The 144,179-nt window shown below is 43.2% G+C and overlaps 2 protein-coding genes across 2 annotated transcripts; both read left to right on the forward strand.

Moving 5' to 3' along the window:
* The first annotated feature begins 17,892 nt into the window (after positions 1-17,892).
* LOC122928228 (E3 ubiquitin-protein ligase RNF14-like) lies at positions 17,893-58,123 on the forward strand. Its single transcript, XM_044280848.1, has 8 exons — positions 17,893-18,053; positions 33,942-34,103; positions 36,330-36,481; positions 37,443-37,928; positions 42,399-42,627; positions 44,773-44,939; positions 54,454-54,578; positions 57,874-58,123. Exons 2-7 carry the CDS (start codon positions 33,950-33,952, stop codon positions 54,574-54,576), a joined length of 1,311 nt encoding a protein of 436 aa, XP_044136783.1. The 5' UTR covers positions 17,893-18,053; positions 33,942-33,949; the 3' UTR covers positions 54,577-54,578; positions 57,874-58,123.
* Positions 58,124-74,139: 16,016 nt separating this feature from the next.
* Positions 74,140-110,673, forward strand: GNPDA1 (glucosamine-6-phosphate deaminase 1). The gene is made up of 7 exons (XM_044280849.1): positions 74,140-74,296; positions 80,201-80,330; positions 82,375-82,476; positions 92,004-92,186; positions 99,475-99,659; positions 103,265-103,439; positions 110,001-110,673. The coding sequence occupies exons 2-7, from the start codon at positions 80,207-80,209 to the stop codon at positions 110,099-110,101; spliced, it is 870 nt and encodes a 289-aa protein (XP_044136784.1). The 5' UTR covers positions 74,140-74,296; positions 80,201-80,206; the 3' UTR covers positions 110,102-110,673.
* Positions 110,674-144,179: the final 33,506 nt, after the last annotated feature.

Genomic DNA, 144,179 nt, shown 5'->3' on the forward strand with positions numbered 1-144,179 from the left:
TTAACAGGTCAAGTCTGGCATTTTAACCCAATCAGCCTGACATAATGATCTCCAGCCTTGTGCTCGTCAACATTCTCACCTGAGTTAACAAGACGATTACTGAAATGATCTCAGCAGGTCCTTTAATGACAGCAATGAAATGCAGTGGAAAGTTTTTTGGGGGATTAAGTTAATTTTCATGGCAAAGAAGGACTATGCAATTCATCTGATCACTCTTCATAACATTCTGGAGTATATGCAAATTGCTATTATAAAAACTTAAGCAGCAACTTTTCCAATTTTCAATATTTATGTAGTTCTCAAAACTTTTGGCCACGACTGTATACTATAACCTACAATTACCACTGGAGCTAAGTTTATCCAGCCTTGCTCAGTGATCAATGCCAGATAAAGTTACTATGATCCTCATGCATGTTTATTTACAGGACAACGTCATTATCTTCAGCGGCTGATCAGACGCACTAAAGACAACAACTGCACGTTCCTTTCATATATTGTTCTCTTAACAAATGCATCCACGCCAAGCCAATAAATCCGCGTCTTGCGCGGGGGCCCTAGCCGGCGTCCATACATCAGCCAACAAAACACTGCTCTGCTGAACACATCAGTCTCCCCCGGCCCACAGCCCAGTGTTTAGCACATGGACCATTCGCCGACGGAGACCTCTGCGCCCAGCAGCTGTGACAGGACATACACAGGAAGATGTCCACTCCAATGGTTTACCCTGACACTGAGAGACATGATGACAATGCACAATATATTAAATACACATCCTAATAAAATTTCCACAACAAGGCCCCTGTCACCCAGGCACAGCAGGGGTTCATTCACGGCAAAAGGGGGATCATGCCACCCAGCAATAGAACAGAGGATTTTGAGAGATTTAGGCCCCTGTCAGCAATGCAGAGTAGGGGTTAATTCATGGCAAAAGGGGGTTGATGTCACCCAGCAATAGAACAGAGGATTTTGAGAGATTTAGGCCCCTGTCAGAAATGCAGAGCAAAAGTTCATTCACGGCAAAAGGGGGTTCATGTCCCTCAGCAATACAACAGAGGATTTTGAGAGATTTAGGCCCCTGTCAGCAATGCAGAGCAGGGGTTCATTCACGGCAAAAGGGGGATCTTGTCACCCAGCAATAGAACAGAGGATTTTGAGATATTTAGGCCCCTGTCACCCAGGCACAGTAGGGGTTTGTATACGCCAAAAATGGTAAAGTATCACCCGACAATTGAAGATAAGAATTTTTTCAATTTAGGGCACTAAAATTGGCACTTTTTTAAATTAAAATGGCTCTAAAATAGTCCTTGAAAAGGCTAGAGGGATGTAAAAGGCAGTAAATGTGCTTAAGAGCATGGCAACTGCTCTGCAAACAAATGTGTATAGGGAAATAACTTAAAATGAAATAAAATAACTAAAAATTACAAATTATTAACCTGCAACTCAGAGAAGGAGGTTGATATGGAGTCGGAGTTTGAGGAGGCGGTGAATGTGGTGTTGTAGGTGGAGGCAGCAATGGAGGAGGAACAGGTAGCCAACAATGTTTTTTTTATTTATTTTTTATTGCGGTAGGTACCCCCCAAAATATTGGGACAAATAAAAAATAAAAATAAAACAAAGAATCATTGCACTTGACTTGAGTACAAGAATGTATGTTTGATGGTGGTATAAATGTCTATTCTGCACAAGGTACAGACAAGTCTTGTGGGATCTAAGCCTGGTTTATTTTAATGAACGTGAGCTTGTCCACATTGGCTGTGGACAGGCGGCTGCGTCTGTCTGTAATGACGCCTCCTGCCGTGCTAAATACACGTTCAGAGAGTACACTGGCTGCAGGGCAGGCCAGCACCTCCAAGGCATACAGGGCAAGCTCTGGGCATGTGGACAGTTTGGAGACCCAGAAGTTGAATGGGGCAGAACCATCAGTCAGTACGTGTAGGCATGTGCACAGGTTGGGTACTGTTCCACCATGTTGTTCAAATGCTGCCTCCTGCTAACATGCTCCATATCAGCAGTTGGGGCCGGTTGTTGCGGCGAGGTGACAAAGCTTTTCCACATGTCGGCCATGCTAACCCTGCCTTCTGAGGTGCTGGCGCTGACACAGCTGCGTTGGCGACCTCTTCCTCCTCCCCTGTCTTCGACTTGTGCTTCCACTTGTCCCCGGCGTCAGTCGGGAATGCTCTCAGGAGTGCGTCTACCAGCGTGCGCCTGTAGTCGCGCATCTTCCGATCACGCTCCAGTGAGGGAATTAAGGATGGCACATTGTCTTTGTAAAGGGGATCCAGCAGGGTGGCCACCCAGTAGTCAGCACACGTTAAAATGTTGGCAACTCTACAGTCATTGCGCAGGCACTGCAGCATGTAGTCGCTCATGTGTGCCAGGCTGCCCAGAGGTAAGGACAAGCTGTCTTCTGTGGGAGGCGTATCGTCTGCATCCTCCGTATTCCCCCATCCACGCGCCAGTGATGGGCCCGAGCTGCGTTGGATACCACACCACTGTGAACATGCTTCATCCCCATCCTCCTCCTCATCCTCTTTCTCCTTGCCCTCCAGTAGTTGGCCCTGGCTGGCCAAATTTGTACCTGGCCTCTGCTGTTGCAAAAATCCTCTTTCTGAGCCACTTCTAAAAGACTGGCCTGAAAGTGTTAGAGATTACCCCTCTTCCTCCTCCTCGTCCTGGGCCACATCCTCTTCCATCATCACCCTAAGTGTTTTCTCAAGGAGACATAGAAGTGGTATTGTAACGCTGATAATGGCGTCATCGCCACTGGCCATGTTGGTGGAGTATTCAAAACAGCGCAACAGAGCACACAGGTCTTGCATGGAGGCCCAGTCATTGGTGGTGAAGTGGTGCTGTTCCGCAGTGCTACTTACCCATGCGTGCTGCAGCTGAAACTCCATTATGGCCTGCTGCTGCTCGCACAGTCTCTCCAGCATGTGCAAGGTGGAGTTACAGCTCGTGGGCAGGTCGCATATGAGGCGGTGAGCGGGAAGGCCGAAGTTACGCTGTAGAGCAGACAGCCGAGCGGCGGCAGGATGAGAACACCGGAAGTGCACACAGACAGCCCGCACTTTATGCAGCAGCTCAGACATGTCGGGGTAGTTGTGAATCAATTTCTGCACCACCAAATTCAGCACATGCGCCAGGCAAGGGATGTGCGTCAAACCGGCTAGTCCCAGAGCTGCAACGAGATTTCGCCCATTATCACACACCACCAGGCCGGGCTTGAGGCCCACTGGCAGCAACCACTTTTCGGTCTGTTGTTCTATACCCCGCCACAACTCCTGCGCGGTGTGGGGCCTGTCCCCCAAACACATCAGTTTCATAATGGCCTGCTGACGTTTACTCCTGGCTGTGCGGAAGTTGGTGGTGAAGGTCTGTCGCTGACCGGATGAGGAGGTGGTAGAAGAGGAGAAGGAAGTGGAGTAGGAAGAGAAGGCAACAGGAGGCAAAGAATGATACCTTGCGATCCTTGGCGGCTACAAACAGCTCTCTGCCTGGGGCCCAGCCACCACTACATTTACCCAGTGTGCAGTTAGGGAGATATAGCATCCCTGGCCGTGTTTACTGGTCCACGTATCTGTGGTTAGGTGGACCTTGCCACAGATGGCGTTGCGCAGTGCACACTTGATTTTATCCGATACTTGGTTGTGTGGGGAGGGCACGGCTCTCCTGGAGAAATAGTGGCGGCTGGGAACGACGTACTGTGGGACAGCAAGCGACATGAGCTGTTTGAAGCTGTCCGTCTCCACCAGCCTGAATGACAGCATTTCAAAGGCCAGCAGTTTAGAAATGCTGGCATTCAGGGCCAGGGATCAAGGGTGGCTAGGTGGGAATTTACGCTTTCTCTCACACGTTTGTGAGATGGAGAGCTGAACGCTTCCGTGTGACATGGTGGAGATGCTTGGTGACGGAGGTGGTGTTGTTGGTGGCACATCCTAGGACCTCATCGTCCCCTGCATCGTCTTCCGCCCAGTCTTCCTCCCTGACCTCCTTTTCAGAAGAAAGATGCAGCAGTTGGCACCTGTGTTTCATCATCATAAGAGACATGCTGAGGTGGTATTCCCATGTCCTCATCAGGAAACATAAGTGGTTGTGCGTCAGTGCATTCTATGTCTTCCACCCATGGGGAAGGGCTAGGTGGATGCCCTTGGGAAACCCTGCCAGCAGAGTCTTCAAATAGCATAAGAGACTACTGCATGACTTGAGGCTCAGACAGGTTCACCGATATGCACGAGGGTGATGTGACAGACTGATGGGCATGAGTTTCAGGTGCCACCTGTGCGCTTTCTGCAGAAGACTGGGTGGGAGATAATGTGAACGTGCTGGATCCACTGTCGGCCACCCAATTGACTAGCGCCTGTACTTGATCAGGCCTTACCATCCTTAGAACGGCATTAGGCCCGACCAAATATTGCTGTAGATTCTGGCGGCTACTGGGACCTGAGGTAGTAGGTTCAGTAGGACTTGTAGCTGTAGCAGAACGGCCACGTCCTCTCCCTGCACCAGAGGCTCCACCAACACCACCACCATGACCGCGTCCCTTATTAGATGTTTGCCTCATAGTTAGCGTTCACAAAGCAAAGTAAAAAGTGGTTAAGTATGTTAAAAATAATTAACCGCAAATATAAACCCTGATGTAGGGTATTGCATTCAAAAAATTTTTAAACTCTATATGACAGCGGTATTTGTGGCCTAAATGTGACACTTACTTATGCACGTCTTATCCCAGATGTGCAGTATATCAGAGGCTTTTTTCACCCCAGTAACCAAAAGTCTGTATTTATGGCCTAAATGTGACAGTCATTTATGCACGTCTAATACCAGATGTGCAGTATATTAGAGTTTTTTTCCCCCTAACCAAAAATCTGTATTTCTGTCCTAAATATGACAGTCACTTATGCACGGATAATCGCAGAAGTACAGTATATTAGAGGATTTTTTCACCCTAACCAAAAAGCTGTATTTCTGTCCTTAATGTGACAGTCACTTATGTACGTGTAATCCCAGATGTGCAGTATATGAGAGGCTTTTTTACCCCAGTATGCCAAAGCCGTATTTATGGCCTAAATGTGACAGTCACTTATGCACGTGTAATCCCAGATGTGCAGTATATTAGAGGGGTTTTTCACCATAACCAAAAAGCTGTATTTCTGTCCTAAATGTGACAGTCACTTATGCATGTGTAATCCCAGATGTGCAATATATTAGAGTCTTTTTTCACCCCAGTAACAAAAAAGCCGTATTTATGGCCTAAATGTGACAGTTACTTATGCTTGTCTAATCCCAGATGTGCAGTATATTAGAGGGTTTTTTCACCCTAACCAAAAAGCTGTATTTCTGTCTTAAATGGGACAGTCACTTATGCACGTGTAACCCCAGATGTGCAATATATTAGAGGCTTTTTTCACCCCAGTAACCAAAAAGCCGTATTTATGGCCTAAATGTGACAGTCACTTATGCTTGTCTAATACCAGATGTGCCGTATATTAGAGGGTTTTTTCACCCTAACCAAAAAGCTATATTTCTGTCCTAAATGTGATAGTCACTTATGGACGTGTAATCCCAGATGTGCAGTATATTAGAGGGTTTTTTACCCCAGTATGCCAAAGCCATATTTATGGCATAAATGTGACAGTCACTTATGCACCTGTAATCCCAGATGTCCAGTATATTAGAGGGTTTTTCACCCCAGTATGCCAAAGCCGTATTTATGGCCTAAATGTGACAGTCACTTATGCACGTGTAATCCCAGATGTGCAGTATATTAAAGGGCTTTTTCACCCTAACCAAAAAGCTGTATTTCTGTCCTAAATGTGACAGTCACCTATGCTTGTCTAATCCCAGATGTGCAGTATACAAACCAGATTCCAAAAAAGTTGGGACACCAAACAAATAGTGAATAAAAACTGAATGCAATGATGTGGACATGGCAAATGTCAATATTTTATTTGTAATAGAACATAGATGACAGATCAAACGTTTAATCCGAGTAAATGTATCATTTTAAAGGAAAAATATGTTGATTCAAATTTTCACGGTGTCAACAAATCCCCAAAAAGTTGGGACAAGTAGCAATAAGAGGCTAGAAAAAGTAAATTTGAGCATAACGAAGAGCTGGAAGACCAATTAACACTAATTAGGTCAATTGGCAACATGATTGGGTATAAAAAGAGATTCTCAGAGTGGCAGTGTCTCTCAGAAGCCAAGATGGGTAGAGGATCACCAATTCCCACAATGTTGCGCAGAAAGATAGTGGAGCAATATCAGAAAGGTGTTACCCAGCGAAAAATTGCAAAGACTTTGCATCTATCATCATCAACTGTGCATAACATCATCCAAAGATTCAGAGAATCTGGAACAATCTCTGTGCGTAAGGGTCAAGGCCATAAAACCATACTGGATGCCCGTGATCTCCGGGCCCTTAAACGACACTGCACCACAAACAGGAATGCTACTGTAAAGGAAATCACAGAATGGGCTCAGGAATACTTCCAGAAACCATTGTCAGTGAACACAATCCACCGTGCCATCCGCCGTTGCCAGCTGAAACTCTACAGTGCAAAGAAGAAGCCATTTCTAAGCAAGATCCACAAGGTCAGGTGTTCTCACTGGGCCAGGGATCATTTAAAATGGAGTGTGGCAAAATGGAAGACTGTTCTGTGGTCAGACGAGTCACGATTCAAAGTTCTTTTTGGAAATCTGGGACGCCATGTCATCCGGACCAAAGAGGACAAGGACAACCCAAGTTGTTATCAACGCTCAGTTCAGAAGCCTGCATCTCTGATGGTATGGGGTTGCATGAGTGCGTGTGGCATGGGAAGCTTACATGTCTGGAAAGGCACCATCAATGCAGAAAAATATATTCAGGTTCTAGAACAACATATGCTCCCATCCAGACGTCATCTCTTTCAGGGAAGACCCTGCATTTTTCAACAAGATAATGCCAGACCACATTCTGCATCAATCACAACATCATGGCTGCGTAGGAGAAGGATCCGGGTACTGAAATGGCAGTCTGCAGTCCAGATCTTTCACCTATAGAGAACATTTGGCGCATCATAAAGAGGAAGGTGCAACAAAGAAGGCCCAAGACGATTGAACAGTTAGAGGCCTGTATTAGACAAGAATGGGAGAGCATTCCTATTTCTAAACTTGAGAAACTGGTCTCCTCGGTCCCCAGACGTCTGTTGAGTGTTGTAAGAAGAAGGGGAGATGCCACACAGTGGTGAAAATGGCCTTGTCCCAACTTTTTGGGGATTTGTTGACACCATGAAATTCTGATTCAACATATTTTTCCCTTAAAATGGTACATTTTCTCAGTTTAAACTTTTGTTCCGTGATTTATGTTCTATTCTGAATAAAATATTAGAAGTTGGCACCTCCACATCATTGCATTCAGTTTTTATTCACGATTTGTATAGTGTCCCAACTTTTTTGGAATCCGGTTTGTATTAAAGGGTTTTTTCTCCCCAGTATGCCAAAGCTGTATTTCTGGACTTGCAGATAGCCTATGCTGGTGCACTATCGTTGCATAAAATGGCTGCCGATCATGTATTGATATTGACTAACTAAAGAAAAAAAAGTTTGTTTTCAGCAGTAGTTGGCTCAGGGCAGGCTTAAAAAAATTGTGCACTGCACCCACAAAACACTTTTTCTGTAGATGGCTGAGTACATAAACCAGTTCTTGATAAGATTTCTCCCTGATCTCTCCTTCAAAGCAGCTGCAGCCTCTCCCTACACTAATCGGATCAGAGTGACGGGCGGCGCTACGTGACTCCAGCTTAAGGCTGGAGGCTGGGTCACAAGCTGCAGTTGGCCAATCACAGCCATGCCAATAGTAGGCATGGCTGTGATGGCCTTTTGGGGCAAGTTGTATGACGCTTGTTGATTGGCTGCTTTGCAGCCTTTCAAAAAGCGCCATAAAAATCGCCGAACCCAAACTTTTACGTAAATGTTCGGGTGCCAAAAACCCTAAAGTTCGGTACGAACCCGAACTTTTCAGTTCGGGTTCGCTTAACTTTACTCAGGAGCTTCTACATCGCGCAGGCGCAGGCACTGTACGAGGGAGTTCCTGGGCTCAAGATTAGGATAATAACGCCCCTCTGGGCACCTTGGACACTCATTTGCATAACATAAAAACTGGATTTTATCGCTAATGAAACCATGAAACAAAAAATAAGGTATTTTTTTGTACATGGCAGTAGTAATGCCTTAATGTGCTCAAACCAGGTGACAGATTCCCTTTAACCCTTAAGGACCAGACTCATTTTCACCTTAGGGACCAGGACATTTTTTGCAAATCTGATCAGTGTCACTTTATGTGTAAATAACTTTAAAACGCTTTTACTTATCCAGGACATTCTGAGATTGTTTTTTCGTCACATATTGTACTTCATGACAGTGGTAAAATTGAGTCAAAAAATGTATTTTTATTTATAAAAAATTCCAAATTTACCAAAAATTTGAAAGAAATTGCTAATTTCCGAATTTTTATTTCTCTACTTTTATAATAGATAGTAATAAATCCAAAAATAGTTATTATTTAACATATTCCCCATATGTCTACTTCATGTTTCGATCATTTTGTAAATGTCATTTTATTTTTTGAGGACGTTAGAAGGCTTAGAAGTTTAGAAGCAAATCTTGACATTTTTCAGAAAATTTCTAAAATCCACTTTTTCAGGACCAGTTCAGGTCTGAAGTCACTTTGTGAGGCTTACATAATAGAAACCACCAAAAAATGACCCCATTTTACAAACTACACCCCTCAAGGTATTCAAAACTGATTTTACAAACTTTGTTAACTCTTTAGGTGTTCCACAAGAATTAATGGAAAATAGATATAACATTTCAAAATTTCACTTTTTGGGCAGAGTTTCCATTTGAATCCATTTTTTACAGTTACAAAGCAAGGGCTAACAGCCAAATAAAACTCAGTATTTATGGCCCTAATTATGTAGTTTACATAAACACCCCATATGTGGTTGTAAACTGCTGTACGGGCACACGGCAGGGCGCAGAAGGAAAGAAATGCCATACGGTTTTTGGAAGGCAGATTTTGCTGGACTGGTTTTTTGACACCATGTTCCATTTGAAGCCCCCTGATGCACCCCTAGAGTAGAAACTCCAAAAAAGTGACCCCATTTTAGAATCTACACCCCTCCAAGGTATACAAAACTGATTTTACAAACTTTGTTAACCCTTTAGGTGTTCCACAAGAATTAATGGAATATAGAGATGAAATTTCAGAATTTCACTTTTTAGGCAGATTTTCCATTTGAATACATTTTTTCCAGTTACAAATCAAGGGTTAACAGCCAAGCAAAATTCATTATTTATGTCCCTGATTCTGTAGTTTACAGAAACACCCCATATTTGGTTGTAAACCGCTGTACGGGCACAAAGCAGGGCACAAAAGGAAAGGAATGCCATACGGTTTTTGGAAGGCAGATTTTGCTGGACTGGTTTTTTGACACCATGTCCCATTTGAAGCCCCCTGATGCACGCCTAGAGTAGAAACTCCACAAAAGTGATCCCACTTTGAAAACTACGGGATAGGGTGGCAGTTTTGTTGGTACTATTTTAGGGTACATTTGATTTTTGGTTGCTCTATATTACACTTTTTGTGAGGCAAGGTAACAAGAAATAGCTGTTTTGGCACCGCTTTTACTTTCGCGGCATGGAAGGGGGTAAACGGCTGACATCTGTGAGTACAGATGTCAGACGTTTCAAGCAGAGTGCTGACACTCTGCTAAGCGCTCGACCATCCTGAGAGCGGATGATCGCGCGCCTGCCCGCCCACACCCCCTCCGCACAGCCTGCCGGCGCATAACAATGAGGGCTGCAGGGAGGGGTTAAAATCAAAAGATCTGTCATTTAGAAGTTTCTGATCCCCACGGCCACAGACCGTGGGGATCAGAATCTTCCGAAAGCGCTGCAAACTGCAGGTCTGAATTTACCTGCAGTTTGCAGTGATCGCCAATATGGGGGGGGGGGGGCTCCCAGGACCCCCCTTGGCATTGCCACAGAGTGCCTGCTAAATGATTTCAGCAGGCACTCTGTTCCGATCACCGCCCACAGCGCAGCGGTGATCGGAAATACACAGGACGTACAGGTACGCCATGTGTCCTTAAGTACCAGGACATCAGGGTGTACCTGTACGCCCTGTGTCCCCAAGAGGTTAAATAGGAATATTTTCCTTTCTGCTTGATGCCGTTGGTCTAAGTCTGTCTCTCACTGTGATCCTAGAAACTTCTTGTCCTGGCTGGCTTTGAGGTAGAGCTCATTCCCTCAGGAACGAGCATCTGCTTCTCCCCTGCACAGCATAGAGTACAGGAACTAACTAGTTCCTAACTAGATCGTACTTTCTACTTGGAGAAGAGTGTCTAAGAGAGCTGGAAAGCCAAGTTCCACCCTGTAAAGTATCACTGCCAAGTATGCTGCCATCTGCTGGGGAACCAGGATATTACATGAACAATACAAAGGCATAGGATGAAATGCACACTACATGGAGGACCTGGAATAAAGGCAAAACATGAAATTATTAGTGCATATACAGACAGAAGAAGGGTGTAGGACTTGTAATGCCACTTGGGGGTGTTACAATAGTTGTACACGGGGGAGGTGTTATCAGTGATTGATATGTATAAGTGTTAGTTGGTTAGTTGTCAGTCAGAAATAACTCTTCTTTAAAGAGTCAGAACGCGATGACTAAGAGGGGCTGCGTCGCGACTTCCTCCTCTCCTCTTCCACACCATGCTTCGACTCTTCGATGTGATGGAGCTGCTTTGAGCACCAGAGGTGCTGCCAGCGGCCTGGACAACCCGATGCCCAGTGGAGGTGTAGTGCTTCTGGACCCGGTGTTCCTTGGACCGATGAGGCGGCGTGTTTCTGTTGGCCCTTCTGCTTTGCCTCCAGCAAGACCTGAAGGTTTGGTGTTGTTTGGCACTGTGTGCCTCCTTGCTCTCCCTACAACCCCCTGCCTCCAGAATTAAGCCATACTTCATACGATCCTCATGCTTGCCTCCCTGACCCTGTTTCCAGCTATGAGGTATATTCATGTCCCTATTTTCCTATAGTCCGCTCGGTTTGTGACACTTCTGATCCTGCTATTGATCTGCTATTGAACTTGTGTTGGGGCTGATTTGGATGAACTGTTGCAGATTTTTTTCGCTTGGTGTGGAAAGACTTTTGCGAATTGCTCACATTGGGACAATTTTTTTCTTTCTGCTTTTGTTTTTTGTTTTTTTCTACCATAGTCCTTTTTTGATTGCATACTGAGGAGTGTGTTATAACTGAAACCGAGGGAAGGGAGTTAAGGGGGAAGGGAGTTAAGGGAGTTAAGGGCCTGTGCCACACTATTATGGCACGGTGACCAGGTGGAGCGGCGTGATGACGTGAACACGCCACGTCTCGTTCTCCCCTCTCGCTGGCCTCCTCCGTCCGAGCTCCCGGCTCCATCCGAACAGCTGCGCTGCGCTGACGCCGAACAGCTGATGCCTTGAGCCGCGGCGCTGCGCTGGCCTGCCTGCTGGGTCTCCTGCTCTGTCCCACGTTGCTGGATGCTGGACGGCTTTCGGCTGTTCTTGCGGCCGCGGTTGTCGGGTGCCGCGTCTCTGCCTCTGATCCTGCTTGGGGGTCCTCCTAACCTCTCTCTCCGCTGCCTGCTTTGCTCTCCTTCCCTCCCCTGGACTCGGTCGCCGCGTGGATCTCCCTGCAGCCCTCCCTTCATCGGTGTGCGACGGCCTGACGTCTGGACTGTTTGCTGCCCTGGGGATTAGGGAGGACGCTCCCTTCTTGTACAACTTTAATTTTTGACACGGCTGTAGTGCGCACCAGGATTGAGTTTCTTCTGGACACGTGAGATTAGCTTATTGACTGCCTCTTTCTTCTCCATATGTTTTGTTCTCTTTTTTTTTGTGCTGGACTGCCGGCTTCCCTGCTGCTTTGTACTGCTGCACTGCTCACTGAGGAGATACACTTCTGTTTTCTTATGTAATTTTTTTTTTTTTTTTTTTTGGCGTCTGGCGAAGGGGAAAGAGGAAGAAGGAAGGGAAGAGGGGGGAAAGAAAGAGAGAAGGAGAAAAAAAAAAAAAAAAGAGAAAGGGAAAAAGGAAAAGGGGAAGGAAAGGAGAGAAAAAAAAAAGGGAGAAGAAAACAAGAGAGGGTGGGGCTAAAAGGAGGAAGAACAGAAAGGGGGAAAAAAAAAAAAAAAAAAAGAAGCAAACGGTGATATAAAGGGCAAAATAGAGGAACAGGAAGAAGGGAAAAGAATGGCCCCTAAGCGACGGTCTGTTGACTCCACTGTAACTAAACTGGGGGTTAAGACTCCAGAGAACAAAATCGATAAGTTCCTGAAATCACCTTTCTTAAACGAAAAGAATCCAGCTAAAATTAAACCCTCTGCTAATTTGAGGAAATTTGCTAAAACTCCCCAAATTGCTGACCCCTCTGAGGATGGATCAGGGGTGGTGGATCCGGAGGCAGGAGAGGAAGGTCTCTCTGCACAAATGCAAACTGAATGCGATCCATCTGTTCTGGATAGAATCCTTGGCGCTGTGGAAAATAACGGCATTCTAGTGCAAGGGATGTCCACTCAATTGGGGTCGGTACAGAGTGATATTTCTCTAATAAGAGAAGATTTGTTAAAAATCCGTGACCGAGTCCTCAATGTGGAAAAAACAGTCGACCTTCTGCAAACCGACATGGACATGATAAAATCTAAACTTCTCCTTCTTACTACAGAAAATCTAGCTCTACAAAATAAGTTAGAGGACCTGGAAAATAGGTCTAGGCGAAACAACGTACGCATAATTGGTTTCCCAGAAGGAGTTGAAGGCCGACTCTTAGAGGCACAACTCAAAGAGGTGGTCATGCACAACCTTGGCAGCGATAATTTTTCCTCCATGTTTCAAATATAAAGAGCCCATCGAATCCCAGGAGGGAAACCCACCCCAGGGCGGCCGCCGCGTGCAATTTTAATGAAGCTATTACTGTCCGCAGACAGAGATATGATACTGAGAAGAGCAAGAGAATGTACACCCATTGAACATCAGGGTACTAAATTGCTCTTCTTTCCTGATTTTGCGCGGCAGACTCAGGAAAAAAGAAGAAAGTTTATGGAGATAAAGAAATGCTTGGCGGCTAAGGAGATTAAATATTCTTTACAGTATCCAGCGAAACTAAGAGTGATCCATAGTGGGACTTCTTTTTTTTTTGAGACACCACAACAAGCTTCAGATTGGATGGAGCAAAGGGATATTTAAATCTGTCTATTACTATAATTGAAGGGATGGATGGGAGGTGGGGCCAGGATGGGGAGAACGGCCGGAAGTTAGAGGTTCGCCGACGAGATCGGGCGGACCAATAGAGAGGGGGGGTGGGAGGATAGGGGCGGGAGGGAACCCACCTTGCAGGAACGGGTTTTTTTTTTTCCTTTTTTTTTTTTTTTTTTTCCTTTTTTATGATTGATGTCCACTAGAATTGTATCCTGGAATGTCAGAGGGCTCGGGGAAAGGGTAAAAAGGCAAGCTATTATGGATGCATTAAAAAGATATCTCCCAGCAATTATCTGCATAGTAGAAACTCACCTCACTAAGGAAACCTTGTCCCGCTTGACAACGGGATGGAACGCTCAATCCTATCATTCCACTTTTAGCGGCTCTTCTAGGGGTGTCTCAGTTCTGATTCATAACTCTGTAGACTTCATCCTTATAAAATCCCAGATAGATGAGCAGGGCAGATTTATTTTTTTGCATGGTAAGCTGTATGGCTACAGTTACATTCTCGCTTTTTTTTATATACCCCCGCCATTTTCAATGTACCCACTGATCCAGTTAACGCTTTTTTTTGAACAGAGACCAGAATGTCGGTTAATCCTGATGGGGGATTTTAATGCGGTTATGGACCCCAAAAAAGACAGATTTAGATCAGATGTAGCACGGGGAAGGAACCTTTGTAATTCGCCGCTGCCCCAGTTCTGCTTGGAGGTAGGAGTGGTGGATATATGGGAACATCTGGGCGGAGGAAAGAGAGTATACTCCTGTGTTAGTAGGAGTGGCAGAGCAATGTCCAGGATTGATCTAGCATTCACTAATGAGAGCAATCTGAGCAACATTCGGAAGATAAGATATGGAGTAAGAACAGTCTCGGACCATTCACCCGTACTAATTGAGGTTCGCACTGGGGAGAATAAGGATGGTGGGGGGTTGGGATTCAAGTTGAATCCATACTGGCTCACTATTCTGGACAATCCACAGTCCATCAGGATACTGATATCCTCCTTTTTGGAGGTGAATCTACCCTCTGCTAACATTAATATAGTGTGGGACTCCTTGAAAGCATACCTGAGGGGGGTTTTTATAAGTGAGATCTCGGCAGTAAAGAGAACATTTAGGAAAAAAGAGGAGGAACTGGTCAAGACTGTCGCACTTACAACTGAGCGATTTATCAGTCAACCCACTGAGTACAACAGGGAAGAGTTTCAGAAGGCCAGCGGTTCTCTGGAGAAATATGTAACTGAGAAAGCAAACCATAGAGTATTTTTTAAGGGGATTAAATATTTTTCAGAGTCTGGACGCCCTGGTAAGCTTTTAGCCAGAATCATTACACAACAAGATAAGAAAAAACAATCCATTACTTTGATTCGTAACACAGAGGGGGTAATTATAACAGATTTAGAATGAGTGAGAGATACTTTTTTACAATACTTTACTCAGATATATAGATCCTCTCCTGGTTTGTCATCCAAACTGGCGATGCGGTTCTTGGAGAAAATTCCTCTCTCTACTTTAAATAAAGCTCAAATAGAATGTCTGGAAGAGGAGTTGTCTCTCTCGGAGCTGCAGGAGGCCCTGGGGTCTATCTCGGGGAACTCATCGCCAGGACTGGATGGCCTTCCATATGAGGTTTATCGTAAGTACAGTGAAGTGACTCTCCCTCAGATGCTAGAGGTTTTTACTCAAGCATTAAAGGGAGGGGGACTACCATGCTCTATGATGGAGGCTCTCATTGTTTTAATTCCAAAAAAGGATAAAGACCCGGCAGAATTGAGCTCCTACAGGCCAATCTCCTTATTAAATACTGATGTTAAGTTACTATCAAAAGTTTTGGCAAGGAGGCTTTCGCGGGTAATATCTACTATCATTCATCCAGATCAAAATGGCTTTATGCCAAAAAGAGGCACCCAGCATAATCTCCATAGGCTATTTATGAATATTCAGTCCCCGGAGTGTGGTACTCGATCCATCCTGTCGTTGGACGCTACTAAAGCCTTCGACAGGGTGGAGTGGACTTTCCTCTGGGAGGTGATGAAAAAAATGGGCTTTGGCCCAAGATTTATGGCGATGGTTCAGCTATTATATAACTCTCCAGTGGCTAGGATTAGGATCAATGATATGACGACAGAGAGCTTTGCTCTAGAAAGAGGTACCCGTCAAGGCTGTCCCCTCTCCCCCCTTTTATTTAACATTTACATTGAACCCCTAGCGGCTAGTATAAGGCAGGATCCGAAGGTGGCCGGCTTTGGTATAATGGGGAAGCACGATCGTGTATCCCTTTATGCAGACGATATCCTGGTCTTTATTCACCAAACAGATACCACTCTCCCTCGTATAATGGACCTGGTTGGTCTCTTTTCCGATTCATCTGGTCTGGAGATCAACTGGGACAAGACCGTTCTTCTCCCTATAGACGAGTTGCGGGGCGAATGGGATAACCAGTTAACGATCTCGGACTCAATAAAGTACCTGGGGATAACAGTTTCTGCTAAACCACAGGAATATTTACAACTCAATCTGATCCCCTTGCTGATAAAACTGAGGGCTAAAATTAAGATATGGCAAAAAATTCTGCTTGCAAGAGCGGACAGAATTTCCTTAATAAAAATGGTAGTGCTTCCCCAGGTTCTTTACGTCCTGCGTAACTCGCCTGTTTGGATTGCAGATAAATACTTTAGATTGATAGAGCGGATGCTTAACGACTTATTATGGGGGAGGAAGCGCGTGAGACTGAAGGCACTTTATTTTTCTATGCCCTATAATCGGGGAGGTCTTAACCTCCCCTATTTTAAGGGCTACTTTGTGGCCTCCCAACTCTGCCTTTTTAATGATTGGGAAAATAGCCATTTCTGCAGCAGAGTGGTGAAGGATTCAGGTTTTTCGGATTTTTTTACCGTATTGGAATCTGACTACTTATTAAATACACTGGGTGGTTATACACTTTTCTGCAGAATGGCTACAAAGACTTGGGCGGCCATAAGGAGTTGGTGCGGAGTCAAGGCATCACTCGTTTGCACCCCATTGTGGCATAATTCAAAGCTTATGAACCTGAGAGATTTGAGCTGTAGCCAGTACTGGAGGACCAAAAATGTCCAGTATTTACACCAAGTGGTTAGTGGTGGACAAATCCTGCCCCTTAAGGAACTAAAGCAAAGGGCAAATTTAGGTGAGGGGGCTTGGTATGCATACTTTCAATTGAGGTTAGCACTTTCTAGCACTACGAATAGCCACGTTTTTATTATAGATACTCCTGAATTTTTACACGATTTAATTTGCAAGAAAATTGTCACGAGAATTAAAATATCACATTGTTATAGTCACTTAATGAAGAAATTTTTTTTGGATGTTCTCTCTCCAGGACAGAAATCCTGGTCTTCTTTACTTTCAGAGGTGGGCCCTCCAAATTGGGAGAATATAGGGGAAAGTTTAAAGTTGGTTTCACATAATTTTAATCACACGGTTGTACAATTTAATATTATGCATAAAATTTATGTGACACCTGTATGGTTATATAGGAGGGGACTCAGAGCCTCCTCTGACTGCCCACGCTGTGGTGACTCCGAGGCAGATCACTTACATGTGTTTTGGGACTGCCCAATGGTGAGCAGCTATTGGAGACTGGTCCAATCCAATCTGGCTCGTAAACTCGGTATTGTGGTTCCTCTGTCTCCCAGGATATGGGTCCTAGGAGACCTATCGGAGGTTGATTACCAGCCTATAAAACGCTGTTTGTTGATCAAGGTGATGTTTTTGGCTAGGCTTCTCATTTCCAGATCATGGTTTTGCTCTTCTACTCCAGACTTCAGTAATTGGCTGGGTTTGGTTGAGAAAGTGAGAAACTATGAGAGGATTCTGTACAAACAAAGAGGATCCTGCGCAAAGTGGAGTCAGCTGTGGGAAGATTGGGACACGGATAATTAATTAGGAATCATTATTTTTTTCCCCTTTTTTTTTTTTTTTTTTTTTTTTTTTCCTGCAAGGTGGGGGGTTTGGGGGGTGGGATGGGGAAGATCTCATTAGTCCGGTCTTTTCTACTTGTCTGTATCGGCAAAGAATGTGCAGTTGTTCTGGAGTATTGTAGAATCTGCAGAGATGCTGGGGGATGGCAGGTCCCTCAGGAATTAAATGACGGATGCTGGGGTGTTTATGTAATTATTGCCGAGTATGCTCAGGGTTGGAATCGACGGACTTGTGGATTTTATAGTATTATAAATGTTGTATTGACCTGTATTTTTTGTATTATAATTAATAAAATATTTAAATATAAAAAAAAAAAAAAAAAAAAAAAAACTGAAACCGAGGGGGAGGCTAAAAAAAGAAAAAAAGAGAAAGAAGAGAAGGGGGAAAAAAAGTGGCAATGCAATATGCATACAAAATGACAAGTGAAAGTCTAGGTTCATAAGTCCTCCTGTATGACAGGTCATATTGTCCCTCCCTGTCGTCTGTATACACTGTATGTTGTTTTTTCCTGAAATGCCTGATTTAATAGGTAAAACTGCAGTGATGTCTCCAAACATGTTAATCTGCAATATACTGTATAGTAATATGTATTACTGTCACTTTAAACCTGTGACAGGACTTGGTCACGTGCTTTTCTAGGGCTGGGCGTGTATTGCTCTGTGTTTTTCATTCTGGGGATTGTTCCTACCGGCTTCCTAATGTAAAGTCTCTTCTTACAAGTACGGTTCACGTCTACTCCCTATTCACACACACCTACAATTCAAGTGTGAGAGGCTAAAGCAAAATCAGATATCTACAAGGCAACAGTAAAGAACTGTAAGTAGCTGCCGACTGTGCTGTTTAAATGGGGGCTGATTTCATGTAAATGATACTGAAACTTTTTTCAAGATCTTTGATTTCTATTAGGTAACATGACTGAACTGATACACTGTAACAAACTATCAGTACAAGGAGGCCTGTTTGTAAACAGCAGTGCTCCATGTTCTCCTCAGCAGCACAGTGGAGGGGAGAAGGAGGCAGTCCCTCCCCCTGTGCCACTGCTGCCGCTGCCATCAATGGACTGATAGCAGGGAGGAGGAGAGGATGGACCTTAATTTAAGTGTAGGCAGCGGTATCACATACCCGGCACCCGCCCTCTTACATGGCGCTGCGATCTCCGGCAATTAACCCCTCAGGTGCGGCACCTGAGGGGTTAATTTCTGGGGATCACAGTACCATGTCATAGAGGGCGGGTGATGTGATACCACTGCCTACACTTAAATTAAGGTGTTAATTATATTCATTGGTGGCACAGTGCGCCCCCCACCAACCCCTGTATAAAGTATAATCATTAGTGGTGCAGAGCGCCCCCTCCAGTATTATAACTATTATAATCATTGGTGGCGCAGTGGCCACAGGCGCCCCCCCATTGTTATACTCATTGGTGGCAGTGGCCACAGGGTCCTCTCCTGGCCTCCTCATTTGTGGTGCAGTGCCAGTTGTGATCGGAGCCCCAGCAGTGGGGCTCCGATCGGTTACCATCGCAGCCAGGATGCTACTGAAACCCTGACTGCCATGGTAAGCTCCCTTCTGCTGTGTTCACAAAGCCCAGGGCAGCAGGAACAGTGTAAAGTCCTATTCACCCTAATAGAGCTATATTAGGGTGAATAGGAGAAGGGATTAAAAGATCCCAGGAAGCAGATTGTGAGGGGGATGTATAGAGAGCGGTCTGTGTAGAGGGGGGATGTATGGAGAGCGCTCTGTGTAGAGGGGGGAATGCACGGGAGAGCAGTCTGTTTAGAGGGGGAATGTATGAAGAGCGGACTGTGAAGAGGGGGGATGTATGGAGAGTGCTTTGTGTAGATGGGGATGCATGGAAAGCGCTCTGTGTAGAGGGGGGATGTATGAAAAGCGCTCTGTGTAGAGGGGGATGTATGGAGAGCGCATTGTGTAGAGGGGGATGTATAGAAAGCGCTCTGTGTAAAGGGGGATGTATGGAGAACGCTCTGTGTAGAGGGGGAGATGTATGGAGAGCGCTGATGCCTTCTGATGTGGTCCCTGGTTGCAGTGGCAACTCTCTTAAATGATTGGCCTTTTAAGGATTGCAGTGGGGATAGTTTATTTTAACCCATGTCACATATAGAATATTGGTTTGAAAAACTCCTTAAAGGGTTTGTATACACTTATTTCTGAGACCTGCTGCTTAGCTTCGGGAGCGAGAATCTGTGCTTGGCCTCGTTCCCAGGGTGGCTTTGCTAGCTGGGAGGCTCCCTGCTCCTAGGTCTGCCTTGAGTGCCGAGCTGATCACTCGGTGCTCGACTCGTCTGTCTGTCGGTCATGTGACGCTGGCCACGTCACATGACCCTCACTCCCCACTATAAATACAGGCGGCCTGCTGGCTACAGGTTGCCTGTGATTTTCGTCTCTAGTGCTGTGTGTGCTGTTATTATTGCTTCCTACTTGACCTCTGGTATTGACCTTGTTTGTTTCCTGACCTCGCTTTGCCCGATCCCTTGGTACCTACGCTATCTCTCGGATTTGACCTCGGCTCGTTCTCGAATTTCGTCTCCTGTCTCATCTCTTGTATTGATGTGACCTCCCGAACTGACCTCGGCTAGTTGACCCGCCATTGCCTTTCCCATCACTGGGTACTGTTGTCTCATCTACCTCCCTGTCTATCCGTTTGCCTAAGGCCCCTTTCACACGAGCGAGTATTCCGCGCGGGTGCGATGCGTGAGTTGAACGCATTGCACCCGCACTGAATCCTGACCCATTCATTTCTATGGGGCTGTTCACTCGAGCGGTGATTTTCACGCATCACTTATGCGTTGCGTGAAAATCGCAGCATGCTCTATTTTGTGCGTTTTTCACGCAACGCAGGCCCCATAGAAGTGAATGGGGCTGCGTGAAAATCGCAAGCATCCGCAAGCAAGTGCGGATGTGGTGCGATTTTCACGCATGGGTTCTAGGTGACAGTCTATTCACTGTATTATTTTCCCTTATAACATGGTTATAAGGGAAAATAATAGCATTCTGACTACAGAATGCATAGTATAATAGTGCTGGAAGGGTTAAAAAAATAAAAAAGTTAACTCACCTTATCCTCTTGTTCGCGTAGTTCGTTCCCGGTCTGTTCTTTGCTAGCTGTGGGCTTGGGCTAAAGGACCTTTGATGACGTAAGATCACATGCTCCATCACCATGGTGATGGACCATGTGATTGGAGCATGTGATCTCACGTCACCACAGGTCATTCAGCCCAAGCCCACAGCTAGCAAAGAACAGACCGGGAACGAACTACGCGAACAAGAGGATAAGGTGAGTTAACTTTTTTATTTTTTTAACCCTTCCAGCACTATTATACTATGTATTCTGTAGTCAGAATGCTATTATTTTCCTTTATAACCATGTTATAAGGGAAAATAATACAATCTTCAGAACATCAATCCCAAGCCCGAACTTCTGTGAAGAAGTTCGGGTTTGGGTACCAAACATGCGCGATTTTTCTCACGCGAGTGCAAAACGCATGACAATGTTTTGCACTTGCGCAGAAAAATCGCGCATTTTCCCGCAACGCACCCGGCTCTTATCCGGGCAAAAAGCATGACGCCCATGTGAAAGAGGCCTTAGTGTTGTGTATCGCCTTCTGCCTTGGCTGTCCTTTGACCTTTGTTGGTGATCATACTTATCTGACACCCAGTGCATGGTCCTGGCTCGTTTGCTCCCCAGCTTGCATTGCTTGTCTTGAGTCCCTTCATGAAAACTTCCTGTTTGATGCCATTACAGCCAATAACTGATCAACGCTTTCCTTGCATTATGTTAAATGGTCATGTGATGCAAGGGGAGCAGATCTCTACTGTGGCCTGTGATTGGCTGTAGCGGCATCAAGATAAAAGTTTTCATGGAGAAACCCAAGACAAGCAGCGGAGGCCTAGAGACGAATGAGCCAAGGCCCAGCACCTAGGGATCAAGGAAGCATGATCAGCAAAGTGAATCTAGCTAGTCTGAGAGTTCATAAAAATTAGTGCACAACCCCTCAAGAGCCTCAAGATTAATGGGGTTAGAAGAACAAATCAAAAGGAGAGACAAATGGGCAACTACACAAGGTAAGACACATCTTTAAAAAAAAATTATACCATAATTATATGCATTTTAAATTTGGCGACTAATAATTTCATTTGGCTCCTAAACTTTTCAGGTTAGGAGCCAATGGCTCCTTGATATTTTTTTTTGTCTGGAGCACTGTAACTGTTGCGCCGCTTATCTGCGACTTTTCCCTGCTCACGTCAGTGCTAAAATTGTTGGCACAGTGTGGACGAGGAAGGGGATGGGTCACCAGGCCCGTCTCATTTACCATTTTCTACGCCTGTTTTAGGCACAGAAAAGGGTCTAAATGTAAAGCAGCTAGGAAGCTTGCATTACATTTAGAACTGGCGCTGGATGCGCCGAAGTTATGGATCGTCATGCACTTCATAACTTTGGCGGATCCACTGCCAGCTATGGGCCTTTATTAAGACTGGCGTCTAAAACGGCGGTCTTAATAAATGTGCCCCTTTCTTTTACCCCACCTCATGGCTGGTTCACCTTGAAAACCTTCATCTTCAAAAAGTGGAACACATAAATTTGGCACATTCACAACACTTTTCTAGACAAAACTGTTTAGAAAGCTGCTGAAATTGTCTAAAACATACAATAACGTGGGCACACATCGAATGTTCTACTTTTTTATGCAATTTTGCCTTTTGGTTCATGTAGGTAAGTTACTCTCCCCTGATTTGATTTAAATGGATCTTTGCATTAATATAATTTTTATTATTTTTTGCCAAAATATTTTTTATCTTGTTTTGCAACAAATAAAAAAGAAAAAAAGTATAAAATGGGCGTGACTGAATAAACTGCAATGGATGCTCCACTATTTTGTGCAAGATATTGGCAAACATACAGTATATAAAAGCCTTGACGCATGCTGTGAAATATATGGTAATTTAGGGTACTTTCACACTTGCGTTAGAGGATTCCGGCAGGCAGTTCCCTCACCGGAACTGCATGCCGGATCCGGCAATCCGTACGCAAACAGATAGCATTTGTTTCCGGATGCGGATTCGTCTGACAAATGCATTGAAATACCGGATCCGTCTCTCCAGTGTCATCCGTCAATGCGGCAATTTTAATGCCGAATCCGGCACTAATACATTTCAATGGAAATTAATGCCGGATCCGGCATTCCGGTAAATGTTCCGGAATTTTGGCTGGAGAAAATGCTGCAGTATCTTCTCCAGCCAAATACAGTAAGAGGGACTGAATTGATGCATCCTGATGCATACTGAACGGAATACTTTTCATTCAGAATGCATTAGGATTAAACAGTTTTTTTCCGGAAATGAGCCCTTAGGACGGAATTCAGTAATGGAAAACTTTAACGCTAGTGTGAAAGTACTCTTAGGGTATTTTCACACTTGTGCTGTTTGATTCTGGCAGGCAGTTTGCATACAGGAAAACTGTATGCAAACGCATGTAATTTGCAGACTGATCCGGATCCTGATCAGTTTGACAAATGCATTGCAATACCGGATCCCAGAAAAACGGATCCGGTATTTATTATTCTCCATATTTTTAAAGATCTGCGCATGCGCAGACCTGGAAACCGGGACATTTGATACCAGATCTGGCATGCCGGCATTCAGGCAAGTGTTCCGGAATTTTGTCCGGAGAAAATGCTGCAGCATGCTGCGGTATTTTCTTGGTCCAAACACCGTAAAAGTGACTGAACTGAAGACATCCTGATGCATACTGAACGGATTGCTTTCCATTCAGAATGCATGGGGATAAAACTGATCAGCTTTTTTCCGGTATTGAGCCCCTAGGACCGAACTCAATACCTGAAAACTTTAACGCTAGTGTGAAAGTACCCTTATACTCTGTGGCATTTGTGCTAGTGTGAAAGTACCCTTATACTCTGTGGCATATTTTTCTATAAAGTGACATTTCTAGAACACTATTGATACATGAGAAACGGGGCTTCACAGAGGCGTTCTTCACTGAATGATTCATCTTTAGTTACATCAGACTGGAAAACCCCTTGACACATTCCAGGTCCATTAATATTCCTCAGCAAACGCAGTGAGAGAAAATGCTGTGTCACGGGCTTTGCCCTTTGGTATTTGTGTACTGTACTGTTGCTTTTATTGGGGTTGTATTGTTTATCTTAGAGAACAGAGCTGTATGATTTCTATATGACTCATCCACCTGTCCCTTGTTACTAAGCAACTGAGCTGTAAAACTAGTCTTTACTGATGTCATTACATGTGCAGTGCTTATGTAATACCCTGAAAATGGCTGAAAGCAACAGGGCACAGTTTAAAAGTGTTACTTACTTCCCTTTTTATAAACATAAGGTATTTTAAGGACTTAACCCCTTCTACCCTGGAGGTTTTTTTTTTACTTTGCGTTTTCGTTTCACACATCCCAGAACCAAAACTTTTTTATTTTTCGGTTCACATAGCCGTAAGGGCTTATTTTTTTGTGGGACAAGTTGTACTTTCCAACACCACCATTTAGGCTACATGCACACGACCGTATGTGTTTTGCGGTCCGCAAATTGCGGATCCGCAAAAAAATGGATGATGTTCTGTATGGCATCCGTTGTTTTTTTGCGGATCCATTGCAATAATGCCTATCCTTGTCCGCAAACTAGAAAAAAATAGGACAATTTTTTTTGCGGAGCAACGGAACGGACATACTGATGCGGACAGCACGCGGTGTGCTGTCTGCGTTTTTTGCGGACCCATAGAAATGAATTGGTCCACATCCTATCTGCGAAAAATACTGATCGGACACGGAAACAAAATACGGTCGTGTGCATGAGGCCTTAATATTACATTGAATGTAGTGGGAATTGGGGAAAAAAAATCCAAAGGTGGAGGAATTGGAAAAAAAAACACAAAATTTTGCCGCAGGTTAACTTTTTTTTTACGGCGTTCATTATGCGGTAAAACTGATATTCATTCTCCAGATCAGTACGAATCCGGTGATACCACATATGTATAGTTTTTCTCTTCACCCATGACAGCACCATAAGAGAGGATCCACCCCCATAGACAGGAAACCTGCTGAATAAAAGGGCAGACACTCCCCTCCCAATTCAGTTTGATTTCCTGTCTCTGAGGAAGCGTGTAATTTTTTCAAGATCCTTCCCCCTGGTGGTGCTCCTATGCTGGCCCCAGTTGCTAGGCTGGAGCATTGCTTTTTTCCCTTGGGCATACCTGCAGTACCCTGGGGTAAGAAGCGGCATCATTTGGTGCGCTGCTGGGGATGAGCAGAGGCACAGAAAGCCTCCGGAGGGAGCGTCTTGGGTGCTGGAGCGTGGTGTGCCTGGTGGCATCGCTGATGCGCTAGAGGCACGGACTTCCTGGCTACAAGGGGAGAAGGAGGAGCTTCCAGCAAGGAGATAGGCGGGGGAAAGCATGCAGAGCACGCAGAACGGCATGCAGTGGAGGACGAGGTGACGTCATTACAAAGCACCTATGAGAAGAGCACTCTGTAAGCAGGAGGACGGCGTCATAATCAGAGTTTCTGGCTTGCCAGTAGGAAGCATGGAGGAGGAGAAGCACACAGAAGAGTCTGGAGTCCCCCCAGACACTGGTACCTCTGAGGGGCAAAGCCTCGGAAGGTGGTTTCTAAAAAGCAAAATAAAGAGTTTGGTCTTTGTAAATCTGTTTTACCGCCTGAGTCGGAGTACAGGATGTGTCAGAGTTGCATTGATAGAACAGTGGCTGAGGAATCGCTGTCATTTTATGATCTGACCAACATCTGAAGGGAGTCAATTCCTCTCTATCTTCAAAAAGAGCGGTCGGTACAAGAGATCCAAAATAGAGGCTATTAGATACCACACAGGAGTTTATTTCATCTGATTCTAAAAAAGATGAAATACACTCCACCTTATATTGGCATTCTGATATATTGGCATTCTGTTCCCTATCTTCTTCTGAGGAAGGCGAGATAAGTGGCAAACCATGTTTTCCAATAGACAATACGGATAGACTTTTAAAAGCCATAAGATCCACAATGTGCATAGAAGAGATAAAAGAACCAAAGTCCATTCAGGATGTCATGTTTGGTGGTTTAGAATCCAGACACCATAGGGTGTTTCTGGTACATAAAAATGTATCAGCCTTAATAGAAGGGGGAGTGGAAGAGACCTAAAATAAAAGTTTATATTTCTAAAAACCTTAAACAAAAATATCCCTTTAAAGAAGAAGACTGTGATACTTGGGATAAAGCACCTAGAATAGATGTAGCTATATCTAAAGTCTCTAGGAAAATGGAAAACGCTACTTAGGGACCCTTTGGATAAAAAAGCAGAGGCTTTTTAAAAAGGAGCATGGGAGGCGTCAACCTCCTTATTCAGACCAAGTATCGTTTCCACATGTACGGCTTGTTCCCTTATGGTCTGGCTCTCTAAGCTAGAAAATCAATTAAAAAATAAATGCCCCAGAGAAGACATACTAGCATGTTTGCCCACTATGAGAAAAGCGGCAGATTTATTGGCCGATGCTTCAGGTGATTCAGTAAGATTGGCGGCTAGATCCGCTGCTTTAATAAATTCTGCCCGTAGAGCGCTCTGGCAAAAAAACTGGGTTGGTGACTTCCTAACAAAAAACAAGCTATGTGAATGGGAATACCTTTTTGGGTGGGCTCTAGATGACCTATTAGACAAAGCTGCGGATAAAAAGAAGAAAATTTCAAGGGTTTCAGGGTTCCTTCACAGAGAGTAATATTTTTAGCCGTCCTTAGAGAAGGAGACAAAAAAATCAAGGGAGGATAGATAAAGAACCCAAATAAAGGGAAGAAATTATTTTTTCAACCAGCCCTTTGTAGACAAAAATAAACAAGATCAGCAGAGGTCAGGTAGGAGGCAGATTAAAACTATTTCGCTGCCTAGTTTTAGATTTCTTGCAACTCGTGGATTCTAGACACTATTCTCACTGGACTAAAACTAGAAATTCGAATAGTCCCTCTGGTAAGATTCCTAGTGACAAAAGCTTAGACTTCGGCTCAAGGAAAATCTGAAGTACTAAGATTAATCACATAATCAGTTTTAGTTCCTGTTCCAAAAGGAGAAGAAGGCGAGGGGTTTTACTCCCCTATTTCTAGTTAAAAAAAAAACGGATTTCAGAACGATAATAAACTTAAAAAGTTAAACCGGTTCCTACAAATAAAAAAATTTGAAATGGAAACTACAAGATCAGTAATAAACCTTCTTCCTCCTCCTGACTGTTTCATGGCAGTAGTCGATCTCAGGGAGTCGTAGTAAAAATAGAGGGGCAGCTACAACATCTTCAGTTCCAGGTCCTCCCGTTCCACTTTTCCATGGCTCCAAGGGTATTCACAAAAATAATAGCAGATATGGCGGGTCAGATAAGAGAAAAAGATATTCTTTTTATACCATACCTGTCACGGGTGAGGTATGGGAGGGAACACCACACCGACAACAGGAAAGAAGGGAAAAACCACTAGGCCTCAACGCTAGGGAAAAGGGGAAGGGTCACCTCCTAAATAACCCTACTCCTTACCCTGTCTCCTATCTGTATGGGCACACACCGAAGGTAGGAATTCCCATACACCGTAACATTAGACCCTGGAGACCCTAAGGAGCCCTACAGATAAAGGCTGGGCATGAGGCGACCCGCTCCTTCCCAGTTGAAGGAACCAGTGTCTCCCTGAGGCCTAGTAACAACAGACAAGTGGAGGGACACCAAAACACAAAGGAGCAAGATACTTAACTTCTGAAGAGATGGACGAGCACGGACTCCAGAGAGGACAACACACCAGCTATTCCATAACCCAAATGAAGCTATCAACCGCACAGCCAGAAGGGTGAGGTCAGACTATATAGGGGAGGTGTGATTACCACTGAGCCACACCTGAAACAAGGGCTGTGGTGAAGAACAACAACAACTACTGAAGCAAGTAACCAAAGAGGCTGTTAGATTCCGTCACGTGTAGCCAGTCTCTTTGATCTCCTGACATCTGTCACAGGAGGGACCGTAAAAGACAAAAGTAGGTTTTCTTGCTGCCCACCCACACTACCAATAGCAATTTGGGGATTAACCTTTTTTCCCTTTGGTTTACAACTTGATGCTGCAAGTACGGACAAATATTCACAAAATGTCCCTTCTTGCCACAATAAAAGCAGACTCCTTTCACATGACCCAAGCTTTTGCCAGTAGTTCCAGGAGTAGCTCCTCCTATCTGCATAGGCTCATCACAAGGCACAACCACCCGATTCTCTCCACCATAAGTGTCAAAGGAAGCAGTACCCTTATTGGACAGTACGTTCTGAAGGTGAGGAACCCCTAGATCTCTCCCCCAGGCGTCTATCAAGACGTACAGCAAGGGACATAGCTGTTTCCAATGACTCAAGATTTTCATGAAAAGCCAATGCGTCCTGCAGTCTCTCAGAGACCCTGTCAGAATTGGCTACGGAGAGCAGAAGCGTTCCACTCTGTATCCGTAGCCCATCTCCTAAATTCAGAGCAAACGGTCTCCGCAAAACATTCTCCCTGCCACAAACCCCGTAACTTGGTCTCGGCCTGAGAGATCCAATCCGGGTCATCATAGATAAGACCTAAGGCTCTAAAGAATTTATCTACCGACCGGAGGGATGGTGATCCGGTCGGTAGAGAAAAAGCCCAAGATTGGGCGTCCTCTTTAATTAATGAAATAATCATACCTACACGTTGACACTCATCACCAGAAGAGTATGGACGAAGCCTAAAGTATAATTTACATGACTCCCTGAACCGTATGAAATTGTCACTACCCCCAGAAAACCTGTCCGGGAGAGCTACCTTCGGTTCAGGGCAGGCCTGGAACCCACCACCGGAACCAGCAGCCTGTGGTCTCTGAATCTGCAAAACCATCGCACAGAGATCTGCTACCTCCAAAGTCAGATTCTGCATCTGTTCGACCAGTTCAGTCATAGCATCCATAGCTGCACAGATCAGAACAAAAAATGGCGGTATTGGCTCTGGATAATGTCACAGATGTAGTAGGGGAAGACACCAAAAGACAACAAGACGGAAGTGAAAAGACACTAGGCCTCACCTCTAGGGAAGGAAAAGGGTCACCACCTATGAAACCCTGCTCCTTGCCCTAACTCCTATCCGTATGGGCACCTCTCGATGGTAGAGATGCCCATACACAGGAGCCTAGAAAACCCTGGTGGCCCCCAGATGCCCTAGACTTAATGACAGGGCAGAGACAATCCACTCCTTCCCTGGTGAAGGAACCAGCGTCTCACTGAGGCCTAGTAAACAACAGAGGGGGGGAATACAAAACACAACAAGTGGAACACTTAACTTCTAAGGATGATGGATGATCAGGACTTCAACTAGAACCACACTCCAGCTCTACCAACACCAAAGGAAGCTATCCAGAGCAAGGAGTGATGGGTCAAGTCAAACTAAATAGGGGGAGATAAAGGTTACATGATCCACACCTAAACAGGAGGTGTGGACAACCAAGCAACACACAGACAAAGTGAAACCAAAAGATGCTGTCAGATCACTAATGAGCAGATAATCTTTCAGACCTTCTCAAACCTGTCACCGGTGTGACAGCACCTCTAACATCAAGGGCACCTCAACTACCATGTTGGCTGATGCTTCTTACCACAGAGCGTGCCCCAGAGGATTTTGTGCTGTCCACCTCAACACTGTGCTGGCAGGGAGGCTTTCTGCTAACCGTGAGTAAACTGATGAACTGTGTGTTAATATTTGGCCCCTCATCGGTCCACCGTGCAACTCACGTGTTGCCCCTGCGCTACTGGCTGGCTGCACCAGTATGAACAGACCCCAGATGTAGGCAAGTTCATACACAGGAATACCTAGTTTCCTAACTCACCCTATAGGACCCTGGTACTAATGTCAAGACTGAGACAACCTGTTCCTCCAAAAGGAAGGAGGAACAGGAGTCTCCCTCAGGCCTTAATACAAATGACAGGGAAATGCAACACACAAAATAACCCAAACAAAATGCAAAAGGAAAATAAAACACTTAACTTCAAGTGGCTATCGCAGCACCAGTGACTCAGCAGAGATCCACACACCAGCAATCCACAACTCAAACAGAAGCTATAAACCGCATAGCATAGTGGGAGAAACAATTAATAGAGATGGTTAAATTACCATAATAGCCTCACCTTTGGAAAGAAGGTGCAGCAAGCACTAGAAACAACACCGACGTTATTTGATCCAAACTTAGAACATGTCAGATCAAACCACATGTTGCCAGTCTCACCGATCTCCTACCACCTGTCTCGGGAACATCCGTGACAGGGTTAGAGCTAGGTCTTGCTGTCACGGATGCGGTGTGGTTGGAAAAGTCCACACTGAGCACAGGAGGAAAGGGGATAAGAACGAGGCCTGGAAACTAGGGTAAAGGAGAAGGTCTCATGCTAGAACAACCCTAATTCAAGTGACTAACTATCAGTATGAACTGACCTTGATGGTAGGAATGTACATACACAGGAACCTTGAGCCCTAACACACCCTGTGAAGCCCTGGCATAGTGACAGGACTTGAGACAACCTATTCCTCCACCAGAAGGATGAACAGGAGTCTCCCTCAGGCCTGGATACAACAGACAGGGAAATGTAACATACATAATACAAATATGAAAGACGACACCTAACTTCACGTGGAGCAAAGGCAGCGTCAGGAGCTCAACCGAGGTCCAACCGCCAGCTAGGCCAGAGTCCAGAAACTGAAGCTATAAACCACATCCCCAGAAGGGGTAAGCAGTAATAAATAGGGAAAGTTAAATGACCAAACCAACAACACCTGCCAGAGGTGTGGGCATTACCTAAACAACACGGACAGAAATGATCCACAAGGAACCATTCAGATTAACCCACGTGTTGCCAGTCTCTCTGATCTCCTAGCCCCTGTCACGGGAGTGCCCTCGTAACACTTGCAGGTAGTACCTTAAAAGTTCAGGTCTCAGCTCTTTCTGCCTTGTTCAATCAGGATATTGCAGGATGCCCGTGGGTTTCAAGATTCTTTAGAGCAGTAAGCAGATCCACCCGATAACTTCCCATAGACCTCCTCCATGGGACTTGAACCTAGTGTTAAAGGCCTTGACACACCCACCATTTGAACAGTTGGATGTCAGCTCCATTAAATGTATTACCTTGAAATTGTGTCTTTTAGTAGCAGTAACTTCACCTCGAAGGGTTAGTTAAATCCAAGCCATATCCATACATCACTATTTTGGAAGACAAGGTGTTTTAAGAACCCGAGGTCGGAAGAAGAAAGGTCACTTTATTGCTTGGATGTAAGAAGAGCCTTGATTATTTATCTGTCTGGCACTGAAAGCTGGCAAAAATCTTCTTCACTCTTTATCCTCTTCCAAGGAGTGAATAAGGGAAAAGCTGCCACCAAAGTTTCCATTGCTAGATGGATTATTTCTGCCATTTCTCTGGCCTATTCTTCATCTGGTTTATCTCCTCCGGTGGGTCTAAAAGCACATTCTAACATGGCAGTTGCTACCCCCTGGGCAGAAAGATCCTCGGTTTCCATAGAAGATATTTGCAGGGCGGCTACCTGGTCTTCTCCTTCAACTTTTTTTAAGCACTGTCGGCTTGATTTGAACTCATCTTCTGTTTTTTCCTTTAGGGAAAAGGTGCTTTTTTCGGCTCTCCCACCCTAAAGTTTTTCCTCTGGTAAATTATTTGCTGTGCTGTCGTGGGTGAAGGGAAAAATGATGATTACTCACCGGTAATTGGATTTTCCAGAGCCCACAAAAACACCCTTAATTTCCATCGCTTCTGGGTTATTTCTGGTTCTCTTAGGATGTAGTAAAAAAAAAAAAATTATGAATTAATCATATGTACTGTATATTAAGTTGAGTATTATTGTCTGTTATCTAAACATTATGTGGGCGGACTACCTCCGATGCTTGGATATCTCACTGAATTGGGAGGAGAGTGTCTGCCCTATTATTCTCCTGGTTTCTTGTCTATGGGGGCAGATCCTCCCTTGTGGTGCTGTCATGGGCTCTGGAAAATCCAATTACTGGCGAGTAATCATCATTTTAATTTCGTTTTGATACTGAAAATAGTTTTTTTTTATGTATTTTTTTTTTCCGGTCATTTTCTGACCCCTATAACTTTTTTTGCAGTTTTGTGTGCTGAACTGTAAGAGGGCTCATTTTTTGCGGGCCAATTTTTACTTTTCATTGATACCATTCTGGGGTGTGCAACATTTTGATTACTTTTTAATTTTTTTGTGGGAGCAGAGGCGACAAAAAAATGGCAAATTGGCCATTTTGACCCTTTTTTTTCTATTTCACCTTTTTCCGTATGGGTTTAATACTTTTATATTTTGATAGTATGGGCGTTTTCGCATGCGATGATACCCATGATGTGAATTTTTTACATTTTTTTAATTCTCATTTTAGGTAAAGGGGGTGATTTGAATTTTTATATTTTTTTATTGTTTTTTCTTATACTTTTTTTTAATAGTTCCTATAGGGAAGTAAAACAAGCAATACTTAGATTGCTATTGTCATAGACTCCAAAAACTGTGCAGCAGCCTCCCGTCATTCACTATGAACGGGGCTGTCACACACAAGCTACGGCTCCTCCGATCGCTGCATGGAGCTGGGGCATTATCAGAAGTACACGCTTTCGGTATTTAGGGTGCTCAGATGCTGTAGTCAGGTATGAAACAGCAGGCACCAGGTTGCTATGTGAGTGGAGCAGGCACTATCTTTAAAGACTCGACATGTGACGTAATAGTAGGTTACATTTTGGGAAAGGGTTAAAATACCTTAGGACTTTAAGGGTTATTCCACCTTTTTAACAAATTTTTTGGTATCCGACCAGACCCGTAGTGGGAAGCATAATTCCCTGCCCCCTGAACCCTAAACGGCTGCTCATTCACCAATTCACCAAAACTGAGTGGCGGACAGCAGCCGGTAAATTTGCTCCCCCCCAAAAGGTCCAGCATGGAGGTGGGGATAAATGGTGGATTACCTGTCGGCTCTCCTGACCCTGACATGTCTAAGTAAGTGAATTCTAGAGAGTCTTTTCTTACAACTCTGTACTGTGCTGCTCCTCTGTTATTCCTCCTGAATTTTAATATTAATACATACATGCTTTTATTTTAAATGGCATCTGTTTGCAAATTTTGAAATGTGGCTGACTGTTACATGTGCGCTTGGCAGCTGAAGAAACCTGTGTTGGTCCCATGTTCATATGTGCCCACATTGCTGAGAAAAATAAAGTTTTAATGTGTGCAAATGAGCATCTGTGAGCAATGGGGGCATTGCCATAACACTTTAATTGACAGGGTCAGTTATGATGAAGTTTTTCTTACCTGGCCTGTCAATCAAAGTGGAGAGGGCGTGGCAATTGCAGAGAAAGCAGAGCCTCCAAGGCCCCTTTCACACGAGTTTTCCGCGCGGGTGCGATGCATGACTTGAACGCATAGCACCCGCACTGAATTCTGGCCCATTCATTTCAATGAGTCTGTGTACATGAGCGTTTTTTTTTAACACATCAGTTCTGCGTTGTGTGAAAAACGCAGCATGTTCTATGTTCTAGTATACCTGTGAAAGGGTAGGGAACAGCACAGCCCTGTGCTGCACCTTCACCACTGTCCCTACCTACAGCATACTTGCACAAACCGCCCTAAGTGATGGTCCACAAATGGACGGCAGTCCCTTCTTAGCTAAGTGTAGGGGCCTAAACCAAATGAGAAAAGGTTAGTCAGACAGAAAGTGGTGAAAACCAGACAGGCAAAAACCAGGACCGGATCAGGATCCAAAATCAGATACAAATACAGTACACACCAAAGTGAAACCAGGAGAAAACGTCTGGCGAGGTCACAATAAGCAGAGTCTAATACCAGGAGGTCATATCAGAGGCAAGATCAGTAATCAGAAGCAATATCAAAGTTAGCAGGCAAAGGTCAGAAATCCAGAGTAGCTTCCTAGTAAGGCTTAGAAAACCAGTCACAGGCACCTGTGGCCAGCAGCTGCCTGTTTACATAGCCCCCCACAGGAGGCTGGTATGGAGCTGTGCGCTACGATTGGCCAGCGCTGCAGCAAGGGACAACCCTAATACAAAAACTCCGCCCAGTACAACAGACGGAGCTGCAGACACCGGGGCCTATACCGGGCGAATGGAGCGGCGCCCAGACATACTAGTAAGTGCAGGGGGATCCCTGGGCGCCGCTCTGCCCGCTGCTATAGTTAGTTTTTAGTTTTTAAACTAGTGAAAGGTCCTCTTTAAGTAGCCTTGTCAAACGTTATATATTAAAACGGTCAGATGTTTTACCGTAGATGTTTTTCATATTTCACTAATAAAATCTGGCTAAACATGTATATGAATATGGCCTAGTAAAGACTCTCTGCCTTTAGAAGTGTGTTTTATATACATTTCCCTGGCAGTATAAAAATCTAGGCATATTTTATAATTTTATATTTTATAATATTGTACCCACCTGGTCCCATTAAAGATAGGTTAAAGGAATACAGTATGTAGATAAAAATGGGGTCATTTATCAAATGACATAGCAACTAATCAGATTCCACCTTTCATTTTTGAAATCTTCTTTGGAAAATGAAAAGAGGAATCTGATTGGTTGCTCTGGGCAACTAAGCCAGTTCTACTTTACACCAGTTTGATAAATGAAACCAAAATTATTTTTGGACTGCCACAGATAAGTCAATGTCAACAGAAAACCAAGAGGGACAAGAGGACGAACTATTAGCCCTCACCAGTATTTACTCTGAAGACGAATTTAAGAGGACAGATGCTGCTCCAGGAGGAGAGATTCAATTGTGTCTGGAATTACCTTCAGAATTTGTAATATCTATCAAAAGTGAGTAATAAATTGACAATGGTTAAAAACAATATAGATTTATGAAATGGGGGACATTTCAGCATTTAGAAATATTTTTTTTTTTTATCAGTCTCTAGTTCGCCAGCATTTAAAGTGCAGCAGTGAATATAATCAGCAGGGCTGAGCTTTGCATTTGATGATTTAGAGAAAATATCTGGTAAATCTGTTGGCTATCAGTAATTTATGTGATGGCAAATCTAAACATACATGGATGTTATTCAAATGCAGTGAGAACATTTTAAATAGCTGCACACACTTAATTAGACCAAGTCAGTGAATAAATAGTGTCGCCTAACAGTGTATGTAGGTTATGCTGCTGCACTGTACACAAAACTAATACCACCATAAGGTACTCAAGTGACCCCCTTATATTACATAAATAAATAAATGGGGAAAGTTTGACCCATTACACCATCTCTTACATAGGCAGTTTTGACATGTCATTTAGAAACCAGTATTTTTTTTAAAGAGTAACTAAACTTTTGAATTACATTTTATTAAGATGTTCCTAATGCCATAGTAAAACTTTTTCTAATATAAGTTAAGACTTTTTATATTTTAATTACAGTTTTCCCCCTTAAGGCCTCATGCACACGACTGTTGTTTGATTCCGTGTCCGTTGCGCCGTTTTTCGTGATTTTCTGCGAACCCATTGGTTTTCAACGGGTCTGTGAAAAACTCGGCTAATGCACCGTTTGCCATCCGCGTCCGTGATCCATTGTTCTAGTCCATCAAAAAAATATAACCTGTCCTATTATTTCTGCGGAACACGTTTTGCAGACCCATTCAAATCAATTATTCCTATCATTTGCATAGAAAACCTGTCTTAGCCTTTTTTTTACATTCCTTTATGTCGGGTGGTCCTCCAAAAATAAACAAATACTCACTGAAACAAAAACGGACACGGATCACGGAACAACGGAACCCCACCGATAAAAACAACTGTGTGCATGAGGCCTAAAGCGCACCATTCCCTGTGGTGTACGGAGTACGGACATGACATTTTATGAATGGGGCAGCAGCGCTGTGAGTACAGGCAGGAGCGCATATTGCTGCTCTTGCCTGTGTTCTACAGAGGTTTACTAACTCCTAGCATAGCACATGGGTACCCTGTATCCATGTACTATGTAAGGATTAGCTGAGCGGAGTGGGCTACTGCTTCTGCCTGCTCCACTAAACTAAGGGTCCTGCATGTCAGCTCTTAGCTTACCGAATCAGGCAGAATTTGCTAAGCTAAACCTGGTACGCTGTACCCATGTGCTATGCCAGGAGTTAGCAAACCTCTGTTGGGCACAGGCAGAAGCAGCAATGTGCGCTCCTGCCCATACTCGCTGCTGCTGCCCCATTCATAAAATGTCATGTCCGTACTCTGTACACCACTGAGCTGTCAGCGGTGTACAGAGAAGTGAATTTGAAGCGCACAGGGAATGGTGCGCTTTAAAGGGGGAAAACTGTAATAAAATACTAAAAGCCTTAAAGTACCGTATATTAGAAAAAGTTTTAATATGGCATAAGGAACATCTTAATAAAATTTTATTCCAAAGTTTAGTTACTCTTTAAGCAATGTTTAACTAGTGCCAGGGCTCCTTTTTCAATGGGAACAAAACTGATCAAACCAGAACGGAGTGCACTAGAATGTATTCCGTCCCGGTTTGTTGCATTCTCATGCCGGACTCAAAACCGCTACAAGCAGCGCTTTTGTGTGCGGCATGGGAGACTGAATATGCCAATGTAAGTCAATGGTGCCAGATCCGTTTTTTTCAGAGATTAAAAAATCTGATATGGCACCCATTGACTTACAATGGTTTTAGTTGTAGATAGTTTAGATATTGGATTAGATATGCCGGATATCGAAACTGGACAGCAAAAAAATCATATACAAAAGTAGCCTTATTTTCAGGTATTAGTTACTTACAATCAACCTAATGGTGGCAGCTGCTTTCCCTGCTAGTTTTTAGTTGACACTTATGACACATATAATTTCCTTAAATAACATAAAAGTAAGTAACAAAACATGCAATTATTTGAAATGCAAAAGCAAATGCCTTTACCATATAACTTACATGAGGAGCAGGGTGTATAAATAAATACAGTACATGTCCATAGACCATATATAATATTTAGGAACATGAAGCCAATATGATACTATATATTGTAATTTGGTGTATATGTTAAAAATAGCTTTCTTTGTATTTTCCTCTAAAGGTAATAGCGCAACAAACTCCTCTGCAGACAACTTTGAGGATACTGTGTCCTTTCTGCCACCAATTGTGCTGAACTTTGAACTTCCTCCAGGTTACCCATCCACTACACCCCCAAATTTCACACTAAGCTGCAAATGGCTTTCACCGGCACAGGTTAGTTTTCATTTGATATACTGACTGGATTCCTTACACAAGCTCTTTATAGATAAGTTAGGTTTGTTCATTGTCTCACAGGCTCATCCATCTGAGAGTACAGTATGTTCACATGGCTAAAATCTGCCAAAAACTGGTGGTTTTGCTGCTAAATCCACATTCAAAACTCATCAACTCAAAACTCCACCTTCTTGGAAACAGATTTGACTGTGGGTTTCATGGAAGTCAATAGGGAAGCAGAGAAACCTCAACTGAATGAATAATATTGTGACACTGAAAAGTGGATAATCAGAGGAAAACAAAAAAAAAATGGGAAAAGTAGACCTTTGTTTTATGGGGTTCTCCGGGAATTAGGAAAATGAAAATACTTTATTATAAATACATTCCCAAATACCTTTTATTTGATAGGCTCGTTTTGTCTGGGGAACAGTCATTAGGAGAAATAAAATGGCTGCCGTCCTATTACTACATACAAAACCTGTCCTAATCACTATGACATTCTTTTTGATTTGCACAATACAATATTTTACAAACTAATCACACATGAGAACAAGTTACTTCACAACACTGAGGTAAAGAGCTGCCTCATCCTTCTCTCTGCTCTACTTGTCAGAGATTATGATCCTGAATACAGATGATAAGATTTTCAGCTGAATCTCTGTAGAAATGGAGCTACAGAGCTATGCTTATTTTTGTCATGTGGAATAGTGGTGACCTTTCTTTGTAAATAAGTCACGAAGGGTGTGACTTGCCAGGTACACCTACTGGAAAAAGTGCCAGTGGTGATGCGAGGCTTGATAAATATGGTGCTCAGTGTGAGGACTATTCTTTTCAATGCCTCATTATACCAAGTTGAAAATTTGGAATACATAAGCGTATATACCAAAGCATACTTACCGTAACAGTATACTTGCACGAATACATTTTTTTAAATCAGAATTTTAATTTTTTATGATTTCAGCTGACTCTGTTATGCCAGCATTTAGATGACCTCTGGGAGGAGAACTGGGGATGTGTTGTCTTGTTTGCATGGATTCAGTTTCTGAAGGAGGAGACACTCGATTACTTGAATATAAAATCTCCATATGAGATTGATTTGTGTAGTGATGGTCTACAGAGTTGTATTCAATCTGAAAAGACCTGCGCTGATGGGGTCTTACTGGACAAGCGGGCCATACAAGACGTGCAGTCAGTGCCTGCCCTGGTGAAATACATCTTGGACTTCAATGAAGCTCAACAGAAGAAGGCTTTTGATAGCAAACCATACTTGTGCAATATCTGTTTTATGGAGAAATTGGGCAGTGAGTGCACCCACTTTAAGGATTGCCAGCATGTGTACTGTAACTGTTGTCTCAAGGACTACTTTGAAATCCAGATTAAGGACGGCCAAGTCCATGCATTAAACTGCCCTGAACTAAAGTGCACATCTGTTGCAACACCTGCTCAGGTAAGTGAAAACTTAATGGAGATTATGAGGAAAGGATTTGCCTTTTAAGTTTTCCATGCATATACATGCTCATTCTGGGCTTTGACGTTAAGGAGACGGTCCTATCAGTGATTGACAGCTATAACTGTATGCAGAGTCATAGAGGTAAGCCTGTCAATCACTGATAGATCTGCCTCCTTGACTTCAAATACCAGAATGAGCATGGTTATACATGGAAAAATTACAAGTTTTACTGAATCCTTTCCCACAAAACTTTATATCATATACTAGTATATATCATATACATCAACTATATATCTTCACCTCTATAACATGCTGCCTGCAGATTAATTAGTATTATCAGGGTGAAAGGTTTCCTTTCATTTAAGGCCTCATGCACACGACCGTTGTGTGCATCCGTGGCCGTTGTGCCATTTTCCGTTTTTTTTCACGGACCCATTGACTTTCAATGAGTCCGTGGAAAAATCGGAAAATGCACCGTTTGGTAGCCGCATCCGTGATCCGTGTTTCCTGGCCGTGAAAAAAATATGACCTGTCCTATTTTTTTCACGGCCAACGGTTCACGGACCCATTCAAGTCAATGGGTCCGTGAAAAATCACGGATGCACACAAGATTGTCATCCGTGTCCGTGATCCGTGTCCGTGTCCGTTTTTTCCTATCATTTTAATGGCAAACGAGTTAGATTTTTTTTTCATTTTTCATGTCCGTGGATCCTCCAAAAAACAAGGAAGACCCACGGATGAAAAAACGGTCACGGATCACGGACCTACGGACCCCGTTTTTGCGGACCTTAAAAAAAACGGTCGTGTGCATGAGGCCTAAGGCTTAGTCATTTTGTTAGGCCTGGAGCATTTTAGCTTGATGGCCTAACAGAGTACCACAGGATTTTCTGGTGAGTGTAGGCTACACAATAATGGGCTCCAGAGATCCAGCAGTAAACCATCACGTGATGCTAGACACAATTCTTACATTGTAGATTTCCTATCTTTTTCCTAAGCGCATCTTCTAATTGATTTCTAATGTTTCTCAGGACTAGTGAATGCTTTTAGAGGTATTCACATCCCATAAACTGATGGCTGGTATATAACATCACTTTATGATCATGGAAGTTCTAACTCTAGGACTACCAGTGATCCTGAGAAAAAAGAGGCTGCGCAGTCCTTCACTGCACAACAGCGTTCCAGCGACCCACTGTGCATGGGAACACTACTATGCAGGGAAAAACACTGAATGTCCCTCAGTACTACATCAGCACTGTGCCCCCTTCTTCTCAGGATTAATGGGGTCACAGAGGTTGGACCCCCAGTGATAATAAAGTGATGACATATCCTAGCGAAGTGCCATCACTTTATGAGGTGGGAAAACTTCTAACTCTTCCTCATTCCTCCGGTAATCTCTTCCATCTTTCTTCTTCAATCTCTAGTCTAGTCACTTATTTCTATGCAAGTATGATAATGCGTTTTACATTATGTCTATGACTACATCTTCATATACAAGACTCTTATTTGTCGACTAGTTATCTATATTTGTTGGGGCCTACTTAATTTATTTATGTTTTGTAAGTATCTTGATCTACAATTTGGCAAGTATTGTGTTTTTGAGTTACTAAATAGGCTGCTCATCTTGGCCAAATTTGGAAATAATCATCTGGATGATTTAGGAACGTGGCATGGATTGTGTGTCATGGAAATTTTTGGGAAATAAGATATACCCTTTTTTAAATGCCATGCCCCTTTTATTTAGTAAAAACAATGCAAACCACTTTTTACGTGAAGCAGTGAACCAGGGTTTTCAGTATGAAGCAGTTTTCTGAACACACACTACACTCTACACAGCAAATATTACTTGTGGTCTCCTGGGAATAGATAGACCCCCCAGACCAGTCCCCGCCCCATACACAGACCCTAGAACAGTCCCCTCCCTGTATATTGACCCTAGACCATTCCCCCCCCCATATACAAACCCAGAATCAGCCCTTCGCTGTATACTGTCTATAAAAAACACTGACCAGTTCCTCCTGTATATAGTACAAAACCTAGACCAGTTCTATTTATATTAAGATCCCAAACCAATCCCACATGTATACAGACCCCATACAAGTTTCCTTCCTGTATACAGACCCAGCCCACTCCCCCCATAAACAGATCTCAGACCAGCTCTCCTCATGTACAGACATCAGACCATTTCCCTACCTGCATGCAGACTCCCAAACCATTTCCACATATACCGGAATAGTCCATAGTCTCCTCTCTGTATAAAGATCTAATACCCAGCCCCCTTATAGAGAGACCCCTGTATACAGACACTAGACTAGTCTCCTGACTGTATACAGACACCAGATCATGGCCTTCATACATACGCCAAACCAGTCTACCCTGTATATAGACCCCAAACCCATCTCCTACCTGTATGCAGGCCCCAGACCAGACTCTTTCTTATACAAAGCTCAGACCCAAGGGCGGACTGGCCATAGATCCTATAGGGAAACTTCCCTGTGGGCCAATGCCCAGGGGGCCACTTCAGTCCTTCTCACAGCTGTCAGCCAGGTAAGTAATGCGTCAACTACTTATGTACCTGGTTGGCAGCCGCAGCTGCCCTTCTGACTCCTGATTCTAACTTTATTGTCATTCTGAAGCAACTTGAGTAAAAAGACAGAATGTGGTAGCTGGCTCTAGCCACCACAGAGAAGCAGCTTCTGGGGACGTATTGTGCTGCTGGAGTATTCATTTGTGATGCACTGTAGTATTTGGTTCTGCTGGGGCCGCACTATGGTATTAGGGGCCCCACTTAGTTGTGTTGTCCCGCGTACTTGTGTGGGCCATGCCTTACCTCAATTTGGACGCGCGTACAAAATAGGGCCACTTTTAGTTTTTTTCTAGGGCTACCTTAAATTCCCAGTCCGCTTCTGCTCAGACCAGTCCCCCCACAGAGACCCCAGACAAGTCTGTATACAGACCCCTGATTATACACACATAGTCTACAGTACATCCATGACATATTTAGCATGATTTATACATAAAATATTTATATATGCTTTACAGAACTTGTAAATCAATACCACAGTATATGGATGATTTGTTTGTCCTCTAAGGACAGCCATGACAGATTAGTGACACAGCTGCTGTCCCCTTAGACTGTGGAATTTCTATGTATTCCTGTGTGATGCAACTTGAGCCTGTCTCCTCTCTCTGCCTTTCATCTCTCTCTCCCCTGTTAGCTTTTTCATGCAGGGGGATGGACAGCAATGTAAAGCTACATCCCATAGAACTGCACAGGAGAGTCAGCACACATAGATATTACAGGAGGCTTATATAATGGCAGCTAGCCACTGTATACACTCCCCTACTATGTAGCAACACTTCTGGTCCTTTATAAGGGTAGACATGATTTCTACAACCGAATCCAGAGATATACAGAGGAGTAAGGGGAGGGGCCTGAGAGCTGCCAGGAGGGGTCTGATGGGTGATGATGTCATCCTGTAGTTCACAGGAAGTCAGCCACAAGGAGAGACTGAGTTCCTGTTTACACATTAGAGCAAGGAGTCAGACTTGATCACTTGACCAGGTTCCCATAATAAAAAGATTCAACATGTATGGATGCAACTGAGTTGGGGTGTAATAAATTACACTGCTTGAATATTTCTGGTGATTAACTAATACATGTAAAAAAAAAAAAAAAAAATTCGGGAGAGTTAGCGAGTATGCATTTATTGTGCGTGTAAAGGGAATCTGTCACCAGCTTTTTATGCTGTCCTATCTGAGAGCAGTATAAACTAGTGACAGAGATCCTTTTTAAGATTACTGTGTCAATTACTTTTTCTTGTCCAGTCATTTTCTTGAAATTCCTATTGAGCAGCACAAGCCAAGCATTGGAACTCACTCCACGCTATTGCCAAGCTCCGAGCCCTCAAGCTCATGAACTCTCGGGTACCTTCTCCCTTCTCCCCCTGCCGATTATTGATGATTTCTTTCTATAGAAAGCTTAGAAAGAGAGTTGCAAATAATCTGTGGGAGGCATCTGCAGATCACAAATCAGGCCTCTCTGTAAAGAGGTTGTCTGACCTCCCCGCCCCCCCCCCCCCCCCCCAAAAAAAAAATTAAGAGTGCCTGTTTTAAAGAAAACAACTCACTCAACTATTGAATGCCACTTGAGTCCAATGCCAAGGCCAATGCCAATCCCTGCTCGTTCTGGTACCTGGCAGACCAAAAGTGTGATGACTCATCTGTGGACTGTTGCAGCCATTCATTGACCTAAGCAAGATGTGTTTCTGTGCAGCACGTGGCCACAGAGGCTCAGCTTTCAAAGTTTCCTGGCCTGCTCTAAATTTATGAGGGGTCGGCCAACTGCTTTAAAAGGAATCTGTCACCAGTTTTTGCTGCCTGGGTCACTTTCTTTAATTGAAGTTTGGTAAAATCTTGTACTGAACAGCTCCAGCTCTGTACATTGTTCATGTCCATGTTTACTTGCAGGTAAAGCATCTGGTAGAGGAGCCACTTTTCAGACACTATGATCGTCTCCTTTTAAAGTCAAGCTTGGATTTAATGGCCGATGTCATTTACTGTCCACGTCTAAGCTGTCAGACACCAGTCTTGCAGGAGCCAGATGGTAAAATGGGCATTTGCTCAGTCTGCCAATATGCATTTTGTGTCTATTGCAAAAAGGCTTTCCATGGACTCTCCCCTTGCATAGTAAATGCAGGTATGTTCAATAGCTTGTTTGTGTAGTACAATCATAATGGTAAATTCTAAAGTCATGTTTCAGCTGTTCTGCAGTAGCTCCAGCACCACAACCTGACGCTGAAACGTCACAGATCTGTCCATTTCTGTAGTAAATGGAACTGGTTACTGCAATACTGCTCCTATTGAAGTGAATTGGAGGATCTGAGCAGTTCTGTAGTAAACTGGTCCTGTCCGCTAGAGAAATGTTTAGTTTAGCTCCTTACTTCTGGTAGAACAGATAATCAATGGGGATGTGGGTTGTTGGAACCCTGCTGATCAGATATTGATGGCCTATCCCGAGGATAGGCCATCAATATTAAACGCACTGAAAAATTCTCTTTAACTGAACAGTATAGTTATTTCTGTAAATTATACATTTACTTGTAGTTATATGCTAATAGTTGCAATATATAAATTAATTCAATGCTGTATTATATATCAAAACAGAATTTTACCTATAACTCTGCCATACACCTTACTAAACAGACCTATTTCACCTCTCATCATTCTTAAATGACCTCTGTGCTGAAGATCTGACAACTTGCTTCAAAGATAAAATTGAAAACAAAATGATCTCCCAAAAGTTTTGCAGTTTTTCATGCAGTCTTTTGAGCCAAAGCCAGAAATGGGCTGGAAAGGAATGAGATATACAGTATAATGGAAAGACTTCTTGCTGGATCTACTTCTGCATTTATTTAAAAAAAGCCCATGTGTGAAAGTCCACATTGCATTAGTGAATACCTACTGTTGGGGAAATTTTAGTAGGATGTGTATTTAATGTATTGTGTATTGTCATCATGTAAACCATTGGAGTGGATATCTTCCCGTGTATGTCCTGTCACAGCTGCTGGGCGCAGAGGTCTCCGTTGGCGAATGGTCCATGTGCTAAGCACTGGGCTGTGGGCCGGGGGAGACTGATGTGTTCAGCAGAGCAGTGTTTTGTTGGCTGATGTATGGACGCAGGCTAGGGCCCCCGCGCAAGACGCAGATTTATTGGCTTGGCGTGGATGCATTTGTTAAGAGAACAATATAACGAAAGGAACGTGCGTTTGTTGTCTCTAGTGCGCCTGATCAGCCGCTGGAGATAATGACGTTGTCCTGTAAATAAACATGCATGAGGACCATAGTAACTTTATCTGGCATTGATCACTGAGCAAGGCTAGATAAAATTAACTCCAGTGGTAATGGTAGATTATTGCATACATGTGTTTGTTGGCTAGGGTATTCTAAATGATGGTGTCTTGTCTTCCTATGTCATCACTTCCTGTATATCATCACTTCCTGTGTGTCATCACTTCCTGTGTATCATCACTTCCTGTGTGTCATTACTTCCTGCATACTTGTTATGGGCCAGCCCCTTTTACACCTTTTGTGAGTAAAGTGAACAGACTGAGCAGGGCGGGGCAGTTGCTCAGCAGAAATTAACATGAGAACACCTTTGGCTGACTGCGGTTGAGATTTTTACCTTTCCTTACACAAAGACATTGGAGAGCAGATTACAACTATTAATATTTCTACAACACTACACATCATGTATACACTCACATGTGTTCATACAGAAAAAATATTTTGGATTTTTTCTCCTAAAAGCATTGCTACCAGGGGAAAATACAGTGTATTAGTGTATTAGATATCATAAATATATATGGTGTGTGCACAATGATTGGTCACATGTACAACCCAAGTGTAACAAAATCCCTGTGTACGTTATGCTATTATCAGTGTTTGGATTTCTAAGTATCAAAAAATGTCAGGTTAAGCAAGAAGCAGACATCTGATCACTAATATTCCAATGTGCTGTACCGCAGCAGGGGCATGAGGGCAACATTGTGCCTTCCAGTCCTCAGGGATGACTACTGCTGACAGAAGACCAATTCAGACATAAAACAATAAGAACTGTATACTGAAGTATACAGTATACTGAAACTGACTAAATAAGTAATCAAACAATGGTATTGTTACAGGCCTATATTGGTGAACAGAAGTGTGTCATTTAGATCAATCCGTTGATGTTATGGTAGTAAATATCAATAGTAAATATACTAAAATATAGGTCATTAGTATTAAACACTGTGACAACCGGTTTAAACATATGCCTTGTTTTTGTTTGTTTTTTGTCTCCCAGCAAGACTTGCTGAATTGGTTAAAGAGTATCTGGCTGCTGACTGGAAAAAAAAGACGGAACTCAGGAAGATATATGGGCAGCTCAAAAAGCCAATTGAGGAGCTAAAGAGTAAGGAGTGGCTAGGGGAGAACTCTAAGCCCTGTCCTAGTTGTAAAGCTCCGATTGAGGTAAAATATCAAAGAAAGTAGTAGAGAACCTTCTACCTCTTATGGCATTTCTTTATTGCATAGATATGTTTGTTTTAATGGGCTGGTTCCACTACTCAAAATCTGAGAGAACAGATGCACACCTCTCAACTTTCCCAGATCCAGGGGGACAGTCTTCACTATCCATATGGAGCCATCAGCTCCCTGCTTCACAATTCACACAGCCGATGCCCTCCCGGCAAGACATGATGTGGTGACCTCATCATGCCTTCAGTGTTGAATAAGAGATCACAGGCTGCGGAATAATGATCATCATGCCAGCCTGTGCGTTCTTGTTCTCATCTCTTTGCGCCTGCTGCTAGGGAGAAGATGTCCAATCGCCAGGGGAACAGTGCTAGATGAGTGTTATTTCTTTATTTTATTAACAGTACAGGCTTCACTACTGTATGGGGGCACTAAAGGGGCACATCTACTGTGTGGGGGCAATAAAGGGACATAACTATCAAATGGACTGGGTAGGATTGAGCATGTATAAATAGACATTGGAAGGAGCTAGAGGCATGGCTTAGCATTAAAAACATACTTTTCAGCTTCCCATTACATTCAGGAGGGTAGCTATAGGGGGTGCAGAGGTAGAAGTTGCTACCGGGCCCAGGAGCCTGAGGGGGCCCAAAGACCTTTGTGCCACATAAGAAGACACCAGTATTATAGAAAGAACATGTTGGTCAAGTTATACCTCTGGCTGCAGGAAAGGAGTTAGGTCAAGAATTTGGCATAGGCAACAGTTTACCCACAGATGTTAGACTTACCAGCCTATAGTTTCTGGGTTCTGTTTTTGACTCCATTTTAAATATTGGAACCACATTTGCTAAGTGCCAATCTTGTGGAACAGACCCTGTCATTATAGAGTCCTTAAATATCAGAAATAAGGGTTTTTCTATTACATTACTTCTCTTAGGATGCATTATGGTGTGTGTCACCTTGGTGATTTGTCTATTTTAAAGGGTTTCTATCACCAGAATTACTGTTATGTAGCTGACTGACATTAGCGATGCACCCATGTTAGCACTACATAACAGTATGTTTCTAACGTTAGCCCCTGCAGCCGTTTTTGTTAAAAAAGCACTTTTATTATATGCTAATGAGCCTCTAGGTGCTATGTGGGCGTAAAATCAGCACCTAGAGGCTCCGTCCACTCACCCTGTATTCCACCCAGGTCCAGTGTTGTGCCCACCGTTTTTTAGCACAGTTTTTATTTTATTTTTTTGACAGTGTTCATCTGAGGGCCTTTGTTATAGGATATTTTTATAGAGCAGGTCGTTACGGACGTGGCGATACCTAATATGTATACTTTCTTTTATTTTTTTAAGCTTTACACAATAATATCATTTTTGAAACAAAAAAATCAAGTTATAGTGTCTCCATAGTCTGAGACCCATATTTTTTTTTATTTTTTGGGCCATTATCTCATGTAGGGGCTCATTTTTTGCGGGATGAGGTGACGGTTTGATTGGTACTATTTTGGCGTACATGCGACTTTTTTTATCACTTTTATTACCTTTTTTGGGAAGTAAGGTGGGCAAAATCTATATTTCCTCATAGTTTTAATTTTTATTTATTTTTATGGCGTTCACCGTGCGGGGAAAGTAACATGACAGTTTTATAGATCAGGTCGCTACGGATGCGGCGATACCTAATACGTGTAGTGCAATTTTTTTTATACATCTTTACTTTCTTTTCACTTTCTTTTTACATTTTCTTGAGCCAGACCCACTTGGTTCTTGAAGATCCAGTGGGTCTGATGTCTGTATAATATAGTACAGTACACTATATAGTGTATTGTACTGTATTTTACTTACACTTTGTCTGAACATATCTCTGCCTTTAGCGCAGATCTGTTCAGCACCATAGACACATAGACAACAGGATGCCTGAGAAGGCTTCCTGTTGCCATGGGAACCTTCCCCGTCCGCCACAACTGAGCAGACGGGGAAGGAGGAGGGCTCCCTCCCTCTGTGACCCCATCCTGTCTGGGGGCTGCAAAGGCACAGCAGCCCCCCGATGGGAGAGGGAGCTCCCTGACTGTTAACCTTTCCCATACAGCGGTCTGTACGGACCGCGGTATGGAAAGGGTTAAACGGCTGACATCGCAGCACAGATGTCAGCCGTTTATACCAGAGTGTCAGCAATGTGCTGGCACTCTGGTATACCCACTGGACACCAATGAATATTCAAGAGGAGGCGGGCGGGGGATCGCGATCCCGCCCGCCACACCGCCCCTGCACCGGCATAAAATCATTCAGGGGTGCAGGGGGGGGTGAAAAATCTTTATTTTGGGCATTTTAAAGTTTGTGATCCCAATCAGAAACTGCGGAAAGCGCTGCAAACCGCAGGTCTGAATTGACCTGCGGTTTGCAGCGATCGCCGATAGAGGGGGTCACAGGACCCCCCCTCGGCATTCACCCAAAGTGCCTGGCTGTGTGTAACAGCCGGGGTCTCAGCGCTGTCAACATGTCTGCAGACATAGTGACAGTTTAATGCCATGACGTGTATACTCGTCATGAAGCGCTAAGTAGCAGTGCTCTATGACGAGTATACTCATCATAGGTTGGGAAGGGGTTAAAGGGGTCCTGCAGTGCTTCTCACTGTTTACTGCAGGCCCAGTGACGTCACTGGGCCTGTGGTAAACAGCGAGAAGGCTGCGGCGCTACTGCCATAGCCACTGCCTTCTCAAACAGCTGATCGGCGGGGGTCCCGGGTGTCTAAACCCCGCCGATCAGATGCTGATGATTTATCCAGAGGATAGATCATCAGTTTAAAAAAACTGCAGAACCCCTTTAATAAGCTATTTTAGCACTTTTTGCCTCTACATGTTTAAGTAGACATAACTTTTTCGTTTTTTCATTGACTTGGCTGTATAAGGCCTAGTTTTATATGATAGAAATTGGATCATTTTTGGCACTGTTACATATAAATTACATCACAATTTATATACTTTTTTGCGTTGCAAATATAGCAAAAGCTAATTTTTACATTGCAATTTTACTTTACTTTATTGTTTAGGCTTCGTTCACATCACCGTTCAGCCTTTCCGTTCTCCTGCCCCGTTTAGGGGCAGGAATACGGAAAGAACGGATTCAGTACCTAACTGAGCCAAGTGGAGTCCACGGGCCCTATAGACTATAATGGGGTTCGTTAGGTTTCAGCTCAGAAGAAGATTTTTGAAGCAGAGACAAAAGTCCTGCATGCATAATGTATTTTATGAAAAATAATATATTTTTTTTACTCCAGTATGTGCAGCACACAGGGGTTAAACGTCCATGGGATTTCTGTAAAATGTTATAAGTGTTTGTCGTGACGCCAGTTGCATTTCAGCAACGAGGCACGGAGTCCACCTAAGTAGATGGTATTTGTGATTGGTACCTAGGGTAGGAATGCCATAGTGGCGGTTTCCAGCAGGCTTTGGCATAAACTGGTAGGCAATAACAATCTCGGCACTACTACATCAGCTGCTCTCTGGCTGATAGGATTAAATAGAGACTTTTCCTTTCTGCTCTATTAAGCTTTCTGTAGTCTAACTCAGTCTTTATGCTTATCTGTATCTTTTATCTTTATCCAGGGAACCTTTACTCCTGGCTTCTAAAGCTTGTAGGTTGGATCTCTAAGTCCAGCAGAGCTGAAGGTGCTCTGCTGGCTGGAACACAGCCTTTCCCCCAGCAGGGGGATAAGCTAGACACCACCTTTCCCCTAGAAGGGGTAGGCTAGACTTACTTTCACTAACTAAACTCCTCCCCGAGGGAGTGAAGAGAATGGATAGAAGGTTCCATCCTCTGTCCCTGTAGCTCTGCCATTGTTGCCGCCATCTGCTGGTGACCCAGGCACATTACACATAAACATAGCAGTTGTATAGAAATAAATATACACATTTTGCAGGATCTGGACATAAGTGCATTGATGACATTACATTTACCATAGAAGATAGTGGAGGTTTATAAAAGGTGGTAAGGCCACCTTAAGAACCAAGCCGCCCTCGGCTTGTGCTTAGGGTAATTATATAAATATATAAATATATGCTCTCCGGGTACCTAGAAAAATACAAAGTGTTGCGTGAAAATACACTGACATAGACTAACATAGAAGATGGCTACTACTAGGTTCGTGACTGAGTAGGGTGTCTTTCAACGGTTCTCCCTCTTACAGCAAACCAAACCAAATAAATGTACTTCCTTTTAAGTACTAACACTGCACTAAGCGCTCAATACTCCGCGACTTGGCCATAGTCATATATGGAACAAGGGGGATGTTATGCACTGTGATCCCTCCACATTCTTTAATATGCTGGCAAACAGAAGGGTGGCTTCACCCTGTAATCCCTTCCAAGCACCAAGGTCTTAAAATAGCTTTCGCAAGGTCACTTTGATGACTAAACTGGTAGCTAAACACACATCCATAAGGCTGGGCAACCAAGGCCATAGGACACACTAAACAAGGAGGAGGAGCCGGTTCTCTCTCCAGTCACATAACAGAAGCGGGATTAGCCTTCACGATGCTAGACCTGCTTGTGACGTATGTTAACGTCCTCAGAGGCAGTCCATAATGAGCAACAGCGATGTTAGATCTGCTTGTGACGTATGTTAACGTCCTCAGAGGCAGTCCAATATAAGCAAGAAATAAGGTGCTGACAATCTGGTTAATGGTATAAAGTGCAAAGTCCATAGGCCATACAAAAATGCATAGTACCACATTGTTGTACATGAAAAGGAATACACACAATGGGCACAGTTGATTTTAAACGTTTCTGAAAATGCAAAAGATTAGTGCAAAAACTGTGCAAATATCTTAGACGATAAAGCAGTGCACATATAAGGCACATATTTAGTGCAGTTAAATAGTGCAATAAGGCAATAAATTCACTTTTGAGTCCATTTCTTCAATGCTGGTAGATAGGGTGCACCGAACAGGAAATATAAGTGCAACAAAGTATTTTTAAATGCAAAAGAGTCCTTTGTAATCCATAGGGAATAACAGTCATGTGTAATCCAAATGAGGTAACAATGTCATTTGTAATCCACATGAGATAGCAAAGTCATTTGTAATCCACATAAAGCAATAATGTAATTTGCAATCCACATGGGTAATAAAGGTATAGCAGCACAGGTCATGGGAACCTTTTTGGAAAGGGGCTCCCAAATAACCTGAAAAGGGGGAAAAAAAGGGAAAAATTGGCAAATGGGACTCGATGCTGATAGTGGGGGGAGTCCTAACTCACATGGCCATCCGGATGAGTGCTGAAACAGGGCAACCTGCAAAAATAAAACACAGAACATCCTGCCAATAGGCCCTCACCCTTCAGAGGCAGTCCATGGGATGGCTCCCAAAAGTCTGTGGTTTTCTTTTCAAAAGGACAGTTAAAGAAGAGCAGCTCTTTAGAGGAGGGACTTCAAATCCTCCTCAAAACTGGAGCTGCTGCTAGACTGGATGAGAGGCTTGTCCTGCCTCTGGTATCTCATCCTTGCCTTAACAGTGGTGCTTTGACAACACCTACTGTCGTTTCTGGGTAGGGTCCTAGTAGTGATGCTTTTCATAGCTGCCGTGACCTTTTGCTTGATTGGAGCGGATGCTCCTGCCATGCTGAGATGGTCCAGAACCTCTGGCTGCAGTGGGACCTGTAGACATGGACTGAGGGATAACTCTGGAGGCTCCCTCTGGAACACCTGTGGCTGGGTTTTTCAGGGCAGCTGGTACGTGACTATAGTCAGGCCATAGACCAGGGCTGTCTGGGCCTCACTTCTTATCCGCTGCTCAATAGTTGGAGGTATCGGCAGTCCCGGTATGAGGGGTTCTGGTTCTGGCTGTTCCTTATAACTCAGTACTCCCTCCTTGGTCTCCCGCAAGCAGCCAATGCGTCCCCGGGTAGCTGGGTCCTCCTGCCAGTGCTCCAGTGTGGACACTGGGACCAGCGGCCTTTGTAGCAGACTTACCCCGGTAGCAAAGGGGCCTTTAGAGGACCGCATTGGGGTAAACTCCACCTGCTCTCCCTTGTACAGGCTATGTCGGGCCTGCGGCAGGTACAGCTGTTTCACTGACCACCGATTCCCCGACTGGTCATCCTGGATAAACCCCATACCTCATTCCACGCTGAACCAAATTGCGGTTACCGTCCGCCTCTCTAGCACTGGGGCAGAGGACGATCAAGTATTTGGAGAATCCAATCCTCAACAGCCTTCCGGTAATCCCAGGCACTTGGTATGGGCCGTCACTTCCAAGGGGATCACCGGGTTGAGAGCGTCGCCATTCTGGTTCTTTCTGGGCGGCTTGCTTCTTCTGGGCGGCGGGGTAGGCTACACTGACTTTCACTAACTAAACTCCTCCCCGAGGGAGTGAAGAGAATGGATAGAAGGTTCCATCCTCTGTCCCTGTAGCTTTGCCATTGTTGCCGCCATCTGCTGGTGACTCAGACATATTATACATAAACATAACAGTTGCATAGAAATAAATATACACATTTAGCAGGATCTGGAAATAAGTGCATTGATGACATTACATTTACCATATAAGATAGTGGAGGGGTATAAAAGGTGGTAAGGCCACTCTGGGGCATTACATATGCTAATACATTATGTTCTGTGTTCCTATGGTACAGGTTTCAGTTAGGGCAAAACTAGTGTGTCCTAATAGCAGGAGGATTACTGAACTTACAGTCCTGGGGTCCTTTCTAAATCCCAAGGGCTTACTGCAGAGGGCTTATATAGCCTATGATCAGATTACTGGGACCCAATCAGAGGGATAAATCCCTTTTGATTATGCTGTGGTCACAGACTGTGGAATTCAAAGGGTTAACAATTTGGCTTGGAGCTACCTCCGATCCTGGCTGTAGGGCAACAGTCTGGTCTGAGATCTGGAGGTGTTAGTAATAGTTCATTCGTACAGTAAGTGCTCATAGAAGTACTTAGTTCCCTCCAAAACAGAGTAGCAAACTACAGTGGGCGGTCATACAAAGTTAAATCATTTTTGTCAGAGATTTCCAGTAACTGAAATTTCTGTGTAGTGTTGACTATTTTTGTTGGGTTAAAGGTATGAGAATTTATTCTGGAAATCTATGGTGAATCAAGTTGACTATGTGAGTGTTATTTTCTGGCACATACGTACAGTAGTTGACGAAAAGTAGATGACGATAAACAACTGAAGGAAATGAGTCACAAATATCAGATTTGGTCATTTATTTATTCAGGGAAAATCATCCAATATCACATGTCTGTGAGTGGTAAAAGTATTTGAACCTTTAGGATTAGCAGATAATTAGAAGGTGAAATTAGAGTGAGGTGTGAATAGGATGACAATCAGGTGTGATTGGGTGACAGAGATCTTGTCATGCTGGAGGTCTGTGCCCATTTCTGGCGGCCTGGATCCACTGCAGCTCCTCTGTCTGACTTCACTGGATCTGGCCCCTGGGATCCCATCTTCCTTTTTCCTCTGCATGCCACAGCCTACGCTTCTCTGGCTGGCCACTCCACTGTGCCCATAGGGTGCATGCACTCTCTGGTTCTTAAAGGGCCAGTGCACACACACCTTAATCTTCCCTAGCCAATGGCTGGTAACCTTGGGGGTACATAATGGGGTTATCCAACTATAATGACCCTCCTAATGCCTGGGCCCCTCATATAGATGATACTTACTACGATGGCACCCGCCTTGCTCCTGCTCCCCGCATGGCTGCCGCTGAATCTCCCCATCGCACAGATCAAAACATCTGGCGATGGGGGCCAGCCAATAGAAGGCCACGATGGAGAGGAGCTATTAAGTGTTTAAAAAAAATTTAAGAAAAATATTTATTAAATAAAAAAATCTAATTAAAAAATACTCTTTTTTCCATTAATTATAAGCTTTTCAGTAAAAACATTGCAAGAATAAAACGTCCTTCACATGTTTGGTATCGCTGCGTCCATAACGACCCGCACTACACAAATATTATGTAACTTATCCCCAATGGAGAACGCCATATAAAAAAAATTCCAGAATTGCAAATAGCGATCAAAATGTGTTATTTACCCCAAAATAATAGCAATGAAAACTACAAGTCGTCCCGCAAAAAATCAAGCCCTCACACAACTCCATAGAAAGAAATATGAAAACAGTTATGGTTTTTGGATGCGACGATGCAAAAATATTTTCTCTTTGAAAAAGAGGGTTTTATTGCGAAAAAGTAGTAAAAGTAGTAAACAAAACTATATGTATTTGGTATCACTGTAATTGTACTGACCCAGAGAATAATGATATTGGGGGAGATTTATCAAAGTGGCGTTAAGTAGAACTGGCTTAGTTGCCCATAGCAACTAATCAGATTACACCTTTCCTTTTTCTTGAGCTGTGAATCTGATCAGTTGCTATGGGCAATTAAGCCAGTTCTACTTTACACCAGTTTGATAAACGTCCCCCATTATGTAAATTATGCAGAAAAATGACTGCTGCAGAATTCATAACGTAAAAAAAAAACTTTGTGGCAGTGTTGCTGTTTTTTCCCCATCTTCCCCCCAGAAAGAGTTAATGAAAGTTAAAGAGGACCTTTACCGGATTTTATTAATTGAGATAATTAATGCTGCCACCCTGCCACTGATGCTGCCACCCTGCCTGTTATGTTAAAATAGCGCTCCTACAACGCGCTGTGCCCCCCAGTATTTTCCCAGTTCAGTATGCAAATACTGAGTATCGGAACAATGAGGAGGAGACGCCAGGATTTCTCAATGGGCATCTCCTTCTCCCTTGCAGCAGCGCTGTCTAATCATAGAGGAGAGCGTCACAGCCAGGGAGAAAAAACCTCTCTGGCTGCGACGCTCTCCAATGCGATTAAACAGCGCTACAGCCAGGGAGAAGGAGACACCCACAGAGAAAGACTCAGTCTCCTCCTCATTGTTTCCGATACTCAGTATTTGCATACTGAGCGGGGGGCACTGCGCGTCATAGAAGTGCTATTTTAACAAAACAGGCAGGGTGGCAGCATCAGCAGGGTGTACCCCGCAAGTACAGGTACTTATGTCAATTAATAAAATCCGGTGGAAGGTCCTCTTCAAACAGAAATGTATGTGTACCCCAAAATGGCACCATTAAAAACTGTAACTTGTCCTGCAAAAACAAGCCTTTATACAGCTACATAAACAGAAAAAGAACAAAGTTATAGCTCTTGGAAGCAATGGTGAAAAAAGGAAGAAAAATGCTTGGTTAGTAAGGCCCAAAACAGGCTGGTCACTAAGGTGGTAATCTCATAGAAGTGTCTAAGTGCAGAACTAACCAATAATTACCAAAAAAGTTAAGTTGTACAAGGGGGTCACACACGATACTAAAAGCAAAGGTTCACATAGATTTGCCACTTGCAGACGTGACATTAGATCATTTTTCTCAAAAAATAAATGACCAAGTCTAATATTGTTTTATTTATCTTGAAATATTGAGTTAAAAAACTTTCAAGCACCCCTGTATGATATGTCAGAGGATCCATTTTGGATGGATTGCGCCTTTCAGATATATATTTTTTTTACAGAAATTAGATGGCTGCAACAAAATCAACTGCATTGAGTGTAAACAGAACTTCTGCTGGCTCTGCTTGACGGTATTACCCCAAGAAAACCCATATGATCATTTTGGGAAAGGATGCAGAATGTAAAGGTATGTATCCAGCATGGTTTTAAAGAATTTGTCATTGTCAATTTCTTCTGAGCAAATGGGGTCATCTGCCATCATATGTTGTTTTTTTGCAAATTTTCAATCTACAGGGTGGGCCATTTATATGGATACACCTTAATAAAATGGGAATGGTTGGCGATATTAATTTCCTGTTTGTGGCACATTAGTATATGTGAGGGGGGAAACTTTTCAAGATGGGTGGTGACCATGGCGGCCATTTTGAAGTCGGACATTTTGAATCCAACTTTAGTTTTTTCAATAGGAAGAGAGTCATGTGACACATCAAACTTATTGGGAATTTTATAAGAAAAACAAAGGTGTGTTTGGTTTTAACGTAACTTTATTCTTTCATGAGTTATTTACAAGTTTCTGACCACTTATAAAATGTGTTCAAATATACATACAGGGGGACATTTGGTGGTGCAGGCCTCTACATAACTTTGGCGCTTCCTCCAGCAGGCCGTGCGACCTACTAAAATCTACGCCAGCTCTGAAACAGGCTTAGATTTAAGTAATTTTCCATGTCAAAAACTGGTGTGAAAAATTTCTGTAATGAAAATCAGCTCAGGTCCCTGCGATTGTTGCAAATCTTTCTGGCTTTCGTTTCTTCCATAACTATGCTCCTGACTATACAGTATAAGAAAATGTTCCAAAACCACTGCATTCGCAGTTCTCATGAAATAATTGTGAGCAAATAGTTGGGAACAAAGCAGTCAGTAATGCAAAGAGATAAGACACCGCATGATAAAGTCCAATATAGGTTGCTCGGTCTTGCACTATTCATCAGTACAGGGTGTTCTTGCAGCAAACAAAGGCAATAAATAAACACCCTCTTGTCTTATCGTGTACCATATTCGTCAGAACAGTGCTATTTGGTTACTGACTACTGGGCTATGGCAGGAAAAGTGGCAGTGCGACATCTAGTTTTTCAGACATTTTGAAGACAGTGTTGGAAAAAGAGGGTTTTAGGACATAGTCTGAACACCAGTATATTCACTGTATTTGCTCAAGAAAAAATACTGTATTTACTAGGTTCAGTCTGATACAATAAGCAAGTTGACATATTCTATGATTGTGGTTTGTATGTTTGTAATTCTCCATCTGGCCCAGATTATACAGATACATTTTATTGAATAGATCGCTGGCTATACAACATTTTTAATTACGTGCAATAAAAAAAATATTCAGATCCAGGGGCTGGTTTGAAAAATGTAGAATGTGCTTCATGACACAACCACCTTTAACCAGCTCAGCTCCCGAAGCTTAAAGGGCTTCTGTCACCACACAACAGTCATTTTTTTTTGGGGGGCTAGTTACATTCCTTATAGCGCAATATAGGAGAATATAATGTTGTCACTTACTTTCATGCGGCCGTTTCTTGAGAAAACGAAGTTTTATAATATGCAAATCCGGTCTCTACCAGCAAGTAGGGCGTCTACTTGCTGGTAGCCGCCGCAGAAAACCGGCCCCTCGTCGTGTTGATTGACAGGGCCAGCCGTGATCTCCTCCTCCGGCCGGCCCTGTCAGTATTTCAAAAATCGCGCGCCTCTGTTCATTCGGCGCAGGCGCTCTGAGATGAGGAAATGCGGAAAGCACATTGCCGGTGTCCGTGTTTTGCAGATTCGCGGTGTCCGTGTTTTGCGGATCCGCAAAACACATACGGACGTCTGAATGGAGCCTTACAGGGGGGTGATCAATGACAGGGGGGTGATCAGGGAGTCTATATGAGGTGATCAGGGGTTAATAAGTGACAGGGGGTGGGGGGTGTAGTGTAGTGGTGTTTGGTGCTACTTACAGAGCTGCCTGTGTCCTCTGGTGGTCAATCCAAGCAAAAGGGACCACCAGAGGACCAGGTAGCAGGTATATCAGACGCTGTTAACAAAACAGCGTTTAATATACCTTTCAATGGTTAAAAAAATCGCATCTACAGCCTGCCAGCGAATGATCGCCGCTGGCAGGCTGTAGATGAACTAGTTTACCTCCCGATCCTGTGAACGCGCGCTCCTGCGTGCGCGTTCACAGGAAACAAATCGACCGCCTCCGGAACACAATCCTGCGTTAGGCGGTCCGGAGGCGGTTATAGATGTTTTTCCATACAGTACATAGTGCCTTCCAGAGTGTCAAGACAGCTATTAAAGAGTGTTTTTAGGGCTCATTAAGATGACCGTATGTTTTTTGCGGTTACGCAAAACACGGATAACGGCCATGTGCGTTCTGCATTTGTGGAATGCACACGAACAGCCCTATCATAGAAATGGCTATTCTTGTCCACAATTTGCGGGCGAGAATAGGACATGCGCGATCTTTTTTGCTGGGCTGCGGAACGGAAGTACGGATGTGGACAGCACACGTGTGCTGTCTGCATCTTTTGCGGCCCCATTGAAATGAATTGGTCCGCATCCATTCCGCAAAATTGTGGAATGGAAGCGGACACATAAATACGGTTGTGTGAATGAGCCCTTATACAGTGCCACCACCCGACAGTGCCCCTGTAAATGGTGCCTATGGTCCTATATACAGTGCAGCCAGAGTGCATCTCTATATGCAATGTAGCCCTCACAGAGTGCCCTATTATAAAGTACAGCTGTCAGATAGCTCCCATACACAGTGCAGCAGCCATAGAGTGCTCTCATACACAGTGCCAGGAGAACCTTGGCTCTTAATACTCTTTCTCGTTCTCATGAAGTAGACATATGTCAGCTGTCCCTCCATCCCCTTATAGGAGCTTATATGAGAGATTTTCTTTTAATCATAGGCACTACTCTTGGATTGTATTTGATTTGTGGGTAAGGTAAATTCTGCATATTCATTGGGGGAGATTTATCAGTACTCATGCAAAGGAAATGTGGTTGCCCATCAATTAAGTAGAGGGTTAATTACATCACTTTTCTTTTGCATCATTTTTTATTAATCTCCTTAATCGATTCAATTTCCCTTTCAAACGGTCAATACCAGAGGGGTCACGTAGTTACATAGTTAATACAGTTGAAAAAAGACATAAGTCAAGTTCAAAGGAGCTGTCCAAAATGAAAGGTGGAATCTGATTGGTTGCTTTGGGCAACTAAGCCAGTTCTACTTTACACCAGTTTGATAAATGACCCTATATGATCTGATATCCTACTCACCCTCTCTCATTATCCTTCTAGTGTGCTTTCTGTTATAGATATGGTGCCATATAATGGACTATATATTTGTAAGCGATGATGCCCTCTACCAAAGGGGTGCTCCACTTGAAACTGTAATATGAATATAATTTTCTTTGTTTATTTATTTACAGATGAGTTTGTTATAATGGTCGACATCTTGTTAAAGAAGAAGATTCATTTGTAGTTTTGCGCCTGGGGTTATTGCACTAATATTTCTTACCATGCAGATGATCACAAGAGTGATACCTAACAGAAGATGAAGAAAAATTGGCAAACTAGATTTTATCAAGTAGACACAATTAATCCACCTATTCTTATTATAGTTAACCTGATTTAATAAAAACAACAATGAAAAGTAAAATAAAGAACACTGCTACTGCATCTCTGCAATTAATTATCTTAGAAATTGTCAACATCCAGTCCAGAAAATGTCTCTGGTACCCGCATGACCCTTGTGGTAATACTAGTCAATCCACTTAGAAACTTTAATGAGATGCTAGTGCATTTCAAACTTTATCCCATAAAGAAATGTTTGGACACAAATTACTGCACAATGAATGTTAGTGTTAATTCAGACGTCCGTATTGTTGCTTTCCACATCTGGTCCGCAATTTTAGATGAGGATTAGATGAGGTCCCATTCACTTCTATGCTGTCCGTATTTTTTCCACGGCCCCGCAAAACAAATAAAACATGTCCTAAACTTGCCAGTGAAAATCAGGACGTGGCACCATTGAAGTTTATGGGACCAGAAAAATGTGGAATGCAATCCACTTTCTTGCAGACAAAAACACAGATCAAATTCTTTGCAGACTGCAAAAAACTTATGGCCATCTGAATGAGCCCTTATCCAGATATTATAATAGATATTGCACAATTGGTGCTGCATGTATACAATACATACATTGATGTTGGTTGTGGTTGTTGTTTTTGTTTGTTGTAAAAATGCTAGCTGCAGATGTTAGCTGAAAGTCTATGAAACGCAGGACACAGTTTTTTATTTTTTTTTGCCACTGCAGTTTTTGTTGAGTAGGTGCCATTTTTTTATTTTTTTGGTGGTTTCCACATTTGTTTGTGGCATAACAAATTGGTAAAAATGTATGGTAATTTTTACCACTGGAAAAAATGCACAAAAACAATGGTGTGCAGGAAGTTTAGCATATGGTCCTTGACTTTCCCAACATGCATTACTCTTGTGGGTAAATAACAGTGAATGTAGTAGTAAAAATACATAGCACTTTTGTGCTTCTCACCCAGCTGTCACACTCTTTCAGGTAAAGTAGATCATATTAAGAATGTATGCTTCTGTCCCTGCTATTGCACTTGTAAGTACATAGCCGTCCCAGGAGACTGGCAGCCTATAGGGGTATCACGTCTGAGATGGCAGGTAACAGACGTGAGGTGCAGAGGGGAGGGAAGAGGAGCACCCTTCCACTAGGGAGAGGGAGGAGTGGTGACCCTTAACTCACCTAGCACTGGAACCTGGCTGCCCTGACGTCCCTCGACGGGCTGCTAACCCGTACGCCGATCACATGCCTCGTCCCTGGCTAACCCTGAAATAAGCCCTAGGTAGTGAATAGGGCGATGGAGCACTAGTCCTCACCACTGACACCTAGGATAACAACAGGGAGAAGACAAACAACACAAACAATCTCCAAAGGGAGACAACAAACAGGAGAAAACAACAGGAGTGAACCGAAGATCCAACAGCTCCAGTTCCAACAACTCCACCTGAGGTCAGACTAGAAGATATGGAAGGAAGGTCTATATCTGGCAACAAGGGAAGCAGAAAGGGAGAATATACTGTATAGTAGCTGGGAGTGGCTGACAAAGAACAGCTGAAAGGAAAAGCTACCGGTTTCTAAATGGGACAAAAAGGATCGCAAACCTAAGGAGGAAAACCTGGACCAGAATCATTGTCAGACTGGGGTACCTAGGGCCCACCAGTGTAACTGATTCTGGGGGCGCACCTTAGGGCTCCTGCACACAAACGTATTTTTCTTCCTTGTCCGTACCATTATATATTTTTGGCCTGTATGTGAAACCATTCACTTCAATGGGGCCGCAAAAAACGGAAATGACTCCATGTGCATTTTGTGTCTGTATGTCCGCATGGCCGTTACGCAAAATGATAGAACATGTCCTATTATTGTCGGTATTACAGACAAGGACAGGACTGTTCCATTAGAGGCTGTTCTGTTCCGCATAATGTGGAATGCACACACCCAGTATCCACGTTTTGCAGATCCGCAATTTGCGGACTGCACAACATCCAACAATCATTTTCATGAGCCCGTACAGTGATAACAGAAATATTAAAGATGAAGTATGATGGTAAACACTCACAGCAAAATGCACAAACATACATTTAGGCTACTTTCACACTTGCAGTAACAGGGTCCGGCAGGATGTTCCGGCGGGGTAACAGCCTGCTGCATCCGTGCTAACGCTAGGCCACCGTGCTGCCGGAAGTCCGCAGTAGTTTTTGTCCGGCCACCTTATCGGCATGTTTGCCGCGCTGCAGCCGGACTTCCGGCCCACCCCCATTATAGCGAAGGTGGCCAGAGCGGACCTCTGGTGGCACGGTGGGCTAGCGTAAGCACGGATCTGGCAGGCTGTAGCCTGCCGGACCCTGCTACCGCAAATGTGAAAGTAACCTTAGGTCCCTTTCACACGAGCGTGATTTTTGCGAGGGTGCAATGCGTGACGTGAACGCATAGCACCAGCACTGAATCCTGACCCATTCATTTCAATGGGTCTGTGCACATGAGCGTTGTTTTTCACGCATCAGTTCTGCGTTGCGTGAAAATCGCAGCATGTTCTATATTCTGCGTTTTTCGCGCAGCCCTGGCCCCATAGAAGTGAATGGGGCTGCGTGAAAAACGCATTGCATCCGCAAGCAAGTGCGGGTGCAATGCGTTTTTCACTGATGGTTGCTAGGAGACGTTGTTTGTAAACCTTCTGTTTTTTATCACGTGCGTGAAAAACGCATCAAAACGCATTGCACCCGCGCAGAAAAAACTGAACGCAATCGCAGACAAAACTGACTGAACTTGCTTGCAAAATAGTGCAAGTTTCACTGAACGCATCCTGAATGCATCCGGACCTAATCCGCAACGCCCGTGTGAAACCAGCCTTACACATATATGGATATCCTGCTCTTAAATCAGTCAGAAACAAGACACATGCAGTTCTCATCACACATAGGAAACATGCAATGCACGCACCAAGACATTTTTTGCCTAACCCTATTAAGTGTAGCTCACTTAAAAGGACTGCCTCACTTCAACAAATGGCATTTATTATGTAGGGAACGTTAATATAAGGCACTTACTAATGTATACTGATTCTCCATATTGGCTCTTTTCCATCACATTATACACTGCTCGTATCCGTGTTTTGGTTTTTTTTGACAATTTTTTTTATTAGTATTGTGACATGATCTGGAAAAACAGTACAGTATCATCTAAAATACAGCACAGATTACAATTTCCATATTCGTTACATTTCCGTCCGAGACAAATTATATGCCGTATACAATAAATGATACATCAATTGTTGTGGCATTCCAACACAATACATTTTTTTATTTTACTCCCCTCCCCCTCCCCCCCTTATATAGTCAGCTATAATAATAATAATAATAATAATAATAATAATAATAATAATAATACTAAATCGAATACAGAACTTGAAAGGAATCTCGAATGCAGAACTTGAAAGGAATCTTAAATCTCTCTGGGCTTCCTACTTTCTCCTCTCGATCACGAACCCCTGGTCATGATATGTCATATACTCATCCGTCCCAACCTTCCCTAAGACACTAGCGACCACAGACCTTAAGCCTCCCCAGCTGTCCCTTGATATCCTCCTGCAGGTACCAGGCTGTAAGTGTAAAGGGCTCTATTGCCACGGATGCCTCTGCCTCCAACATGTAATTCAGCATGAACTTTTTCCAAGTTTTATACAACTTTTTCCCAGCTATCTCCTTTTTACCAATAGCTTCCAGCCATTCCAAATGAAACATGTGGTGTAAACGCCTCAGTAGCTCTTCTTTTGATGGGACCCTTGACTCCAGCCAGGTAGAAAGCAAGCACCTTTTAGCCTCCAAGACTATCCTGTGCCCCATTGCCGTAAGGTCCTTTTTCGGTCTACCTCCCCCCTCAGTCGACTCTTCCTGAGCTTCTGCATGCAATATTGCTACTTGAATAGTAAGTTCTTCCCTATAACTGCTACCATCCCGTAAAACTTGACCCACCATCTTCCAGTACTCCTCCAGTTTTGTAAAACTCCACAAACCGTGTAGAAGGTAAGTTTCAGGTATAGAGCATTTTGGACAAGTTACCATCCTATCTGGTTTTGCACCAGTTACTGGCAAATCAAATCCATACAGTGCATGGTGAATGATTTAAAAATGTGTTTCCCTCATCTTCTCGTTTAACACTGCTTTATGTAGGGCTGCTATGCCAGTCCTAACAGTCTGTTGTACCTCCACAAGGTCCAACTTGTTCCCCCATCTCTTAAACAGTCCTTGGGAAACAGAATCTTCCCAAAGGGACCGCAAACTACCATACAGATGCGATATGGAAGATCTGTTATTGGATACCATAAAGGAATCGAATCTGTTCCGTTCTTGTAGAGTCGCCCACCTGGCTCCCTGGCTATGAAACAAATCACCTTTCCTAATGCCCTTGGACTCCCAAACCTGGAATGACCTTTCAGATAGCCCTGGTATGAAGGCTGGGTTATTATGAATAGGGAGATGTTTTGAGATCTGGTATGGTAGTTTATATAGTTTTCTGATATTTTTCCACATTATAATGGAATCCCTCAAAATTAGTGAACACCTAGCCAAGCGAGGTAACTTAGAAAGTTTGGTATGTACTAGAGCTCTCAAGTCCCAGGGTGCCACCAGTTGTTTTTCCAGCCTCAGATTAGAATAATGACAGCTTTGACATTGCCATCATTTTAATTAAATGACACCTGCCCATCAAAGACAATGGTAGTTTTTGCCATCTAGCGAGGTCTTCTTTAATTTTTTGAATTAAAGGTGGGTAGTTTAACTGATAAATAGAGTGCGGAGTCCCTCCGATTTTTATACCTAGATATTTAATATGGGATTTAGTTAGAGAAACATCAACACCCTTGCTACCGGCTGTATATTGATGTGACCTCTGACCAAGCGGTAAAAGTTTGCATTTTGAGGCGTTCACTTTATACCCTGAATACTTCCCGAAGCTCTCCAAAGCCTCGAAAATGTTGCCGACCTGCTCATGTGGTTTTGACATAAATAGAATAATATCATCGGCAAATAATGCCGCTTTTACTTTTGTCTTTCCTACTCTAATCCCCTTGAATAAATCAGATTTGCAGAGTTCTCTAGCCAGGGGTTCAAGTGCTAGGTTAAACAATAATGGGGATAGTGGGCACCCCTGCCGCATCCCCTTTTGCAGATCAAACGGTTTGGACAAATATCCCCGCATAAAGACCTTTGCCTGTGGCCTATGATACATCTGTGACAGAACCACCCTAAAGGCGCCAGTGATTCCCATTCTATCGAGGACCGCCTCCAGCCATGCCCACCTGACATTATCAAACACTTTTTCGGCATCTAGTGTGAGCATGGCTGGTGCCTCCCCCCCCCCCCACTGGTTCATGCTGCACCCTGATCGCCCCTGGACAAACCCCATCTGCTCTTGTCCTATCAATGATGGTAATGTTTTCGCTAATCGATCTGCTATAATTGTGGATAAGATTTTTGCATCCACATTTATCAGTGATAATGGATCTTTCCCAGGTTTGGCTAACGATTTGATATAAGACAGGTTGTCTTTGTCCAGGGTCGATTCGCCCGTGAATATGCCATTATATAACTGCACCAATACTGGCAGGACTTGGTTGCATAAGTCTTTATAGTATTCCCCAGTATATCCGTCGGGTCCAGGTGCTTTCGAATTACCCAACCCATTTATCACTCCCTGCAACTCTGCTGTAGATATATCTGAGTTCAGGATGTGTCGCTGCTCCTCAGTCATCTTAGGCAAACATACTCTATCAAGAAGGGTATCACTTAGGTTTGCCCTTCCTCCATCCTTATATAGTTGCTCGTAATATTCTCCCACAATGGCATTATTCTTTGCCGTGTCATGTATAATTTTCCCTGCAGAGTTCCTCAAGCTGTTTATAAATTGTGGTTGCCGTAACCCTTTTGCCAAATTGGCCAAGAGCTTCCCTGATTTATTGCCATATTTAAATAGCCTAGCTTCAAACTCAGAGCTACGCAGTAATTCCTTCTCTTTGACACATTTTTCGAAAACCTGACGCTCCTCTATCCACTTTTTCCTATTGTCATCTGTGGGTTTTAGCTTAAAATCTAGGTAAGTCATCCTAACCTTTTGGCTTGCCAGATAAATCTGTGATTGGGCTTTCTTTTTAAGTCCTGTCATGTACCCCATGACTTTACCTCTCAAAACTACTTTGGATGCGTTCCAAAACAGACTTGGTGTTTCAAGGTGAGCCGCATTATCAGTTTTATACTCCTCCCACCAAATAGCCAGCTTTTCTACGAACTTCTCTCTGGCACATAGTTGTGAGGGGAATCGCCAGATATAATCAGGTCCCCTAGGAAAGGTGTCTCTTACCACCAATGTCACCGGTGCGTGGTCTGAGATCACTATATCTCCTATATCTGAAGATTCCACCCTATGAACTAGATTGTGAGCCACTAGCAGGTAATCAATACGGAACCAGTAATTTTGGGAGTGGGAGTAGAAAGTGTAACTTCTGTCACCTGGGTGAATTTGACGCCAAACATCTGCCAGTCCCCCACCTACCAATAACTGTTGTAAGGCTTTATCCTGGGAGCTCGCCCCCCACGGCCTTCCCTCCGCCTTCTTCCGGTCTTCCAAACCATGAAGAACCGCATTGAAGTCTCCTCCTATGATCTTATTTGTGCATGTATCTCCTAACAGTCTCCCCTCTAGATCTTTTAGGAAAGAAGAGTTCCCCGTGTTTGGACAATAAACGTTGCATATGCTATATTGAGTATTTTGCACCTGTATTAGGGTGTGCACCCACCTTCCCAGGGAATCATTGGTCTGTTGTAAAACCTGGCAGTTCAATTGCTTATTGATAAGCGTGATCACCCCCGCTTTCCGGTTGAGTGACGGGGACCCAACAACTCTACCCACCCATAATTTTTTCATTCTATCAAAATCATTTGCCTCGAGATGAGTCTCCTGCAAAAGCACAACATCAGGTTGGAGTTTTTTAAGGCGTCGAAGAATCATCCATCGTTTATGGGGTGACTTCAGACCTTTGATATTCCAGGTTATCACCTTCATATATGTCAGCTGAGTATATTACGACCTAACTAGCCCGGGGTTCACGTCACTCACCCAAAGCCCTCAGAGAGATCCCTTGTAAACAAACAAATCAAATAAATGTTAACAACAAACAGTTTCGTGTACTCCTCCTTCTCACACCGTTTTCATGATTTCCACCACTCTTTCCTATTCCCCACTACTCTTACTTCTGTAGTGACTTCCCTTTTTTTCTGGGTTTCAGCTCCCTCCCACTCTGATATCCAGGAAATTTTCCCTGCTTGCCTACTCAAGGTGTCTCCATTTTGGTATATGTAACTTTCACTCGCGACTACCCACTTTATGGCTAATACTGGCTACCATAAGTATATTATCACATTGGTACTGCAAATCTCAGGACTTGGTGGCCTCAACTGGAGCCCACGCAAACATAAAATGTAGTACAACATATGAGAACTAGTAGAAAAGTCCTTTAGGAATGTTAAAGGATATCAGACACCACCATTCATCGGAACAGGGGATATAAGTCATCTCTTAGGATATGACTCCTCCACCCGGCTTGACGATCCTCGTCTCCCTGCCTCGGGTTCTGGATGCTCCCACACAGTCTGTCTTCTTCGCTCTGGGTCACTCGGACTCTCTGCCTGGTACGAGCCTCTGCCACGTCTTTGATCTTCTCCCGCCGGCTCACCTGGATTCTGTGTGGACCTGAGCCACTCTTCCGCTGCCGTCGGATCATGATAAATCATGCTTGATCCATTGGGGTGCGTCACCCTCAGCTTTGCCGGATATAGCAATTGGAACTTGAATCTCCTTTGGTGTAGGAGAGTGCAAACTTGGCTGAATTCTCTCCTCTTCCTGGACACAGCTGCGGAATAATCTCCAAAATGGTATGTCCCAACAGCTTCAATGCAGGGCTCTAAGCAGGGCTTCCTTGTCGCAATAGTCCAGATATATCATAATGACCTGACGGGGTTTAAAACCCTGGCTTCTAGGTGTTCCCATCTGCCGCTGTTGCATCTCCAATGCTGGGCCTATCCTGTGGGCCACTTTATAGCGCCCTTCCAGTCCGAGGGCCTTCGGTAGTTCCTTCTCGCAAATGTCCATCAAGGCCTGCGACTTAAACGTTTCAGGTAGCCCCAACAAACGCAGATTACTACGTCTAGACAGATTTTCCTGGTCTTCCACCCGATCATACAGGGTTGCGTTCTGTTTGGACAGCTCATTTATTTTGTGCGCAAATGCAGCCGTTTCCTTGTCAGCTTGTGATAACTTCTGCTCTAGCTCCTCCAATCGCATGTCATGCTGAGAGACTGCCTCATGTAACTGCTGTAACGAGGCAGATAGTGTTGTATTGAGCGTGTCCCTTATGTCCGGGGCCAAGTGCTTGGCCACCTGTATTGCCAGTTGTTTATAGTCTATGTTCGGTAAGGGGCTCTGTTGGCTATCTGGCACTGGCGCTGGTGAAGAAGGGAGCGCGTCTGCCATTTTGCTGAGCATGCCGCCCGCGCCTCTTCCCCTCCCTTTGGAGATCCTCCTTTTGCCGCTCCGGAGTAAGTATCGGCCCATATACCAATGGACTCCAGATATTCGGGGACCGGAGCGCGCTGGTCACAGCCCCCTATTGCCGGTATATTACGAGCGGAGGGTATTATTTAGTGGAAGGTCACCGGAGCTCCCTCACACTGCCGCCTGCATCCCAGCGCCGGAAGTCATTATCCGTGGTTTTGACCACGCTGCAATCCAGCAATGGTGGCCGTGCTTGCACACTATAGGTAAAGATGGTGGCCTATGCGCACTTCCCGCCTTTCCCTATAGCGTGTAAGCACCGCAACCGCTGCTGGATTGCAGGGTGGTCATAACCATCACATGTATAATGTGATAGAAAGTAGGCAATATGGATAATAACAATATATTAGTAAGTGCCTTGTATTAAAGGATAACTGTCACATTTAGACCCTAATTAAAATTTTCATATATGTAGTTACTAATAACATGATATTCCAGAATCAGTTACTATTAGACTGACTTACCCCATATTAAATAAGATTCAGCCCGTAGCAACCAGTCTGCATAAAACTGCAATTTCACTATTCAGTTAAGATGGCCGCCACTGCCCTCACCCTGAGGCTAATCCCGCCTGCCCTCACTAGCCAGTAACAATAGCCCCCAAAAGTGTCAGTAACCAGAGCCCCCCCTAAAGGGTTAATCTCCTGCAGCACAAAGGGGTCCTCTTACCACATGTTGCTTTCATTTATACACTGAGCAGATGGCAGATCTCCCTTCCCTGGTCTGCGCTGCTCCAACTCTGCATTGTCCCAGTCTGCTGAGTGAGGGAGCGTCTGCCAAGCGCAGGGACAGGGAGAAGTGCACACAGCCCAGGCACTGTTATCAGCTAGTGGGGAGGACCTGGCTTTAATGTTTTACTTACAGTCCCTGGCTGTCAGTAATGTGAGCCTGCACGCTGCTTCCTCCGTCCTTCAACACATAGTCAGACCATGCCTAGCAACCCTATTTTAAGCACAGGTAAAAATAGGCAGTACAGGGAACAAAAATGTGGAATTAAGGGGTAATTGAATACACAGTGAAAAGTTGAAATAGGGCCACCAAGGTGATATTAATCACCACAATCCAATACTCCAAAAAAATATATAATACGACAGTTATCCTTTAACTTTCTCTACATAATGAATGTCATTTACTGATGTAAGACAACCCCTTTAAACCCTTTAAGCATAAATGTCTGGCATGAAATTTATCAAATCTTAACCTCCTCAGATTACACATAATTTACGGTATATTTAAAAGGGTTGTCCTATAGGATAGGTGATAAATATCAGATTGCTGGGGGTCTGACTGCTGGAACACCCACTGATCATGAAAAAAGGGGTCCTGAGACATTCAGTTACATTACTGCCAATCTATGTATCTATGTACACAAGGGTCTTAAAGAGGTTGTCTCACTTTAGTAAGTGGCATTTATTATGTAGAGAAAGTTAATTTTTTGCAAATCTGACATGTTTCTCTTTATGTGGTGATAACTTTAAAACGCTTTGACTTATCCAGGCCACTCTGAGACTGTTTTTTGTCACATATTGTACTGCATGACAATGGTAAAATGGAGTAAAAAAAATAAAAAAATTATATTTATAAAAAAGTACAAAATTTACCAAACATTTGCACATTTTTAAGTTTCAATTTCTCTACTTCTATAATACATAGTTATACCTACAACAATAATTATCATGATATGGGAATGATATTTTATTTTTTGGGGATGTTACAAGGCTTAGAAGCTTAGAAGCAAATTTTGAAATTTTTCAGAAATTTTCAAAAAAAACATTTTTTAAAGGACCAGTTCAGGTCTGAAGTCACTTTGTGAGGCTTACATAATAGAAACCACCCAAAAATGACCCCATTCTACAAACTACACCCCTCAAGGTATTCAAAACTGATTTTACAAACGTTGTTAACCCTTTAGGTGTTCCACAAGAATTAATGGAAAATAGAGATCCAATTTCAAAATTTCACTTTTTTGGCAGATTTTTCCATTTTAATAATTTTTTTCCAGTTATAAAGCAAGGGTTAACAGCCAAACAAAACTCAAAATTTATGGCCCTGATTCTGTAGTTTACAGAAACACCCCATATGTTGTTGTAAACCGCTGTATGGGCACACAGCAGGGCACAGAAGGAAAGGAATGCCATACGTTTTTTGGAAGGCAGATTTTGCTGGACTGGTTTTTTGACACCATGTCCCATTTGAAGCCCCCCCGATGCACCCCTGGAGTAGAAACTCCAAAAAAGTTACCCTATTTTAAAAACGACACCCCTCAAGGTATTCGAAACAGATTTTTACAAACGTCAACCGTTTAGGTGTTCCACAAGAATTAATGGAAAATAGAGATACTATTTCAAAATTTCACTTTTTTGTCAGATTTTCCATTTTAATTTTTTTTTCCAGTTATAAAGCAAGGGTTAAAGGCCAAACAAAACTCAATATTTATGATCCTGATTCTGTAGTTTACAGAAACACCCCATATGTGGTCGTAAACTGCTGTACGGGCACACAGCAGGGCACAGAGGGAAAGGAATGCCATACGGTTTTTGGAAGGCAGATTTTGCTCAATTGTTTTTTTGACACCATGTCCCATTTGAAGCCCCCCTGACGCACCCCTAGAGTAGAAACTCCAAAAAAGTAACCCCATTTTACAAACTACGGGATAGGGTGTCAGTTTTGTTTGTACTAGTTTAAGGTGCATATGATTTTTGGTTGCTCTATATTACACTTTTTGTGAGGCAAGGTAACAAAGAAATAGCTGTTTTGGTACAGATTTTTTTATTTTTTATTTACAACATTCATCTGACAGGTTAGATCATGTGGTATTTTTATAGAGCAGGTTGTCACGGAAGCGGCGATACCTAATATGTAGAAAAACAATGGTGTGCTTGGTTTTAACGTAACTTTATTCTTTCATGAGTTATTTACAAGTTTCTGACCACTTATAAAATGTGTTCAATATGCTGCCCATTGTGCTGGATTGTCAATGCAACCCTCTTCTCCCACTCTTCACACACTGATAGCAACACCGCAGGAGAAATGCTAGCACAGGCTTCCAGTATCCGTAGTTTCAGGTGCTGCACATCTCGCATCTTATATGCTGTGAAATTCCCAATAAGTTTGATGTGTCACATGACCCTCTTCCTATTGAAAAAACAAAAGTTGAATTCAAAATGGCGGACTTCAAAATGGCCGCCATGGTCACCACCCATCTTGAAAAGTTTCCCCCCTCACATATACTAATGTGCCACAAACAGGAAGTTAATATCACCAACCATTCCCATTTGATTAAGGTGTATCCATATAAATGGCCCACCCTGTAGACATATGGGGAATGTACTATCTATTATAAAAATAGAAATTTTTTGTACATTTGTTTTTTTTTTATGAATAAAAATGTTGTTTTTTTTACCACTGTCATGAAGTACGATATGTGACGAGAAAACAATCTCACAATGGCCTGGATAAGTAAAAGCGTTTTAACCACTTCAACCCCGCTAGCTGAAACCCCCTTAATGACCAGGCCACTTTTTACACTTCTGCACTACACTACTTTCACCGTTTATTGCTCGGTCATGCAACTTACCACCCAAATGAATTTTACCTCCTTTTCTTCTCACTAATAGAGCTTTCATTTGGTGGTATTTCATTGCTGCTGAAATTTTTACTTTTTTTGTTATTAATTTAACGTTTTTTTTTGGCAAAAAAATGAAATCTTTCACTTTCAGTTGTAAAATTTTGCAAAAAAAACGACATCCATATATAAATTTTTTGCTAAATTTATTGTTCTACATGTCTTTGATAAAAAAAAAAAGGTTTGGGTAAAAAAGAAATGGTTTGGGTAAAAGTTATAGCATTTACAAACTATGGTACAAAAATGTGAATTTCCGCTTTTTGAAGCAGCTCTGACTTTCTGAGCACCTGTCATGTTTCCTGAGGTTCTACAATGCCCAGACAGTACAAACACCCCACAAATGACCCCATTTCGGAAAGTAGACATCCTAAGGTATTCGCTGATGGGCATAGTGAGTTCATAGAACTTTTTATTTTTTGTCACAAGTTAGCGGAAAATGATGATTTTGTTTTTTTTGTTTTTTTTCTTACAAAGTCTCATATTCCACTAACTTGTGACAAAAAATAAAAACTTCCATGAACTCACTATGCCCATCATGAAATACCTTGGGGTGTCTTCTTTCCAAAATGGGGTCACTTGTGGGGTAGTTATACTGCCCTTGCATTCTAGGGGCCCAGATGTGTGAGAAGAAGTTTGCAATCAAAATCTGTAAAAAATGACCGGTGAAATCCGAAAGGTGCACATTTTACATATACCCATGCTGGGTGAGATAAATATATTGGTCAAATGCCAACTTTGTATAAAAAAATGGGAAAAGTTGTCTTTTGCCAAGATATTTCTCTCACCCAGCATGGGTATATGTAAAATGACACCCCAAAACACATTCCCCAACTTCTCCTGAGTACGGCGATACCAGATGTGTGACACTTTTCTGCAGCCAAGGGGGGCAAAGGGGCACACATTCCAGAGAGCACCTTTTGGATTTCACTGGCCATTTTTTACACATTTTGATTGCAAAGTACTTCTCACACATCTGGGCCCCTAGAATGCCAGGGCAGTATAACTACGCCACAAGTGACCCCATTTTGGAAAGAAGACACCCCAAGGTATTCCGTGAGGGGCATGGCGAGTTCCTAGAATTTTTTCTTTTTTGTCACAAGTTAGCGGAAAATTATGTTTTTTTTTTTTCTTACAAAGTCTCATATTCCACTAACTTGTGACAAAAAATAAAAACTTCCATGAACTCACTATGCCCATCACAAAATACCTTGGGGTGTCTTCTTTCCAAAATGGGGTCACTTGTGGGGTAGTTATACTGCCCTGGCATTCTAGGGGCCCAGATGTGTGAGAAGAAGTTTGCAATCAAAATCTGTAAAAAATGACCGGTGAAATCCAAAAGGTGCTCTTTGGAATGTGTGCCCCTTTTCCCACCTAGGCTGCAAAAAAGTGTCACACATCTGGTATCGCCGTACTCAGGAGAAGTTGGGCAATGTGTTTTGGGGTGTCATTTTACATATACCCATGCTGGGTGAGAGAAATCTCTCGGCAAAAGACAACTTTTCCTATTTTTTTATACAAAGTTGGCATTTGACCAAGATATTTATGTAAAATGACACCCCAAAACACATTCCCCAACTTCTCCTGAGTACGGCGATACCACATGTGTGACACTTTTTTGCAGACTAGATGCGCAAAGGTGCCCAAATTCCTTTTAGGAGGGCATTTTTAGACATTTGGATCCCAGACTTCTTCTCACACTTTAGGGCCCTTAAAAAGCCAGGGCAGTATAAATACCCCACATGTGACCCCACTTTGGAAAGAAGACACCCCAAGGTATTCAATGAGGGGCATGGCGAGTTCATAGAATTTTTTTTTCTTTTCCATAAGTTAGTGGAAATTGTTGTTTTTCTTTTTTTTTTTTTCTCACAAAGTCTCACTTTCCGCTAACTTGGGACAAAAATTTCAATCTTTCATGGACTCAATATGCCCCTCACGGAATACCTTGGGGTGTCATCTTTCCGAAATGGGGTCACATGTTGGGTATTTATACTGCCCTGGCATTTTAGGGGCCCTAAAGCGTGAGAAGTCTGGAATATAAATGTCTAAAAAATTTTACGCATTTGGATTCCGTGAGGGGTATGGTGAGTTCATGTGAGATTTTTTTTTTGACACAAGTTAGTGGAATATGAGACTTTGTAAGAAAAAACAAACAAAAAAATATATATATTTTCGCTAACTTGGGCCAAAAAAATGTCTGAATGGAGCCTTACAGGGGGTGATCAATGACAGGGGGGTGATCAATGACAGGGGGGTGATCACCCATATAGACTCCCTGATCACCCCCCTGTCATTGATCACCCCCCTGTAAGGCTCCATTCAGACGTCCGTATGATTTTTACGGATCCACGGATACATGGATCGGATCCGCAAAACGCATACGGACGTCTGAATGGAGCCTTACAGGGGGGTGATCAATGACAAGGGGGTGATCACCCATATAGACTTCCTGATCACCCCCCCTGTAAGGCTCCATTCAGACGTCCGTATGCATTTTGCGGATCCGATCCATGTATCCGTGGATCCGTAAAAATCATACGGACGTCTGAATGGAGCCTTACAGGGGGGTGATCAATGACAGGGAAGTGATCAGGAAGTCTATATGCGTGATCACCCCCTTGTCATTGATCACCCCCCTGTAAGGCTCCATTCAGACGTCCATATGTGTTTTGCGGATCCGATCCATGTATCCGTGGATCCGTAAAAATCATACGGACGTCTGAATGGAGCCTTACAGGGGGGTGATCAATGACAGGGGGGTGATCAATGACAGGGAAGTGATCAGGAAGTCTATATGCGTGATCACCCCCCTGTAAGGCTCCATTCAGACGTCCGTATGTGTTTTGCGGATCCGATCCATGTATACGTGGATCCGTAAAAATCATACGGACGTCTGAATGGAGCCTTACAGGGGGGTGATCAATGGCAGGGAAGTGATCAGGAAGTCTATATGCGTGATCACCCCCTTGTCATTGATCACCCCCCTGTAAGGCTCCATTCAGACGTCCGTATGTGTTTTGCGGATCTGATCCATGTATCCGTGGATCCGTAAAAATCATACGGACGTCTGAATGGAGCCTTACAGGGGGGTGATCAATGACAGGGGGGTGAGCAATGACAGGGAAGTGATCAGGAAGTCTATATGCGTGATCACCCCCTTGTCATTTCATCACCCCCTGTAAGGCTCCATTCAGACGTCCGTATGTGTTTTGCGGATCCGAAAAAATCATACGGACGTCTGAATGGAGCCTTATAGGGGGGTGGGTGATCAATGACAGGGGGGGTGATCAATGACGGGGGGGGGGGGGGTGATCAGGGAGTGTATATGAAGTGATCAGGGGTTCATAAGGGGTTAATAAGTAACAGGGGGGGTGTAGTGTAGTGGTGTTTGGTGCTACTGGCAGGCTGGAGATCCACTCGCTTACCTTCCGTTCCTGTGAGCGCGCGCGCCTGTGTGCGCGCGTTCACAGGAAATCTCGGCTCTCGCGGGAGGACGCGTATATTCGTCCACCCAGAAGAGCAGGGCCGCCGCCAGGGCGCAATCCTGCATACGGCGGTCCTGTAGCGGTTAAAGTTACTACCACATAAAGAGACACTAGTCAGATTTGCAAAAAATTGCCTGGGCAGGTAGGAAGGTGAAAAGGGTTAATGTATACCATTCAGACCTGTTTTTACAGCAAGTTCCCTAGTAAACATCTAGATAATATTATCGGTGTGGGGTTCTCATTCCTTTCCACCTCAGTCAGACAGGATACATCGCCTGTGCAATGCCACACAGAATCCCCGTTCACACCCTGCACACAGCGCAGCCATTACATAAACTAGCAGCTTCTTCCTAGAACTGAGGTCACTGCACGTACATCACGAGGTGTGAAACCGCCGAGCGAAGCAATGCACGTGGCTGCCAGCAGGGGGCGCTCCGACGGGCCGAGGACATAACAGAGTGTCGGGATGTGCACTGTAGGACGCCATAGAGAAAGCAGCGTTCAGGAGCAGCAAGCAGAGGGGACGCGGACTTACCTGCGGTGTCCTGCTGTGTTCGGTAAGTTCAGTGTGTATGATAGCGGTATTTAATGTGTGGTATTATATGTCTTCAATGTGATATCACGTCATTATTGTTGTAATGCACTGCAGACTTTTCCATTTTATGTATCATTGTACTTGAGCTGCTGCTTGGTAACTAAACACACAGCTGGTCAGTGACTACCACCTATGTTTGTGATGTTGTATTTCACATTAGGGGTATGTTCACACGCGGCAGATATTTGCATGTATTTCTGCAGCTTCCTTTCCATATTCAGTACCTAAATAATGTTGTTTATGCAACATTGCATGCATTTCTGCAGTTTAGGGTCTGGCTATGCGTCATTTCCAGGGGCGGCCTGGCCATAGACCCTGCCGGGAATTTCAGCTGTATCGCCGTCCTCAGCTGAATACTGTGGAGAAGGCGGCAGTTAGTATTATGTGCAGCACTGTGATATTTGGTTCTGCAGGGGCGGTACCTTGTGCTACAGTATGGTATTACTTCCCTGCCTACTTGTGTCCCCCCCCCCCCCCCCCCCCCCCCCCCTTAAGTCAATTTAAACCCGCCTACAACATACGGGCACTTATATATATATTTTTTCCAGGGTTATTTTAAGTTCCTAGTCCAATTCAATTAATGATTGTCAGTGGCGCTGCAATGTGACATGCTTCGAAGCAGCAGACATGTCGGATTTTACGTCACACTCAACTTTTACTCCTTAGGCTTTAATGTAAGTCAGGAATGCTCAACCTGTGGTTTCCAGCTGTTGCAAAACTACACCTCTTAGCATCCCCGGACAGCCTACAGCAGGACATAATGGGAGTTATAGTTTTACAACAGCTGGAGGGCCGCAGGTTGAGCATCCCTGATGTAAGTTGTCAGCGACAAGCTCCTTGACTGTGTTTTCACATATGAAATCGAAAGTTACAGACAGGTCGCACATATTATTATTTTGTCACACGATTTTTCTGTGGCTTGCTTTCGCCGTGTATCCTCACCCTAGGAAGAAAGAGAGTCCCAGAAGTTTCCGACCAAATCTGCCATAATGCAAGTGAAGGGTGTATTGTTGCAGGAGTGCCTATGGGCGCACCGAGGAAGCCACTACCTTTTATTAAGGGTACTTTCACACTTGCGTTTTTCTTTTCCGGCATAGAGTTCCGTCACAGGGGCTCTATACCGGAAAAGAACTGATCAGGATTATCCCCATGCATTCTGAATGGAGAGTAATCAGTTTGCATCAGGATGTCTTCAGTTCAGTCGTTTTGACTGATCAGGCAAAAGAGAAAACCGCAGCATGCTACGGTTTTCTCTCTGGCGAAAAAAACGGAAGACTTGCCTGAACGCCGGATCCGGCATTTTTTCCCATAGGAATGTATTAGCGCCGGATCCGGCATTCAGATCCGTCGTTCCGGCATGTGCATTCGCGCAGATTGGTAAAAATGTACGAGACTGATCCGTCAGTCTGCATGACAAGCGGAGAGACGGATCCGTCCTTGCAATGGATTTGGGAGACGGATCCGGATCCGTCTCACAAATGCTTTCAGTCAGTGGCAGATCGGCGGATCCGGCGGGCAGTTCCGACGACGGAACTGCCCGCCGGATCACACTGCCGCAAGTGTGATAGTAGCCTAATTCACATATCAAAGGTTCAAGGTTGCTGTTCACTGCGCCATTTAAAGGGTCACTGAAATTTCTAAAAAATATATCATTTTGATCGGTAGGGGTTTTGGGGTTTGAGTGCTGAAAACTAGTGTTGTGTGAACTTTGTGTGTTTTCAAGTTCGGCGTACAAGGTTCGGGTTATCTAAGAATTCCGTTATGGATTCTGCTATAAGTTATGGTCTGTCGTAGCGGAATCCATAAAGGAATTCTTAGATCACGTGAACCTTGCACTCCAAACTTGAAACGCAAATTTCTCTCAACCCTACTTAAAAAACCCCACCGATAGAATGAGGAGAGAGAAGCGCTTGCATGGCTGCAGGAGATGGGTTCAATAGAAGTCCATAGGCCCATCTTGATTCTCCCTCTTGCAGTGAGAACAGAGCTCGCTATGTAATCACATCTCTTTCCTCATTCTAGTGATCAGTGGGGGTCTCAGCACTAAGACCCCTACCAACCAAAACCTTTTATTTGTTTGTATGACATAAAAAATAAAATAAAATAAAAAAAAATAAAAAATTTTTTTTAAAGCTCAGTAACTCTTTAAATGCCTGGCCTGCCAGTTATGAACATGTCATCGCTGAGGCCAATTGTTGGCTGCAGCAGTGCACTAGACTATGTACGTCGGGAAGTTACCTGGACAGGGACCGTAAGACCACTGAATGATTCCAGGGAGCGGAAACAGAGTGGCGGGGAGCAGGGGAGTATGATTTTTTTAAAATTTTCTTTATTAGGTACAACATGCTGCTGTCCCTGGTTAAAAAAGAAAAAAAAACTGTGTGCTGGACAACCCTTTAAAGAGGTTGTCAGGGATATTGATTACTTTTCCTCAGGATAGCTAATCAATATCAGATTGGCCAAGGTCTGGCTCCGAGTACTCCCTCCGATCGGCTGCTTGAAGGGGCCCGGCGCTTGTGTGAGAGCTACATTGTCTTCAATGTTTACTTGCACGCCATCTTTGTTATAGCACCACAATTACTAAGAGGCACACATCTCTAAATAATTTTTGGAACATCTGTGCAGGTCATGGGGCAGATAAATTATTGAATAATCCAGTTAAAGCAAACTATAATCAGCTAAAAAATTTACTTTTTTCAGCTCAATAAAATCAACACAAAAAGTTATACAAAAAGCAAACAAGGTGCAGAGTGAAACTCCATCTCCATTGCACTTGCAGGAGCAAAGCCTGGCTAAGGCCTCATGCACACGACCGTTGTTTGGGTCTGCATCGGCTCGGATGCGGACCTATTCACTTCAATGGGGCCGCAAAAGATGCTGACAGCACTGCATGTGCAGTCCGCATCCGTGGCTCCGTTCCGCTGCCCCGTTAAAAAAAAATAACATGTCCTATTCTTGTCCGTGCTTTGTGGACAAGAATAAGCATTTATATTGCTGGCTTCCGTTCTGAAAATTGCGGAAGGCAACATGGGTGGCTTCTGTTTTTTGCGGATCCGCGGTTTGTGGACCGCAAAAAACGTCACGGTCGTGTGCATGAGGCCTAAGTAAAAGATCATATTCGCACTGCTCCTGATAATAAAAGCTCCACAAGGTGTTTGTTTATACTGTTCTCCTCAGCCCTTACCTAGTGCTGTGAACAGTTTAGCATGGTCAAAATGGCTGACGGGCTCCCTTTAACCCTTTTAGGACACAACCCATTTTTTTTATTTTTTTTTCATTTTAGTTTGTTCTTACCTGCCTTCCAACAGGCATAATTATTTTAGTTTTCTGTTCACCTATCTGTATGGGGACTTATTTTTTTGCAGGGGGAGGTTGTGTTTTTTAGCACTTATTTATTTATTTTTTAAAGCTTTTTTTTTTTTTTTTTTAAAGCTTTTTTTAATAGTAAATTTTAGTCCCCTTGAATGTGCGATCGCCTGATCACTTGTACCATAGACTGCAATAGTATACTGTTGCAGCCTATGGAATTTTCACAGGCTGCCTGTCAGGCAGTGCTTCAGCTCTGCAGGCAGTTCACTGTGATTCACAAAGGCCTACGGTAGGTCTGTGGTGGCTAACCTCCGACACACCAGCCGTGGTAAAAGTACAACTCCCAAGATGTACACTTGCTTGGCTGTATGCAGAACTTCATAGAAATGAATGGAGAATGTTAGGAGTCGTAGTAATACCACAGTTGGAGTGCCGAAGGTTAGCCTTCGCTGTTATAGCAATTGATGGGAGCTCCGCAATTTCGCCACAGGGGTTCTGATTGGAGGACAGAGGGAGCTCTTTGTGGTAAAATAACTATGATCGAATTTATCTCCAATCATGGTCACTGTGGCTGGGTGCCAGCTGTACCAAACAGCTGGCACTCACTGCATATGGAGCGGACTAAGGCTACTTTCACACTCGCGTTTTGGCTTTCCGTTTGTTAGATCCGTTCATGACTCTCACAAGCAGTCCAAAACAGATCAGTTTGCATTCTAAAGGATCCGCTCAGAATGCATCAGTCCCGTCTCCATTCCGCTTTGGAGGCGGACACCAAAACGCTGCTTGCAGTGTTTTGGTGTCCGTCTGATGAAACTGAGCCAAATGGATCCGTTCTGACACACAATGTAAGTCAATGACACAATAAAAAACAGATCCGTCCTCCATTGACGTCCACCTAACCATACCACGGTCCTGCTCATTGCACAGGATGATTATTATTTTTTTATTTTTAGACTATTGTAGGGCTTGTCTAAGATTTTTATTCATCTCGTACAACCCCTTTTAGGAGGGAATTTTGTTTTTGCAGATGTTTCTCTGCTGCCTTGTGGTTACATACAAATTCAGCACTAAATCGTACCTGTTTTGCGGAGCTCAGCAACTTTTCTACAGGAAAAAAGAAATCGTCTGTAGTTATGGAGTCAGCAAAAATCTCCAACTGAAAGCATGTTAAAAAAACGAAATATTCTGTGGGTTTATCGTTCCACCGGAAAGCTGCAGGAAAGTTAATAGGTCAGCTTTTTAACTGCGTGTTGTGTGATCGGCCTGCAGATTTACTGACAGGAAGCCAGCTATGTATAGGCCCCGTACATGCCACTGTTTCCAGTACTGATCTACATTACTGGGTAGTATTGCGGCACATTCCTATATAAATGAAAGGAACAACTTGTACAAGCCAAACACTATTAACCTTTTAAGGATACTATTTTATTTAAAAAAATTAATTTTTTTTTGCATAATGTTATTGCGAAATACCTTTTTATTCTGTCAACATGGGGTTTTGTGTAGGACACAGTGTTTTAGAATAAAATCATTGAAAGGAGGGAGCCTGTTACATATTATGGTACCTCATGCTGTCTTATGAACAGCTGACAAATTTCCTTTTCCTCTTGAAGTAAGGATACTTTCACATTAGCGTTGCTGGAACTGCCTGCCAGATCCAGCAAACAGTATGCAAACTGATATCCTTTTTTTTTCTGGACCCATTAGATTGATCCGGTGAAATACCGGATCCGTCTCATCCGGAATAACTGATCCGGTATTTCAATTTTTTGAAAGATCAAAAGCAAAACCAGCTCCTCCTATATCCCAGAGCATGCACAGACCAGAAAACTGGATCCGGCGACGTGGCAATTTACGGAACACTTGGTACCGGATCTGGCATTAATACATCTCTATGGAAATTAATGCCGGAAACGCAAGTGCGTTATTGTTCCGGGATTTTGTCTGGAAAAAATACTGCAGCAAGCTGCAGTATTTTGTCCGGTCAAATACCATACAAAGGACGGAACAGAAGACATCCTAATGTATACTGAACGGATTTCTTTCCATTCAGAATGCATTAGGACAAAACAGATTTTTTTCCAGTATTGAGACCCATTACTGGATTTCAATACCGGAAAATAACGCTAGTGTGAAAGTACCCTAATCCGAGCATTTAAAAAAAACTGCCATCTCTGGATTGTTGGCAAGTATGTATATGTGACTATACTGTAGTATTAAACTGCTGTCTGGTTACAAGGGCACATATGAAAAATAACAAGAGATAAGCAGCACTACAGAGTCCAGCAATTGGGAAAAAATTTATCTACCATTGATAGGAGAGGTGATGCTCGCGGGTAGAGATCCTGGCTGAGGGTACCGGCGTGTACCAGTAATGCGTAAAGATCCGTAGCACTCTTCCATTTGTGCAAAATACAAATTGGTTTATTTCAAATCAGCAGCATAGTGACAGAGATGTTTCGACCATCTCTGGTCTTATTTCAAGCCTGGCAACATGGAAATGTGTGCCTGAGAAATATGTTGCTTACATTTACGCCTTGTCATTTTTCATTTTTAGCAAAAGATGAAACTCATCATTTTGGACGACTATGACCAAGCTAGTGAGTGGGCTGCCAAGTACATTAGAAATCGCATCATCCAGTTTAACCCAAGTGCTGAGAAATATTTTACGTTGGGCCTTCCTACAGGTAAGGTGCAGTTTAGTTCCTCTGCTCTTTTGGAGATTGAACAAATTCTTTGTTAACCCCTTCACACTCAGTGACGTGCTATTATGTCAGAGTGCCGGTAGGTGACGATGTGCTGTAATAGCCTGTCACAGTGATGGCATGGGCTCAGGAGCTAGTTGTGCGCCATCACTATTATACAGCTCTCACTCCCAGGATCAGAAAGGGGTGGTGTGGGGGGTCGCTACTGTAGAGAGAACAGTGTGGCAGGCCAGTGTGAAACCATACAGAGCAAAGCATGCTGGGTTTAGGTGGGAAAACCAAGCAGAAAGCTGAAGAAAACCGGAAGTATGCCATATAAACATCCTTCCAGGACACAGTGATGCTGAGAACAGAAGGAACGTACTGATATGAAAAACGGGTATATGGAGCAAAGAGTGCAGTGTTTGGGGTACGCTGGGCAGATAGAAAATGATTATGAAGCCAGAGAATCCCTTTAAGGGTTTAACAATGTTTTTATTTAATTTTAATGGTACCGATTGTCCTGAGGAAAATCTGAGACTTGAAGGCCTCGAATGGTTTACAAGTGTTGGTTGGCTTAAAAAAGCTGTGATCTGGTGTAGGCAGCCTGTATGCCCAGATAGGTTATATGACTGATGTAATAGAGGGGATTTCATCACTTGGGGCCCCACTTTACCAATCAGAATGGATAGCCATTCATGCGTCACACAGACAATTTGTTGATTTTATTGGATGTTGTATAACCTTTTTTTTCTCCTGCATACCTTTTTAGTAAAACTGTATCATACATACATGGTGTCACTGTAAATTCACCAATTAAACAGTTCCTGGTGCCCTGTACTTAACTACACAGTATCCCAAACATACCTTTTATGTCTATTTGTTGATATTCTCAGCCCCTGAAAAATAACTTTTGATTCACATGTAATTTTGTTGACTGAGCCCATTATGTACTGCCCAGGCACTTCCATCTGAATCAAGCTCCTCTCCTGCGCTCAGCACATTTACTATACCTCCCTATGGTCCCGACGTCACTGCACTGACTGCGCAAGATTTCAGATAGTGACTGAAAAAGTATTAGATCTCCTCCCTTTTTATAGACAATTTAGGACAGTAATTAGGAGGAATGATGGTATTTCGGTAAACAAATCAGAAAGCACTTGGTATAACTTAAAGGATAACTGTCACATTTGGACCCTAATTTCAATTTTCATATATGTAGTTACTATTACCATGATATTCCAGAATCACTAACTATTAGACTTACTTACCCCATATTTAAGAAGATTCAGCCCTTAGCAACCAGTCTGCATAAAACTGCAATTTCACTATTCTGTTAAGATGGCTGCAACTGCCCACAGCCCTGAGGCTAATCCCGCCTGCCCTCACTACCCACAATGCATTGAGCTCCTTGTGCACTAGCTTCTGCACCTCAACCAATGGTTGCTCTCCACACTTAAACACGCCCTCCTCCATCTATCACATACACTTTAGGAACATCCCACCCCCCCTAAACAGTGCCATCCACAGATTCTCCCCCCCCCCCCCCCAATAAACGGTGCCATCCACAGATCCCCCCCTCCCCGACGCTCACAGGAGTACATTGTAATCTGCAACTTTAATCATCGCCCATCTCTTTACTTTGATACCTTACTCTCAGCTCCGGTAACAGCAGGCAGTGCGGGCGGCGCTCACTCACTGACGTCACGTGCCTGCTCCTCCCACTAGGTGGCGCAGGTGCATGACGTCAGTGAGTGAGTGCCGCCCGCACTGCCTGCTGTTACTGGAGCTGAGAGTAAGGTATCCAAGTAAAGAGATGAGCGACTATTTAAATATTTATAGTTTATAAATGTACTTCTGTGAGCGGCGGGGCCCTGTATATTCTAACCCCCAGGCAAGCGTCACCGGGAAGGGGGTTAGAATATACCATCGGATCTCGGGCAGGACTCGGGGAGACTCGCATGTCAGTTCCGGCCAGCAACATGCACGCACGCACGAACACTTTAGTTTGTGAATTTGCGGTGACAGATCCCTTTCAATATTACAGGAAGCACACCACTGGGATGCTACAAGAAGCTTATTGAATACCATCAAAATGGAGATCTCTCCTTCAAGTATGTGAAAACCTTCAACATGGATGAGTATGTGGGTGAGTATTATACAAAAGCCACTGCACTTATAGTGAACTCTCATTTTATCTTTGTGGTTCTTTACATTTTTATAACGTTTGCTATCCTTTCAATGGAAATTATATGTAGATTCACTTTTCCTCTGATGTCTTTTAATCGAGAGGATGGCCACAGTTTGGCATGATTTAGGCCTCTTTCATACGGGCATCTCGGGCCGGATGCGATACAGGTGCATTCAGGGAAAATCGTGCGAGTAGGCATGCAATTTCAGTCAGTTTTGACTGCTATTGCGTTCTGTTGTTCAGTTTTTTTCCGCGCGAGTGCAATGCGTTTTGCACGCACGCGCGTGAGGAAAAAACTGAATGTGGTACCCATACACGAACCTGGACTTCTTCACTGAAGTTCAGGTTTGGTGTTCTGTAGATTTTATTATTTTCCATTATTACATGGTTATAATGGAAAATAATAGCATTCTTTAATACAGAAATAAAGTAATAAAAGCATAACTCGCCTCATCCACTTAATCGCGCACCCGGGATCCTCTTTGTTCTTCTTGAAGGACCTGCAAAAGGACCTTTGCTGACGTCATCTGAGCGCGATGACATCATCAAAGGTCCTTTTGCAGGTCCTTAAAAGAAGAAGAAAGAAGACTATGCCAGCTACGCGATCAAGTGGATGAGGTGCGTAATGTTTTTATTATTTTTTTCGAAATTTTACTTAGCATTCTGTATTAAAGAATGATATTTTCCATTATAACCAAGTCATAATGGAAAATAATAAAGTAAATGGGGTCCCGGGTCATAGATCCCTCGTCTCTTTAGCAACAATTCGTGAAAATCGCAGAGCATCCGCACTTGCTTGAGGATATGATTTTTCACGCAGCCCCATTCATTTCTATGGGGCCTACGTTGCACAAATAAGGCAGAATATAGAACATGCTGAGATTTTCACTCAACGCACAAGTTATTTGTGAAAAACATCGCTCATGTTCACAGCCCCATTGAAATGAATAGGTCAGGATTCAGTGCGGGTGCAATGCGTTCACCTCACGGCAGTCCCCAACCGCCAGGCTGCGGCCCAGGACCAATGAATGTGTGTCTAATATTAAAGTAGGAGGAGGGACAGGGGAGGGTTTACCGCTGCGACGTCTCAGCTTGTGCTCGGTGAACGGCAGCAGCGGCAGCCTCCTCCTAATTCATTAGTACTCTGAAAAGCGCAGGTACCCACACCCTGTCCCACACACTGCAAGATTATTAGCCTGCCTCAAAATAAAGGCAGGCAAAAAACATGTATCGGGCAGCCAGCAAGATTTAGGGTTAATGTGACTCAATAACCGCAGTCTTGCCAGTAGCCATAATTTGAGAAGATGGGGTCACCGATTATTAATCTGAGGTAGATGATGCTATTACATTAGTACCCCCATGTACCTAACATTAAAAGTAAGTGGCCCACTACGACCTTATCAAATAATGGGCAACATTGGGTTAACCATTAATGTGACAAATGGTGAGGTTACTTACTATTAATGTGAGGCACAAGCAGGTCGAAATTGATAAAACGATATGCCTTATATTAACAGCAAGTTATTACAGCATGTACCTGATGCCAATAACCCCATTGTTATATAGTGTTATATATTTTAATATGCACCTTGTGTTTTTGTTATGTGCGTGAATCAGTCAGCGCCGACCAGCACCCCCTAAGCCCCGCTCATTCTGGGCTTTGAAATTGAGGTTTTATTAGTGATTGACGACTATCTCTGCATTAACAGTTATGCAGAGAAGGCTGCCGACCACTAATGGCACTGCCTCCTTGACTCCACAGCTTAGAATGGGCAGGAATTTAAATGTCTGTCCCATTCAAGTGAATGGGAAAGGAAGCTGTATTTACACACTACACCACTGCTACTACAATCTAGACTGTGTGCAGGTGTAAAAGTGCTTCAGCGAGTGCTGTGTCTTCTTCAGGCAGCTATTGACAGTGCTTCTGGTAGTGGCCCCCCCACCCATCTGATATTGATGACTTATCCTGATGTGAAGTCATCAGTATCGTGACAGTGCACAATCCCTTTAAGAAACTGTCAGAAAACGTCAAGGACAAGGATGGAACAGGATGTAGAGGACTATGTTCTCTGTTTATTTCTGGATACCGTCTTAGTAATAAGCAGAGCGTGCTGCCAGTTATAAGACGCTTATTAACCTTGAACAAATATTGCATCACCTAGCAGCCATAGTCCGCAGCAATAAGACCTCATTCATTGGTACTAAAGTACAACGTATAACCCAGGCTTTGCCAGAAATGGGTGACACATTATGTTTCTGGGCACATTGTTCACCATGCTGCGCATTCTAAGGCTGTGATCACTTCAAGTTTTTGTCCTATGTTTAACATATGCACAACATATATACATTAAATGGATTCTTCAGATGGACATCATGTGCTAGTTTTCCTATTTGTCTCTGACACCACATCCTTCCTCTGATAGGACAGGAAAAACACAGAGAGGTTTAAATCCCATCCCTACCTTCCATCACCAGTGTTTTTCCTGTCCTACCAGATTAGGAAGCAGGAGAGATGCATGGAGGCTCTTTGGGGCCCACTTGTAAAGCATATATGCAGTGCAGACCAAAAACGGATGGGGGACTCAGGGTTCCGGATCCGTGGATTTATTATTTAGCTGCCCAACTTCAACAATTGCGGGGATGGGGGATGGAGGATGGAATTATTACAGCAGGAAGAATAGTGCGTCACTATGTTAAGGGCAAGAATCTAATGACGGCACTGGTAGATAGATCACTGGATAGACTGGGAAGTGACATCCGCTACTTTGGGTGGTTCATAAAGTCTGGTGGAAAGGCAGGACAATAGCTGGGGTACAGGGTTATACCAGGTTTACCGCAATTTGGCCTAATCTTATGTATATGGAACTACACAAAGTGTCTGATGTTCAGGTCTGGGGTAGGTACGACTCGCCTTCATGCATCAGCTATATGAGGGGGATACTCTGAAAGACTATGCTCACCTACAAAGGGAATTTCTGCTCCCACACTCCCAATTTTACTTATACTTGCAGATACGGTACGCTATACGCGCCCAGGATGCAGCGGGGGGGTTGTGCCGGCCTCCAGAAATCCGATGATTGATTTAGCAAGCTCTGAGGGATCCACCAGTGGGGTCATATCATTGCATTATAGCAGTCTTATGGAAATGCAGATTAAAAAGCAACCTCTCTGGTTGTATGATAAGTGGCGGGGGGATATCGAAGACTTGTCAGAGGAGCAATGGCGTACAGTCCTGGAGGGGTTCACAGATGTTGCGGTTGGTGAAATGCACAGAATGTCACAATTACTGCTGCTGCATAGAGTTTATCGGACACCTGTCTTGAGGAAAATGGGGTACAGGTCAGATGACATGTGTCCCAGATGTGGTGCGCCCAATGCTACGCTGATACACCTTATGTGGAACTGCTCTAGGCTGAGGAGATAAGTGTTTGAGACAAGAGTGGAGGCAGATGCCAGATTATGTGTATTAGGCTGTACTGAGTCTGTACAACTAGCTGCTGAGCAGAAATTAGCGGTTATCTGCATAGTGTATCAAGCAAGGAAGGTGATTGCGTACCATTGGGTGGATCATGATCCTCCAGAGGTTGGGGGAACTTGTTCGTAAGGTTCACACACTGTTGCAAATGGAAAAATTTGTATACCAGAAGAGGAATAACAGTAAAAAATATGAGAAGATCTGGGGAAGGTGGAGGCAATACTACAATATTGTAGATTAATGTTGTTTAAATAGATACTGGAATCCGAACCGCCCCGGCTTTACTTATGTTTTTAGAGGCCGCACATGAGAGGCATGGAAGTCATTGTTCACTGGGAGGGGATGAGGGATGGATGCTGTAAGAGGGAATGGGGTATAGTCTATTGGGATGAGGGGTGGTATATACGCTCTGTTACGCTGCCGTGTAATGTACTGATGTATTCGAAATGATGACATATGATATGTGCTTAAGGATTATGTACCGGATGTCCAGCTGTACTGTATAACTACTGCATTTCAGTACCGAACTCTTTCTGGAGAGGACTTTTGGAGATGTTCTCCTTGGATCTAGGACGCTTGGGTATGGGGAGGGGGAGGGGGGGGGGCTGCTTTGTTTGTCTCATAAAATGCTTTGAAAATCTCAATAAAAACAATCTGATTCAAAGCATATATGCAGGCCGAGGTCGGATCCAGAGTGCGACTCTCGCTCCTCTTTTGGGGCCTTTGCAAGGGTGCAGACCATTGCTGTCCAATGCGAAGACCCCCCTGCGGCGGTACATGCGAACTTCATGCAGAGGAGAAGGAAGATGGCGGCCGAAGCGACACTGTGATGCGTTCCCTTCGTCCACCGGCGCGTGACATCAGACACTGGGGGCGGGGCCAGACGTCATGATATTCTCTCCGGGCGCCACAGGTCCTTGCAGTTAACAGTTCACTAGACAGTGCAATCCTTTCTACAGGAGAACAGTGCAGTGTCTGCTGGCAGACAGGAGCATTTTCCAGATGAGTGCCCCATCACGTGGGGCTCTGGAGCCTGCAGCAAATCCAGTTGTGAGTAGCCTGATATCAGGCACATGGTGTACCACCCCTATACCCTGGTTAGCTGATCCTTCTCTCCCTTACACTTTTCAGGGAGAAAAGGATTCTGCTTTAGCTCCTAAAAAGACACGGAAATGTGGTATATGTTTTATAAGCGTTTGCCCAGCACAAGAGCTAAACCCTTATTCAAAGAATGTACTTCAAATGTGGTTAAAGCTGAATCCTCTAGTTTCCTAGAAGATATCAGGACATTAGTTAAAGAAGTTCAGTCCGCACTAGCTTCCCGGGATGTAGCTCCCCTAACCCTCCTCAAATTATCCGTGATAATCGCAATCCAGTGTATGACTCAGATTCTGGTGTTTTGGGAGGCTCGGATGCTGAAATGTATGAAAAAAACATATGCATCTTCTGACGAAGATAATGAATATAAATGTTTCTTATTTAATCCGGATGACGTTGAGGAGCTTATAAAAGCTATTAGAGCCACAATACAGATGGAGGTGCCTAAAAAGCCTAAGTCGGTGAAGGATGAGATATTTGGGGGGCTGGAGAAAAGAGGAAGTCTGTATTCCCAGTTCCAGATAATATTCAAAAATTAATCAGGTCAGAATGGGAGAAGCCAGATAAAAGATCTTTCATTCCTAGGGGTATCAAGAGGCGCTATCCTTTTAACGATGAGGATTGCACTGATTGCGAATCAATTCAGAGTAGACGCTCCTGTGGCTAAAGTAACAAAACATACTTCCCTGCCATTTGAAGATTCAGCGCAACTTAAAGACCCCATGGATAGGAAAGCAGAGAGGCTACTAAGCAAAACCTGGGAGGCTACGGCAGCTCTTCTTAAGCCATGGGCGGCTTCTACTTGTGTAGCTAGAACCCTTAATTTGTGGCAATTGAAGATTCATCTAATCAATTAAACGCAGAGAGATCATATTCTGGAGAGCATTCCATTACTAAAATCGGCAACTAGTTTCTTGGCGGATGCTGCAACTGAATCCGTAAAACTTTCAGCACGCATGGCAGTTTTATCTAACACAGCCAGACAGGTTCTATGGCTCAAAGCATGGGCAGGGGATATTACATCCAAAAACAAGCTAATTTCCCTTCCCTTTGACGGCCAATACGTTTTTGGACCAGATCTAGACAAGATCTTAGAAAACGCCACTGATAAGAAAAAAAGGTTTTCCAGAGGAAAGATTTAAATAAAAAAGACAGAATTTTTGTGGCCGTCAGTACCAATCGGAACAAAGGAAAGCGGAGGGAAAAACGGGGAGGTGGAGTTATGCAAAAAGGGGTAGGGGAAGAAATTTCCTTTTCAACCCCTCCTCCTCTAATCCAAAACAATGACACCATACAAGTAGGGGGAAGGCTCAACTCCTTTTTAAGAACCTTGGAGCAAATAACATCAAATTCATGGATCCTAAACATCATTAGAGAGAGGGTTATCATGTGGAATTCTGGAGGTCTTCCTCTTCAGAAAAAAATTATTACCACTCTTCCTCTCTCTCAACAAGGTACCTTAATGATAGGCATAGAAGACTTACTAAAATTAGGAGCAATAGAACCTGTCCCGAAAGATCAGCTAGAAAAGGGCCACTACTCTCGCCTATTCTTAGTAAAAAAACAAACAAACAGGAAATCTAGAATTATAATAAATCTAAAACCCTTGATCTTAAAGGAAACTTTAAGATCAGCAGTAAAATCAATAAAAAGGAGAGCGGTAATGGCCTCAATCGATTTTTGAGGGATGCTTATTACCGTATCCCGATATACAAAACATAAATATAATTCCTAAGATTTGCAATACAGACTAGGGGTCACATCCAACATTATCAATTTGTATGTCTCCCTTTCAGAATTTCCTCAGCGCCAAGAGTCTTCACCAAGATCATGGCGGTAGCAGCTCTAAGACAAGAAGCAATCAGTGTCATCCCGTATCTGGACGATATTCTAGTGATAGCGGACAACAAGGATCTATTACAAAACCACTTACAGAAAGTTCTAAACCACCTCCAATCATTAGGGTGGATTATCAATTGGGAGGAATCAAACCTTTCCCCAAGCAGCCGGAAAACGTTTCTAGGAATATCTTTGGATTCAGTTTCAGTTTTGGCTTTCCGTTTTTGAGAACCGTTCAGGGCTCTCATAAGCGGTCCAGAACGGATCAGTTTTGCCCTAATGCATTCTGAATGGAAAAAGATCCACTCAGAATGCATCAGTTTTCCTCCATTCCGTCTCCATTCTGCTTTGGAGGCGGAGACCAAAACGCTGCTTGCAGCCTTTTGGTGTCCGTCTGACAAAACTGAGCCAATAGAAAACTGATCCGTCTTCCATTGACTTTCAATGGTATTCAATACGGATCCCTCTTGGCTATGTTAAAGATGATACAAACGGATTCGTTCTGAACGTATGCAGATGTTTGTGTTAGCTGAACGGATCCGTCTGTGCAGATCCATGACTGATCCGCACCAAACGCGAGTGTGAAAGTAGCCTAATTCCCAAGGTCCTTCAAAAATTTCAAAGAGAAAAATGTACCTTGATTTTTGGTAGCTCCCTTCTGGCTCAAGAGGAGCTGATTTGCACTGCTAAAGTCACTCAGCATAGAAGCCCCCCTTCTACTACCTCGGAGATCGGATCTGTTGTATCAAGGTCCCATTCTCCACCCGAATTTAAAAATCCTAAAGATGTCTGCCTGGATTCCATGGAATCCATCCTCTCAAAATTGGGGTCATCTAATAAAGTGGTTTCCACCCTACTCCTCGGCAGGAAACAAAATACAAACCATGCGTATTTTCAAGTTTGGAGAAAATTTGCCTCTTGGTGTGGGGATTCGTTTGATCAATTTTGACCCAACATATCGAAGATCTTAGATTTCCTTCAGGACGGATTAGACTTAGGGCCTTCTCCTAATACCCTAAGGGTTCAAGTTTCAGCATTGGGGGCAGTCTGGCAGAGTTTCCCTGAATAGCCAGGTTCCTGAAAGCAGCAGAAAGGCTTACACCAACATATGGAAATATGATAGCCCCTTGGAACTTTAACACAGTCTTGTCAGGGTTAACTTCCGGCACCTTTGAACCATTAGAATCTATTTCCATAAAATGGCTCACCTTAAAAACATTTTTTCACGTAGCTATAGCATCAGCGAGATCTGTCTGTAAACTCCAGGACTTGTCTATTCAAGATCCTTTCCTCAGTATTTTTCAGGACAAATGTTTTAGATCCCTTTTTTTTTTTTTTTGCCAAAAGTTGTTTCTACTTTCCATAGATCGCAGGATATGCAGTAGTAATTCCCTCGTTTTGTGCCAACCCCAAAAAATGAGCAAGAGGCTATATTTTATACCTCAAATGTCAGAGGAGCAGTACTAAGGTATCTAGAAATGACAAAGGATTGGAGAATTGACAAGAACCCTTTTGTCCAATTTTGCAGGCCAAATAAAGGTAGAAGAGCGTCGAAAAGTTCTATTTCCCACTGGATAAAAACAGCTATTTCAGGAGCATATAAAATGGAAAGGAAGGACGCCCCTTCTTTACTTAGAACACACTCTACAAGAGGCATTTCTGCTTCTTGGGCAGAGAGATCTTCAGCCTCTCTACAACAGATTTGTAGGACGGCAACCTGGAAAAGAATGCATACTTTTACCAAGCATTACAAGCTAGATATTTTTTCTAGTGAAGACATGGCCTTTGGACGGTAAGTCCTTTGTGCTATTGGCCCCTCCTAATATATTCTTTGTTATTTCTCAGGATGTGGTGTCATGGAGACGACTAGGGAAATGAGTATTACACTCACCAGTAATCCGGTTTCCTGGAAGTCTCCATGTCAATACAAATCCATGTGTATTTCCAACGAAAGCAGGATAAAGGTATAATACAATCTATGTACTAAAATAAATGGGTGGGAAGTATGTTGTGACATGGAGACTTCCAGGAAACCGGATTACCAGTGAGTGTAATACTCATTTGTCACCATAGGGTTCCATTGAAAAAATATACTTGTATATTTTTTGCAGGATTCTGCAGGATAGAATATTGTAGAGTACTACACTTATACATTGGGGAAATAAGGATGCAAATGTTAAATGTGGATTAAAAATATGATGTGAACGTCTTACAGGTATAGACTTACATGTAATGCTTTCCTGGTTTTCGTATTTCTGTCAGTTTCAAAGTTAACTTTAGATCAGAGATGATTTGGTACTCATAATGTCTGTTACAGAGCTCCCAAATCCCCTGTATAGCTATAGAGTTAAAGAAGTACTTTCCCAAAAATGTTTTTGGACATATAGTGGCAACTCACCAGCAAAATTCTGGAAGTGAAATTTGTTTAATCCCAGCCCCATTGCATCCAAACATCTACTCTCACTCTCCGCAGTTACTGACAAGCTGCTATGTATAAGTGCATGCGTAGCAACTAGGCATGAGCGAATCAACTTCGCATAAAACATTGTTCTAATAAAATGTATTGGCTCCGATGAGCCAAAGTTATTGCTCCGCAAAGTCTCGCGAGACCTCACATATTAGTACACTGCTGTATATACTGGCCAAGAACAGGTAGTGGGTGGCTATGATTGGGGCGTGGGGGCCAGATTTGGATTTTTGCTTTGGGGCAGAGTGATTTCTATGCATGCCCCTGGGTGTACGGATGAGAATGCATCTAATTACGATGCCATAAATTAAGTGGGCAGGGGTAATCAAAACCGGTGTACAACACGCTGGTCTTGATAAATCTCCGCCTGTGTGTTCGCTGTATACTTTTTGTGCTTTTAGTAGTGCTTTTTTGTCGATTAGGAGTTGAGCTTGCATAGAGCAACATGTGAAAGGAGTTTGCTTTGTATTCATTGTTTTCACAGATGTACTGGAAACAGCATTTTTAGCTACTTAATATTAATTTAATATACTGTTAAATATATGTTCTAATATATACGGTAATAGCTCTGTATATAGTAGTCTTTTTGTTTGCTTTGACTTGTAGGATTACCCAGGGATCACCCAGAGAGCTATCATTCTTTTATGTGGAATAACTTCTTTAAGCACATTGATATCAGTGCTGAGAATGCTCACATCTTGGATGGAAATGCTCCAGATCTTCAGACTGAATGTGACTCATTTGAGGAAAAAATTATGGCTGCTGGTGGAATAGAATTATTTGTTGGAGGTAAGAAAAGTCGTTTAATTTTTTATTTTTTTTTAAGTCATATGATATCAAAACTAGACAAAATGGGGGGTTTGAAGTTTTTAATTTGCCAACCCAATGTATGATAATAGGGATCTGACACCCAGCACCTGAAATGTGAAGAAGGATTCATATGAGCAAGGCCGAGAGCTCCAGTACCAGGCATAGCCACACTTGCAGGGATGTCACCATGCTACCACATTGACTTTTGACAGGGGAGGTTGGGGGGTGGTCACTGGAGTCTGAATGCCACCGATTGTATTTTGATGTCCTTTTCTAAGAAAATGCCGTCAGTGAAAATTTTAGGAAACCCTTTGATGAATATAGATGTTTAAATTGCTTTAACCACCTAACTGTTTTCCCCAAAAGACCATATCTCTAGCTGGTACCAAACCAGAGATAGTAACATGGTACATAAGGCCGAAAAAAGACATTTGTCCATCCAGTTCGGCCTGTCGTCCTGCAAGTTGATCCAGAGGAAGGCAAAAAAAAAAAAAACCCTGTGAGGTAGAAGCCAATTTTGCTAACTTTATGGGAATAAAAAATTCCTTCCCGACTCCAATCAGGCAATCAGAATAACTCCCTGGATCAACGACCCCTCTCTAGTAGCTACAGCCTGTAATATTATTATTACGCTCCAGAAATACATCCAGGCCCCTCTTGAATTCCTTTATTGTACTCACCATCACCACCTCCTCAGGCAGAGAGTTCCATAGTCTCACTGCTCTTACCGTAAAGAATCCTCTTCTATGTTTGTGTACAAACCTTCTTTTCTCCAGACGCAGAGGATGTCCCCTCATCACAGTCACAGTCCTGGGAATGAATAGATGATGGGATAGATCTCTGTACTGACCCCTGATATATTTATACATAGTAATTAGATCTCCCCTCAGTCGTCTTTTTTTCTAAAGTGAATAAGGCTACTTTCACATTAGCGTTCGGGGCTCCGCTTGTGAGTTCTGTTTGAAGGCTCTCACAAGCGGCCCCGAACGCATCCATACTGCCCAAATACATTCTGAGTGGATGCGGATCCGCTCAGAATGCATCAGTCTGGCAGCGTTTGGCCTCCGCTCAGCAGGCGGACACCTGAACACTGCTTGCAGCGTTCGGGTGTCTGCCTGGCCGTGCGGAGGCTAACGGATCCGTCCAGACTTGCAATGTAAGTCAATGGGGACGGATCCGTTTGAAGTTGACACAATATGGCTCAATTTTCAAACGGATCCGTTCCCCATTGACTTTCAATGTAAAGTCTGAGGTAGCCCACTAGTGACAGCAACCCAATCTGAGTGTGTACCGTTAATAACCACCCTCTGTTTTCTATCACTGAGCCAGTTACTTACCCACATACAGATGTTTTCTCCCAGTCCGAGCATTCTCATTTTATATACTAACCTTTTATGTGGTACAGTGTCAAATGCTTTGGAGAAGTCCAGATACACGACATCCATTGATTTGCCGCTGTCAAGTCTAGAACTTACCTCCTCATAGAAACTGATTAGTTTGGCAAGACCGATCCTTCATGAAGCCATGCTGATTTTGGACCCTTTTTTGAATATTGGCACCACATTTGCTATGCGCCAATCCTGTGGTACATTCCCTGTCAGTATAGAGTCTGCAAATATCAGAAATAAGGGTCTGGCTATGACATTACTTAATTCCCTTAGGATACAGGGGTGTATGCATCCGGTCCTGGCGATTTGTCTATTTTAATCTTAAGTCGCTGTTGTACTTCTTCCTGGGTCAGACAGGACACTTTTAATGGGGAATTTATTTTTACATTCAGCATTTCATCTGACAGTTTATTTTCCTCAGTGAATACATTGGAGAAAAAAATATTTAACAGCTTTGCTTTCTCTTCGTCGCTCTCTGCGACTCCCCCCCCCTCATTACTCTTTAACCACCTCAGCTCCCTTAGCTTAAAGGGACACTGACAGGGCCAATAAGCATATTGAGGTATATATATGGCAGTACAGGTCTTATAATGGGTATTACAATCATCTAAGTATCCCCCTGTCCACATTATACATACAGTAAAGTTAAGTTTTATAACCTGCTCCAACGGTCTTCAATCTGCCCAAAGGGCGGTGTTTCACCTCTCTTGCGCCCAGCCAGCCTCCCCCAACTGCCGCTTTGAAGCGCCGCCCAGCTCATGAATATTCACTTCGCTGGGTGACGCTTACTGTCCCCGACTTGACAAGATCCGGCGCATGCGCAGGGCACTGTTCAGCGCAGCGCTTCAGAGCGGGGACCGCAGAAGCCGCCCAGCAAACTGAATATTCATGAGCTGGGCGGCGCTTCAAAGCGGCAGTTGGGGGAGGCTGGCTGGGCGCAAGAGAGGTGAAACGCCGCCCCTTGGGCAGATTGAAGACCGTTGGAGCAGGTTATAAAACTTAAGTTTACTGTATGTATAATGTGGACAGGGGGGATACTTATATGATTGTAATACCCATTATAAGACCTGTACTGACAGATATATACCTCAATATGCTTATTGGTCCTGTCAGTGTCCCTTTAAACCCCCTTAATGACCAGACCACTTTTTACAATTCTGCACTTCACTACTTTCACGGTTTATTGCTCGGTCATACAATTTACCACCCAAATGAATTTTACCTCCTTTTCTTCTCACTAATAGAGCTTTCATTTGGTGGTATTTCATTGCTGCAAAAATCTTTACTTTTTTTGTTATTAAACGAAATTTACCCAAAAAAAAAAAAATATATATATGTAATTTTTCACTTTCAGTTGTAAAATTTTTCAAATAAAACTACATTTCTATATAAATTTTTCTATAAATTGTGTATATTTATTGGTTTGTGCAAAAGTTACAGCGTTTACAAACTATGGTACAGAAATGTGAATTTCCGCATTTTGAAGCAGCTCTGACTTTCTGAGCACCTGTCATGTTTCCTGAGGTTCTACAATGCCCAGACAGTACCACCCCACAAATGACCCCATTTTTTGTCACACGTTAGTGGAAAATTATGATTTTTTTTTTTCAAAAATGATCTTTTTATCGCTGCAGCGCTTGTAAAGTGATTGTGCAGTAATCGTCAAAAAAATTATGTTTTTGTCACTGCGGCCGTGGGTGAATGCACGTGTGGGCGACTGATCAGGCCTGATCGGGCAAACACTGCGTTTTGGGTGGAGGGCGAGCTAAGGTGACACTAATACTATTATAGATCTGACTGTGATCAGTACTGATCACTTACAGATACTATAAAAGTACCAATTAGCGTATCGCTAATCAGCGAATCAGTGACTGTGGTGGTCTGGGTGCTAACCGACGCTAACTACCTAACAGAGGGGCCTAAACTATCCTAAAACCTAACTGTCAATACTAGTGGGGGAAAAAAGTGACAGTTTACACTGATCAGTTTTTTCCCTTTCACTAGTGATTGACAGGGGTGCTCAAGGGGTTAATTGGGTTGATGGGGGGTGATCCTGGGGCTAAGTGTAGTGTTCGTGTGTGCTCCTCTGCTGGGACCAACTGACGAAAAGGACCAGCAGAGGAGCACAGAAGCCATTTAACACCTTCTATTTATAAATATAAAGTGTTAAATGGCTTCTGATTCGATAAAAAAAAAAAAAAATGCCTGCCAGTGATGATCATTGGCTGGCAGGTTGGTGACTAAATACTACTTGAACTTTTGCCGGCCCGCAATGCGCATGCGCGGGCCGACTGTGTGCGTAGTCTCGCGAGATGACGCACAGATGCGTCGCCGAGGAATGAATCGACCGCCTCCGGACCGCGATCCTGCATTAGGCGGTCAGGAGGCGGTTAAAGGGCCGACACCTTCAGATTTCTCTTTTTAACATTTATATAATTGAAAAACATTTTAGAGTTAGTTTTACTCTCTTTGGCAATTAATCTCTCTGTCTCTAGTTTGGCCACTTTTATTTGTTTTTTTTACATGTTTTTTTTTCCTGTTTTAGTGATTTTATATGCTTTCTTTTTGTAATTGTATTGCTTTCTTTACAGTTCTATTTATCCACATTGGTTTCTTTTGTTCCTTAACCTTTTATTCCCATACGGTATGTTCCTCTCACAATGAGAATTTAGGATGCTCTTAAAGATATCCCATTTTGTGGCTGTATTTTTATTTTTAAGGACTTTGTCCCAGTTAGTTAGGCCTATGGCCTCTCTAAGTTGGCTAAATTTAGCTTTTTTGAAGTTTGGTATTTTTGTTCCTTCCTGTTGAAATGCTCTTTTGAATAATTGGAAAGTTATTACTTTATGGTCACTATTTACCAGGTGTTCCCCCAACCTGCACGTCTGTTGTTCTGTCAGGCCTATTGGTTAATACGAAGTCCAGTATGGCTGTCCCTCTAGTCGTGTCCTGAACCAGTTGGGAGAGGTAATTGTATTTGGTTATTGCCAAGAAGCTATTTCCCTTATGAGATATAAAAGTTTCAGTTTCCCAGTCTATATCTGGGTAGTTGAAGTCCCCCATAATAACCACCTCATTATGATTTTCCACCTTGTCTATCTCGTTTAGTAGTAGTTTTTCTGTGGACTCTGGTATATTAGGTGGTTTATAGTAAACTCATATTAGTAATTTATTATTGTTTTTAGCTCCATGTATCTCTACCCACAGTGACTCCACATGTTCATGTCCCTCACTTATATATATTCCGGTGTGGGCTTTAGACAGGACTTTACATAAAGGCATGACTATCCTTTCTAAACAGACTGTAACCTTGTACATTAACTGCCCAGTCATGGCTATCATCCAGCCATGTTTCCGTTATTCCCACTATATCACAGTCCTCCTCACACATCACTAATTCCAGTTCCCCACTTTTATTAGTCAGGCTTCTGGCATTAGTATGCATACATACATACATACATACATACATACATACATACATTTGAGAGGTTTATGTATATATTTTTATTTTTTTTACCCTACACCTTTCCTTCTGAACAGTTCTAGTCCCTCCTTCCTTTCCTCCCCCAGTCCCACTACCTTGCCCCCGGTCTCTATCTGCCCTATCTTCCCCTCCTATAATGTAATTTCCCTCCCCCAGCCCCTAGGTTAAACACGCCTCCAACCTTCCAGCCATCTTTCACCCCAACACCCCATCCCATTGAGGTGCAGCCCATCCCTACGATTGAGCCTGTAGCCGATAGAGAAGTCGGCCCAGTTCTCCAGGAACCCAAACCCCTCCTTCCTATACCAGTTCTTGAGTCACTTGTTAATCTCCCGCTGCCTTTCTTGTGTGGCCCGTGGTACAGGCAGTATTTTGTAAAATACTACCTTTTGAGGTCCTTGCCTTAAGCTTTTGACCTAAATCCCTGAAATCATTTTTAAGGACTCTTCACCTACCTCTAACTTTGTAATTGGTTCCGATATGGACCATGACTGCTGGATCTTCTCCAGCCCCTCCCAGTAATCTGTCAACCCGATCCGCGATGTGTGGAACTCTAGCGCCAGGAAGACGGCACACTGTTCGGCGATCACGGTCTTTGACAGATTGCCCTATATGTTCCCCTAATAATGGAGTCTCCCACTACCAGAACCTGTCTCACCTGCCCTGCTATCCTGGTTCCCTGCTTACTGGAGCTGACATTCCCCTGACTGGCAGAGGAAGTATCCGGCTGCAGCCTTAATTCATTTCAATGGGGCCGCAAAAGACCGCACCGTGTGATGTCCGCATCCGTAGTTCCATTACGCAGCCCCGCAAAAAAGATAGAGCATGTCCTATTCTTTTCTGCAGCCACGGACAAGAATAGGCATTTCTATCATATTGCCGGCCATGTGCGGTCCTCAAAATCCATGGTAATTTGTGGAATGGACCCTTAAAGTGGTTTTCCCATCTCAAAAAAATGGGGGCATATCTCAAGGGTATACAATGAGAACAAAGCCAGGAAATGAACGGAGGGTGCACTGCGCATGTGCAGCCGCCCTCCATTTATTTCTATGGGGCTGCCGAAAATAGCCGAGCGCCCCATAGAAATGAATGGGATCATGGGCCACGCATGCTCGGTGCGCTCCCATTCACTTCTATGGGAGTTGCGCTTGGTGGTGGACGGACCCTAGGAAATCCGGGGTCCTCCAACCACAGCGCTCCCCGCTTCGTTCTTGTTGTAGATGCGGACCCGCACCTATCAGACAATGGGGGCATATCCTAGCGATATGCCCCCATTGTCTGAGATGGGAATGCCCCTTTTAAGGTGTACCGATGGTTGTAAGAATTATGGACTTGATATCAGTTTATCTTTGTTATTACTGACCAATCTCTGCAATTGGAGAACACAGTGGTCCCTCAAGATACAATATTAATTGTTTCCAGGAGGACCATTGTTACTTGAGTAATCGTTCCAAAGCCACAAAATGTCATCCAAGATGAGATAAATTGAAGATTTAAGAAAAATAAGCAGATAACTAAGACAGATAAAACAAGTCCTTACATATAAGAGTCAGGAATAGCTGCTAACTACAGTAGTAACTAATTCAGCTAGTTTTCCAGAGAAGTGACCTTGATTTGTTGGCTCTGAGTCTGAGGCATTGTATGTTAATTCTAATTTCAACTTAAAATGGGTCAGATAAGACCATTGTATGTTAAAAATATTGTATCTTGAGGAATCTCTGTACATTATTTATCTTAGATGTCCAGCAATGCACATTATTGGATTGACTGGAACAGTTTTCTATATGAACTAACTTGTCATTTCAGGTATCTAACATTATAAGCCATTTTAATAACTAGCATCCCTGAATAATATTGGTTAAAGGGGTTGTCCGGGTTCAGAGCTGAACCCAGAATTTCACCCAGGCAGTTCTTTCTCCGATGCTCTCCTTTGCCCTGAATCGCGCAGGGAAAAGGCATTTTGTGGACTTCCGGTGGCATACCGGGCTCTCCTGCAGGCTGCCAAGCGGAGGCTTCCACCCAGCTGTGAGCCCAGTGACGTCACTGGTACTGATGGGCGGGTTTTTAGCACTGCCCTAGCCTGTAAAACAGCTAGGGCAGTGCTAAAGCTGACCCATTAGAGCCGGTGACATCACCGAACACACTGCTGGGCGAAAGCCTCTGCCCGGCAGTGTGTTATGATAAATAACACACGCAGGGCATGGGAGAGCATCAGAGCATGAAATGGGGGCTGCCTGGGTGAAATTATGGATGTGTCCGGGTTCAGCTCTAAACCCGTACAACCCTTTTAAGTTGGAGGCAAACTGACATGACAAGCCAAAGGGCTACGGTAAGTGCTTCTCCTTCTCTGTTCATTGCATATACAGACTTGTGCTTGTGTTTTATTTGGTGACAGGGATCGGGCCTGATGGTCACATAGCTTTTAATGAACCAGGGTCCAGTCTGGTATCCAGAACGAGAGTGAAGACATTGGCCATGGACACCATATTGGCAAACGCACGTTTTTTTGATAACAATCTCTCAAAAGTACCTACCATGGCTCTGACTGTTGGTGTAGGAACAGTGATGGATGCAAAAGAGGTAAGGTTGGCTTTAAAGGGGACCTGTCACCTCTCCTGACGTGTCTTTCTTAGTAACTACTTGCGTTCCCCATCTAATAGCAATTCTGGAGCATCTAGTCTTATGACATTCTCTGTTATTTCTACTAGAAGTTTATGAATGAATGGTCAGCAGCGTGTAGTAAAGGTACAGATGGGTGATAGGGGGTGTCCTTGCACAGTCTGACACCAGCAGCAATAGTTGGACAGTCATACACACCGTCTTCTGGTAACACCCAGCAGTACCCTTCTGGCAATAAACTTCTAGCAGGAATATTACAGGAATGGCACAGCAAAGAGTTGTAATAATAGATGCTCCAGAATTGTTATGAGGAATGCATAAGCTATTAAAACAGTCATGTCAGGAGTGGTGACAGGTCCTCTTTAATAGTTTGTTATTTTCATGAAAGAGGAAACATAAGCTGTTTCTGTTCTGCTACTTTTGTATAGATTTTATGAAAGGTTGATTTAAGCATTTAATAGTTGCACAGAAAAAGTGATGGGTGATTGATGTATTTGAGTGCCAGCCTTTTTATATTGTTTAATTTATTTACAAGTTTATAAAGTGTAGTGTACATTAACACATTCAGGAACGGCAACTTTCCATTTTTGCGTTTCCATTTTTTAATCTGGGCCTTCCAGCCATAACTTTCTTTAGTTTTCTGTTCTGGTAGCCGTATGAGGGCTTATTTTTTGGGGGACAAGTAGTACTTTCTAATGGCAGCATTTAATATTCCATACGATGTAGTGGGAAATTGGAAAAAAAAAATGCAATTCTGCCATAGTTTAATGGGTTTTGTTTGTACAGTGTACGTGTGGTAAAACGGACTCGTTACCTTCATTCTCTGGTATAAGAAAATTATAACGATACCACACTTTCTTGTGTTTTAATACTTAAAAAAATATAAATCTTTGAAAAAATTATTTTTTTATTTAACTTTCCATATTCTGATAGCTATTTTATAGTTATGTCTACGGAGCTGTGTAAGGGCTCACTTTTTTGTGGCGCAATCTGTAGTTTAAGTGACACCATTTGGGGGTGGGTCTGACTTCAATTTTTGTGGGGGAAGTGAAGCGATGAAGAAAACTCGACCATATATCTCTATCTATTTATATATTTTTTTTTTTTGGGCGTTCACTGTACGGGATAAATGTATATTTTAATAGTACGGCCATTTTGGGACACAGCAATGCCTATGTTTTATTGTTTATTTTTATTATAGAGAAAGGGAGTGATTTAAATTTTTATATTTTGTTTATACTTTTAAAAACTTGTTTTACTTTACTTTTTTAAAACTTTAAGCCCCCATCCCCCCAAGGCCTTACACTGTAATGAACTATCGTCAGTAATAAGCTGGGTTTCTTCAGAGAGACTCAGGGTATTACCACAAACGAATGGCTTCCCCAATCTCAGTGCGGGGAAGCTGTTTGGGCCCCGGGAGAAACTGACCCACAGCATCTGATGGGTTAAATGTCTGTATTATCGCGGATTGCAGGACGCACGCCTCTGCATAAATTAGTCGCATCCTCTGGAAGTCCGTGCACATAGACTCAATATTTGCAGCAGCAAGTAGAAATTGCACATGAGGTTTCAGATCAGGAAACAGTTTTGGTGGAATAATACATTTCCCCATGGTGTTGTGCAATAGCTGCACAGAGGATCATACAGCCACAGATTGGGTGCTCAGCTGTCAAACAAGAGAGGAGGTGGAAACTTGGATCTCTGTATACATGACACTCAGTATGCTGTTTTACTGATGCTGTCTAATACTTAGTGTAAACTTAGACTAGACATTCTAAAAGTGTGCCACATTTATCACAGTGATTATACATTTGGGCAATAATAGGGAATAAACTGTTTGCTCCCGATTACTGCCTGATCGCTGAGTGGAGATGATGGCTGCATTTACATGCACAATAATCCCCTCTGTAGAGGAACAAGCGATTTTTGCTACGATTGCTCCTCCACATACAGATTAATTTGCCAGCACCTTTACTCAGTTTACACAGAACAATCTGCTGCCGGCAAATGATTATTTTATTGTTATGTGCCACATAGAAAATGTAATCACTGACAAACAAGCGTTTATTTGTTGGGTGATTCATGGCACATCTATATTTTTTTATTTTTTTCGCAGACACAGGAAGTCACCTATTTTTATGGACGGTTGGAAACCCTGCTTTTAGGTTAGACCATTCCTGCTAAGCCACAATGTCTTGATATGAGTTGGAAAAAGGCTCTGGTGTCTAAAACAATTATAAAATGTGGTGCAAAGTATGCCAGTTCTGGCACATTTTGATTAGTAAATCTCCAATATGCACTGTGTATACAGTAGAGGCAGAAGCAATAAATGGCAGAGCTTCTAGATCTTGCTGTACCTAGTACTGCTCTGACAGCCCCAAAATATATAGTGTAAAAATAAGTGATGTCCCCAAAAATTCTTTCTTTATGAAAATAAAATTTAGTTTCTAGCGGGTACAAGTATAAATTTTAAGACCATGACAATTTATTTTTATTTTTATAAATCTTTGCATTGCATAAGCCATATATTTTACTGTTAAAGTAGCCCTATGTGGGTTTAGCTTTTATGGCATTTACCATACTGTACAAATATGTCAACTAATGTTGTTCTGTGAGTCGTTAAAATAGCATATTTAGATAGATATATAACCTGTACCATATTTAGGTGATATGCTTTATTTATATTTTTTTTTGTTTTACAACACTTGTATAAGTGAAGGGGGGAAAAGACATTTGATTACTTTTTTTATTCCAGTTATATAATGGCAAAATAAACAGCGGTCTGTCTTTGTTTTTACTGTATTGACCATTAGAAGATTTGACCATGTGATCCTTTGATTGCATTGCAGTTCTTCTATATTGCAGTGTATTATCCCTGTCCGTATAGGGCCAGGAACAGATGAGCGAGTACAGTGTATAGGGCTGCAGCGATTAATCTACTTTATCGATAATATTCGATAACTGGATTCGTTGTCGACTAATCCAGTTATCAAATAATCGCTGATTCGTTGCTATGCGGGCGGGCGTTTTACTTAAATCAGCGCATCTTTATTTTACCTTACAATGAAGCTCCAGTAACAGGCAGAGCGGACGGTGGCATAACGTCACTTACTCACGTGACGCGCCTGCTCCGCCTCCTTGATTCATAAAGTGGGCGGAGCAGGTGCATCACGTGAGTAAGTGACGTTATGCCGCCGCCCGCTCTGCCTGTTACTGGAGCTTCATTGTAAGGTAAAATAAAGATGTGCTGAGCAAAAGTTACTGCCAGAATAGTCTGTTGTGAGCAGCAGAGCCGGGGCTGCTATGGGGAGGGGGATCTGTGGATGGCACTGCTATGGGGAGGGGGATCTGTGGATGGCACTGCTATGGGGAGGGGGATCTGTGGATGGCACTGCTATGGGGAGGGGGATCTGTGGATGGCACTGTTATGTGATTTAAAAGAAAATAGTTTTGAAAAAATGAAAACTATTATAAAAAAGCTGTCATGAAAACAAAGATTTAAAAATTACTTAGTGCATGGGACTCAGCTGCCTAACTGCCGTTTGTCTTTCTCTTTACTTCTGTAGGTAATGATACTGATCACTGGGGCACATAAGGCCTTTGCTCTATACAAGGCTATAGAAGAAGGAGTAAACCACATGTGGACAGTATCTGCCTTCCAGCAGCACCCAAGTACAGTGTTTGTTTGTGATGAAGATGCGACACTAGAGCTACGTGTAAAGACTGTAAAATATTTTAAAGGTATATTTCTAGCATATATTTTGAAATTTAAAGGGATCAGCTGTACAAAGGGGCCAGCGCTCTGTGTGTGTTTTAGGCCTCCTCTAGGCCATGTGACATCACGGCATTCAAGTGGGGCTAAGCTGCAGTACCAACCACAGCCACTATATGGTGTAGAGCACTGTGCTTGGTAAGCTGCGAGGAGGCCGCGATACTCACTGGGGCACTGCGGACTCCTCAAACAGCTGAACAGTGGGGGTGTTGGATTTGTACTCCCACCAATCTCATTGATGACTTATCCTATAGATAGGTCATCAATATGTAAATCCCATAGAACCAATGCAATGTTAGATTTCACATTCTACTAACTCCTTGGTGTTAATATATGCAGTTGTTTGAAGACTATATGTGGCAAGAGATTTTTTTTGCTTTGCTGTATCCACATATTTTGCCCATATTCTCACATGGCAGATTTGTTGCAGAAATTTCTGGGACTGTTCAATTAAAACTGTAGTAGTGAACATACTCTTGGTGGGGTTAAAGTATACCTATACTTTAACAAAAACTTTGAATATGTCATTGTGACATATGAAAGGTTTTGATCAAACGAAGATATAGAAATGCTTACACACTGTCTCTTTGCTCCACTGGCCAATCAACAGGAGGAGAAATGGCTTGTGAAGCAGAGTGGAAATGCTAGCATGCACAGTGACTTTGGCCGGCCCTCAATGCATTTTAGACCTTATTTGCATAATAAAGGGGTTGTCACTTCAGCCAGACCTTCCATTGCGCAAATTGAGGAATGAACGCGGCCAGTATCTGTGTTTTGCGGATCCGCAATTTGTAGACCGCAAAACAGACAACGGTCGTGTGCATGATCCCTAACTCTTACATAGTGAATGCATGATAGGGGGCCTTTCAATCGGAGCCCCTGCAGTGAAATCCCAGGCCTTCAATAAGTTGTTATTGCAGTCTAGGGCCTTATGAAAGCTTCCAAGCCTGCTATAGCAAACGGCCTGCAGCGGAGCTTAATAGTCAGCCAGGAAAGATCTCAGACTCCAGTAGTATAAGGTGAGACAAAGACTAGATACAGCCTTAGAACTCTGTGTAATCCTGTCAGAGGAGCAGAGTTCAGAACTGGACCTCTCGCTGCCACGCGCATAGAGTTTCTCACACTGTACTCGCTCATCTGTGACTGGCCTAAGGGTATGGCTACACTGGTAGCGTGACAGCTCTGACAGGATTGCAGGGGCATTGCAGTTGTAGTGGTGATCCCATAGAAATGAATGAATCACAAAAAATCCAGCCTATGGTAAAAGTGATCAGAGGACTGCATATTCAGGTCCACTAAAATTTGCAGTAAAAAAAATTAAAATAAACGCAAAAATATTAAATTTAAATCGCGCTTTTTCCCTATTTTAAGCAATAACAAAATAAACATAATTGGTATAACTGTATCTAAAAATGTCTGAACAATTAAAATCTAAAAATATTGATCATGCCAGGTGATAACAAAACAAATGGCCGATATACAATTTTATTTGTTCAACTTGTTCCCTGCAAAAAAATTTAATAAGCAGTGAAAAAGTAATATGTATCCCAGTGTTGGACTGGGGTGCCTAGGGCCCACCCAGTAAAGCTTTCCTCTATACCTAGAAGTCATGTCTGCCTCCTGATGCATCTATAATAATAAACTGGGGAGTTTCTTAAAGCGATTCTGTCATCAGATTTGAGGCCTATAATCTAAACATATGGCCAGGTCCCTACTAATACCCTGAATCCCTGAGGTTCTGTACTCTGCTTGCCCATATGTAATGGAGTAAGTTTACTGTGTTATGTGCCACTTTTGCAGGAGGTGGGAGACTAGGGGCCCACCGGGGGATTCACCTCTAACCCTTGTCATCGCAATTCATGCGTTTCTCATCTTCTTTTGTGTGGTGCCAAATCAATTGGAAGTATAAGTATGTGCGCCCCATACTACTTTCATAATGAGACCAGACACACAGTTGGCTTCATGAAAAAGCACTTCCTCATTCCTCTGAGCCAGAACAAGAGAACTTTATTCAAGTTACATTAACGTAAATAGCAGACATGACATCACGAAAAGGGTTGTTCCTTAAGAAGAGACTATTGGCTCCTTAATTTGATAGGTGTGGTTTCAGCAACTTCAACTCTGAGTTCATAGATTGCAGTTTTCAAATCTACCCAACTCCCACCTTCTGCCTCCCCTATTGATCTTAAGACAAAGGAATGCACACATGGCTCATACATCTGGTTTGCGGCCATCTAGTGGACAAAAATGTGTACTACATAATGTTCACATATATACAGGTCCAGATCATAGAATGTGTCGGCAGATAAGAACCATTTGGCCCATCTAGTCTGCCCAATATATCTGAATCCTATGAATAGTCCCTGGCCCTATCTTATATGAAGGATAGCCTTATGCCTATCCCATGCATGCTTAAACTCCTTCACTGTATTTGCCGCTACCACTTCTGCAGGAAGGCTATTCCATGCATCCACTACTCTCTCAGTAAAGTAATACTTCCTTATATTACTTTTAAACCTTTGCCCCTCTAATTTAAAACTGTGTCCTCTTGTGGTAGTTTTTTTTCTTTTAAATATGCTCTCCTCCTTTACCGAGTTGATTCCCTTTATGTATTTAAAAGTTTCTATCATATCCCCTCGGTCTCTTCTTTCTTCCAAGCTATACATATTAAGGTCCTTTAACCTTTCCTGGTAAGTTTTATCCTGCAATCCATGTACTAGTTTAGTAGCTCTTCTCTGAACTCTCTCTAGAGTATCTATATCCTTCTGGAGATATGGCCTCCAGTACTGCGCACAATACTCCAAGTGAGGTCTCACCAGTGATCTGTACAGCGGCATAAGCACTTCACTCTTTCTACTGCTTATACCTCTCCCTATACATCCAAGCATTCTGCTGGCATTTCGTGCTGCTTTATTACATTGTCTTCCCACCTTTAAGTCTTCTGAAATAATTACTCCTAAATCCCTTTCCTCAGATCAAAAGTTTAAGACCACTTGAAAAATGGCAAAAAATAATATTTTACATTGTTGGATCTTAACAATGTTCTAAGTAGAGCTTCAACATGCAACAAGAAGAAATGAGTGAGACAAAACATTTTTTGAGCATTCAATTAATTGAAAATAACGATTAAACTGAAACTGGCTGTTTTTCAGCTGATCAAAATTTTAGGACCACGTGCCCTTTAAAAGGCCAAATCTGTGCAAAGAAGTGGATTCATTGTTATTTTCTGTCAGGTAGTCACACGTTGTGATGGCAAAGGCAAAAAAACTCTCCCTTTTTGAACGTGGTTGGGTTGTTGAACTGCATAAGCAGGGTCTCTCACAGCGCGCCATCGCTGCTGAGGTGGGACGCAGTAATTTTCTTAAATGATCCTGAGGGTTATGGAACAAAAAAAGTAAAGCGGAAAACCCAAAAAAAAATCATCAGCACTGAGCCGGAGGATCCAATTGGCTGTCCGTCAAGAAACTGGACGATCCTCGACCCAAATTAAGGCCCTTACTGGTGCTGACTGCAGCCCCATAACCATCAGACGGCATCTGAGACTGAAGGGCTTCAAAAACAAAAAAACGTCTTCAAAGACCTCCTCTCCTTGAACGCCACAGAACTGCTCGTTTGGACTTTGCAAGAGAGCACCAAACATGGGACATTCAAAGGTGGAAAAAAAGTTTTATTCTCTGATGAGAATTTTTTTTTACCTTGATGGTCCTGATATTTTCTAATGTTACTGGCATAACGCCATCCCACCTGAGATGTTTTCTACACGCCACAGTGGAGGGGGAGCCATAATGGTCTGGGGTGCTTTTTCCTTCAGTGGAACAATGGAGCTTCAGGAAGTGCAGGGGCATCAAATGGCCGCTGGCTATGTCAGATGTTGCAGAGAGCATTCCTCATGACAGGGGCCTCATCTGTGTGGTAACTACTGGGTTTTTCAACAGGACAACGCTACAAGGATCTTCTTCCAGGAGAATAACATCACTCTTTTGGCCCATCCTGCGTTTTCCCCTGATCTAAATCCAATTGAGAACCTTTGGGGATGGATGGCAAGGGACGTTTACAGAAATGGACAACAGTTCCAGACAGTAGGCGGCGGTCTACACCACTTGGAGAAATGTTCCCACTCACCTCATGGAAACGCTTGCATCAAGCATGCGGAAACAAATTTTTGAAGTGATAAACAATAATGGCGGAGCTACTCATTACTAAGTTCATGTTTGGAAGTTGGATTTCTGTTTTGGGAGGGGTTAATTTTTTTATTTATTTTTTGGAGGTGTGGTCCTAAACTTTTGATCAGCTGAAAAACAGCCTGTTTCAGTTTATTCGTTGTTTTCATTCAATTGAATGCTCCAAAAATGTTTTGTCTCACTCCCATTTCTTCTTGGTGCATGTTGAAGCTCTACTTGGAACCTTGTTAAGATCCAGCCATGCTAAATATGATTTTTTGCCATTTTTCAAGTGGTCTTAAAATTTTGATCAGGACTGTATATGAGCGTATAAAGCCTATCTCTCACACCCTGTGGGCCAGTCCGAGCCTGTGTACCCCAATATGGTACCAATAAAAACTAAATCTTGCCTCACACAACTTTATAGATGGAAATATATGGATGTCAGGAAATGGTGATGCAAAGAAAAATGTTTTTTTCAAAAACGTTTTTTTTTTTTAAATATACATTTACATTGTAGTTATGTTTTTATATCTACAAATTTTACTGACTCTCAGAATAAGGTTGTCATCTCATTTTTAACAGTGAATGCTGAAAAACAAAGCTCAACAAACAATGGCTGAATTGTTATTTATTTTCCACTGTTTTATCCACAAATTATTTTGCCCCATTATTCAGTACAAGATATGGTAAATTAAATGGTGCAATGAAATAAATACAGCTTGTCCTGCAAAAAAGAAGTTTTTTGTGAATGCAAAAAAAAAAAAAATCATGGCTCTTGGAAGGTGGGGAGAGAGAAAATAAAAACTGACTGTGCTGATATGGTTAATACTTGTCTAGTGAAGGTTGCACAATAGCCACAACATAAAGATACCTGTCATGTTCTGAATGCTTTTCTTCTCTTCTGCGGTGTTTGAGATCATGATCCCATACATGCTGACTATACACGTATTGCTTTTCTTTAAAGACTTTGGGGCAGCAGAGTACTTTTGAAGAGCAACCAATCAGATTCCACCTTTCATTTTCAGTGGTTCTTTGGAAAATAAACTCAGCAACCTGATTGGTTGCCATGGGCAACTACTCTGCTTTTTCCTGCCCCAGTTTTGATAAATCTCCCTCTTTGTCTCTATTGGTCTAATGCCAGATTTGGGTTAAAGGGAATCTGTCACCGGGAACACCAGTATGACGGGGCCCAGCAAGATGACGGTTAGGAGGGCCCTGGCCCTTTTGAATTAGCTGAAGTAACATAGTACATAAGGCCGAAAAAAGACATCTGTCCATCCGGTTCGGCCTGTTATCCTGCAAGTTGATCCAGAGGAAGGCCCCAAAAAAAACTGTGAGGTAGAAGACAATTTTCCCCACTTTAGGGGAATAAAAAATCCTTCCCGACTCCAATCAGGCAATCAGAATAACTCCCTGGATCAACGACCCCTCTCTAGTAGCTATATCCTGTAATATTATTACACTCCAGAAATACATCCAGGCCCCTCTTGAATTCCATTATTGTACTCACCATCACCACCTCCTCAGGCAGAGAGTTCCATAGTCTCACTTCTCTTACCGTAAAGAATCCTCTTCTATGTTTGTGTACAAACCTTCTTTCCTCCAGACGCAGAGGATGTCCCCTCGTCACAGTCATAGTCCTGGGGATAAACAGATGATGGGATAGATCTCTGTACTGACCCCTGATATATTTATACATATTAATTAGATCTCCCCTCAGTTGTTGTTGTTGTTGTTGTGTTTTTTTTTTTTTGTTTGTTTTTTTGTTTTTGTTTTTTAAGTGAATAACCCTAATTTTGATAATCTTTCAGGGTACTGTAGTTTCCCCATTCCAGTTATTACTTTAGTTGCCCCCCTCTGGACCTTCTCCATCTCTGCTGGGTGCATATAATGACTTGGGCCCTTGGTGCTCTTTAGATCTCATTTGGATATTAAGAAAAAGTACGGTATCTCCAGAATGCCACAAAGAATCAGGTTAAAACAGGAATCTATGTAATCTGCTCAGGCGGCCCTGTCAGGTATTGTGCCTGGTTTCATACTGATTCCCGAGTCCGCCTTCAATATCTCCAAATTAAACTGCCTAATGGTAAATATGGCCTAGTTGCCCATAGCAACCAATCAGAGCTCAGCTTTCAGTTCCTACAGGACTCTGAAACTGAAAAAAAAAATTGGAGGTGGACTACATTTTAGTGGGCCACCCTGTACTTTTATTCCTCATGAAATAATTCAGCAGATTTTTTTTCTTAGAACTCTACATTGTGCTGTTCCTGTTATTGCTCCTGAATATGTATGAATAAGCCATCAATATTCCCTAAAAACCCCATTAACTATATCCATGGATTAATACCAGTGCCATTCTGTTTACAGGGTTAATGCATGTTCACAATAAACTGGTCGATCCCCTGTACAGCATGAAGGCGAGAGGAACTGCAGTCGGACAGACCCCAAAGAAACCATACAGTGACTGAGCAGGGCAGAGGAGCTCTGGAAGACTTGATGAAGGGTCAGCTTGTATGATAAGTTGCTTGAAGAACATGGTCTGCTAGCTCCCTGACCAGCCCCGAGGAGGACAGCCCCTTAATGCTTGATGGACCAGTGTGATGTCACACCATTAGTAATATGCACTCAGTAAATGCTTTTCACTGTTTGTTTAGGCTGCACTCACACAGTCCTGTTGACAGTCCATGTAAGGACTGTATATTTCAAACCTTTTGAGTTTTTTTTAAGTTTTTTTTCCATGTTTTCCTCTGAAATGTAAAGTCCTAAGGCTGGTTTCACATGTGCCTAGTATGTTGCCAAACTTCAGCCGACCGCATGTCTAATAACCAGACCTTTTTTTGGGTCACTAGACTAGGTTGGGTGAGGATTTGTGACACAACACATTTGTAAAAATGCTGTATATTACTTTAGTGTTGAACCACCTAACAGATTAATGACTCTGTGAATACAGCCTTAAACCATGCCTTACTTTTTCCCCAAATTGCAGTTTTTAGGATCAAAATGTATTTTTCAAACATTAAAAATGTTTTGTATTAGAAAATACATTTTTGTATTCCACTTCTTGTGTAGTTTTCAAACATCATTGCTGGAAATGTTGCAGAGTTGTTGGCAGCCTCTTAAAGGGAACCTGACACCTGTACTTTGCTGCCCTCAAGGCAGGGCAGCATAATGTAGCGGCAGACCTGCTGATTTCAGGGGCCTGTCTCTTCTGAGCTGACTCTGATGGTACTGATATGCTTGCTGAGGATTGCTGTAAAGGCATGCATTTTAATGTAATGGTATGCATACCTGCTGAAACTATTAGAGATTGCTTGTGTAGAGGGGACTTGCAGGCACGCGGAGAAGGCAATGATAATAAAACCTTTATGGCAGTAGCGAAGCAAATCATACATGAAAGCTACATACATCAGCTGGCATAAATTTCAAACTCTGGCCCATGGACTGTCCAGAAGCTGTGCCAAACTTATTAAGAGGCCTGTGCCGCTTAATAAATTTGGCGCATTTTGCACTGACTGACTTTAAGGCCTCTTCCACACGACCATATGGCTTTCAGTATTTTGCTAATGCGGATGACGTCCGTGTGCATTCTGTTTTTTGCGGAACGGAACAGCTGGCCCCTGATAGAACAGTACTATCCTTGTCCTTATGCAGACAATAATAGGACATGTTCTATCTTTGAACGGAAATACGGAAACGGAAGGCATACAGAGTACCTTCCTTTTTTTTTTTTTTATGCGGAACCATTGAAATGAATGGTTGCGTATACAGAACGCAAATATAAAAAATAAAAAAAAGTTTGTGTGAAAGAGGCCTAAGGCTATGACTGATGTATGTGATACTAGTCTTTTTATATCTGCCCCAAGGTGTCTCTGTATCATTGTATATGGGGAGAGCAGGGAACATGTTCCCTGCCAACCTGTTTCCCTTACAAACAGAAAATCCAGATTTACAGATACTGTGTTACTTGCGTTTTTTTTTGTTTTTTTTTTGTTAAATTTAAAGCAGTTTTGCCGTTTATTTCATCCTTTTTATTGCAAGGGGTGAAATCCACAAAAAAAAAAAAAATTGACAAGCTGTGGCTTTCAAATCCGCATTGCAGGTCATTTTCCACAAGGAAACAAAAAGCAAATCCCATTCACTTTGCTGGTGCTGTATTAGGGTTAGTTCACACCACTGATTTCGAAATACACACTTAAAAAATTAGCGTGCAATACTTCATTTTTCAGCACAAAAAAGTGTTCAATACAAAGCTGAATTCGGCTTGAGGTTTTTGAAGCAAATCTGCACAAAGAAACACGTTGCATTTTTTTTCTGCTGCCTAATCAATTAATTGGGAGATTCAGTGCTGATTCTGCCCCAAAGCATGCGGTTTTCTTTTTTGTTTTTTTTACACGTGTGCTGCTTCCTATTAAAATAAATGGTAGCCTAATGCTTGCAGTGCTATTGTTCCTGCCCAAATGAGGGAAACCACAAGAGAACCTGACAACCCGTATTATAAGTCAACGGAGGAGGGGGCTGGGGGATGTGATCCAGTAGAGCTCCGTGGCTTCCTTTATAAAGGAAGCCACAATGGTTCTGTAAATTCAGCATAAAGCTCCTTTCACATCAAATTCATAGCCTCCCCTAACAGTATATTCAGGGCGGTATAATGAAGACCAAAAGAACACTGGCTACTGAACTATGAGCACATTTAGGGCCCAAGTCATATGCGCTTTCCAGGCACACACTCTAAGCTGACATCTCTAACGTGATATGAACACATCTGTATCCATTTTGAAGTCCGCAAAACACTGATACCAGACATGTGAAGTCTACATTTTTTGGCAGCCCTGTGGAAATGAATGGGTCCGCATCTGATCCACAAAAAAATACAGTTAAATGCATGAGGCTTAACTGGTAAATGTTGGCATGTGTCCATTCATTAAATGTACCTGTGAAAACTTTTTGCTCCACAGCACTTTTTTCGTCTACTGGCTACTTTCACACTCGCATTTTGGCTTTCCGTTTGTGAGATCCGTCATAGGCTCTCACAGGCGGTCCAAAACGGATCAGTTTGCATTCTGAATGGAAAAGGATGTGCTCAGAATGTATCAGTTTGCCTCCGATCAGTCACCATTCAGCTCTGGAGGAGGGCACCAAAACGCTGCTTGCCGCGTTTTGCTATCCACCTGACGAAGCGGAGCCAAACGGATCCGTCCTGGCACACAATGTGAGTTAATGGCGACGGATCTGTTTTCTCTGACTTTCAATGGTGTTCCAGACTGCTCTGTCCCGGCTATAGAAGACCTAATACAACCGGATCCGTTCATGACGGATGCATGCTGTTGTATTATTGTAACAGAAGCGTTTTTGCAGAGCCATGACTGATCCGCAAAAAAACGCTAGTGTGAAAGTAGCCTAAGGTCCCTTTCACACGAGCATGACTGATTTGGCCCTGGGTGCATTCAGTGAAACTCGCACCATTTTGCAAGCAAGTTCAGTCAGTTTTGTCTGTGATTGCGTTCAGTTGTTAGTTTTTTTTTTTTCCGCGTTGGTGCAATACGTTTTGATGCGTTTTCCACACACGTGATAATAAACTGAAGGTTTACAAACAACATCTCTGAGCAACCATCAGTGAAAAACGCATCGCATCTGCACTTACTTGCGGATGCGATGCATTTTTCATGCAGCCTATTCACTTCTATGGGGCGAGGGCTGCGTGAAAAACGCAGAATATAGAACATGCTGCGTTTTTCACGCAATGCAGAAGTGATGCATGAAAAACAATGCTCATGTACACAGACCTATTGAAATGAATGGGTCAGGATTCAGTGCGGGTGCAATGCGTTCACGTCACGCGTTGCACCCGCACCTAAAACTCGCTTGTGTGAAAGGGGCCCAAGTGTTAATAAATGGAGGAATGTTTTTGCTAACATTGTCTGGAGAGACTAAGTACTTTAGTCACATGATCTGGCATCCTTCGTGCATAAGCACTAAACAGGCTTTTTGCTGAGGTAGCTACTTATATGTTGAAATGAATCATGTTCATGCAGCCCGCATGTCTAACTTAGGCCTCCTTTACACACCCTTTTTAGCTTTTTTTTTTCTTCTTGCCGGGGAAAAACAGCATTCATTTAAAGCATTTTTCATATGGTATTTGACATGCATTTTTGGTGTTTTTATTTTATTTTATTTTTGTTACATTTTGTTTTTCAAGTCTCATAGAAAAGCCCATTAGAAAATAGGGCATACACCACAGAAAAGAAATACAAAATCCCCCCCCTCCCCTTCCCCTGCCAAAATCTGGTTTCTTAAAAAAATAAAAAATAAAATTAAAACACCCCTAAAATCTCCATTTAAAATGCAGTGTTTTTTCAAAACTAGTTTTCTGAAACCACCAAAAGACATTGTATAGTCTACAGTAAAATATTATACATGGATCGCTCAAGTTACAATATTGGTTCTGGGATAACCATTGTGACTTGAGTATATAACTCTATTGAAAACAAATAATTTGTTCCAAAGCCAAAATGTCATCCCGGAGTAGGAAAAAGTGGAGATTTAACCTCTTCCCACCCAATGCCGTACATGTATGGCTCAGGACAGGTCTTTGAAGACAGCACCTGCTCATGCACGCCATAGCTGCCGGGTGTCTGCTGTTATAAATGTTAGTCACGCACATTTAACCCCTCAGATAGGACCACGGCATCTGGGAGCTCAAAAACCGGGAGCAAATGCTCCTGCGCGTGCAACAGCTCCCTCTAGCGTGGATCAGGGGAGCTGGATAGTGTGTGTGGCAGCCTCGGTCCTCCTGAATGATCCGAAGCTGCCGCAGGGCTCCACAGGAACATAGCGTTATTCTCAGATACAAATGCTAATACATTGGGGTCTATGAGATAAGCAATTTAATGATTGCATGTCCTAGTTCCCTATGGGAACTTTCAAAAATATTAAAATAAAAATTGCCTCAAAATAAACACACAAAACATAAAATAAACATCATGGGCATCACTGCGTGTGCAAATTTCCCATACTATTAAAATATTAAAAATATTTATCCCTTATGGCAAACAGAAAAATGGTCAAAATGTCTGATTTGCCGCTTTTCGGTTTCTTCACTCTCCCCCAAAAAACGGATCGAAAAGTCACACACTGTGAGGATTTGCTCTAGTAGGCAGGGTAAGCGGACACAGAACAGAGGCTAAAAACCAGTTTGTAAAACAAAACTTCAGTGTTTATTCACACACAAGACAAATCAACATTTTTCAGTCTTGGTTCACACAAAGCAAAGTCCACAGAACAACAAAATCAACTTGTTGACTGTACAATCTCCAGCGATCCACAGCCGGCTTTAAGTGGCCTGTTTTCCCAGCGTGTGGCTCTCAGCCCTCTAGCACAGCACCATGCCTCAGATCCCAAAACAGAGACGCTTTGCTGCTGAGCCCAGCTGTCTTTTAAGGACAGCTAGGTGTCCAGGGTTCAATGCGGCATGACGTAGCTGCATGGGCGTGCCGCGGCCCCTCCCACCACCCTCCTCCTGCCCGGATCCCGGCGATGTGAACACTGACTCAATTTCGCTGCCTCGCCTTCGACCCTGCGCCGGCGTTCCTTCCCTGTCTGCTGCTCCACTCCCGGTCCTGCGCTGGTGTTCTCCCTCGGCCTCCTGCTCTCTCGGTTTGATGCTCCGGTCTCGTGTCTTTAGTCAGCGGTGGATTGGTGAAAAGAGATTTTGGGGTCTGCCCCTACTTTGCTTTGGGAGAGGGATGGCAATTGTCCTCTGGGAGTGAGCGTTTTTTTTCCCCTTTTTATTCAAATATATATTCACAGATATTGGTGTGTTTAGAGGGAGCACCAATGAACTTAATAGAGCTTACGAAGTTTGGACTGCAGTGCCTTCCTCAACTATAAGGAGCAAATGAATGTGTTGAGCTCTAACGCCATGGAAGTTTGGGGGGGGGGGGGGGGGGGAATTGAATTAAAATTACAAATACCATTGTTAACCCAATCTTTCCCTAATCTGTGTAACACCTGAAGGACACATAAATCTGTGGGATTATCCCTAAACTAACATTTACAGCACCTGATCTCCTGTAGTGTGGTTCTATCTTGGCGTACAGCAACCTCCGAGTTTGTTGGTCTGGATATGTTATCAGTCATGAGGGTTTAACCTTAAAGGGGTTATCCCATCTTAGACAATGGGGGCATATCGCTAGGATATGCCCCCATTGTCTGATAGGCGCGGGTCCCACCGCTGGGACCCGCACCTACAAGGAGAACAGAGCGGAGAAAGTGGAGGAGGGCGCACCGCATGCGCAGCCACCCTCCATTCATTCATTTCTATTGAGCTGCCGAAAATAGCAGAGCGCTGGCTCGGCTATTTCCGTCGGCCCCGTAGAAATGAATGGGAGCTGTGGCCGTGCATGCGCGGTGCGCTCCCATTCACTTCAACGGGAGAGGCGGGGAGCTGTGCCTGGTGGTGGACAGACCCTGGGAAACCCGGGGTCCTCCAGCCACAACTTTCCCCGGCTCCGTTCTCGTTGTAGGTGCGGGTCCCAGAGGTGGGACACACACCTATCAGACAATGGGGGCATATCCTAACAATATGCCCCCATTGTCTAAGATGGGATAACTCCTTTAAGTACTAACACATTGGAACAGACTCACAAAACTAATACCCTTTAACAACTTGAGGCTCTGAGGGATGAACCCCAAAGAATAACACACTGGAACTGCCTCAGCAAGATTAATACCCTCTAACATCTCTGTCTGTTTGTGGAATCTCTACTTACTAATTGCATGCAATTAACCAGGATGAGAGCATTTTTTGTCACAAAAAAAGACCGTCGCGATGTATAGTGCATGTTATTAGATTGTCTGCCTATAGTGATTGTGTGACTGCTGGGCGTGCTAATATAGGCGAAGACAGCGGACCATCGCTAAGTGGCGGACTTTGTTCAGTTGTTTTTCTTTTTTTTTCTTCTTTCTCTCTACATTGTAGTCTTGTATTATCTCCTTCTTCCCTTCTTGTCGTTTACTTCACCAGGGTTGTCTTCCGCTAATATAATGCCACCAAAGATACAGAATAGGAAGTCTCTGGGTGCAGGTGGGGGTAGTCCAATTTCAAAAATGGACAAATTTTTGAAATCACCACAGTACAAGACTAGGACAAACCAGAAGGGTAGTAAAGAAAATAAAACTGACTTGATAGATCCACTAAACATAGAGGAAGTAAGTGAGAGGGGAAGAGTAATAAGAACGCGCCAATGGAGGAGAGGATAGAATTGGTTGATGAGAAACTGGCAAATATCTTGAATGCGGTACAACAATAGAGTTTAGCATTGGGAGACCTGTCAGCAAAAATCTCTTATGTACAAGCAGATATATCTGTTATTAAAGATGAGAAGAGCAAAGTACGGGAGAAAGTCAAAGATCTTCAGATGGTTACAAGAGATTTAAAAGGTGGAGATAGATGGGGTGAAGAATAGAATGGAAGTAATAGAAATGGAAGCACTACAGGAAAGAGTTACTGAAATGGAGGATAGATCCCGTAAAGCGAATATATACGCTTAGTCGGGTTCCCTGAACGGGCTGAAAATGAAGACCCGAGTGGGTTTATTCAACAATGGCTACAGGAAGTGTTAGGTGCGGACTGTTTCTCTATATGGTTCTCAGTGGAGAGAGCCCATCAGACACCAAATAAACCGTTGCCGTCTGGGAGCCCACCAAGAGCAATCCTGGCTAAAATGATGAACGCCCGGGATAGGGATATCATTATGAAAAATAAAATAAATCTCCTGCCTTTAGAATATAATGGAAGGAAAATAGAAATATACCCGGACTATTCGAGGGCAACTCAACCTAAACGCCGAGAATTTAAAGAGGTTAAAAAGAGAATGGCAGCAGCTAAAATTAAAAACTCTTTGTTCTATCCCACCAAACTGAGAGTGATCTATGAGGATCAAGCACATTTCTTTACTCAACCAGATGAGGTCCGGGAGTGGCTAGACAGTAAGGGGATAGGCTTTTGATAATTTAAAGGTGATGATATCAAGATTATGCTTAGCGGGGCCCGGGTGGAGAGGTGGGAGGGAGGGGTGAAATGTAAGAGGTTGGTGAACTGTCCCGTTCAGCTGGCCAGGATGGGAGGGGGAGGGAAGGGAGGGTAACTGGCAGGATTGGTGGGGTGGGAAGATGTTGTCCTGGTGATTATTGTGAGTCTCTCTCTCCACCCCTTTTTGTGTGGGGGTTCGGTGGACCGATTACTGAGTACGAGGACACATGAATAGAATTTTTACGTGGAATATCCGGGGAATGGCCGAGAGGGCGAAATGGGTGGTAGTGTTTGATGTAGTTACGAGACCTCTTCCTGCAATAATATGTCTTCTTGAAACTCACCTTACATATGAGAATGTCAGTATTGCAAAAAAGAAATGGCAAAATACGACTACCATGCTTGCTGCTCGGCCTATTCCCGGGGCGTACATAGCCAAAGTTAGTTGGAAAAAAATTATATATATATATATATATATATATATATATATATATATATATATATATATATGTAATCCAGAAAAGTAGGCGGCACTCCAAGAAAGATGACAAGTGAACTTTATTCACCCAGGTGGTGCAACGTTTCGGTTCCTCACTAGAACCTTTTTCAAGTTGAAAAACCTTCTTGAAAAAGGTTCTAGTGAGGAACCGAAACGTTGCACCACCTGGGTGAATAAAGTTCACTTGTCATCTTTCTTGGAGTGCCGCCTACTTTTCTGGATTACACATTGGGGTAAGAAGCCTATTCCCCTGGAGACGTGCACCCTCTTTTTCTTTGATTGTGTTCCAGTGCCGCCATTTTTCCTGTGTATGTATATATATATATATATATATATATATATATATATATATATATATATATATATGCCGCGAAAGAACTCTCTTTAAAAACAAGGGTCCAGTCCCTACAGGGAAAGATGGTGAATAACAAACTCCGCCACACAATTACAAAAGAAGAAGACAGACTGGAGTATAAAAATTGCAACACAGTTTTTTTTTTGTTTTTTTACAGGAGCCAAATATTTCTCTCAGCCAGGGAAACCTGGAAATCTTCTATCATCTTTGATCCAAAATCAAAAGAATATTAACAGAATAAATGATATTAGATTAAAAAGAAGGGAGGTAACTGTGAGTCCAGAGGAGATTGAGCTAGAGTTTAAGTACTATAAAATCTTATATACACAAATAACAAAAAACAGCCGGACGGAGATGTTGAAAAGTTCTTGGAGAATATCAATCTACCCAAACTAACAGAGGAGGAATGTAAAACATTAAAACGACCTATAGACTTAAAGGAATTACTTGGGGCTGTTAAGTCCATTCGGGGAAACTCCTCCCCAGGGACAGATGGGCTCCCGTTCGAAATATATTGCCAGTATGGAGATATTATCCTGCCATTGCTATTACAGGTCTTAAATAAGACTTATTATAAAATTTGTGCTAAAATATTTGCCTAATAGATTAAAGGGAGTCATTGACAGGCTAATACATCCAGATCAGACTGGGTTTATACCTAAGAGATTAGTACAGTCCATTATACATAGAGCCTTTTTGAACATGCAGGTTGAGAAGGGGGGAGGCTCCTGCTCCATCCTGTTATTAGACGCCGAGAAGGCGTTTCACAGGGTGGAGTGGGAATACCTCTGGAAAATTATGCATAGGATGAATCTGGGCCAATACTTTATTAAGTGGGTCCAGGTTCTATATAACCATCCCAAAGCTAGAATCAATATTAATGGAGTATGGTCGGAACAAATAGAGTTGCTCAAGAGGAACAAGACAGGGATGTCCTCTTTCCCTCTTTCTGTTTGCCTTATTTATCGAACCATTGGCAGCCAAAATTAGATCGGATAAAGGGATTGAAGGTTTTGGTATGAAGGGGATCTCGGATAAGATCAGCATGTATGCGGATGACATCTTGGTCTTCTTGGAGAACCCAACACCCCAGCTGTCCCATCTTATGGAATTAATAAATAAGTTTAGTGAATTTTCGGATATAAAAATCAATTGAGCCAAATCAGTATTATTACTGTTAGATCGGGTAACCCCACAGACACCCCTAGAATTAGGATACAAAAATCAACTGAATCTTTGGAATATCTGGGTGTAAAGCTGAGCACAAATATCCTAGAGTTTACAAGACTGAATGTTTTCCCTTTGCTGACTAGATGTAAAAATAAAATTAGTGTCTGGCAGAAGTTATGAATAGGACAGGCTGATAGAATAGCATTAATAAAAATGGTGCTACTCCCCCAGATTTTGTATATTTTGGCGGCCTGTCCAGTTTGGATAGAGGATCATTTCTTCAGCCATCTGGAATGGGTGCTGAATGAACTAATCTGGGGAAGAAAAAGGGTGAGATTAAAACAAAAATTTCTCTTGTTAGCAGAAGAGGATGGAGGGTTATCAGTTCCCTTCTTTCAGGGATACTATTTAGCCTCACAAATCCAGTGGTTAAAATCTGGGGAAAATAATATAAAAGAATATTTAGAAAGGGGCTTTAATGGGCCAAAATATAATATATTCAGTATATTGGAGACTGGTTTTATTAAAAGTAAAGGGAAAAAATGTCCAATATGCCGAATGTCAGATTTAGCCTGGGGAAACAAAAGGAAAACTGGGAATCGTTAACACTTCACATTACTCACCTTTTGTGGTGTAATATTAAAATTTGAGATTTTCAATTAATCACAGGATATAAATATTGGGAAAAGAATGGCATTATTTATGTATCACAGTTAGTTAAGAAAGGGGAAATAAGAGCACTAGAAGAATTATGCCCTGGAATAAACTTAGACTTAATGAGTCGGTTTAGGTATCACCAGCTAAAACATGCATTTGAAGAGACACAAAATCGGGAATATTTTATCATTACAAAACATGAATTTATAGAGTTTTGTCATCATTATACGACAACTAGGGTGTCTACCTCAAGTTTATAGGATAATAAGGAAGGGGTTGAGTAAGGTAGTAAACTTTAATAGTGAGGAAAAATGGGTGAAGGATATAGGACTGAACACATTAGACTGGTGAAATATATATAAAAACACAAAAAAGATAACGATTTCCAGTAACTTTAGGATAATCCATTTTAATATTATCCATAGAACATACATAACCCCATTACTGCTGAGTAAGATATATAAAGAACGAGAATCAAACTGTTGGAAATGTAGAAAAGAGGCTGCGGATTTTATGCACATGATATGGGAATGCCCAAATGTACAATCATATTGGAGAGAGATTTATCGAGTTTTAAGTACAGAATCTCATATATGTCCCTTCAACATGAACCGGAAGTGTCTTTGTTGGGCAATATCCTATTATTAATCAGGGACAAAAGGAAAGAAAGGGTTTGGACAAATGGACTTATGGCGGCGAGAGTCATCATCGCAAGAGAATGGGCCTCTAAAAAAGCACCCAATATTACTGAGTGGAAAAAGATTGAGAGGTTTGAGGAGTATGCAACTAGTACTACAATTAGGCGTTGATGGGCAGTGTTGTTGTTGTTGTTGTCTGATCGGGGGGGGAGAGAGAGAGAGAGAGAGAGAGAGAGAAAAAAAATATGAACCCCTCAGGGGGCTTGTTGATGGAGTTCACCAGGACAAACATCATGGGGTGGGGGGTTGATTTAAGGAGGGGGGAGCAAAACAGTGGATGAACAGTGAAAGCTCTGAGTAAAATGTAATTTTACTGCCTTGTTTGTGCTTATTTTGTCATATAATATACCATAACGAATGTTTTGAAGACTGTGTACGGATGAACTCAGATTTTGTACTGTTTAATTTTATATTGTTTGGTATTATGAAAAGAATTAAAAATAAATGTATTACTAAAAATAAAAAAAAGGACAGCTAGGTGTTGTCAAAACCCGGACCAACACTTAAAAATCCAGTCCGGTGTTTGACCCCACCTGGCTGAAAATCAGCCCAGCAGCACACACTGGGAGGAAAATACCTGTCCTCCCAGACCATACCCTTCACTGTGTCACATACCCCTCCCCCCTTTGATCAACCCTGAGGGGGTGAATACTCGCCAGACAATGAACTCGGGACAGGGCATCCGGGTTTCCCTGTAACCGTCCTGCCCTGTGTTCTACTATAAATTTAAATTTCTGTAGGGAAAGGAACCATCGGGTGACCCGGCATTTCTGTCTTTGACCTGGCTCTTCCACTTGACAGAGGAGTGATCGGTCAGCAAGCAGAATTTTCTCCCCAACAAATAATAGCGGAGAGACTCAAGTGCCCACTTGATAGCCAGGCACTCTTTCTCCACTATACTGTACCTAGTCTCGACTGGGGTGAACTTCCGGCTGAGGAAGACAAAGGGATGCTCCTCCTCGTTTACTTCCTGGGACAGTACAGCACCGAGGCCTACTTCGGAGGCATCCGTCTGTACTATAAATTCCCGCTTGAAGTCGGGCATCACCAAAAACGGGGACCCACACAGGGCTGACTTCAAAGCGGAGAACGCCTCTTCCGCCTGATCATCCCAGCGAACCATCACGAACTTATGTCCCTTCAAGAGTCCTGTCAATGGTGCGGCTATCGTAGCAAAGTGGGGGACGAACCTCATGTAATAACCCACCATCCCCAGGAATGACTTTACTTGCCTAGAGGTGACAGGTCGGGGCCAATTCCGTATTGCCTCTATTTTGTTTACTTGGGGTTTGATGATTCTGCGCCCAATGACATACCCTAGGTATTTAGTCTCATCCAACCCTATCGCACATTTCTTTGGGTTAGCTGTTAGTCCAGCCTTCCGAAGGGAGTCAACTACGGCCAGCACTTTGGGCAGGTGACTTTCCCAGTCGGTACTGTGTATGACAATATCATCCAGGTAAACCGAGGCGTACCGTCGATGTGGACGAAGCACAGTGTCCATTAGACGTTGAAAAGTGGCGGGGAAGCCATGCAGACCAAAGGGTAACACCTTATACTGAGATAGCCCCTCAGGCGTGTTGAAGGCAGTTTTCTCTTTGGCAGCCTCCGTTAAGGGCACCTGCCAGTACAGTACTTTCGTGAGGTCCAAAACAGAAAAATACTGTGCTTGTCCCAACTTCTCGATTAGCTTATTCACCCGGGGCATGGGATATGCATCGTATTTAGATATTTTGTTCAGCTTACGAAAATCGTTACAAAACCGTACCATTTTGTCCGGCTTGGGTATTAAGACTATAGAACTGGCCCACTCACTTTTAGAATCCTCGATGACGTCTAGCCGCAGCATTAGCTGGACTTCCTCCAAGATGTCTTGTCGCTGAGCCTTGAATACCCAGTATGGCTTTAACCGGACTTTTGCCTGAGGCTCAGGGACAATGTCATGCCGGATTGCGGAAGTGCGTCCAGGGAGGTCCGAGAACACATCCGTGTTCCAACTAATGAACTCCCTGTCCTCCTGAGCCTGTTTTGAGGAGAGGCCATCAGCAATTCTTACTGTGGCAACCGCTTCCCTTGCATCAGACAAAGGGCTGGGCCTCTTCCGCTAGAAAACCCAGCCGCAGGCTGTCTTCAGTACAGGTCTCCCTATCTTTCCAAGGTTTAAGTACATTAACATGGTAAACCTGATCCGGCTTTCGCCGCCCTGGCTGGTGTACCTTGTGATTTACCTCTCCAACTTTCTCGAGTATTGTTTGTCGTAGGGCCCCTGCCACCTGGCTAGGAACTTACTGTACAGGGTCGGTACCAGAACCAAAACCCAATCACCACGATTAAAATTCCAAACCCGAGCCTGGTGATTATAGACTCTTCTCTGGGCTAGCTGAGCTGCCTCCATATGTTCCTTAACCAGCGGCAACACTGTCTCCACCTGCTCTTGCATTCGAGTGACATACTCATTCACACTTATGTGGTATGGGTTGTTGTTCCCGCGCCTCTTTAGCTATGTTCAACAGACCACGCGGATGTCTGCCATACAGCAGTTCGAAGGGCGAGAACCCAGTAGAGGCCTGGGTCACCTAGCGCACGGAGAACACGAGAGGGCATTAGAAGATCACAATCCCTCCCATCTTTAGACACCACCAGCTTTAACATGTTTTTCAAGGTTTGATTAAACTTCTCTACCAGGCCATCCGTTTGCGGGTGATAGACGGACGTCCGCAACTGTTTGATCTGTAGTAGTTTACCAAGTTCCCTCGTGACTTTTGACATAAAAGGGATCCCCTGGTCGGTCAGAATCTCTTTAGGTAGGCCCATTCGGGAAAACATCTCCACTAACTCTTTGGCTATCAGTTTGGTGGAGGCATGTTGCAGCGGCACCGCCTCCGGGTACTGAGTGACATAGTCCAGGACTACCAAGATGTGTTGGTGCCCTCTAGCAGACTTCGGTACTGGGCCTATGAGATCCATAGCGATCCGCTTGAATGGAACCTCAATAATAGGGAGAGGGACCAGGGGACTATGGAAACGTGGCTGGGGGCTGGTTATCTGGCAGGTTGGGCAAGCCTCCTACGCGCTGTAAAACGCTCAACAGGCAAGAACCAATGATTCCCTATGGGAATGGTTCTCACCTGAGCGTTTTACAGCGCGTACGATCGCGCTGTAAAACGCCCGACGCCTCAAGAAGTACATGAGCTTCTTTGGGGTGTCTTGTCGCTCGTTCCCGTACATAGACTTCAGCGGGAACGCGCGACAATGGGCATTCGCTTGTCTCTGTATGTGCGATTGCAAACGCCCGTATAATCGCGCATACAGAGCGCTCCATCGCGAACGCTCAGGTCTGAACCTAGCGTCACTGCAGGGAGTGAGAAGACAAAAATGCAAAAACAAAAAAAACTTCCGGGAGTGAAGTGGTTAAGATAAGCAGATAACTAAGATAGATAAAGCAAGTCCTTCCATATAACTGTCATGAATAGATTCTGGAAGCTGTAAATCACTTTCTATAATGACGACAGGAAATTCTTCAGGTTCTGTACAGGACACAGTATACCAGAAAAATAAAAAGGAGCGACCCGTGAAAAAAATGCATTTGGTATACAAAAGCATGTTAAACCAGAATATTGTATACTGTATATTATATTGTTCAAACTTAGACCCCTTTTTCTTTGATGACAGCTTAACACACATTTTCTCAATTAAGGGCTCATGCACACAAATGTAATTTTTATCCGTGTCTGTTCCATTTTTTGCTGAACTATTCACTTCAATGGGGCCGCAAAAACCATAAATGACTCTGTGTGCATTCCATGTCCGTATATCTGTTCCACAAATAAATAGAACACGTCCTATTATTACCCACATTATAGACAATGATAGGACTGTTCTATTATGGAACTGCTTTTCAATTCAGCAAAATGCGGAATAAACATGGCCAGTATCCGTGTTTTGCGGATCTGCAATTTGTGGACCGCAAAACAACAATGGTTGCGTGCATAAGCCCATATCTTCATGAGGTAGTCGCATGGAAAGGTTTTCTTGTTGACTGCTTTTCCTTCAGTCTGCAGTCCACCTCATCCCGAACCATCTCAATTGGCAAGCCGGCATCTAACCTTCTATGAGGGCTAAGGCGGGGTAATTAACCCTGGATTTTCCACCCATACACACTATACTGGTGCAATACATAACATAGTATACAACCTATATGCATATACCCCCTGCACTGAGGTACTGCAAGGGAGTTCTGGAGTCATTTTCAAACTAGGCGCACAGACTGATGGAGGATGAACATAATTTATGATCAAGGCTATCATCAGACCGATGTAAAGTGCTGGTCTTTGATAAATGACCCCCAATGTATGGAACTGTACTAATCCTACCTCTCGCAGCACAACTGAGTCTCAAACATAATATGAAGGCAAGACATTCCACAAATTGTTTGTGGACTTGTGGCTTTTTTATGTCAATAACTGGTATGGAGATCTAAGTAATTGGTCTCCATTCTGGTTTAACAGTTTTTCATCTAATAGTTCATTCTATATGTGTTCCTGCATAGTTTTCATGTCTCCAATATGAATCTACAAAACAAAATAAAAAATTTGGAAAAAAATGTATATAAAGGTGTGACCAACCATGTGCCGCCCATTCCGTGCATTGGGGACCGCAATCGGGCACCATCAATGTGGCTGGTGTAGACTGATGCAGACCCATTTAACTTGAATGGGTCTGTGATCCGTCCGCACTGCAAAAAAATAGAACAAGTTCTATTTTTTTCGCGGTGCGGAGGCCTTCCTCTTTGTGCTTCCGCACTGTATCTTCCGGATTGTGGACTCATTCAAGTGAATGGGTCCGCATCTGTGATACAGTGCACACACGACTGATGCCCGTATATTGCAGACCCGCCGTTTGCGGGCTGTAGTACAGGCACCGTCCAACAACCCTAAGGCCCCTTTCACACGGGCAAGAATTCTGCGTGAGGTGAATGCATTGCACCCGCACTGAATCTGGACCCATTCACTTCAATAGGGCTGTGCAGATAAGCGGTGATTTTCACGCATCACTTGTGCGTTGCGTGAAAATCGCAGCATGTTCTATATTCTGCATTTTTCACGCAATGCAGGCCCCATAGAAATGAATGGGGCTGTGTGAAAATTGCAAGCATCCCAAAGCAAGTGTGGATGCGGTGCGATTTTCACGCATGGTTGCTAGATGATAGGGATGAAAGCAACCCTGGACCCCATTAAAGTCTATTCGCTGTATTATTTTACCTTATAACATGGTTATAAGGGAAAATAATATCATTCTTAATACAGAATGCTAAGTAAATTGTGCCTTGAGGGGTTAAAAAAAAAAAAACGCACCTCATCCACTTGATCGCGCAGCCGGCATTGTCTTCTTTCTTCTTCTTTCAGGACCTGCAAAAGGACCTTTGATGACGTAATTGCACTCACCACGTGGTCCTGCTGAATGAAGATAGAAGATCAATTGACATTATACTTAGCATTCTGTATTAAAAAGGGAACCTGTCACCAGGATTTTGTGCATAGAGCTGAGGACATCGGTTGCTAGATGGCCGCTAGCACATCCGCAATACCCAGTCCCCATAGCTCTGTGTGCTTGTATTGTGTAAAATTGTGTAAAAAAAAACGATTTGATCCATATGCATATTACCCTGAGATGAGTCCTGTCCCTGACTCATCTCACGTACAGGACTCATCTCAGGTTAATTTGCATATGTATCAAATCCGTTTTTTACACAATAAAAGCACACAGAGCTATGGGGACTGGGTATTGCGGATGTGCTAGCGGCCATCTAGCAGCCTATGTCCTCATCTCTATACGCAAAATCCCGATGACAGGTTCCCTTTAAAGAATGCTATTATTTCCCATAATAACCATGTTATAATGGAAAATAATAAAATCTACAGAACACCGATCCCAAACTCGAACTTCAGTGAGAAAGTTCGGGTTCGGGTCTTGGTACCACATTCAGTTTTTTCTCACGCTGGTGCATCACAGTGTAGCGGTGATCCTATAGAAATGAATGAGGTCGCATGTGTGCCATAACTGTGACCCATAAATCATAAAAAATCCAACTATGCAGGATTTTTGTGATTCAGAGATCGCAGCGACTCGCAACACTCCTGTAATCCTGGCCAGGACCAGTGTCGCTTTGTGTAGCTGTACCATTAGGCCTCCTGCACACCACATATCTGTATTTCGGTCTGCAATCCACAGATATGTATACCTTCCATGTGCATTCCGCATCTTTTCTCAATCCCATCAATAGAAAGGAGTATTCTCAGCCCCCAGTGCGGACCAGAACAGGAATATAATTTGCAAAACGGCCAGACAGATTTGTAAAAAAATGGATGTGTGCATGGCTCCATAGAAATGAATGGGTCAGTGTGCTAGCCACAAGAAATAATAAAAATGAGCCTATAGTGGCTAAACAGCAGTTTGGCAAAAAAAAAAAAAAAGTCGCAAGACCCCTTTTTGTAACTTTTTAATGTCCATGTGACAACACTATGCAGCATGCAGCGTTTTTACACCATCTTTGACAATGGAGAGTTGTGGGGTCCATGAGCCCCCAGAAAAATCATTTATGACAGGACACTCAGGGGGCTGGAGTAGATTTCACTCAAGGTGCACGGACCAGTAGAGGACTGTACGTCACCGTAAACTAGGTGGGTCCTCTGAAATGTCCCCATAATGTGTAATGTATACCGGGGCCTCCCGACTGTTCTCAGATGGCAGGTAAACAGTGGAAGCCATGACATTACAGAAGATCATTTTGACTGGGTTTTCCCAAAGTTCTATGTTCATGGTTATACCCATTATTGCTCCACTGTATAAAAATTACATATTGTAAATAGTATTGGTCAAAGCTATCATTGCTTTGTGTTTACAACTTCTATGTAGACCAAGATAGTTACAAATGCGTTTTAACCCTTATGCCTTATACACACAGTCAGTGTTCGGTCAGTGATTTCGAGCCGAAACCAGGTGCGGCTCTAAACACAGAACAGGTGCAGATCTTTCCCTTAGGCCTCTTTCACTCGGGCCAGATTTCCACGCAGGTGCAATGCGTGAGGTGAACGCAATGCATCCGCACTAAATCCTGACCCGTTCATTTCAATGGGTCTTTGAACATGAGCTTTTATTTTCACGCATCACTTTTTCACAAAACGCAGGCCCCATAGAAGTGAATGGGGCTGCGTGAAAATCTCAGGCATCCGCAAGCAAGTGCGGATGCGGTGCGATTTTTACACATGGTTGCTAGGAGATGATTGGGATGGGGACCCGATCTTTATTATTTTCCCTTATAACATGGTTATAAGGGAAAATAAAAGCATTCTTAATACAGAATGCTTAGTGATGAATGGTGATGGATCATGTGATGGACCATGTGATGAGCGCAGTGACGTCACCAAAGGTCCTTTTCCTCCTGGTCATCAAATAAGAAGACAGAAGAGAAGCCGGGCTGTGCGAACAAGTGGATGAGGTGAGTTAAATTTTTTTATTTTTAACCCCTCCATCCCTATTTTACTAAGCATTCTGTATTCAGAATGCTATTATTTTCCCTTATAACCATGTTATAAGGGAAAGTAATAAAATCTACACCCGAACTTCTGTGAACATGGTTATAAGGGAAAATAATAGCATTCTGAATACATAATGCATAGTACAGTAGCGCTGGAGGGGTTAAAAAATAATAATAATAATTTACTCACCTTAATCCACTTGCTCGCGTAGCCTGCATCTTTCCTGTCTCTTTCTTTGCTGATTCAGTCAAAGGACCTGTGGTGACGTCATTCCGGTCATCACATGATCCATCACCATGGTAAAAGATCATGTGACGGACCATGTGATGACCGGAGTGTCGTCACCCCAGGTCCTATGACTGCAATCGGCAAAGAAAGAGACAGGAGAGATGCCGGCTACGCGAGCAGGTGGATTAAGGTGAGTTAAATTATTATTATTATTTTTTAACCCCTCCAGCACTATTGTACTATGCATTCTGTATTCAGAATGCTATTATTTCCCCTAATAACCATGTTATAAGGGAAAATAATACAATCTACAGAACCCCGATCCCAAACCTGAACTTCTGTGAAGAAGTTCGGGTTTGGGTACCAAACATGCCGATTTTTCTCACGCGCGTGCAAAACGCATTACAATGTTTTGCACTCGCGCAGAAAAATCACGCATGTTCCCGCAACGCACCCGCCCGTGTGAAACCAGCCTAAGGAGTCTGTCAGCACCATGACATGTCTGTTTTAGTAACTACTTGCATTCCGCATCTAATAACAATTGTGGCGCATCTATTCTTATTACTCTATGTTGTGCCATCCCTCTATTATTCCTAATAGAAGTTTATGAATGCAATAAAGGTCCACCTGGGCATTACCAGACTGAGGCTGACAGCACTGATTGGATAGTGCTTGACTGGGACAACTCTGCCCCATCACTGCCAACATTCAATTGGACTTTTATTGCTCTGCTGGCAGATTCTAAACCCGTAGTAGGAATAATAGAGGAACAGCACAGCCCAGAGTATGACATATGGAATGCAACTACTCACTAAAACAGACATGTTACATTATGGGTCCTCTTTACGTAATAGCTTTGAGTCTCTTTGGTCATACTTCATCTTAGACTTCTTAAGGAACTTTTTAGCGGTCACCTGATCTAGATTATGAAACACTTACTGTAGTAGATCTGCTGCGCAATATGGTTTCCAGTAAAAAGAAGAAGCTCATACCGTCTGAGGGGCCTGTCATGTGATAGATGCATCTCTGGTTTGCATTCCATTTTTCCTGTAATTGAACAGAAATACTCAACACAGATGTGAACAAGTGTAAATAAATTCTATCTGCTGATAAGGCTAGGTTCTTGTCACATTTTAGCATCTGGGTAAAAGTGGTATTTTTTTCAGCAGTACAGACAGTCTAATTTTTCTGTCCTTTTAACAACAGGTTTTTGTACAGTGCAAGTCTATGGTTATAGGATGCCTATAGGCATTCTGTTTGACACCTTGTAGTTTTATTTTTACCTTAGAAAAAAAAGTTGGTTTAAACAGCATATAAAAATGTAATGTGAACTCAACTTTCCCCCAGCCAAGTATAGTCTACCCATCCCTGAAATGTCTTCAATGTTTGCTTTGTATACAGTGCAGTGACCTGTGTATACAGTGCAGTGAACTGTGTATGCAGTGTTATATACAATGCAGTACGCTGTGTATACAGTGCAGTGATCTGTGTATATAGTGTTGTATACAGTGCAGTGATCTGTGTATACAGTGCAGTGATCTGTGTATACAGTACAGTGATCTATGTATATAATGTTGTACACAGTGCAGTAAGCTGTGTATACAGTGCAGTGACCTGTGTAGGCAGTGTTGTATACAGTGCAGTAAGCTGTGTATACAGTGCATTGACCTGTGTATACAGTGCAGTGACCTGTGTATGCAGTGTTGTATACAGTGCAGTAAGCTGTGTATACTGTGCACTGATCTGTGTATACAGTGCAGTGATCTATGTATATAGTGTTGTACACAGTGCAGTAAGCTGTGTATACAGTGCAGTGACCTGTGTATACAGTGCAGTGACCTGTGTATGCAGTGCTGTATACAGGGCAGTAAGCTGTGTATACTGCGCAGTGATCTGTGTATACAGTGCAGTGATCTATGTATATAATGTTGTACACAGTGCAGTAAGCTGTGTATACAGTGCAGTGATCTGTGTATACAGTGCATTGACCTGTGTATACAGTGCAGTGACCTGTGTATGCAGTGTTGTATACAGTGCAGTAAGCTGTGTATACAGTGCAGTAAGCTGTGTATACAGTGCAGTAAGCTGTGTATACAGTGCAGTGATCTATGTATATAATGTTGTACACAGTGCAGTAAGCTGTGTATACAGTGCAGTGACCTGTGTAGGCAGTGTTGCATACAGTGCAGTAAACTGTGTATACAGTGCATTGACCTGTGTATACAGTGCAGTGACCTGTGTATGCAGTGTTGTATACAGTGCAGTAAGCTGTGTATACAGTGCAGTGATCTGTCTATACATGAAGTGAGATGTATACAGTGCAGTGAGCTGTGTATAGTGTTGTATACAGTATATACAGTGCAGTCAGCTGTGTATACAGTACAGTGATCTGTGTATACAGTGTTGTATACAGTGTATACAGTACAGTCAGCTGTGTTTACAGCGCAATGATCTGTGTATACAGTGTTGTATACAGTGCAGTGAACTGTGTATGCAGTGTTGTATACAGTACAGTGAGCTGTGTATACAATGTTGTATAACAGTGAAGTGAGATGTATACAGTGCAGTGAGCTGTGTATAGTGTTGTATACAGTGAAGTGAGATGTACACAGTGCAGTGAGCTGTGTATACAGTGTTGTATACAGTGCAGTGAGATGTGTATATAGTGTTGCATACAGTGCAGTGAGATGTGTATATAGTGTTGTATACAGTACAGCGAACTGTGTATATAGTGTATACAGTACAGAGTTGTGTAGATAGTGTATACCATGCAGTGAGCTGTGTATATAGTATATACAGTACAGTGAGCTATGTATAGTGTTGTATACAGTATACTGAGGTGTGTAAATAATGTATACGTTTACACAAGTATGCTTAGAAATGCTGCGATACTTTACCCAATACCTAAAACCGCAACAGGGAAGAAAAGTCCTGCTGTCTGTGTTTTTTTTTTTAAACACACTCAGATTTCAACATGTCCTAGTTGCCTGTGGATGACACTGTTATAGGGAGTGGGATCTGTGGATGACACTGCTATGGGGGGATCTGTGGATGACACTGTTATGGAGGGGGATCTGTGGATGACCGTATATAGCATCTTATGCTATATATGTCATCCACAGATCTACCCTATGACAGTTTCATCCACAGATCCCCCTCCATAACAGTGTCATCCACAGATCCCCCTCCATAACAGTGTCATCCACAGATCCCCCTCCATAACAGTGTCATCCACAGATCCCTCTCCCTATAACAGTGTCATCCATAGATCTCGCTCCCTATAACAGTGTCATCCACAGATCCCCCTCCCTATAACAGTGTCATCCACAGATCTCCCTCCCTGCCACAGTGTACATTTGACATTTCTAAACTGTATCCATATCCATATCCTGCAATAGCATTAAATCAGGATTCAGCGGCCGCTCATCTCTACTAGTACCTTAACCTTACACCACTCAGCTAGCTTCGGTAACAGGGCCAGGCTACAGCCTACAGGCACTGCCTGATAGTTGTTACTGAGCGAGCGCTGATTTCTGCAGGTCAGAGCATACGGATTACAGTTTAGGGTACTTTCACACTTGCGTTTTTCTTTTCCGGCATAGAGTTCCGTTACAGGGGCTCTATACCGGAAAATAACTGATCAGGCATATCCCCATGCATTCTGAATGGAGAGTAATCCGTTCAGTTTGCATCAGGATGTCTTAAGTTCAGTCGTTTTGACTGATCAGGCAAAAGAGAAAACCGTAGCATGCTACGGTTTTATCTCCGGCGAAAAAAACTGAAGACTTGCCTGAATGCCGGATCCGGCATTTTTTTCCATAGGAATGTATTAGTGCCGGATCCGGCATTCAAAATACCGGAATGCCGGATCCGTCCTTCCGGTCTGCGCATGCCTTTAAAAATGAAAAAAAAAAAAAAAACGGATCCGTTTTGCCTGATGACACCGGAAAAACGGATCCGGTATTTATGCATTTTTCTGACTGATCAGGCATTTTTCTGACTGATCAGGATTCTGATCAGTCTGAAAAATGCCTGATCAGTCAGAAAAAATGACATCCGTTTGCATACAGTTTGCCTGATCAGGCAGTCAGTTCAGGCAACGGAACTGCCTGCCGGAATCAAGCAACGCAAGTGTGAAAGTACCCTTAGAAGAAATGTACACTCCTGTGAGCAGTCCATACCAGTGGTGGATCCAGAGCCTGGTCTCAGGAGGGGCACTTTCAGATAATTTTTTGTCTGCCGCCACAAAACAATGGTGCTTATTGAACAGACTACACAGTGTAGAGGTATACTGTATATTGTGTGGCACAGTGTATGCTATATGTGTATACCATAAACTATTTCACATGAAAACTTACAATTACTTGGCTTGGCCCTTGGGGAGCTTGGACACCACTTCAACACTTGGCTGGGGGGCTCGGTGGAGCTGATGTGTTTTATCCTAATGAGAAAGATTTCATAATAAGGATTTGGAGAAGGGGCAGAGGGATAGCAGAGAAAGGAGAGGCTGGTGCTGCTACTAGGGGGTCATACCATGGGGGAGTAATAAAGCCCACCATAATGCCCCCCAGTAGAAATTTGCCCTCAGTGTCCCCCATAATTTGCAAGTATAAAATACCCCTTCTTAGTGCCCCCCGTAGATGACCCCATAGTACTCCTCCCCCCCTTCCCCATAGTACCCACCATAATGTGTCCCAGTATAAAATGCTACTGTACAGAGCCCCCATATAAAATACCTCTTTTTTGTGGCTTTAGTAGATGCCCCCATAGTGCCCACCAATAATGTGACAGTAATATGTGCCCCCAATAATGTTCCAATAATAGGTGTCCCCAATAATGTGCCAGTAATAAGTGCCCCCAATCACGTGCCAGTAATAAGAGCCCCCCATCACGTGCCAATAATAAGAGCCCCCCATCATGTGCCAGTAACAAGAGCCCCACCATCATGTGCCAGTAACAAGAGCCCCACCATCATATGCCAGTAACAAGAGCCCCCACATCATGTGCCAGTAACAAGAGCCCCCCATCATGTGCCAGTAACAAGAGCCCCCCATCATGTGCCAGTAATAAGAGCCCCCCATCATGTGCCAGTAATAAGAGCCCCCCCAATGTGCCAGTAACAAAATCCCCCCATCACGTGCCAGTAATAAGAGCCCCCATCACGTGCCAGTAAGGCTACTTTCACACTTGCGCTTGATCGGATCCGTTCTGAATGGATCCGATCATATTAATGCAGACGGAGGTTCGCAAGTAGCCTGAGCGGATCCGTTCAGACTTTCAATGTAAAGTCAATGGGGGACGGATCCGCTTGAAGATTGAGCCATATGGGCTCATCTTCAAGCGGATCCGTTCCCATTGACTTACATTGTAAGTCTGAATGGATCCGCACGCCTCCGCACGGCCAGGCGGACAGCTGAACGCTGCAAGCAGCGTTCAGCTGTCCGCCTGTCCGTGCGGAGGCGAGCGGAGCGGAGGCTGAACGCCACCAGACTGATGCAGTCTGAGCGGATCTGCTCCATTCAGACTGCATCAGGGCTGGACGGAGGCGTCTGGGTCCGCTCGTGAGCTCCTTCAAACGGAGCTCACGAACGGACCCATGAACGCTAGTGTGAAAGTAGCCTTACAAGAGCCCCCCATCATGTGCCAGTAACAAGAGCCCCCCATCACGTGCCAGTAACAAGAGCCCCCCATCACGTGCCAGTAATAAGAGCCCCCATCACGTGTCAGTAATAGGAGCCCCCCCATCATGTGCCAGTAACAAGAGCCCCCCTATCACATGCCGGTAATAAGAGCCCCCCATCATTTGCTAGTAATAAGAGTCCCCCAATGTGCCAGTAATAAGAGCCCAGCCCCCATCATGTGCCAGTAATAAGAGCCGCCCTGTGGTGTGCCAGTAATAAGAGCCCCCCCATGGTGTGCCAGTAATAAGATCCCCCCCAATGTGCCAGTAATAAGCCCCCCATCATGTGCCAGTAATAAGAGCCCCCCATGTGCCAGTAATAATAGCCCCCCATCATGTGCCAGTAATAATAGCCCCCATCATGTGCCAGTAACAAGAGCCCCCCATGTGCCAGTAACAAGAGCCCCCCATCACGTGCCATTAAAAAGAGCCCCCCATCATGTGCCAGTCCAGTAACAAGAGCTTCCCAATGTGCCAGTAACAAGAATCCCCCCATGTGCCAGTAACAAGAGCCCCCATGTGCCAATAAGAGCCCCCCATCATGTGCCAGCCCAGTAACAAGAGCTTAGAACAATGTGCCTGTAAAACTATTGTACATACTGTATAAAAAAAACAAAAAAAAAACACTAATACTTACCTCCATGTCAGCCATGCGATGCAGGCCTCTTCCGGCCTGTGTCCCACGCTGTACGGCTCAAGCGACCTCTGATAGGCTGCCGGCCTAGTGCCTGCAGCCTATCAGAGGAAGGGGAAGGGACACGCCTGTCCATCCTCTGCCCCGCCGCACTAGCACAGGCATCTGTATCGCTGTCCTGAGGACGGCGATACAGGTGACTATGGAGATGAGGGTGGGCCGTGGCCCCCCCTTTGCGATGCCACTGCTCTGAAGGCCATTTTTGGTAATTTCAGTTGTGTTTTTTATCCATGACAGGTCCTGACTAATATGAACTTCCAAGAATCTGCAACTTTGAACTATCTCCACGTTTCCACCATTTATGCTAATGGACTGGTGTCCCTTTCGTTTCTTCTTCCTAAAATCCAGAATTAGCTCCTTTGTTTTCTTGGTATTGAGTATGAGGTTGTTGTTCTTACTCCATCTCTGTGTGATGCCCGTTGCCATATTGCGGACCGCATTTACGGATCCGAAATACACGGGCACTGTTCTGTGGCCATTCTGCGGTCATTTATTTCAATGGGTCCACAAATTCCGGAAGAACGGAACGTAACACTACGGAAGCACTATAGAGTGCTTTATGGGGTTCCGTTCCGTGCTTCCGCACCGCAAAAAGATAGAACTTGCTCTATCTTTTTGCGGAACAGAAGGATCGCTAACCTATTTAAGTGAATAGGTCCGCGATCCCCTTGTGCCTGCCCCATGGACAGTAGCCGCGCATTGCGGACCGCAATTTGCGGTCCACAGCACGGGCTGCACACGTTCATGTGAACGAGCCCATAGGCTGTATCATCATTGTTGAAGATTAGGCCTATAACGGTCGTGTCATCTGCAAATTTTATAATGGTATTGGTATTGTGAACAGGTTTGCAGTCATTTGTGAAGAGGGAGTAAAGGAGAGGGCTCAACATACAGCCTTGCGGTACCCCAGTGTTTAGTGTTAGGATGAAGAGAAGTGCTTGCCCATGCGTGCGATTTGTGGTCTTTTTGTAAGAAAATCCAGTATCCAGTTGCACAGGTGTGAGCTGAGACCTAAGTTGTTCAGTTTCGTTGCCAACTTGTTGGGAGGGATGGTGTTAAAGGCCGAGCTGTAATCAATGAACAGCATCCGCACATACAGTGGGATGCAAAAGTTTGGGCAACCTTGTTAATCGTCATGATTTTCCTGTATAAATCGTTGGTTGTTACGATAAAAAATGTCAGTTAAATATTTCATATAGGAGACACACACAGTGATATTTGAGAAGTGAAATGAAGTTTATTGGATTTACAGTAAGTGTGCTATAATTGTTTAAACAAAATTAGGAAGGTGCATAAATGTGGGCACTGTTGTCATTTTATTGATTCCAAAACCTTTAGAACTAATTATTGGAACTCAAATTGGCTTGGTAAGCTCAGTGACCCCTGACCTACATATACAGGTGAATCCAAATATGAGAAAGAGTATTTAAGGGGTCAATTGTAAGTTTCCCTCCTCTTTTAATTTTCTCTGAAGAGTAGCAACATGGGGATCTCAAAACAACTCTCAAATGACCTGAAGACAAAGATTGTTCACCATCATGGTTTAGGGGAAGGATACAGAAAGCTGTCTCAGAGATTTCAGCTGTCTGTTTCCACAGTTAGGAACATATTGAGAAAATGGACGACCACAGGCTCAGTTAAAGTTAAGGCTCGAAGTGGCAGACCAAGAAAAATCTTGGATAGACAGAAGCGACGAATGGTGAGAACAGTCAGAGTCAACCCACAGACCAGCACCAAAGACCTACAACATCATCTTGCTGCAGATGGAGTCACTGTGCATCGTTCAACCATTCGGCGCACTTTACACAAGGAGATGCTGTATGCGAGAGTGATGCAGAGGAAGCCTTTTCTCCGCCCACAGCACAAAAAGTGCCGCTTGAGGTGGGCTAAAGCACATTTGGACAAGCCAGCTTCATTTTGGAATAAGGTGCTGTGGACTGATGAAACTAAAATTGAGTTATTTGGCCATAACAAGGGGCATTATACATGGAGGAAAAAGAACACAGCATTCCAAGAAAAACACCTGCTACCTACAGTAAAATACGGTGGTTGTTCCATCATGCTGTGGGGCTGTGTGGCCAGTGCAGGGACTGGGAATCTCTATCAAAGTTGAGGGACGCATGGATTCCACTCAGTATCAGCAGATTCTGGAGAACAATGTCCAAGAATCAGCGACAAAGCTGAAGCTGCGCCGGGGCTGGATCTTTCAACAAGACAACGACCCTAAACACTGCTCAAAATCCACTAAGGTATTTATGCAGAGGAACAAGTACAACGTTCTGGAATGGCCATCTCAGTCCCCAGACCTGAATATAATTGAAAATCTGTGGTGTGACTTAAAGAGAGCTGTTCCTGCTCGGAAGCCATCAAACCTGAATGAACTAAAGATGTTTTGTAAAGAGGAATGGTCCAAAATACCTTCAACCGGAATCCAGACTCTCATTGGAACCTACAGGAAGTGTTTAGAGGCTGTAATTTCTGCAAAAGGAGGATCTACTAAATATTGATTTCATTTCTTTTTTGTGGTGCCCAAATTTATGCACCTGCCTAATTTTGTTTAAACAATTATAGCACACTTTCTGTAAATCCAATAAACTTCATTTCACTTCTCAAATATCACTGTGTGTGTCTCCTATATGATAGATTTAACTGACATTTTTTTATCGTAACAACCAACGATTTATACAGGAAAATCATGACGATTAACAAGGTTGCCCAAACTTTCGCATCCCACTGTAGCTGTCTATCTGCTCCAGGTGTGACAGCGCAGTATGAAGGGTAAGTGAGACAGCATCCTCAGTTGACCTATGTGCTCTGTAAGCAAACTGGTATTGGTCCATGTAGGTGCAGATCTTGCTCTTTATGTGCCTTCTTGTATACAGAACAGTGAGCTGTGCATATAATGTTGTATACAGTACACGAATATAGTGAGCTGTGTATATAGTGTATACAGTACAGTGGGCTATGTATATAGTGATGTATACAGTGCTATGATCTGTATATACAGTGCAGTGATCTGTGTATACAGTGTTGTATAGAGTAGAGTGAGCTGTGTATACAGTGCAGTGGGCTATGTATATAGTGTTGTATACAGTGCCATGAGCTGTGTATACAGTGCAGTGAGCTGTGTATATAGTGTTGTATACAGTACGCTGTGTATGTAGTGTTGTGTGCAGTGAGCTGTGTATATAGTGTTGTATACAGTACAGTGAGAGGTGTATACAGTACAGTAAGATGTGTATATAATGTATACAGTGCAGTGAGCTATGTATATAGTGTTGTATACAGTGCAGTGAGCTGTGCATAAAGTGTTGTATACAGTACAGTGAGAGGTGTATTTACTGTATACAGTTCAGTGAGCTGTGTACAGTATATAGTGTATACATGCAGTGAGCTGTGTATATAGTGTATACAGTGCAGTGAGCTGTGTATAGTGTTGTATACAGTACAGTGAGAGGTGTATACACTGTATACAGTTCAGTGAGCTGTGTACAGTATATAGTGTATACCTGCAGTGAGCTATGTATATAGTGTTGTATACAGTGCAGTGAGCTGTGTATATAGTGTTGTATACAGTAATGAGAGGTGTATACACTGTATACAGTTCAGTGAGCTGTGTACAGTATATAGTGTATACCTGCAGTGAGCTGTGTATATAGTGTATACAGAACAGTGGGCTATGCATATAGTGTTGTATACAGTACAATGAGCTGTATATACAGTGCAGTGAGCTGTGTATATAGTGTTGTATATACAGTGCAGTGAACTGTGTATATAGTGTTGTATACAGTACAGCACACTGTGTATGTAGTGTTGTATACAGTGCAGTGAGCTGTGTATATAGTGTTGTATACAGTATAGTGAGAGGTGTATATAATGTATACAGTGCAGTGACGTATGTATATAGTTTTGTATACAGTGCTATGAGCTGTGTATACAGTGCAGTGAGCTGTGTATACAGTGCAGTGAGCTGTGTATATAGTGTTGTATACAGTACAGTGAAAGGTGTACTTACTGTATACAGTTCAGTGAGCTGTGTACAGTATATAGTGTATACATGCAGTGAGCTGTGTATATAGTGTATACAGTGCAGAGAGCTGTGTATATAGTGTATACAGAACAGTCAGCTGTGTATATATTGTTGTATACAGTACAGCAGTAATGAGCTATGTATATAGTGTTGTGTACAGTGCTATGAGCTATGTATACAGTGCAGTGAGCTGTGTATATAGAGTTGTATACAGTACAGTGCACTGTGTATGTAGTGTTGTATACAGCGCAGTGAGCTGTGTATATAGTGTTGTATACAGTGCAGTGCGCTGTGTATGTAGTGTTGTATACAGTGCAGTGAGCTGTTTATATTGTGTTGTATACAGTGCAGTAAGCTATGTATATAGTGTTGATAGTGTTGTATACAGTACAGCTGCCCAATCCTCTGAGGATGCCGATTTACTGGCAAAACATGTTGGGAGGCAGAACGCTTGTGTTTAGGTTGTAGATGCAGTATAGTAGCGCAGTCTATCAAAGTGTGTTAGAGACAGATATCAGAGTAAGAAATAGTGCGGAGTAGGCAAGACAAGTGGGAGCGCACACCTAGCCGGTATAGGGCTTAGCACTAACTTTCCCTGTGAAATTGTAACAGTGGAAACTATCCCCAAGATACAAACCGGATTCCAAAAAAGTTGGGACACTATACAAATCGTGAATAAATACTGAATGCAATGATGTGGAGGTGCCAACTTCTAATATTTTATTCAGAATAGAACATAAATCACGGAACAAAAGTTTAAACTGAGAAAATGTACCATTTTAAGGGAAAAATATGTTGAATCAGAATTTCATGGTGTCAACAAATCCCCAAAAAAATGGGACAAGGCCATTTTCACCACTGTGTGGCATCTCCCCTTCTTACAACACTCAACAGATGTCTGGGGACCGAGGAGACCAGTTTCTCAAGTTTAGAAATAGGAATGCTCTCCCATTCTTGTCTAATACAGGCCTCTAACTGTTCAATCGTCTTGGGCCTTCTTTGTTGCACCTTCCTCTTTATGATGCGCCAAATGTTCTCTATAGGTGAAAGATCTGGACTGCAGACTGGCCATTTCAGTACCCGGATCCTTCTCCTACGCAGCCATGATGTTGTGATTGATGCAGAATGTGGTCTGGCATTATCTTGTTGAAAAATGCAGGGTCTTCCCTGAAAGAGATGACATCTGGATGGGAGCATATGTTGTTCTAGAACCTGAATATATTTTTCTGCATTGATGGTGCCTTTCCAGACATGCAAGCTGCCCATGCCACACGCACTCATGCAACCCCATACCATCAGAGATGCAGGCTTCTGAACTGAGCGTTGATAACAACTTAGGTTGTCCTTGTCCTCTTTGGTCCGGATGACATGGCGTCCCAGATTTCCAAAAATAACTTTGAATCGTGACTCGTCTGACCACAGAACAGTCTTCCATTTTTCCACACTCCATTTTAAATGATCCCTGGCCCAGTGAAAACGCCTGAGCTTGTGGATCTTGCTTAGAAATGGCTTCTTCTTTGCACTGTAGAGTTTCAGCTGGCAACGGCGGATGGCACGGTGGATTGTGTTCACTGACAATGGTTTCTGGAAGTATTCCTGAGCCCATTCAGTGATTTCCTTTACAGTAGCATTCCTGTTTGTGGTGCAGTGTTGTTTAAGGGCCCGGAGATCACAGGCATCCAGTAATGTTTTACGGCCTTGACCCTTACGCACAGAGATTGTTCCAGATTCTCAGAATTTACGGATGATGTTATGCACAGTTGATGATGATAGATGCAAAGTCTTTGCAATTTTTTTTAGCTGGGTAACACCTTTCTGCGCAACATTGTGGGAATTGGTGATCCTCTACCCATCTTGGCTTCTGAGAGACACTGCCACTCTGAGAAGCTCTTTTTATACCCAATCATGTTGCCAATTGACCTAATTAGTGTTAATTGGTCTTCCAGCTCTTCGTTATGCTCAAATTTACTTTTTCCAGCCTCTTATTGCTACTTGTCCCAACTTTTTTGGGATTTGTTGACACCGTGAAAATTTGAATCAACGTATTTTTCCTTTAAAATGATACATTTACTCGGATTAAACGTTTGATCTGTCATCTACGTTCTATTACAAATAAAATATTGACATTTGCCATAGTGTCCCAACTCCCAACTTTATTGGAATCCGGTTTATACAAACTATACATGATAGATCATACAATGTTACTTACTAATAATTTTAAATTGTCTCATAAGTACCAAGGATGTTTTTAGCTGGTAGTTAATAAAAGTAAAGTTATAACCAAAGAAGAGCACATACAAAACAAAGGCGCTAATTGTAAATAAATGTTCAAGGATCACGCCACTGTATATTGCTGAGGGGTCGAGTGTAAATAAACTAGTATACAGTACAGTGTTCTGTGTATATAGTGTTGTATACAGTACAGTGAGAGGTGTATATACTGTATACAGTGCAGTGAGCTGTTTATATAGTGTATACATGCAGTGAGCTGTTGTCACGGTCTTACCCGTGACAAGTGTTAGAAGATCTGGGTGTAACGGTAAGTGGGGAAATGGAAGAATACCAAATAAACAAACTACAACAGTAACACAGACTAGACCCCAAAGCTAGTTAGGAGGGGGATGGTAACCTCCTAGTTATCCCTGAGCCTCTCCTTGACTGCTAACAGTATGAGCAAATCCTAATGGTGGAAGAACTCATACACCGGAACCTAAGACCTGCTGAAACTGTCACAAACCCTAAATTAGGGAGCGTGGATGAGACTGCCGGGACCTTCCACCGTGAAGGGACCAGTGTCTTGCTGAGACCTAGACACAACACTCACACAAAGTAGAAATAGGAGGACTTAGCTTGAGATGAGTAAGTAGCAGGAGAACCTCTAAAAACCGGCTTAGAACTCCAGAAGGGAATAACAGGTGGGCATAAATAGAGCCAATAAACAGGAAATGAGCAGAACCTGAGGAGAGGTGAGATCTTGCCCACAACAACAGAAAGACCTGTCAGATAGACTCACATTCTGCAAGTCTATCTGATCTTCTCAGACCTCTCACAGTGTAGGCAGTGACACTGGGAGACTGGCTGCACATGATGTGCTCTGACTGTAACAGGGCGCCAAAGGCGTACTCAGTCTCCCATCAGCCGCAGACCTGCTGCTTAGCTTCGGGAGCAAGGATCTGTGTTCGGCCTCATTCCCAGCGCGGCTTTGCTACCTGGGAGGCTCCCTGCTCCTAGGTCTACCTTGAGCGCCGAGCTGATCACTGATGACTTGCCTGTCTGTCGGTCATGTGATGCTGGCCACGTCATATGACCCTCACTCGCCACTATAAATACAGGCAACCTGCTGGCTATAGGTTGCCTGTGATTTTGTTCCCTTAGGCTGTGTATTATTATTGTTATTTAGCTTACCTTTGGATTTGACCCTTGATCTGCTTCCTGACACCTCTTCTGCCTGCTCCATGAACCTTGACACTACCTCTTGGATTTTAAACCTCGGCTTGCATTTGGATTTTGTCTTTGACTCTTTCCCCATATTGACGTGACCTCCTGGACTGACCCCGGCTGGTTGACCCGCCTCGCCCTTCCGTTTTTGGTGGTACCTTGCTTGTTTCACCTCTCTGTCTGCTCGAATGCAACCTTTCATTGGCTGTCCGCTTTCCTGCTGTCTCTATTTCTCTGCTTGCACTTACTCAGGTCGGGGACTGTCGCCCAGTTGCACCCCGTCACCTAGGGCGGGTGGTGCAAGTAGGCAGGGACAGGGGACCGGGTGGCAGCTCAAGGGGCACCTCCTCTCTATCTTTATACCCGTGACGCTACCCCGTGACAGAATCACAGGCTTTAATTTAGCATGGACCCTCTACAGAGTCTCACCGAACATGTGCAGGGTCTTGCTCAAATAGTACAGGAACTTGGGGAGAGACTGCAGGTTCAGGAGACCGTCCAAACTCCCCCCATTCTTGCTCCCGCCACCGTTGAGGTAGAACCACACATTAAATTAACCAATCAATTTTCGGGTGACCGCCAAAGTTTTTTAGCTTTCAAGAAAAGCTGTAAACTTTATTTTCGACTACGTCCTCACTCCTCTGGTCCTGATCCACAGAGGGTTGGTATTATCATCTCCCTGCTTCAAGGGGACCCCCAGGAATGGGCCTTTTCTTTGCCTCTGGATTCCCCTTGTCATAATTTTGTGGACCTCTTTTTCCAGGCGTTAGGGGTTCTTTATGAGGAACCAGACCGAGCCTCGGTGGCAGAATACAATCTTAAGGGCCTCACTCAGGGGAACTGTCCCGTGGAGGATTTTTTTTTTTTTTTAACAATAGTTTTTTATTGAGTTTTATGAAGTATACAAATAGTACATGCAAATTTAGGATACTTGTATGACGCATACAGATTACATATATAGTAGAGTTATCAAAAATGGATTAGTTGCTATTGACTGAGAAGTTAAAAGACATGTTGGTTTGTTATACCTGTCCTGACTCTTTAGAGGAGACCATGATGCTAGCCATCAGACTAGATAGACGGATCAGAGAGAGACAGCGAGAGCATTTGTTTTCTCCTCATACCCAAGATGGAGGCCCACTCAGACGAGCCCATGCAACTCGGGATGATGCGAAGAGAGCTACGCTGTTGTCAGGGCTCTTGTTTTTATTGTGGGGATCCCGACCACTGGATCCGTCAGTGTTCTAAATCTCCGCCTTCTGGAAAGTCATCTAAGTCTGAAGGATCCAAGGACAAGGTACTCCCGGAGGTGGTAAGAAATAAATTATTGTTGCCGGTTTCTATTGCCTTTGGAGTCTTAAAGAGGTCAGGAAATGCCTTTGTGGATTCAGGCTCAGCTTTTAGTTTTATTGATTGCAAATTTGTTGAACAAATGGGAATTCCTATACTAGAATTGTCCACCCCGATCCAGGTGGTCGCCATCGATTCTACCCCCCTGCTAGGGGGCACGGTAAAACTCCGTACTCCGG

Source organism: Bufo gargarizans, chromosome 2, assembly GCF_014858855.1.
Source record: "Bufo gargarizans isolate SCDJY-AF-19 chromosome 2, ASM1485885v1, whole genome shotgun sequence".
Taxonomy (NCBI): Eukaryota; Metazoa; Chordata; class Amphibia; order Anura; family Bufonidae; genus Bufo; species Bufo gargarizans.

Bases quoted from the DNA above. Each gene is read 5' to 3' on its own strand.
- LOC122928228 (XM_044280848.1), top strand. From the start codon at position 33,950: ATGTCAACAGAAAACCAAGAGGGACAAGAGGACGAACTATTAGCCCTC. The intron at 36,482-37,442 runs GTTAGTTTTCAT...TTATGATTTCAG, and splicing joins AATGGCTTTCACCGGCACAG to CTGACTCTGTTATGCCAGCA. The intron at 37,929-42,398 runs GTAAGTGAAAAC...GTTTACTTGCAG, and splicing joins CTGTTGCAACACCTGCTCAG to GTAAAGCATCTGGTAGAGGA.
- GNPDA1 (XM_044280849.1), top strand. From the start codon at position 80,207: ATGAAACTCATCATTTTGGACGACTATGACCAAGCTAGTGAGTGGGCT. The intron at 82,477-92,003 runs GTGAGTATTATA...TTTGACTTGTAG, and splicing joins CAACATGGATGAGTATGTGG to GATTACCCAGGGATCACCCA. The intron at 103,440-110,000 runs GTATATTTCTAG...TTCTGTTTACAG, and splicing joins GACTGTAAAATATTTTAAAG to GGTTAATGCATGTTCACAAT.